The following is a 142,514-nucleotide window of genomic DNA, read 5'->3' as shown; positions in this document are numbered from 1 at the left end:
AAATTTGAATTTATACTTTTAATTTATTATTTGATCTGATGTCATAGGAGATTATAAAGGACAAAATTTTAAGAACTATGAAAAAAATATTAATTTTCACCGTTTAATTTGAATTTTAAATTTGAAAATTTAGTAGTCATCCATTTTCGACACCTACAATCAAACTTAAAAGGGTTTTGTTTTGAATGTTTTCTTTTGAATATGAGTTTTTCCATAAAACCTAGAAGGTTCTGTTGATTATCCTGTGGGTCGAACTATGCTTAGTAAGATTTGAAATCTTACTAAGTTAGTCATGATAGCATGATTCATAAAGTAAGATTTGTTCAAGTAATTAACAAACATGATAAAATAAGAGAGTTTTTGTGATACAAGTCAAAAAAAATTACTTAATATATAATATAAAAAAAACTACTTTCTTCTCAAAGAAAAGGTCTGAATTTACTCAAAGGGTTATGTGAGTTACTCATTTGAAGATATGACCACCCTTACAGACCTCCAAAAAAGAAGAAAAATAACCTTAAATACTGCCGAGATGGGAATATAATCCTAGGATTCCATAAGAAGTTCAATATATGAAAATACGGCTGACCATGTTACCAGCCGCAGGTGGTAGGCACCATAGTAATCAAGTTTGGAGTCTGTAATTATTTTAAGGGCCTTCATTTGGTTAACTTTGTAAAGATTTTGCAAATGATGTCTTTTGGATTTCTTCTGAAAATCCATCATCTTCAACCTCCCTAAAAATCACGTATTCTTCTTGAGATTTTAACGCTGAAAATAAAATTTTGAAAGTGAGATAAAAATTTTATGTTATTCGGTGATTCATTGATAAATCATCAATTAATTCGTTGATTTAATCGGCTAGTACCTTATTCAGAGAATTTTGTGACTATGGTTGGAACATATGGTGCTAGTACCTTAGTAGAATACAAATTGTGTTTTCAAATATGATTTTGATCATGCAATCGGGTTGATTTTTAATAGATAACATCAACTTAAGTGCATCCATCGGTGGATCAAAACTAATCTATGATGGGTCGAGAGAGATCTCCAGATTCAAGAAACAAATGACTCATTATAAAAACTGCAATCTCGGGTCCCGACCGCATAAACATAAGAAAGCATCTGTTGCAATTAAACAACCTTAAGATAAATCCCAACCATTGGATTTTGTATTAACATGGTCTGGATAATGTATCATAAATCTAATTCATGATTGCTGCCATATATTTTTGAAGATTTTTCATAAAGTTCATACATTAATGGTGGATTCTACATTTAAAAGCCCAAACAAAATCCAAAAGGCGGATTGAACTTTAGACCATTCCAAGACCCACATCAGGCAAAAGTTGACTAAGCCCATGTCCAAAACTTAATGGGCTCAGTTGGGTTCGTGTTGAAATTATGCTAACGGACATGATCATGCTGGGCTGGGAATTGTTGTCATAACCTGGCCCAGATGTAATGGACTGAAAAAATTTGCGGATTTAGTGGCGGGTCAGAAATTAGTTATAGCCAAGGATGTTTGACTGTTGCAATGGTACCCATTTGACCCAAACTGAACCAGAATTGGATCTGGTTGTGGGTCCCTTTTTATTGGAACCTATTTGAGTCGGGTCTCTAGGAAGCGAATCGATTGAGAACTAAAACCGATAGGAACTGAAAAAATATGAGTGGAACTGTTTGTAAAGAAAATTTTCCAAGATTCCAATTATAGTTTCATTGATTTGAGAATCAAAATCAAAATCAATAGGAACAGAAACTACGAAAAATGGACGGTTCTTATGATGGTTCCTATGGGAACCAATCCATTGACAACCTCATACAGATCGGTAATTTCGACTTAGAGATTCTTAATATGTTTGAGGCCTTGCATCAAACAAACAGTCGAGATTAATGGCCCAACTATTCCACTGTCGGTACTGGTTTTAGTGAAAACGATGGATGATGGGCATTCTCATTACACCTATGGTCCCTAGTCCCTACAAAAGTTCCACCCTAACTAGCGTGAGGACCATATTGGCCCGGCACACGATGAACCGTGCTTAGATAATATAATTTAGCTCAAATTCCCTCGTTGGCTACCGACGAAGGAGTTTTTCCAAGTGTAGTCCAGATGGCGATGAGTCGGACCGAGACTCCCAATCTTCAGTGTCATAGTACCGTCTATAAAAAGGTTTCGATATACATCATCCAAGATAATGAACCACCTTGAATCCCAACTAATTAAGACTTAAATATCCTTGAATCAAGGGGTTGGCCTAATGGTAAGCCGAGCCTTGATAAGCTCTTCAGGAAGGGTAGGTCAAGTGTTCGAAACCCCCACGAAGCTATGAATTCCTTGGAGCCACCCTCTAGGATTCGGTTGACCTTCGACTCAACCAATTGCACGTAGGACTTTTCAAGGGGACAGTGCAAGAGACCGTGGGATTAGTCTCACTAAATAGTGGGGATACCTGTGATATATAAAAAAATTCCTCAAGCATATATAAATCCTGGGCGCATTTCGTTGTTTAGGCAGTCACTTTAATGCCTCTGAAAAAGGGTGAGATCTTGGAAAGATTTGTTAAAATAGTTGTTCATGTGATAATAAAATAACTTCAAGTCTCAAGTAATTAGGAAATTGTGGTTGGGAAGCAATCAATCAATTACTCAAATTCGAAAAGATTTGAAGGAGAAAAATATATAAATAAGAGGTAAAACTAAGGCAAAGATACGCAATTCTCATCACCACATTGTTACTTTGTTAATCCACATCTAAATCGATCATTGGAGATTGCAGAGGAAGAGCTGAAGGACATCAAGATTTTAAACCCCACAAATTACGAATTGATCTGTCCTAGTATCGATCCACTGTTTTCTCCTTATCTTATTTCAAATAGGATTCTATTAAGCCCACTTAAAAGTAAGCCTGTCAATATAATTATTGGAACAGGAGGGCCTCTCTGCCAGGAGTAGGCTTGGCCCAAAATATGAATTGGGCTAATGTTCCGATTACTAAATGGAACTAATACAAATAGCCAAACGCGATCAAAAAAAAAAAACCGGATCAAAACCAGGCCCATTGAGTCCTTACCTTATCTGATAAGATAATATAGACTCTAGGGGACAATTTAGGCCCGTGTTCCCTTCCAGTCCAGCCAAGTGGTCCATATCGAATTGCCATCTTCAGGGACTCAGCCACATCACACATCTCTTAGTAGATCATAATGTCAGGTCATCCACTTATAAATGAGGGGGTCCACCCTTTTAACCCAACACAAGGCCCCATCTCAAAACCCTAGAAATTAGCCAAAAAATGTAATAAATGGCATGGCAAATGAGGCAACCATAAGCTATGGTCGGTCACTATCTCGACAAAGCCTTGAGAAAATATCTATTTAGAGTTCTCTTACTTGTTCACAACTTCATTATGATATGTCCACACCAGCTTTCATTTTCTTTGAATCTTAGTGAATATGAACAGGGAGATAAACATTAGGGGCACAGATGGGACTCATGAGAGAAAGAGAACCAAGCAATTTAACTTTATAATGTATGGTGCATAGTAAAAGAGAGAACAACAACCCAAAAAACATGAATGAAATGCAACTAATATTTGGTAAGAGGGGATGTAGCTGTTGTTGGTGTTGATGGGTAGGGTTGCAGCATGTAGGGTGCACTTGTGTAGCACACGAGCCTATCTAGCAGCCTAAATGGACAAATCTGTGTGGCCACTATTGAATCCGGTCCACTTATTTTCCTCATTTGGGCCTATCATGGTGCTTAGATACCAAACACAGTGTGATAATATCTCGATAAAGGAGTACTTTTTTTTTTTTTTTTTTTTGCGTGGTTTCTGTTATGATTTGTTGAGCTTGATAGTACTAGTCAACAATGAGGTACTGTAAATCAAACCCCCGAAAGAAATTTTTCTAAGAGTATTTTCATAATTTCACTAATATTATTTAGGTATCCTAGGGTATGTATATTTCTCATTTTTGGTGAAATGTTGTAATTTGTAATTTCGAGTTTTCTCTTTATAATGGAATCGGTGTGATCTATGGACGTACCTCAATCTTGAGGGAATCACATAAAATCTTTACGTTTCTTTGTGTGATTGCATCTTGTTTTGTATTTATTTTTCGATTTGTTTTCTTGGTTCGATTGCATCTATTTTCTTTACAGTTTCTTGATTGATTTGTCTCATTATTAATTAAAAATTTATGAGAGAATTGCCATAGAAGAAAGTGGGGTACTAGATAATGTTCTAATGAAGATTATATTACACTTATTTGTTTTAATTTAAAATATATATGTTGTTTTCTATCTAAATTCCTTTTAGAGGGATCCATGTAATTACATCCTGATGTAATTTTTTTTAAAATGAAACTGAGGCTATCAGTTTTCATAGTCCCATTTTTTGTGAAGGTGATGTTGGTTTTGTTTTTGTTGGCTGAGGGACCATTCAAAGTATAAGATGGACATACATCTACACCAAACAAGTTGACTAAAGCAAATGATCTCAATTGAACTGTCATGATCATTTACATGGGATTTACATAAGATCTCTTTTAAATGGGATCAATCAAATGAACATCAAACACCTACATCATATGTCACCTCTACAATTATCTTCATTTTTTTCCCCTTGTATTTGTACTTTACATTGTTATGGCTAAATTAAATGTATAACCAAAGCCCACTATAGGGCTATCTAGATGATAAACACAAACCTCCCTCTCTCTCTCTCTCTCTCTCTCTCTCTCTCTCTCTCTCATATGTACTGATGGACATACATAAACATGGTGTGCCCACTAACCCAATCCAAGTGATGGGTTTCTCTTCCAAATCCACAAACTCTTTCTCTCTCATGTCCAGTGACGAACTCAAAGGAACAAGGTGTGCCCACTAACACAACCCAAGTGATGGGTTTCCCTTTCAAATCCACAACTCCATTGACTAACTCAACAACCTAAAAAGAAAGCCAAAGTAGTCATAATAGCCCGATTGTTATCTAGACTTGAAAAGGTATCTCTTATGATATACTCTATGGAGAATGATTCAATGAACCCTCGGTCAATGAACATTAAATGACTCCATACCTCTAATTTTTCATGGTGAACACAAAAAAAATTTATTCACACCTTGCTGGTGGATCTGCACACCAAGCATTGGCCTTGTTATGACCTCGCCGTTGCATCACTAGCTAGACGTAGAAAGGGCTACGAAGATCAAAGTGTTGAAGTAGAGTTGTTACGTGGCAAGGTGGAATGGCAGGGAGGAGTACGATTAGTCCTATATCAGACATGAGAACGTTACGGTCTTGATCTATAAGAACAAATCAGATCCTACATAGTATAATGCGGTTTAAAATCGTACAGACTTTGATTCAAAATGAACAATATTGTATTATTATGGATCTGATGAGTTACAGGCCTAATTTGTGAACGTTTGAATTTGAGTATTTTAAAACAAAATTGGGTTTTCATATTGATTATGGGAAAAAAAATATTCTCAAATCAAATAGTTACACATTATCAATTAGCTAGATTGTTCTTTGATTTATAAACAAATAATTTTTTGCAATTGTGGGACAAGTTCTAAAAGTTGAAGAATTAAGAGAGACCTAAAAGATGAGCTGATTATGTGCAATGAAGGTTAATTAGAAAGAACAAGCAAAATTGAAGGTTTTAAAAGAACAAGAGAACAAATGTGGATTGAGATCATAAAGCATATATAAATTCAAATGACATGACTTTCAAAATGAATTAATTTGATTGATGCCATAAAGTCTGAGATAAGACTTATGATATGAGTCAAAATCCCATACGGTGTCCCGTTTCTATAAATAGGAACAGTGTCTACATGGCACAATTTGATTAGGAAATGAACACATTGAGCTGCGTGAATGGCTTGATTAGGCGCCCGAGGTGTTTTAAATAACGTGCCATGTAGACACCTATCCTATTATATAGGAACGGGATATCGTATTGGGTCCTGAGTCTTATCATATTTGTTAGGAGGATGGATCCAACATTTATGGAGTGAATGGACCGGAAAGGGTACACGTATCATTTTCGACCATGGTCATAAAATATTCAATGAACCATGGGTTCGTCACACAAATTTCCATTGTATAAACATAAAGGTACATCCTTGTGGTGCACGCCCATAGCTTATAAAGTTGAAACCAATCCCACTTATGTCAAGCCAAGAATCCAAGGAAAAAAAGCTCCTTGCACCCACCACCCACAACACAACCTCAGCTTTGACAGTAGAGAAGGATAACACCTTGTTTCCTCTCTCACACTCTCTCACCATAATAAAGCAAAAAAAAATTAATATCAAGTTTGTCCCCTTAAAATCAAAACATCCTCAACATATATTATCATGATGGGTCCACAAGATACCTAACAGTGAACCTCCCACTACTCTCAATCATTTCAACTCTTTTCTCTCTACAACCTCACAAATCTCTCCTTTTTATGCTTCTCCCTCCTCTCTATTTTTCTACCCATAAGTAAACACCCAACTCCATGAAGCAACTTCAAGAACCCTTATCTACAATGTCCATCACAGGATTTGCAGACCCAGATAGACTTTATCGAAAGTCGACCCACCGAAGGAATGACTCCGGTGAACTCGACGTGTTCGAAGCGACTCGATATTTTGCTGGTGGCACTGAAGGAGTTGGCCTTAATGGTGCAATTCATTCTCAGAAGATCATGAGAGAAGGAAGAAGGATGAGCTTAGACATGCCCTCTAGAAACCCAATTTCTTCGCAATCTCATCGAGTCGAAAAACAAACCAAAGAGAAGAAATACAAGCAACCAAGCTCTCCTGGTGGTAGACTTGCTAGCTTTCTGAATTCTCTCTTTAACCAAGCAGCCTCAAAGAAGAAGAAGTCAAAGTCAACCACAAGATCAGTGAAAGATGAAGAGGAGAGCCCAGGTGGAGGAAGGAGGAAGAGAAGGAGCAGCATTAGTCATTTTCAAAGTGTCAGCACAACAGATATAAAGTCCATGTATTCTTCAAGTTCTGGTTTTAGAACTCCTCCTCCTTATGCAAACACTCCTACTAAGGGCTATAAGGATCTCAGAAGCTATTCAGATCACAAGCAAGTGGTTTCATTATCAAAATGCAATGGGCAGCAAGTAAGGTCAATGGGTTTACAAGATGAAGCTTTGGATGAGAAAAGAAACATGGATTTAGCTTGGTTGGATGAAAAATTCAAATTCATTGATGGGTTTTCAGACAAAAACAAGAAGTTGATTGATAAAGATAGGATTTGGGTTGATGACTTTTCATCAGTGAAGAAGGATATTAGAAGTGTTATTGATGAAGTAGATGATGGTGCAGAAAGTGATTCAAGTTCTGATCTGTTTGAATTACAGAACTATGATTTGGGTGTTTACTCTAGTGGTCTACCTGTTTATGAAACTACTCATATGGATAGCATCAAGAGAGGAGCACCAATTTCCAATGGTCCCTTCTAATACTGTATCTTATCTTTCCCTTGGCTGATTGGATTCTTGTGAATGTTGGAACCTGTGAGAAAGAAAAAAAAATTGGAGTTCTTTGTGTAGAGTGCTAAAGATTTTACTTTGTCTCACTTCTTTGTCTAAAGCTCTTAGTAATCTTCTTTTTGTGTACGGTGAGGAATGTTTGTGTTTCTTCTTTTGTTTTCTTCTTTTATCATCTAGGGGTTATAGCTAAGAAATGTGTGATATTAGATGGAATACAACTTCAAATAAAGTCTTACAACTCGGATTGATAGATGGGATTTTTTTTCCATGATTGGAGGTCTTCCACTAAAAGATAAAATGGAGAAGCAAAGCATTATCCACGCATGTGGATTGTGGACTACATTTCTTAATCTTATATAGTTGTTTTTGGACAACAGCAATGATGAGTTATCAATTGAAGTTGTAATATCACGCGTGCGAGTGCACGCCTATGATTTAGAACTTGTCGGCTCGACTCAAAACTCGATTGAATTGTACGAGTTCAATCGGTTTAAACAACTATGAGTACACTTATCCCTAGATCTTGCGATGTATGCGATGAAGGATCAATAAACAATAGAGAAACACAAGAATTATGTGATTTTACTATATTTGAGAATAATTACAGCCACATATGATTTGTAAAATCATAGTTTTGTTAATTGCCCTTATATCAAATCTGTCTATTAGAGATCCATGCAAACAAATTAAATGCTGCTCAAGATCTTTATGATGGTGTGTATGTCAATAGTACAACGTTGCCTTGTAAGTTCCCAAAAACACCAAATATACATGCATAAATACTGCAACTTCACTGCAGAAACTAATTTGTGTCTCTTTAACAACTATGTAAGGGGTGAGCAACAAATATAAAGTTGTGTTCAGTTCTCTTCATAGTGAATTTCAAACTTTCAAGTTTCAATATAATATAATTTTCAAAAAAAAAAGGAGGGAGGGAATTTTTAATTTTCACTTCTTACTAAAATTTTGAGTTTCAAATTAACTTTAGTAAAATCAATAAAAAATAATAATGAACTCATTTATAAAATCAAAATACTCTTTTTTACTTGCATTGATTTTTCGATTTTCAACATGATGAAGTTACCCTTTTATCCTCGTTTAATTTATTTTGCAAATTCTAAATGGATGACAATGTAGGAATTTATTTAGATGATAATCATATGGTCTATTAGTTAAAGAGTTTTTTTATGAAGGAACTTGGGCTACCTCATTTCATTTTGCCATGTTATAGAGGTTCCTCTACTCGTATGTTCTTTAACCCATCCAAAGTACGCCATAGATTGATCTTCTTCATCTCGCTAATATGGTAGATTGTGAGCCAATTTTGACCCCAATTTACTGTCCAGCACAAAGTCTTTAGATGACTGATGATCATTTTCCCACCTTAAATATAAATCTTTTGGCTCATCCATTTTCATTATGCGAGTTTGAATTCTATCGGAAAGAGACTAATAGGGTGGCTGACTATCTAGCTTGGCTAGGTGCTTATGAGAGAAATTTCTATGTAAATGACGATGTAGCTGTACTTATCCCTTAAGAGCCTGCGAAAATTATTTATGATTATATAACCTATAAGTACACTCACGTGTAGATTTTTATGGAAATTTATTGATTCGGTGATTACGGAAAAAAAATTAAAAAATTGGATCGAGTTCCTAACTCTTAGGTGCTCTATTTCAAATAAAGTTTTTGGTTTGATTTCAGAACTTTCATGAGATCTATTAGTTCAACCAATCCTTAGATTCCCAAAGTTAAGAACTAATTATTTTTAAAGGCGTGATTTAGAAAGATTGAGGGGCATATCCCTTAATATAGAAATTTTGGACTCAATTAGAAAACATTATATAGAACTCTAAAAAGTAAACTTAAATCTAAACGGACAACTGCAAAAGAAAATTTTACTCTTGATTAAGATTTGATATCCCATTCATCTACCTCTTCTAAGCAAGCCACCCCTACAAAACATCACTCTTTGATTCCTCCATCATAATAAAAGGTCTTCCACCAATTCTGATTTTGATTGGGATTTAAGATTAAGATTCCCTCCTCCAAACCAATTCTTAGGATGATTCTTATTTGGGATTTGCTTGAAAGGTATAATTTCAGAAACAATGCACTTGGACAAAGATTGATTTCTTTGTAACCCATTCCTTTGAGGTCGTTGTCACCTTGTTATGTCAGATAAACATCCCCCACCTTTTACAAGCATACATGCACAGTGTCACTCAAATACTGTGCTACCATGTCATGTGAGTATGAAAAAATATTCAAACTATGAACCTAAGATTTCACAAAGTAAGGCACACCCACTCCACGATGTCACGGCCTCTGCTCATATAAGAGATGTAACAAGGATATGCACGACCAATATCACAAGTTTTGTGGTCCAGCAAACTTGCCATGCCATTTTAGTTATTGATAAGGTCCCAATTATTCGATTTTGGGACCGTAATTGCATTAAGATTACCATTGTATAAATGTTAGTTCCTTTAAATAATTGCAAAATTATTTTATTTATCCAAATTAATAAAGCTAATGATATATTAGTGTTAATTGTAGCGCACGTGGAAGCCAACAAATCGCGAAACAATTACGGTTACAATACACGAGTCGAAGGGAAGTTTCCAGAAAAATCTCGGTCGATTTGGGCGCCACGTCACCGCGCCGCGGCTAGGCATGACCGCGCCGCGGTCATTTCGAGAAATTTATCCTCGAGATTTTTACAGAAGCTTCTAGAAGCTTCGGTGGTTGTAACTGATTGGGTAGTTCGAAGCAAATCATCCGAAAAGTTGACCCGATTACCCGAATACAAATGTTATAAATTGGGGGCTCTTCTCTTCTTCTCTTGTTCCATAAGTTTTGATTTTTTCTTCTTTTAATTTTCTGTAATTTTTCCTTTTGGTGAGATCTTGAGTGTAGTGAGAACATCAAGAGTAAGCCATTGGCTCTATTGTAACTCTTTTGAGAGATCCATTCAAGAAGGAATCAAGTTGCATCTTCATCTTCTTCTCCCATCTTCTCTTTGCTTTTTAGTATTGTTGCAATATGATCCTTGCGATGATCGGCTAGATCCTCTTTAGAGAGATCAATGATGCCGAAGCAAGTTTATCCCTCTAATGTAGTTTTAATTCCTTATTTTGCTTACATGTTTACTATTCTAGAAATTCTACTTTGATTAGATGATCTACTTATATTTTTGATTCAAACTTTGATAGCCATTACTTAGATAAGCTCAAGAACGGCTATGCTTTGTGAAGAATCTGAATATAAGCTAGGCAATCTCAATTAAATCTGAATTTTCATGAATGTCTCTTGGTTACCTTTAATAATTAAACCGCTCCACCTTCCGATCCATGAGCAATGACTTGCTACATGGATTGAGATATTCTTGGAATTGATCTACATTATGGATAGTTTGCAAAAGCTGATTTGATTTCTCTAAACCTCCTTTCTTTTATCTTCAATCTCTACTTTCTGTTTTTATTTCAAATTGCAAGTTAATTTCCATTTCATTTATGCAACAAATCTGTTTTGTTTTTAAGAAAAATCTGTTTTCCAATTCTGTTTTGGACTTCTAACCGTATGAATCTTTGAATCTTCATTGTCCCTGTGGAACGAATTCGACTTGCCCAAAGTCTTAATTCACATCTTAATCTCTGCATCTCTATTGCAAGCTTTACAACCGATCAGTTATAACACTTTCAATTGGTGGAAACTTCATGTTCTGCCTATTTTATTTGAAACCAATAAATCTAGTAGGGCTGAAAATAGTTCTAACAGGCCTTGGAGTACCTAACCCATATATGTGGCAAAATACGAGGATGACTAATGGCTCGGGTAAAAGGCCAACCAAGACCAGATATGATGCGATTTTTTTTCTTTTTTGCCTATTGTCAGTATGCCCACTCTTCGGGTGAGACTAATCCCACGGTCACACGCACCGCCCCCTCCGAAAGTCCTACATGCAACTGGTTGAGTCGAGGGTCAATCAGATACTAGAGGGTGGCCCCAAGAAATTCATTAATTCATGGGGTTTTGAACACTAGAGTACCTACCCTTCCTAAGGAGCTTATCAAGGCTCAGCTTGCCATTGAAAGGTCAAAATCTATTTCCATAGAACGCATGATGTCGATGGACACCTTACACTATTAGGAATCCTTGACGACCTCCAATCTAGGATCATCCTTGGTTAGGTTTGATTGCGCGTGTCAGTGAAGAGGATGATGACAGGCCATTGGAAAATACCCCTGATTAAAGCAAATGCTATGGGATTTTCTTGATTTCTGCAAAGAAACATCAAAACGTGAGATCAATTATATTAATTATGTCTTTTCTATGTGCAAACAACTCTAATTTTTGAACCATCTACATCAAAGCCTATATCCCCAACAATTGCACGTATCAAATTTAAAAAAAAAAAAAAAAAGGTGAAGCCAAACCGTACAGTACTCTTTTTTATCTATGTATGTATAGGTGTGTCCAAACAGACTGGAACTTGCAACATGGGGTGTCCATGCGTGTGTCTTGTGGTGGGTGAGGTGAGATAGAAACTATCACTTTTGAGATTGCGGTCCTCACGCCTTAATATCCTCCCAATCTTACACTTTTTTTATCCAAAAAAAAAAAAAAAAGAGAGAGAGAAGAAAATCAACATAGAAAGAAAAGGTAGAGTACCATTTGTTTTATTTGTATTAGAATCTAATGAAGAGAAGTTAAGTCAATAAAATCTTCATTACTAGTATAAAATATTTTGAACCTTACAAGCTTTGAAGATAAGTTAATAAAAAGTAGTAATTTGGTGGGGGAATTATGTTTGAAACAAATTCAAGATTGAATTGATGATTAGTGGCCTTTTACTTGAGATTAAAAAAAAGATTAGATTTTCTTCACACAAAAAAAAAAAAAGTGGTTAAGTGATTGGGCCAATCCATCATGCTTAAGACTTCTTTTCATGAGATAATGATAGACTCTTAAGTGATGAGCACTAAATGGGACCTCCAAGCGTGAGTGATATGTCATTGCAAGATAAGCACGTGTGGGTCTCACGTGCTATGATTCTTGTCCATCATACGTACAGACCCTAGATAGTGGGTGGTTGCACAAGGGCGTGCTTGATAGCGCTTCTAAACTCAGCTTTTGATGCGTTTGCGTCAAAAAGCAAATTTTGACTCGCTGCAACGTGCTTGATACCGCTTCTAATATTTGCGTTTCGAAATTTGAAACGCAAATTGCTTTCGTTGACCGCAGTTTTGAAAAGCAAATAATAGCAGCTTCGCACAGCTGAGTTGAAAAGCGGGGAAGTGAAAAGACGAAAATGACCTTCGTCTTTTATCAAATTTTCAGCCACTGTCCGCGATAAAACAAAAACAGACAGCAGCCCTTCGTCCATTCTCTCTCGCTCTCTCTCTGTCTCTCATCGATTTCAACAGCACCGACGATCTACTTGACGACGGCGATCAATTTCCGATCCTAACCCATCGACAAAGACAACGTTGTCTTGTTAAACCGAAACCCATCGATTAACAGTAAAGGATTCGAAACCCCTTTTTAAACCTAAAATCGGTGAAGACAGTGACGCCGATCGACGCCATTGACAACTCCGAGTCCGATCGACGCCATTGACGACGACGAATCGAAGTCTAAGCGAACTCAAACTCTCCGTTTGCCTATTTTCCGATCGACGCCTTTCGGTTCCTTCTCACAGCAGCTTCGAACACGATCTGTGAGCTCTCTCTCTCTCTCTCTCTCTCCCTCTCTCATCGATTTGGATCTTTGAAGAAATTGCAACTTGAAGATCGATTAACAGAACTTTTTCTTGTTAGATTTTTAGATCTGTTACTGTTTTTCTTGTTAGATTTTTATTTAAAAAAAATAAATATTTACCATTGATCGAATCAGAAATTATTGCATTATTTTTGTTGCTTATTTTTATTCACCATTGATAGGATCAGAATTATTTTGCCCACCCTCAGTTTTCTTGGATTGCCTCGTCACCTTAAAATGTGTGGAATGCTATTTGGTGCGAACAAGATAAGAATTAAGATCAAAGAATTAGTGGTTTTCTTGGATGAATTCTTCACAAATTAAAAACCATCACAGAGTTCTTCTCTGCAACACTACCTGCACTATCAAAAAATTATCCACTTTGACTTACTCTACTTCTTCAATCCTTCCTCCATCATTCCATTAATGTTTTGATTTTTGTGCGCTATATAAATTCTCCTTAATATGGCGCACGTTAGCATGTATTTTTAGGCTCAATTCAGGATAATAATAGCAAAACTACTAGTGTTGCTGTCACGGCCTGAAATCTTCTTATTGGTTCTGAACAAAATTCACAGCTTAGAACTTCACTTGAACTCGGAGAAAACAAAGGTTCAGACACAGGTACACTAATAATAAAAAAAACTCAGTTATGAAAGAGACCCTTAAGCTAAGAAATGATTGTTTATGTTTGTAAATGTTTTATTTTGTTAGGGTTGGAGCACTTTTTTGTTACTCAGTTTATCTCCATTTTCCTAATAGTTACAAAATATTGGTTATCTGGGTTTGTCTGATTTTATTTTTCCCAGGATGCTTTTTTGCTGTTTTAATTTTGTTATTGTTTTCTTGGAAATAGTTTCTTTTTTTTTATTAGAGATTCTGATTTGGAAGGTTTCAGAGTTTAGTATGACAGCCAATAATATTTGTTTCACCATAACTTTAATCTCTGGATAGGCTAAAGAAACCTTGCCTATAGTTAAAGTTTATTTTATTTGTTTGATCCACAACTCATCGTTAAAGCTTGTTATTCGATGGCTAATGTCTAGGGGCATCCATGGCCAACGCTTGACCAAAATGACATTGATTGGGCTGATTTTAGCTTTGTTTCTGGTCTTTGAATTTTTATAGGGAACATGCTCCGTAAAAAAATCTGTGTTACTCCCTCCATCTCAGCTGTACATTCGTTTTCATGTTTGAAAGTTCTTTTTTTTTAATAATCTATCATCTTTGTAGAATTTATCATATACAGGCAGAGTGGATAGGTCCTACTATATTCCTTTTAGATATAGGTGTTCTATGCTTGTATAATTTGCATAGGAAAAATATTTCTTTTTTATTTTATTTTCGCAGTTATTTTTTTAAGGTACTAGGTTTATATTTATAATTTCCAGCTATTTATCCAAATTATAACTTAAGGGGGTTCACTTTATTTATGAAATTTTCTTAGTTGTTCCTTGCATGCTTCTCAAACTTGTGACAATGCATTGCTCCCAACACGTTTGATATTGATGGGTGGAGCTGCTATTCTTGAATGTTTTGCTTACCCTTTTTGTAATGATATTTCAACTACTGTTTGACATGGAGAATATTTTAGAAACATTTGCAAAATCAAATCATTTTAAGACATTCACACATTTGGGATGGAAAAATTCAATTGCAACTTTTGTTTTTCCTATTCTCTGATAAATTTTATTTTACTTAAAATAGCTGAATGTTTATTATTAATTTTTTATTTTCTCATTGTGTATGTGTCTGGGGTTGTGTTGGACGACACATGTTTTGTTAATCAGCCCACAACACATGTATCTGTTTTCATGTACGTAACATATAATTTGAAATACGTATTGAGTTGAAATTTTGTGTGTTTTAAACCAGTTGAATGTATAGTCGATTGCATTCAATGGTAAGTCTGGGGTGATTGTTGTCATAATTGGTATGTTCTCTCCTTATGTCAAACTGTGCTATAGAAAAAACTAGTTCATTTCATCTTTAGGGCTGACGTTGTAGGCATTAAAGCCTGAACTAATAGGATTTTCAGTTTTTCACGAATGAATTATTTGTGATATAATGAAGACTCGATCAATTAACTCATTATTCCCATATCCCAAAATGTGAATCTCCAACACACTACCTACCCAAATAGTATACAATGGTTCAAAAATTTATATATGTTTTTCTTTAACTTACACACACACACACAACAATTACTGTACGTTGTACAGTCAAAGATCGAGAACACAGGGCTCCCTCACCGTGGGACTGAGAACTGTGCGTTCTTCCGGCTATCTATATGGTAACCTGACATTGCCTCCTGGTTTCTCTCTTTGATTATACACTGTGCAAAAGTTAATATATATTTTTTTCTTTAACTTACACACGCACACACACACAACAATTATTGTTCAACCAATGAATCATGTTATATTATTGAAATAGAATATGACATGTGCCATTCTATGCGCTACTCTTGTTATTACCATTGGCAGATGGAAGATAACAATTCAAAGAGTGGGAAAGCAGATTGGACACCCAAACAACATGAAGTTTGGGTCGAGATCTGTTATGACTTAGTTAAGAAGGGGAGGAGACCGCATAAAGTACTTGACAAGACCGGTTATGATTTCTTGGTTAAGGAGTTTAACAAAAGAACAAATGTTTTTTACGATAGAGGGCAAATGAAGAACAAATGGGATAGACAAAAAGGCATTTGGGGACGTTGGAATAAGGTTTGCACGAATACAGGCGTCTCTTATGATATTGAGACTGGCATATTAGATGCAAGTGATGAGTGGTGGGATGGGTGGTTGGAGGTATTTTTTTTTGATAATTTGACCTTTTATTTATTTTAAGATTTTTGTTTCTTTATGTAACATAGGGTTTATATTTTTTATAGCATCATCCAAAAGATGTAATATTCCGAAAGGAACCTCTGAAGTTTGCGAAACAATTGGATTTCATTTTTGGAGGTACATATGCCACTGGTAGCCGCATGTGGTCACCTGCATCTGGTACAATGCCATCTGCATCAACACCTCAGAATGAGAATCTTGATGCGGATGATGTAGATGTTATGGCAACCCAACCTCCAGAGTCTGACACACCTTTCGACTTGACTCCTGATGCTGATAATGAGTTTGAGGATGATGCTAGTCATACTGTACCCCTACCCACATACCCTGCTCGACGTAGAAGTGGTGATCATCTACCACCTCATGGTCGTAGGCAGAAGAAGACTACTGCAATGCAAATTGGCCAATCATTGGAAAAGCTTGCAGATGCAGTTCATGTTCAGACATATGCTGCTACCAATCCCACTAATATTAAGAATGGCAGTATTCAAGAGTCGGTGTCTCTCTTAGATGAACTACCAGATTTAACCCCCAAGAGTGATCTTTATCGTTTTGCATTGAAGATGTTTGGCAAGAACAAACAATTCAGAGAAATATTTTGTGCGTTACGATCAGCAGAGGTTCGTCTTGGGTGGCTGGAGGATGAGATGTCTGATTTTATGACTGGAAAAAATGTTTAGACATGTTTATATGTTACTTTAATATTTTATGTGGGTTTTATGATGCACTTATAAGGTGCAATATACATTGGTTACTTTTTGGATGTGTTATGGTGTAATATACTATGAAGTTTGGTCAATATATTTTTTGTTGATGGATATTTGATATTTTATTTGTTATTGGATGGATATTGTGATTAATATTTTTGGTTAGATGGATATATAAGACTAATATGGATTTATAAGCAGGTCATATGGATTCAGATGATACAATTGATACCACGATTACCATCGATTCAGATGATACGACTGATACCATCGATTCAAATGGTGATACCACCAATACTGTTGAGTCAAGAGGTTTACGTATGGCCACTACAGGAGGCGTCTTAGGTTCATTATTTTATTGCGATAATTTCTTATATAGGGAGCCACATAGTAATAGTCAGTTAAAGGGGATTGACTTTGTGCGGGAAACACTAGATGATAATCGTGCGACGTGTCATACACTATTTAGAATGGAGCGACACGTATTTCTAAATCTATGTAGTATTTTGAAAGATCAAGGTCTATTGGAGATGGGACGTTACGTTACTATTCAAGAACAACTAGCGATGTTCTTATTGGTAATAGGACATAATCAAGGTCAAAGATTAATTGCAAATCATTTCGATCACTCACCTCAAACAGTTAGCAAGTATTTCAACAAAGTTCTTTTGGCTATTGTGAACTTGTCAATGTCCTTAATTGTGCCTCCCGACCTCAATGAAGTCTCTTCGCACATCCGTAACAATCCTCGTTTTTGGCCATATTTTAAGGTAATTATATATATATATATATTTGAAAAATATTTGTTTTATTAATGTTTATATATTAATATACCTTAAAAATATGTAGGATTGTATTGGAGCGATAGACGGGACGCATGTTAGTGCATTTGTACCAATTGCAGAACAAATACGATATCGAGGACATAAGGGACTCACACAAAATGTAATGGCAACATGTTCGTTTGACATGTTGTTCACTCATGTGGTGGTTGGTTGGGAAGGGTCGGCTAATGATTCACGTGTCTTCCTTGAGACAGTGAATACTCCCAGTTTAAATTTTCCATATCCTCCACCAGGTATATATTTAAAAGTTTGTCAATTATATCTGTTTATATTCAATCCTAGAAATTATTGATTTTTGTTTGTATATTAGGTAAATACTATTTGGTAGACGCTGGGTACCCACTCATGGATGGTTTTCTCGCGCCTTATCGAGGTGTTCGATACCATCTACAAGACTATAGAAGATCACGGGCAAATGGTCGAAATGAGCTATTCAATCATTTACATTCATCACTTCGGAACGTGATCGAACGAACTTTTGGGGTTTTGAAAGTAAAATGGCCAATTTTGAAGTTGATGCGTTCATATAATTTGGACAAACAACGAGACATTGTTGTTGCTTGTATGGCATTGCATAATTTTATCAGAAAACAAGCGATTGTCGATGAAGAATTTGCTCTATTCGAGGAAGAAGGATCTACGGGAGTGGAAGAAAGATCTACGGGAGTGGAAGAAGAAGGTATCGCTAATCAAGAGTATCCAGTTCCCACATTAGTAGGTCGTCAGAGTCAACAAATAATGAAAATACATAGGGATTTAATAGCTGATGCCATTTTTACTGGCAATCATTGATACATTTTCAATGTATTCTGTTTTTTTATTTCGTATTGTAATTATAAATACTATTAAACGATGTTGGAATAAAGATTATACTGTTTTTAAGTATATTTCGAAGATTCTATGCTTATTTATTTATTGTCTTTGTGTATGATGAATAGCATTGATGGCAAACTATACGTATCCACCATGTTGTTCATGTGGTCGAGTGATGACATTAGTCACAGCTAAAACAAAAGAAAATTATGGGAGGATGTTTTATAGGTGTCCATCTTGGCAGGTAATATGATATTGATATTAATGTTGGGTGCATATTTATATTTGGTGACATTGATATTAATTTATGTGTTATTTTACTTTATAGAGACATGCAGGGTCTTTTCTGTGGGTAGATGAAGTTGACATTATCAATGATAATGTTCCTCAAGATAAAGTAACGGAGTCAAATAAGAAGAATGAAAAATATCTTTTGTATGCATTTGTTGGATGTATATTTTTCATGTTTTTATTTATTTCAGTTTTACTTATTATATTAACTATGGTTATTATGTTTCAATGATGTCAGAATGTATATTAGATGTTATGTGGATGTGTTATGTATATACGATGTAATGTGGATGTGTTATGTACAATGTGAATTTTGGATTGCATATTATGCAGGTATTTTGTTTATCAGGAAAATTTCATATGTCCATTTTTAAGAGGAGATGCTGCCGAAATTTCTATAGAATTATAAATTTTTTTGTAAATTTTTATAGACATTTTAAAATTAAAATAATTATTATTTTAATTTTTATATAATTGTATTATATTTATATATATTTAGTGTAATTATATAATTATAGGAGTATTCTGGTAATTTTTAATGTATTCTGGGTGCATTATCAACATTAAGGGTATTTTGGTCATTTTACCCTAATACAGCAAATTCTTGAAGCTGTATCAAGCAGTAATTTCCAGATTCTGACAGCAGATTCTGACAGCACAGCACTTTTAGAAAGCTCTATCAAGCAAGCTTTTCAGTGTTTCAGATTCTGACAGCAGATTCTAGCAGCAGATTCTGACAGCAGATTCTATCGGAAAGAGACTAATAGGGTGGCTGACTATCTAGCTTGGCTAGGTGCTTATGAGAGAAATTTCTATGTAAATGACGATGTAGCTGTACTTATCCCTTAAGAGCCTGCGAAAATTATTTATGATTATATAACCTATAAGTACACTCACGTGTAGATTTTTATGGAAATTTATTGATTCGGTGATTACGGAAAAAAAATTAAAAAATTGGATCGAGTTCCTAACTCTTAGGTGCTCTATTTCAAATAAAGTTTTTGGTTTGATTTCAGAACTTTCATGAGATCTATTAGTTCAACCAATCCTTAGATTCCCAAAGTTAAGAACTAATTATTTTTAAAGGCGTGATTTAGAAAGATTGAGGGGCATATCCCTTAATATAGAAATTTTGGACTCAATTAGAAAACATTATATAGAACTCTAAAAAGTAAACTTAAATCTAAACGGACAACTGCAAAAGAAAATTTTACTCTTGATTAAGATTTGATATCCCATTCATCTACCTCTTCTAAGCAAGCCACCCCTACAAAACATCACTCTTTGATTCCTCCATCATAATAAAAGGTCTTCCACCAATTCTGATTTTGATTGGGATTTAAGATTAAGATTCCCTCCTCCAAACCAATTCTTAGGATGATTCTTATTTGGGATTTGCTTGAAAGGTATAATTTCAGAAACAATGCACTTGGACAAAGATTGATTTCTTTGTAACCCATTCCTTTGAGGTCGTTGTCACCTTGTTATGTCAGATAAACATCCCCCACCTTTTACAAGCATACATGCACAGTGTCACTCAAATACTGTGCTACCATGTCATGTGAGTATGAAAAAATATTCAAACTATGAACCTAAGATTTCACAAAGTAAGGCACACCCACTCCACGATGTCACGGCCTCTGCTCATATAAGAGATGTAACAAGGATATGCACGACCAATATCACAAGTTTTGTGGTCCAGCAAACTTGCCATGCCATTTTAGTTATTGATAAGGTCCCAATTATTCGATTTTGGGACCGTAATTGCATTAAGATTACCATTGTATAAATGTTAGTTCCTTTAAATAATTGCAAAATTATTTTATTTATCCAAATTAATAAAGCTAATGATATATTAGTGTTAATTGTAGCGCACGTGGAAGCCAACAAATCGCGAAACAATTACGGTTACAATACACGAGTCGAAGGGAAGTTTCCAGAAAAATCTCGGTCGATTTGGGCGCCACGTCACCGCGCCGCGGCTAGGCATGACCGCGCCGCGGTCATTTCGAGAAATTTATCCTCGAGATTTTTACAGAAGCTTCTAGAAGCTTCGGTGGTTGTAACTGATTGGGTAGTTCGAAGCAAATCATCCGAAAAGTTGACCCGATTACCCGAATACAAATGTTATAAATTGGGGGCTCTTCTCTTCTTCTCTTGTTCCATAAGTTTTGATTTTTTCTTCTTTTAATTTTCTGTAATTTTTCCTTTTGGTGAGATCTTGAGTGTAGTGAGAACATCAAGAGTAAGCCATTGGCTCTATTGTAACTCTTTTGAGAGATCCATTCAAGAAGGAATCAAGTTGCATCTTCATCTTCTTCTCCCATCTTCTCTTTGCTTTTTAGTATTGTTGCAATATGATCCTTGCGATGATCGGCTAGATCCTCTTTAGAGAGATCAATGATGCCGAAGCAAGTTTATCCCTCTAATGTAGTTTTAATTCCTTATTTTGCTTACATGTTTACTATTCTAGAAATTCTACTTTGATTAGATGATCTACTTATATTTTTGATTCAAACTTTGATAGCCATTACTTAGATAAGCTCAAGAACGGCTATGCTTTGTGAAGAATCTGAATATAAGCTAGGCAATCTCAATTAAATCTGAATTTTCATGAATGTCTCTTGGTTACCTTTAATAATTAAACCGCTCCACCTTCCGATCCATGAGCAATGACTTGCTACATGGATTGAGATATTCTTGGAATTGATCTACATTATGGATAGTTTGCAAAAGCTGATTTGATTTCTCTAAACCTCCTTTCTTTTATCTTCAATCTCTACTTTCTGTTTTTATTTCAAATTGCAAGTTAATTTCCATTTCATTTATGCAACAAATCTGTTTTGTTTTTAAGAAAAATCTGTTTTCCAATTCTGTTTTGGACTTCTAACCGTATGAATCTTTGAATCTTCATTGTCCCTGTGGAACGAATTCGACTTGCCCAAAGTCTTAATTCACATCTTAATCTCTGCATCTCTATTGCAAGCTTTACAACCGATCAGTTATAACACTTTCAATTGGTGGAAACTTCATGTTCTGCCTATTTTATTTGAAACCAATAAATCTAGTAGGGCTGAAAATAGTTCTAACAGGCCTTGGAGTACCTAACCCATATATGTGGCAAAATACGAGGATGACTAATGGGTCGGGTAAAAGGCCAACCAAGACCAGATATGATGCGATTTTTTTTCTTTTTTGCCTATTGTCAGTATGCCCACTCTTCGGGTGAGACTAATCCCACGGTCACACGCACCGCCCCCTCCGAAAGTCCTACATGCAACTGGTTGAGTCGAGGGTCAATCAGATACTAGAGGGTGGCCCCAAGAAATTCATTAATTCATGGGGTTTTGAACACTAGAGTACCTACCCTTCCTAAGGAGCTTATCAAGGCTCAGCTTGCCATTGAAAGGTCAAAATCTATTTCCATAGAACGCATGATGTCGATGGACACCTTACACTATTAGGAATCCTTGACGACCTCCAATCTAGGATCATCCTTGGTTAGGTTTGATTGCGCGTGTCAGTGAAGAGGATGATGACAGGCCATTGGAAAATACCCCTGATTAAAGCAAATGCTATGGGATTTTCTTGATTTCTGCAAAGAAACATCAAAACGTGAGATCAATTATATTAATTATGTCTTTTCTATGTGCAAACAACTCTAATTTTTGAACCATCTACATCAAAGCCTATATCCCCAACAATTGCACGTATCAAATTTAAAAAAAAAAAAAAAAAAGGTGAAGCCAAACCGTACAGTACTCTTTTTTATCTATGTATGTATAGGTGTGTCCAAACAGACTGGAACTTGCAACATGGGGTGTCCATGCGTGTGTCTTGTGGTGGGTGAGGTGAGATAGAAACTATCACTTTTGAGATTGCGGTCCTCACGCCTTAATATCCTCCCAATCTTACACTTTTTTTATCCAAAAAAAAAAAAAAAAAAGAGAGAGAGAAGAAAATCAACATAGAAAGAAAAGGTAGAGTACCATTTGTTTTATTTGTATTAGAATCTAATGAAGAGAAGTTAAGTCAATAAAATCTTCATTACTAGTATAAAATATTTTGAACCTTACAAGCTTTGAAGATAAGTTAATAAAAAGTAGTAATTTGGTGGGGGAATTATGTTTGAAACAAATTCAAGATTGAATTGATGATTAGTGGCCTTTTACTTGAGATTAAAAAAAAGATTAGATTTTCTTCACACAAAAAAAAAAAAAAGTGGTTAAGTGATTGGGCCAATCCATCATGCTTAAGACTTCTTTTCATGAGATAATGATAGACTCTTAAGTGATGAGCACTAAATGGGACCTCCAAGCGTGAGTGATATGTCATTGCAAGATAAGCACGTGTGGGTCTCACGTGCTATGATTCTTGTCCATCATACGTACAGACCCTAGATAGTGGGTGGTTGCACAAGTGTTTCATAAAAGATTTTGAGTTGTGGAAAGTACATAGTTTTAAAATCCAAAATTTATACTCGCTTCGATCAAGTAGAGTCGACTTTAGGGGTCCACACTGGACCAATTAAATTTGAGAACCAAACCAATCCGAAACATTTTGAATTGGATTGGTTCGGATTGAGCATAATTTGGTTCGGGTACAAATTGAAAAAAATAAAAATAAAAAAACGATTGATTTGGTTCAATTTTGGATTAGGGGTATAATAGAACCGAACCAATCCAAGAATCAAACTAATTTGTATATTTATTATTATATACATGAACAAGCAACATTTTGAGATTCTTGATGTTGGTTTTAAGAATAACTTTGATCTTCAATCATCCCTTACAAGGTAAATGTTAAAATTGACTTTCTTACTTTATTTTCTATTTTTTTTCATGATTTTTATTTTTAATGTATTATACGTGATGTTTTGTTTATGTTAAAATAATATGTTAATGTTTTGTTTATGCGTGTTATGTGTTATGTGTTATGTGTGATGCTTTGTTTAATATTTATTTTGCTTAGTTTTAAATTTTAACTATTTTAATTTTACTATTAAAAATAATAAGTATGAGAACCGATCCGAACCAAGGCTGGTTTGGATTGGTTCGATTTTATAAGATAATTGGATTGGTTTGATTCCAAATTTGTAAAATCAATCATGTTTGGTTCAGTTCCGATTTTGCCACAAATCCGAATCATGTGCACCCCTAGTCGACTTGATCCTCTGTGAGTCAATTTGGATAGAGTAACTAAAATATAAAAGTTGAACTAGATCTACGATGGATTAAATTATTCCACCCAAACGAAGTTGGTCTATACTATTGTCCTTTTAATCAATGCCGATCCGATTAATTTAGCTACATTGCACGATTAGAAGCATAATAATAAATTGTCGATGAAATATGTCATCTAAATACAACCTAATTATTGGAATTAAAGCAAAATCGAGAGTTATAGAACCAAAACCAATTCGTATGTACTCATAGGGGCGGGCTTACAGTGGGGCCACTTGACTGCACAAGAATTTTTAAAATCTATAAGAATTAATGTAGTATTGTAACCTTGAGGGGGTGGCTCAATGGCAATTTTGAATCCAATAAGTTGTGAGAGACTATAGGGTAGGGGTGTCAATGGGTACCCATTTACCCAGAATCAAACTGAAACCAAAATCGAAATTAGAATCGAAACTGAAACCGAAAACCCCGATTCCAATTTTCTTTCTATTAGAACCGATTAGAGTCAGGCCTAATATGGAACCGAATGGATAGGAATCAGAACCATTAGGTTCCATCCGATGGGTACCCGCAGGTACCTCGGAACCGATTTATTTTGTCATTTATTTTTACATTATACATAATTCAAAGTAATCCTATATTTTAAAATTAACATATATGATATAAAGTTCTTCAAATTTGATATAAACTAAATATTTGAGCTTAAGATGAGTCATTTCTTTTTAAACTTATTACTTGTAAAGGAAATAAATTTTAACATTTGAAAATTAGTCATTAAATAATTATTTTAGTGGAACAAATTATTATTAAGTTAATACTTTACAAATAATATGTTAGTTTTTAGAAGATTTTTTATATAATGATTTTGAAATATTTTTTCTCATTCGATTCTTGAGAATTGGTACCCATGATTTTTTATGGTTCCGGTTCCAATTCTAATTCCACTTATTTTAAAATAGGAACCGAAACCGACAAGAATTGGAATTGATAAAATATAAAGGTTATGGTTCCAATATTCATAGGAACCAAATCGAAACTGACCCATTGACACCCCTACTATAGGGTATGTTCAATACCCTGTATGAGCAATATTTCCTTAGGGTTATCTGCGAGGGCATTCTCTCACTTACCTGATGTGTGTGATGTACGAGTGTTACACATGCTAGAGGGAAGGGTCCCACATGCCTTAGTGTCAACCTTGACTCATCTAGTCCCCTAGTTGGACATAAGTCCTAACACCTCCCCAAGTTGTATCTTCAAGTCTTTATATACCCCTCCACATCAAGTGGCTACTTACATGTTGTAACACGTGACATGGTGAGATGGTACGTGCAGCCTGCAAAGCAAAAAAAAAATTGGACTTGTGAATGTCATGCATATTCAGATTAGAACTATACGTTTTTGGGGGATGGGTAGGGCATGAAATCTATTTTTTTTTCAGTGAAATAGAAGGGCCTCATACATGTAACATGTAGAACCTGACTGAAAAAGCACTAATTTTTTTCAGTGAAATAGAAGGGCCTCATACATGTACCAGGTAGAACCTGACTGAAAAAGCACTAAAGAAAAATAAAGAGAGGGGAAAGAACTACAATGGAGGACCCCAGGAATCTGGAAGGACGATATGGCTAAGGAATTGTACATCCTCAGAGCTGTAGAATTCCTTCTTTGCTTAGCACACTAAGGCATCTAACTTATGCTTGGGCTCATACAACTATAAAATGGTTAGGAACCTCACTGGATTTGGGGATTGTCTTCTAAATGGAAGTATTTAGGCTAATTCTTGTTGTCGATTGATTTTTTCAATAAGAGATCATATGACACTTTAGCGGTATTTTGGCAATTTTGATTAATTATTATTATTTTTTTTTTTTTAAGGTTATAACTTCAGAATATTTTTGGCAAATACCACATTGATACCTGAAGATGACATCAACAAATATTATACCGTCAACGAGCTTTGAACGTATGAAATTGGTGATCTCTAAAGATGAATAGGATTGAAGATTTGGTTGATTTTTTTAGATGCAGTACAATGAACCCTAATAGGGTTTTATATAAAAAACAGAGAAGAATCCTATATGGAACCAAGCTATATTTAAGGAAATCTAATCTAATAAAAATATATCTTAATCTTCATTCTAATCCTCAAAAGAACATTATTCGATGTGTAATAATACTTCATACCTAATATTTTAATTTCCTCTCTCAAACTCATGACAATCAATGGTGGTGTGATCTTGCTAAAATCTGAATCCTTGAAATTTGTTTACTTCATCTTGTATAATACGAACCACTTTTGTCAAATCAATCAGAGGCTTAATAAAGAGGAGTTTGATCACAATGTATTCAGAGGTTGTTTTAAAAAAGGAGCTTGATCACGAAAGATTTAGAGATTTTAAAAAATAAAATAAAACTTGGTCACTAGAGATTGAGAGGCTTTTTGAAAAAAGAGCTTGATCATAAGTGATTCAGAGGCTCTTCAGGGTAAAGAAACTTAGGGTTTTTGAGATCCATAGGCAATTGTTTTGTATTTTTCTAAAACATATAAGCATTGTCAACAAAGATTGGGCTCATGGGTTTCTAATTGATGTGAGACAATGGGTTTGTGCTTCAGATGGACTATTAGGTTGGGCGTTAATGGGTATTGGAATTATTAGTGAACCAAGATTAGAAAACGGGTTGGACTTGGGCTATTGGTGAAGAGCTTGAGTTGGATTTATCAACAATAATAATGAAAATACATGATTAAGATGGACATAAAAAATGGGCTTAGTGGATCATACTTCGGCCTAAAAGGTAAATTCACTGTTTAAAGTTTAAAACGCAAGCATCGACGGGCTAATGTGATCGGTCGGTCCGAATCCAGTGAGCAAAAAAGGACAAAAACAAAAAAAAAACTTGGCCTTTCATGTTTACAATGTTGGGATCATGTGTGTTTCCCATGAATCATTTGATCCTGTGCACTACTGAAAACTATAAGATTCTAAAGGAAAATTTTGACGGACCAAGGCCGACAAATTTTAGAAATCAAATTTAGACAGTTATGGGCTGTCAAATTTTTTTATGCTCCCTAGATTCAACTTCTTAGAGTCATTGAATTTCTCCCATTCTCCATTAATTTGACAATTTCAGCCCATCGAAAAAAAAAATCGACAATGAAAAATTCAATGGCATGGGCCCATCGAATATGGGTTTTTTCACGTTGTGCTGGACCCTATATGTACAAGCGTGTATTTTATAGAGAGCCAAAGGATTATCTACCCATGCACAAATGGACTTTGTTCAGCCTGCTCTTCATACTGTGGCTTGTATACAGTCTGACTGGGCTATTGGTGGGCATTTTAAAGCCCATTGGAGCAGAATTATTAAATGGACCAGGCTTTCCTTAAGTTCATAGGCTCGGATGACCAGCCCGGGCCCATCCCCTAACAACTCCTCCAATAAATTCTCTGTTCTATCCTATAAATAGTTGGAGTACACATAGAATTAACAAACTTCAGCTTGAATTTCGAGGCCTTCATCACATCAACTTCACCACCACTCAAATACTAAACTCTTAATTGTAACAAAAAGCAGAGAAAAAGCTTAAAAATCACAAATTTTTAATTTGCTGTTTTATAAACTATTGAGTCTATTATCAATCCATCAAATATTATTCCAATTAGTGAGCAATTGAACTTGTCCCACTTAATGCTACATCATTAAGTACACTACAGCTTATGAGAATGTACTCTCCCATACATTTGGTTGTTTGAATTCTTCTCCGCACAAAGAGGCACCTTGATTTTGCATGGTAACTCTGTTGTCGAATTGGGGACGAAAATCGTCAAAATTCCATAAGCCACTCCACAGACCTTCATCTTCCTTGGAATCAAACAAAAAGGCGTCATCTTGAAACATCATAGAGGGGCATTGGTCCTCCACGTTGGGGTACATGAAGACCATGTCGTGCTTATCATCCTCTTGTTGTTGTTTTTGTTGTTGTTGTTGTTCCCTCAAAGCTCGAATCCTAGGCTTCTTTTCACTTTGAGAGTACTTCGCTTTACCTTTGAAGTGAGTTCTCCAGTAATTTTTTATCTCGTTATCAGTCCTCCCAGGCAAGCACCGTGCAATTGTAGACCACCTATATTTTGTATTTTTTATTAATAATTTATTTATTTTTCATAAATATAATCAAATTCATATTGAAAGACTATAGTTGTAAATACTGAAAACTCTTCTCGACGTGAAATTCAATCTAAGTTGAGTTGACTCGAGAAACTACCATTAATCAACTTACTTGTTTCCCCACAAGGCATGAAGCTCTATGATGATGCCCTCCTCCTGAGGACTTAAATGACCTTTCTTAAGGCCAGGTCTAAGATAATTAACCCACCTAAGTCTACAACTCTTGCCACACCTATTCAATCCTGAAAACCCAAACAAGAATGATCAAAAAAAAAAACAAAACAAAACTAAGCCAACTCAACTCAAATGAGTGAATACTAAGTCCTTAGTTTCAAAGAATTAAGATTACCTGAAGACTTAGCTACTGAACTCCATTTTCCTTCCCCATGTAAACCAACATATTCAGTAAGCAATTTATCTTCTTCAGCTGTCCAAGGGCCCTTCCTCCACCCTTGTTCTTGAACTCCCAAACTAGCCAACCTTGCCATGTTATTAGACTTTATGAGTTAGTAAGAATGTTTCCTACTTATGTGACATAGGTTCACAATGTCTCCTCTCTATTTATATCCAACTTCTTTGAATCACTTTGATGTCTCTATCAAATATTATTCTCTCCACTCTTGTAAATCAAGGATGATTTCATAAGATCTATGATCTTTCCACCAAATTATCAAACCTTTAAGCTTGTAACAACAAGCCAAGTGTAACTCGTAGTCGTCATCAAATTTATTAAACTAAATAAATTAATTTAATGTCTTGAAACACTGATTCTGTCGTTTGCTGGAGCCAGATTGCTAATCATTAAGATTAAAGACACAACGTTTATATTCCCCCACCAGCTTTTTATAATAACACACCAAATATTGAAATCAGGGTACAAATAGTCATTTCTATTTTTAATGACCACATCTCCCATCCTTTCTAAAGAAGTTAATTTCATTTTCTAGATATGAGCTGATTTACAATGGGGGCAAATGGAGGAATTTGCCCTCATATGAATTTTAATTTTTTTTTAAGGATTTATGTGCTACTGCAATTGCAATTGATAATAGAGTTCCATCCCTATTGCCTAACACAGAGACAAAATCTTGGCTCCGTCTCTGTATAGAGAATCATTTTTTCGATCTCCGCCTTGGATGCATCAGAGTCGAAGGTCAAAGTTGACCTATAGAACTTGACTCTGCAGATGAACTTGAATCCGACCTTAATTTGTCTCATAACTCGAGCCGACATAAATCAACCGTGATAATTGTCCACATTACGCCTTTCAATTTTCTTATTAATTTTTTTTCATTTGATTTCAAAAAACTCTTTTATGTTTATTTTTGTATTAAAAAAATATATACTTAATTTTATTGATTGGTGTGTTATAAAAATTACAGTGTGTACATATAAATTTTCAAAAGAAAGCATAATGTCCATTTAGCTGAGCCAAGGACTAGTGGGTCGTTGATGTTTCCTTGAAAGCGTCCTTGAAACCAATGGTTGCACACCAGCTGTTGACCGACAAACTACTTAATCGCATGCTTTCGATATTATTTTATAGGCAAAAAGGCCAAGGGATGCCATTTCGAGTAATGGGGGGTGTTTTAAAAATGTGATAGATATGGTCTATGATGATGAGTCACGAGGGGACGCGTGGCCTTTATGACTAAATTACACTATAGATTTGGAATGTTTGGGCATTGTTTTATTGGTTAAAGCTATTTATTTATTAGAATTACACCCATATATAGGTAGTGATGGGTAATAAAACCTTAAAATAAAAAAGTGGTCGAATCGATTAGAGTTCAAAGATCTTGAAAAGTTCAAAGATTATGGTAAAATGGATTTTGGGATTTCTAGAAGGATCTTGAGATTTCAAAGATCATGGACTCCCAACACTTGTTATTAAACGTGTCTCACATTGGAGTAGTCATCATCATCGTGACCAAGTTAGAAGACTCATATTGGGTCATCATAGTCATGAAATTGCACATTTTAGATAATCTTAACTATTTATATCTTTTACGGGGAACTTCTTAATTTAATTGTTGATATAGGTGCAATAAGTTATTGGAAAAATCTGAAATTTATACCGAGGAAAATGTGGAAGTAACATTGAAATTAAAATCGTTTCAAACATTGCTGACGTAGATGTGGGTACAAAATCATAGATGTTTTTCGTTGCGATACGAATGAAATGCATCTATGGTTACGTGCATACCAATGTGTGAGATGTCAATTTCAATGTTATTCCAACATGACTCATATCCCAATGTTTGAATGAAAGCGATTTGTTTTGAAGTAAAGTGTAAAGGCTTTAGTTCTACATCAAATAGACACAAGTAAAAAAATGTAACTTTTATATGAAAACTCTTACATAATGTAGTAAATCCGAGAGAGAGATATGGGTAAAGCTCACGTGCACACTAGAACCCATGAGTTCTAGAGGGATTTTGACTCATTGGTCCAAAAAATCTTAGTGCGTGTACGTGCAAATAAGAGGCGTGCACAAAAGGGTGGGAGGGATTGCTCTGCCCACTTTTGCTAAAACAAATCGTTCTTAGAGACACAAGTGCTTCACCCCATGTGTCTTCCTATTTTCCTAGAGGATTAAGCCCCATCATTATTGGGAGATACACCATAGCATAGATATAGTGTGCATACACCTTATTTCTATTAATCGGTAATCTTAATTGATTTTTAAACACTCGAATACCTTTAGAAACACTGACCAAAAGCTCCAATACCACTTGGAGCTTTTGATTAAAAGAATCGTGGAACATATGGGGTGGTCTCTAGGGTGTCATTCTAAACCTATGTCACTTGATTTGTCGGTTTCAATTAGGTTTCATAGTTTGCCACTTTAGAAGTAACCCAATTTGTTGGGCACTTTGATAGAGGACATTTATGCCTTTAAATTTTGTCAAAGAGAAGTAGTAATTCAAGGAGCATGTCATCAGTTTCAAAACACTCTCTTACATTACCTAGATCAAGTTGGGCTATGGTTAGCCCTTCACAAAAATCAACAAATCTAAATTTGGCCCAATTGCATTCAGACCAATTTATGAGTCGGACCGTCCTTTTTCTTTAAGATAGGGAGTTGGTCTGATCAGTCTCCGCTGGTGCTCTATTACTTAATCGAACTATGGATCTGGCCCAAAAACAATTTCAGCTAGTTTAGCTAACATAAACCCATTCAATGGAAGGATGGGCCATGGCCCAAAAACAATTTTAGCTAATTTCCAAACCCAAACCCAGTCATGGAAACCTGGGCAGCCTGAGGTCACTTCAGCATTATTCTTTAAAATTAATTTGCTTATAATAATATGTACTTTTTGAGGAAAATAATAAATAAGTAATAAAAAGAGTATGGCCTCTTGGTTAATATATCAACAAATGGGGCTAAAACGGTAATTTTACTCAAATGCTAACGTCATTTTGGTCAAACAAAAAAAGAAGAAGAAACAGCTTTCTTGTAAGGCTGAGTAGGACAGACGACTAAAAACGCGTGAGGAATCTTATCAGAAAGAAAATTTCTAGCGTCCAACGTGGTCCCACGATCTTCATCAAATGAACGGCTGCGATGCTAGAGATTCCTCTTAGAAACTGATACCTAATCACATGATTGTTTCTCTATCAAGATAAGTGGTTCGATAGACACCCGTCTGTCCAACATCATAGTACGTTATAAAAGTTTGGTTCAGAAAACGCGTTACTCTCAATGCCAAAAAAGGTAATAAAATGAACGACCAGGATGCTTTAGATTTACAAACCCTAGATTAGATTGGAGGGTTGGATCATTATCTTCTTGTTTATTTAAAGACAGAGAGATTACCATAGAGAAAGTAATTAGGTTTGGCAGAAGATAGTGGAAGGGGGGCTGAGATTTGTGGGAGTTTTGGGAATGGGTTGGTCGGAAAGGTCCTCGTTCAAATCCAAAATTTCCTTTCCGATCCCACCCATTCCTAGGGTTTCACATAGTTCCTCCCCATCCTCTAATCTTCTTTTCTTCTCTAAAATCAAAGGAATTAGGGTTAGGGTTTTGAAGAAGTTGCAATGATGAGAGTAGGAAAGTGGGTTGGGCTTTCGGGAGCTTTGGGTGTGGGTGTAGGGGAAAGGAGAGGAGAGGAGAGCTTCTTGTATTTCCTTTCCCAAATCACCCATGCCGAAGGTTTCCGATTGTTCCCCCCTTTCCTTGAATCATCAAATCAAAGCTTTATTCCGATCTTGTACGATTCTGATCGTTGATTTGGTTGATGGGTTTGTTGTTTTGTAGCTTTCTTTGATCAACCCTTCTTACCATGATTACTGGATTTCTATTGGTTCTTATTTTGATCTGTTATTAGTTTATTTACCACGTTATTGAATATAGATCAAGGAAGAACTGGGTATTTTTTGGGTTTTTTTCTATCATTATAGCTATGAAATTATCACCTTTAAACATATTTAGTTTATTTTTTTCCATCATAGTTTATATTTTTGATGCATTTTCTATACTTTTTTTTATATATTAATGTTTACGATTTTATTTATGTTTATTTGAAGAAGCAAAAACAGATTTATTGTGCAGAAACTTGTTCATTTTGTGTTTGAAGAAAATCCTCAAAGGTGTTGCATTTTTATGCATGTATTGCTTACGACCCAATAAAATAGACTTGTTCTCTGGATATTTGAAGAAAATCCCCAAAAGGGATTTCGATTTCTTGTTAAGCATCTGATTCCTGGAAAGCCATACTCTGTTGTCCCCTACTGAATTGTTTGGCCTGACCACTTGTTGGGTCTACGGTAGATATTTGTGAAATGGGGCCATGTGCATCCTAAACGTTAACGTGTCTTTCTCATCACTACTTTACGTCAAATCTGAAATGATTGGTTTGACTACATTACTGTAATAACATTTCCAACTCAATTCTGTAAATCTTTATTTCAAATTTGTATCTTCTTCCTATTTGAAGGTGAAGATAATAAACGGCATTAATGAAAAAAATTTGACAAAATATGTTTTTCCAAGAAAAAAAAGAAAAAGGTAGTAAATAGTGATTTAGAGTGGAACCCCGATCCTTGTTAGCAATTTGGACTAATCGATTTTGGATTGCGAAGTCTAAACTTGTTGGAGTCAAAGTCTTACAGACCTTGAAGGGCATTTCCAAGGATTTCTGATAAATTTGTGGGTCCAAACTAAAAAACAATTGGCAATGAGTTGAAAGGCCTAACGAGAAAGGCCCGCTCCGATATCACGAGGTCCTTGAACTAAAGGAGAGAGACGTGGTAAGGAGAGAGGCTTGATCCCTGAACTAATAAGGAGAGAGACAAGGCAACTCTGATGTGGGACTAAACTCAACTAATTCATAGCTTGTTGTTGCTATGGTGTTTGGTTCGTCTTATGGCGGTGAAGTTGAGTATAAGAGGAGGATAAGGCAACATATTGCCATGAAAATGAAGTTGTGAAGTTACGACGATTGGGGTTCAAAACATAGGTCCACATACTAGTTACTGTTCATTATCCTATTTGTTGTCAAAATTAACGATTGATTTTCACTCTTTGAGTAGTTATTTTTTTTATTTATTAAACTCTGGAAATGAATAAATAAAAGATAATTGACAGTAAGTGGGTTATGATTTCCATCAAGAACTAGGAATTTTAATTAATCGGTGTCATTTCGTGTAAGAAAACAATGTAAGAATTGGTTGAAATTACTCAGTCATCTATTTGTCACTATTTTTTTCCAATAAGATATTGAAATGGATGAAATAATTTTTTTTTATTTGAAATAATTGCAGAAAATTCTCTATTCGTTTTGATTCCAAGTGTAGATTGAGGTCAAGGAGTACAAGAAATTGGTTGAAAAATTAAAAAGAAAAAGAGTATCTAAAATAATTAGCAAAACATGGATGATGTGTTTTAAGTCACTCAAAATATTAATAACAAATTTACACTTTAATAATTGTTGACCTCCTACGGATCCCGTTAAGGGATTTATATTGCACTTATTCCAATTATCATACTTGAAAAATCTAATATTATTATTTATTATCACTACCTACCCATGTTACAATTGAGTAATTTAAACGCCTGTTAACTTCCTTGGAATTGGTTGTTGTTTCTCAAGCTTTCTCTTCAGAATAGAACCTTAATTCTCTATCATTTGGCACCACCATAGGAAGTCATAATTCTTCCATCGAAAGTGGGTAGGGTAGAGATTTAAATGATGCGTCTAACTCTCCATCATTCACCACCACCATAGGAAGTCATTATTATACCATCGAAAGTTAGTGGGCAAGATTTAAATTATGCGTCTTCATCAAGAAGGTTGTGTGATCCATTGAGTTACCATGAAGCATCATAATAACAATCAAAGTTCACATCAACCCATTATCTAATTAGTGCATTTTGTTTAAAAGTTTGGGTTTGTTAGACGTATTAGCGTTATTCATATAGCAAATACCATAAATCAAACTATAACTGATTTAATGAGTCATTTGCAGTTTAACAGTGTAAATTGACGTATGAGTTAGTTTTTGAGATAATCATATGATTATTACCAGGAGTAACCAAGTAACTTTCCTTTACAAGATCGGCAATACTCAAGCATTAGTCCAAGTGTCATTTGGAAAAAAACCTTTGCAAATTATGATCATCGATTGTGTCAAGAGATTGCTTGTGACCCTAGGATTAGTTAAGTGTTCTAAGAGGCATACCTATCATGTTAGAAAATCTAATCCTACACTGAATTATCCATGCTTTGAAAATTATTTATAACAATTTTCAATTTACTTTAAAAATATTAAGATAAAATGAATTTGAAAAAGATTGCTCATTTTGTAACTCAACTTGACAGTGTAACTCAAAAACTCATTGATGTGGCAGTTGCAAGAATCGTAGATTTTTCTCTCAGGATATACAATTGCAAATGTTTTATGGAGATGTGCAATTGTGTATCCTGAAGGGAAAAATCTACGATTTTTGTAGGGTATAGATCAGTTTAGACATCTTTTTTTATGAACTCCACAAACAAGAAATGGGAGTACATATATATTAGGAAAAATTATTTAATGCACTCGGTGGGAAGAATTTCTTTCTAATCCCTTAATTTTCTCCATTGTAATTTGATGGTTTATGTAATAAACATTTTTCTTTCTTTCTTTGAACAACTTCAACGCGTTCGGGCTCTTATTTTGTATTGTCTCTCAACTGCAATTTTACAAAGTCAAAATCATCCAAAATCACTCCAATACACTCGGGTTGGGTTCACTATTTCAAAATATGAGAAAGAGAGAGAGAGAGAGAGAGGGAGTTTCTCTCCCTCTAATTGTTGACGATAAAAACAAGACAATTGTGAAATAGGGAACATATCATCTGTGGTACTTCTTTTCTGCAGTATCGTGTAGTACTCCTTCACTAGTAGAGAAGCCACCCAAAAAATTAAGATCTGTCCCATCAGCCATGTAGTGATCATGGTTTGAAAAAACAAATATTCTAAAAAACGTATTTTATGTTTGATCGGTTGGATTGAAATTGAACTGTTATTGCCTTCCAACATTTTTAACATAAGGATTTTTATATTTGTATGACATGGAACTTTCTCAACAGTCAAATGAAAAAAGTATCGTAGATGATCCATTCTTCTTGTAAAATATTTTATTATAACTGAATTTGTGGAGAGTCATTTTAGATCTTAAATCTTGAATAGGCAAAATTACTCTCACAATAAAATACCTAATAGATGTGCCTACTTGAGTTAGAGTTGCTCTTACTGCCTCCCATCCCTGTTCCGGCCAGTGAGTTTGATTGTCAAGATGGACAATTCCAATCATTGAAATCAACCCTTCATCAAATCCTCGAGATAAAAAAAAGTATAAATTGTCAATTTCGACGATTGAACATGAATCACCTGTTGTCATAATAGTCCTCCCAACGTGTATACGCTGAATTGTGGTGGTCAACAATTTGATTTGTTATCTCGGTAATTTGAGTTTGTCGTTTTATCGGGATTCGGGGAAATGAATAGACCGAGTTAACTCTCTAACCTATTCGATTCCTAGATAATAAGTCAACGAAGCACTAAAACGTTCTTCTTGTCTTCTATCACTTGGAAGTTGGAAATCTAAGATGACTCCAAATACTAACGCTCCATCTCACCTGCTCTCCTCTTCAAAATTCAAATCGAATCCCAATAACACCTCTTATAAATACTAATTTCTAACCAAAAACCTTCTCTAAATTTAGCAGAAAATATTTCATCTCTAAAATTAGCAGAAACAAATGGGTTCATCTCCGCCATTAAAACCCCTCCCTGATATCAACCTAAGCCTTACCCTATCTTCCCATTCTACCTTCGAAACCCTAAAACCCGAAGAAAGAGGGATCCGACTCATCCACCTCCTGTTAACGTGCGCCACTCATGTTTCATCCGGTAATCTCCACCACGCAGACGCCTTTCTCCACCAAATCTCGCAGCTTTCTTCGGTAACCGGTGACTCAATGCAGCGACTCGCCGCCCAGTTCGCTTCGGCACTTGCGGTTCGGCTCGTCAAGGGTTGGCCTGCTCTTTATAAAGTCCTAAACCATTCTCAACTTCCCAAACTCGAACCGGACCCTTCCCGGTTCATCTTCGCCCAAAGCTTCCCTTACCTACGTGTCGCCTACAACATCATCAACCGAACCTTGATCCGAACCATGGCCGATGAGCGATTCGTCCATATTGTCGATCTAGGTTCGGGTGATCCAAACGTGTGGGGTCCACTCTTTCGGTGTTTCTCACAAGTGCCACGTGGATCGCCACATTTAAAGATCACGTGCGTTAATAGTGACAAAGAGGTTTTACACAACTTAGGTTCCAAGCTTGTAAAAGAGGCTGAGGTTTTAGATGTACCCTTTCAATTTAACCCTTTGAATGTTGACTTAAAGGATTTGACCATTGACATGCTAAATGTGAGATCAGGTGAAGCTTTAGCCATTACATCTGTGTTGAACCTACATGTCTTATTGGCCGAAGAAGAAGAAGAAGAAGGCATTGGTGCGCATCTCGGAGATAAAAAGATCAATGGTGATAAGGAATGTCAGCCCATGAACGATTTCTTAAAAATGGTTCGATCCCTGTCACCGAAAGTGGTATTATTAGTGGAACAAGAGTCGGATCACAATTCGACCCGTTTAATAGACCGATTCGTTGACGGATTGTACTACTATAGTGCAGTTTTTGACTCTATTGAAGCAAATTCGGGATCAATGTCGTTCCGAGAACGATTGGCATTAGAGGAGATGTTTGGCAAAGAGATTGAGAACATAGTGGCATGTGAAGGGATAGAGAGGAATGCAAGGCATGAACGATATATGAGGTGGATGGGTAGGTTGGGTCGGGCGGGATTCAAACCGATTCGTCTATGGTATGATGCAATGGTGAACGCAAAGCAATCGATCGAATATTGCACAAATGACAGTTACAAGGTTCTAAGTGAGAGGGGTAGTTTAATGATATGTTGGCATGAACGACCCTTATATTCGGTATCAGCGTGGCACTGTTAATAATTCCTCTAAGTTTCTTAGCGAAAACCCTTACGGTTTCAAATAACTTGCATGTAGATTTGTACGTGTTTGTTTCGATGTTCTTTAAAAAAAAAAAAAAAATCTTTCTATAATGATTTAAATTCAACGATCGCAGTCAGATTTTATTCATAATTAAATGTACGGCTCGTAACTCATAAGGATAATATTTTGTACGATTTTATTGAGTAATTCTTGTTACAATCTATTCTAAGAACTATATAAGAAGTTGATGAGAAATTATAATTTAAATGTACAATTGAAAATTATCAAATTTAAATCAATTTTTTATGAAATTAAAATATCTGAATATTTTGTGAGAATGACCTATAAGATATAACCATTTAAATTCAAGCACTTCTTTTCTTGGGCCAGATCCATGGCTAAAATCAGTGCCTTCCATATGAAGTCCACCAAAGGCTGGCAGTGGGCCTTTTTCATGTTGGGTTCATTGAGTGAAGCCATGGCAACATTTTTTAACAGATTTGATAACATCGGTAATAAACAAGACAAAAGTTTCAATAGAAGTTTATTAACTAATTAAAATTTTAAAATAATCACAATTATTCATAAGTCGCCACATGTCGCAACAACAACAAGGTTTTAAGCCCAAATTGGAAACATTATCTATCCATAGTTAGCAAGCTAGCATACATATATCTCATTATTTTTAGGGGAAAATTAATTAAAAGACCTTGCTGTAGGGCCGTCTTTCTAAATTCCCAGAGTTTTAGGGCAATACCTTAATGACCCATTTAGTAAAATCTTTCTTTCTTCACCCAATAAAACATTGAAGTCGAATCGTTCAGATCAACTATTAAAATCGTCATTCTTAACAAATTGAATTGTTAATCTTGACAATTTGAATTGTTAGCCTCAATGACTCATATTCAAATGTCGAGATTGATAATTTATAATTGTTGATCTTGATCATAAAAGTCAATATCGACAATTGGATCAAAGGTTGATCTCAATGATGTGAATTGTTGATCTCACCAATGAAACGTGGGGAGAGGGTGTATTAAGAAAGAAAAAGTTTGCTAAATGGACTATCAAGTTACTGTGAAAAAGTTAGGAGGTTTTTATAGAGAAATCCCTTAATTAAGGTTCTTTGGTAATTTTCCCAATTTTTAAAATTTAAACTTGGGGTGCAACTTGATCTGGTTCAAATCGAGAACTAAACCAATAGCTTTGAACTGCTTTGGTTCAGTTCTAGGTTAAGAAAATGGATTTCAGTTTAATTCTCAATTCAAGGTTCCTATAGAACTGAATCAAATCAAGGACCAATCCCTCTATGACTTACTACTTTTTAGGAGTTTGGACATAGCTTAAAGACTGACTTTTTATTTCTTAATGGAAAGATTAATAATTTATCTATTTTATTAAAAATATGTTGCTTCCAAGCACGTTTGTAGGATATTGATCAAATTGACTTGATTTAATGGGCAATTGAGTTCTAGTTTTTACTTAGAGGAATGGACCTATGTCGGGAAAGTTCTGATTTGACCCCATCAAACCAAACTACACCCCAAGTTAAGACTTCCATGCATGTTTGTGAACCAAATACACACAATTCTAATTGGCTTCCAAGTGTCCACCATCACCACCGACCAGAAATAATCGTAGGGCTTATAACACGTTGTATATCCAACAAACAGGGGTTTTGCTGAGATCATGTCTTACGTCTTCGATTATATAGGCTTAAGTAACATTGCATAAAGTCCAAGATGACGAAAACTGGTCTGAATGCAAGTTTGAGTCTTACATGTATGTCAAATAAGGGGAGCTCCCATAAGCCTGACCATTATTCTGAGTCACACACAAACACGTGTACCATGTTACGTTTTTCTTTTTTTTTTTTTTTTTGTAAAATATGCCCCACCCCTTCCCCCACCATTTTGGTTTCTTTAGTGGGCGGTGGTGTTGTGAGGCATATTTTCCAAAGATGTAACATGATACATGTGTCAACTTGAGATCAGTATCATCGTATCTTGGGAGATCTATGGATCACAAAAGAACCATCCCAAGCCCAAGCTTCCGAGTCTAGGCATGGTCGACATCTCGAAATCAAGAATTAAAAAAGGGAAAGATTGTAGCTTGGAAAGCTTAGAAGTGCACAATGAACATTCTGAGGCCTTAAGCTTAAACCTAAACTTCAGATTAGGCAGGGTAGTTGCACAATTAGAGCAATCAGACTGCAATCATGGCCAGAACCTACGCAACATTATCTATTCCAATGCCCTATAATTTTTTTTGTTGTGAAAGTACATAATGTTTTTTTTAGAGAATCAATGATTATAGCGATTAAGAGATCTGATTTGAGCGTATGAGGGTCTTTGATATGCATACACACACGGAATTCTACATGTATAATTTATATCCCAAGGAAAAGTGGTCAAGCTCTACCTCAAAAAATGGAGAGGTCTTGAGTTCGAACCTTCTTGTCGGCCACTGATAAAGATTTATCATGACTTACTTAGCATGTGTGGTTTGTGGGGTATTACATGTATTGAAGATGATCTAAGAGGTCAATTGCTTACCCTTGCTAGTCGGGCCTCTGGGTTGGACACCCCATCATCCAAAAATATATATGACACTTGCTTCATTCATCTTACAAAGTTTTACCTTGCAAATACGTACACAGTCGTACCAAATTTTCATGTATCAAGACATCCTACAAGTCGTACCAACAAAACCCTTATTTTTTTACGTGAAAATAAAATAGGAATTTGTTTAGATATATTGTGGAAGAAGTATGATTTAAATTTTTAAGGACGCTAACGACCCCATTAAAGTTTTGAACTTTAGCCTTTTACCTCACATTTATAGTGATCTGTTGCTAATGTCCCTCTCACTTTGCTTTAGAACTGTTTTATTCTCCTCCACGAAAAATGCTGTGGCAAGGACATAGTTAATGTCCAATAGCATTACATTAAGCTTATAAAATTTATTCCATTTACACACAATGCATGTGGCAAATGTGTTGCACATATCACCTACTTTTTAATTTTTATGTGATATTCATGTTGGAAAATGACATAATTGTCTTGAAATAGATATTGCGTGTTCAAATATTCTTGAAGATTTGATTTAGTGATCAACTTGATAGACAATAACACTCCTCTAGTTTCAAAAAAATTCCAAAGTAAAATCGATGGATCAATCAAATCAATCGAATTGTACTAATAATTTCATTTAAAATTAAACTGTGAAAGATTACACTAAAAGAAAACATCGTATTTTGATATAATAATTAAAAAATAAAATAAAATCAAGCACACCCATTTGATTATTTTCTTTTAAATAAGTAATCTTTTTTCAATGTAAGTGTCTTAAAGTTTAGACACTTAAATTATATGCAAATCATTAATTGTTATATAGTGGAGTGTAGAATAGAAGTAAGAATGTGTCCTCTATTCTTCTATAATTGAGAGATCTAAGAAAAAATAAGGTGTGGAGGGAAGGACAAAAGGCCAAAATGCAACTACTGGCTTTCAATTCTCACACTTTTATTGGCTTTTTGTGATAATTAATTAGTTGATGCAACCACTGGCCTTGAATGCTCCTGCCTCTAATGATTTTTTGTAACATTAAATTGAGTGGGACCAAGCATTTGGTCCAATGATGTTCATATCAAAGAGTTTGAGAGGGACAAATGCATCAATAAGGTATAAGGCAACAACTTTACTCAAAAGTGAGATAGCTGTCATTGCCTTATTGGCAAATGCCCTTGGCTTCAGGTCAAGGGGGTATCCACATTAATGTTTCCTCTTCCAACATCAAAAACCCTATCTTCTAACCCTAAGTTTTTTCAGACACGTGGCATATCCACACACACACAATTTTGGATGTATTTTAAGATTTCAATTGAGTCATTTATTTTGTAAGTAAGGATACCAAAAATTTATATATTTTATCTCATCATTGTCCTTATCTTAATAATAATCTTATCCTAAAGATGTTTGATCAAGAGTCATGTTAGGAGATGGTGAAGCGGATTTCGCCCTTTTTTTTTTTTTTTTTTGAGTCATGATGAATGCACGTGGTTTGGATATGTGACTGACATGGCAAGGGCACAGAACCATAGATCTTTTTCTTCGAGATACACAAAAAAATATCTACAGTTATGTGCCTTTGTCACATCAACTGTGTACATTCATCATTATTCTTTGTTTTTTTTTTTTTATCTTCTTGACTTGAGAATGACAAAGTAGTGTAAAGGAATCACTACAATCCATCAACTAATGTTAATACTCTTATGTTAACAATCCATCAACTTTTCTTTTTTTTTTTATTTAAAAAAATTAATGAATATGTAAAATGTAATTATGTAGCTAATCATAGGGTCCTTAGCAACCTCCCAACCACGATTTTTCAGAAATGCCCTTAACATACGTTTTTCTATCTTGTCTCATAATACTAAAGTGAGGATATCATTGTCATTGTGCAATAAAATTGTATATATAATTTTTTGATAAATGTCCTGAAGATATGATTTTTTTTTATTCTTGTCCCATAATGTAAAAAGTAAAGATATCATTGTTATTGTCCAACAAAATTTTGTATATAATTTTTTGAGATCTTTTTATTGGTACAAATTTGTCATAGCAAAATGACAATAATACTCTTACTTTATGTTTCCTCTACTTAAAAGATGAAATAGAGTATGGATGGTATACCCTAAGGGAGAAGGGCTGAAATCCTACTCCGACACGTTAGATTTTATCACATAAGATTTTAACAATCCTCTCGAATATATGTGATCGAGATTCTATGATAAATATCTTTTAGATATATTAGTTGAAAAGAAGATGTTGAACTAACTTTGTTGGACATTGTGCTGAAGTGACAGTGCATAGAGATTTGTAGATTTTTTTTCTTTGTATCTCGAGAAAAAAAAAACCTATGATTTCTTATGCAGTGTCACGTCAGTACAATTTCCAACGAAGTTAGTCTAGAAAACCTCTTATTAAAAACTAAGGATTGTAAAGATCGTTAATGTTTCTACCATAAGCCTTGTTATAGTGACTTAATATAACACTCGAAATTGTATTATATGTGTAAAGAATCATCAATATTTCTTGAGTGTATAATACACTTATTAGGGCCAAAATACTAAGGTTATTCTTTCAAGGAGGGGAGACTACGTTTTCTTGGACGGTTGGTGGGGGTGGTCCAATAAATCCTTCATTTCTAGTACACTAGGAGGGGTGTGGACGCACATACTTGGATTACAAGTGATAGTTACAAGAATGATGAATAAGTAAATAGTACCAGACGACATCAAACAAGGATAATCATTGCGGTCCTTTCCTTTTTGCCCTTTTCAAATATTACTCTTCTAACTTTATTATTTTTTCTCTTCTTCTTCCCCCTTTTTTTCATAATACCCTTTAACTTTACTTTATTTTCTCTTTTACCCCTTAATCCCAAAGAAGATACGTGTATCATAATTACGAATAAATTCTAATATAATAATAAAATATAATTGTGGATCGCATTCATTTATCTCAATTTATATATCTACAAAAAATATATCACAAGTATTGATGTTACCATTTCTCTTACCTCTTTTCTTCTACTCCTTTTTAATAATAATTATATATTATTTTTTCTCTTTTCATCTTTTCTCATAATACCCTTCAAAATTTATTATCTTTTCTCTTTTACCCTCTTAAACTGTTGCGAAGAAGATTTCCATCTAAGATGTATAAAGAGAAAGAGAAAATTTTATTAAATTACTACAACTATAATCAAATAAAACAAAAAAGTTAATCCAAAAATGAAAAAGTGTTCTGGCAAAGAATTTGAAGATTAGGGTTAAAGCAGCATGTGACCCTAGACGTAGACGTAGTGGTTGGCTACAAGGCTTTTCCAAAGAACGGATGGATGGATGGATGGATGGATGGATGGCTTCTTACTAGGTGTCCATGGATTTGATATAAAGGTGCTTTTGATGAGCTTTAGAGTTAGTGCAGTTGTGGGTCCGTCCTCATCTTCTGCTCTTACCCTATCATGACACGTGGTATCAAGACAGAGGTTCACGTGGCACCTCCCAGTGTCATGTCACACTCCAATATCATCAATGGTGGTGCTTTCCAATTCCCCACTTCACCTCAATCAAAGTAGTGACAAAAACATTTTTATCACTCTTTCTTGTGTGATTCATCAAATCTTCTAACATGCGCATGGGGCACACCATGGCAGGTTGACCCTAACTTGTTTTGTTTTTTTGTACTTATTTAGATAATGTACTAAACCTTAATTTAATCATTCTTATGATTAGAAAATCAAATCTTCATTATGTCTACTAATCATTATTTTAAAAAAAAGTCATTATGAGTAGACCACACCACCATCATCATCATTATTATTGTTATTATTTTATCCGATAATAGAGTTTAGAATTATAATCAATTATAAACATTTTGAAAAGAGTCGGGATTTTCTGACTCCTCCCTCTAACATATTCTCTTAACGTGGCATGTACAAAATCATGGATTTTTTTTCTCAGAATACATACTTGTACATCCCAATAAATATGTGCAATTTATGTATCTCGATGAAAAATCTATGATTCTAACACATGTCATGTTAGGAGAGTATGTCATGGGAGAAGAGGAAAAGAGGGAGAGGGAGGGGGATGAGGGAAATCATTATTCTGTTAAATTTTTTTTATCAGACCATAAACACTTTCATTGAGATACAAGTCAAAAAGCATCTATGGTTCATACACACTATTTCACGTCAGGATGTGTGATATGAGGTACAATCTTGAAGCCACTTCAAATATAATGATAAAATAAATCATAGCCATATAAAAGTTATTACTATTGTAACAAAACTTGAGGTGTTGGTTCCAAATACATGTCCCCCACTAGGTCACATCAAATTGTATAGGTAAGATACACAACTCAATACTCTTGCACCCTATTGGTCCAATGTACTTGGGATGAACCATCTATTTGTTGGACCTTTTTCGTAAAAAAACAATTTGATTGATGATTTTTAACCATTTCAATTATAAAGAGAATTGTGGGTAAAACAAACATTACCACTTAAAAATTACTTAAATCCAATGGCTAGAAATCATCATAGTCTCTCTCTCTCTCTCTCTCTCTCTCTCTCTCTCTCTCTCTCTTATTTGTGAGTCGTGATAAATCAACATGGCAAAACATATGTGGCTTGTACACGACTATCGTGGAAGGACACATAATCATAGATTTTTTTTCCTCAGAATACACAAGAAAAAAGATCAACGATTTTGTGTCCTTGCCACGTCATCCATGTCCAGACTACTATGTTTTGCATTTATCATTAATCTTCGATTTTGAGGGTTTTCAAAAGTCTATCAAATGATGGTACACCATTATTTACTACGTGAAGAATATGGGGGACAGGTATTTGTGATCAACGCATCTAAGTTTCCTCTTATCTTTAAGTCGTTCAATAAATCTTTTCTCTTCTTAACCTTGACCAAGTATGATCAATTGATGATCTAAATCTCTTTAAATTTTTTAGGATGACGAAAGTGTCCCTGTCAAATGTCTCACCTATTTTATAAAGAATAACAACCTTTTAGAGAGGGGACCAACAAGAGAGTCCAAAGGTCATAAAAGGAGTACTGTATTATCTACTACTTAAGTAACATGGTCTCAACACTCAAGTCCTAGGCTCTTACATTTATAGGCCAGACAATTAGGACACCAAGGAAAATGATTATAATGAGGGGTATTTTAGTCATTCAAAATTTACTATATCAATTATTGAACCTTCTCTATTTATTGATATAAGTCAAATAAATACACATTGACATTTACAATCTCCATATGCACCAAAAAGTACTATGCTACACCAATTCAATAATCTAATGTGGGCCCATATAGAAAAAGTCTTTCTATCAAAGTTGTCTCAACAATTATGAACCTCTTCTTTTAGTCCCTCTTTCATCAAGGATAGGCTTTTATCTTCAAACGATAAGAAATTTTTTTTTGCAGATCATAAATATCAAATCATTTTATTTGTGTAAAACCTTATAGTTTATTACTTCCGTTAATGCGGTGTTTCTTTTACACCGCATTGTTAATTAGAAGCTTAATTGAAGAGAAGGTTTGTGTCAAGTTGACAATCAATGTAAAAACTTCACCACCCAACACTTGAATCATGATCTTTCCCTTCGTTTAGTAGTCATAGTAATTGTTTCCCATAGATCGATGATGCATTATCGTAGAATCCGAATGTAATGGAAATTTTAAGGTGGTCAATTGATGAGAAGTAAACTTTTCAAAAGAGTCCTTGTTTTAGATGGTATGAGTCTGTGTAAAGAAGTCAGATTAGAAATGTAAGATCTGTTTCGTCAAATTTTTTGTGTTAAAACTAGTAATAAAGAAAGAAATGATTAATGTAATTAATACTAATGCACACCCTCGTACTGGGTATCGAACTCCCTAAGGACACTAACAACTTATTGATCTGAAGTTTCCATTGAGCTAATCCTTCAGGGTTCCCACGTGGTTAATGCCCGTAGGTCGTGAGTTTGATACTCAGTATGAGCATTAATTTCTCAGGAGCCATCCACGAAGGCATACCTTTACTTACCTGGTGCGTTTGATGTGCGGACGTTTCACATGCCTGGGGACTAATCCTTGGACAAAATCATGGTCTATGGACTAGGCCAAGTCCATATATAGGCCCACTCCACTGTCTACAGGGATACTCTGTTACAAAAAAAAAAATACTAATGCTACCCCAAGTTGGAATACGAAAAAACAGTGTACACTCTATGAAGATATGCATGAATTATTATTCAAAGAATTTTTTATGGCGAAAAGAAATTAATATATAGAAGAAGACTTAGACAGTCACGTGCAATCTTAAGCATAGGATATGAGAAGGTGTTTGATTTACTTATATTTGAAAAAAATAAAATAAAATGCAATATCTAAATTTGCAATTTCCATATGACCTTGTGATAGCAAAATATATATTTGAAAAAGAGGGATAAGTTTTAAGAACTTCCATTGATGGAAATAAACATAAAGTTTTTTTTTTTTCTAATTAAGAGAAATGTCATTTCATTACAAAACATAGATTCATTCTAAATGTTACATAAAACCTTAAGAATGAGAATCAACCTAAAGGATCATAGTTAATCAGTTGATGGAATCTAAAATAAGAAAAATCGTAGACTTTTATAAAATAAAATAAATAAAAAAATGTGGAATTTAGATGCGGATAGCACACATATTTGTCATAATTATTATGTTAGAATTTACAAAGGTGAAGTAGATGATACTCCAATTGAAGTATAAAAATATGTGAAGAATTTCTATGATTATTGGAAAATATCGTCTTAAAAAAAAAAATTCAAAAAGTGTATTTCTTAAGAAAATGTTTCTTGGTGTTTGATAGGATGTGAGGAAAAGTAAAAAAGAGGTACTATGAGTAAAGAAAAATTAGTCGGTAAAAGAAAATTTCTCAAAGCAATCACTTTTCTTACCTTGATTAAATTATGGATGAGGGTTGAGAGATTAAGGATAATGTTATTGACAAGAGTCATATTAATCTGATGCCCCCCTCTGACATACGACCCCATCACAAAATCATAGGCCGTTTGCCTTGGGATATACAAGAAAAAGATTTATGATTCTACATATCCTGAGGCAAATGATCATTGGTCTTGTGAGGGAGGCATTTGAAAATCATTATTCTATTTAAACTTAGAATTATATGATTAAAATAGAGGTAAATTGACGCATTCCTATTAAAATAAAATGAAAATCATACAAGATCAACCCCGTTTTATGAAGATAAATCATGAGCAATTAAGTGTAACGAAGATGGGGATGTTTGTTAAAATGCACAAGCAAAATGTAATTTTTTTCCAATGGCATGAATGCATTTGAATTGACAAAAGACGTGATTTTAGACAAAATTGAATGGAATGACACGAATAGATTTCAAATTATTAAGATAAGTTTTCAGGAAGATGAAGACGAGGACGAGGACAATGAGGTTGATAATGAACATTATAGTTTATTATTTTTGAGACTTATAGGTAAATATAAGGGCAATGATCCTATTTTATTATTATTATTATTATTAGGTCATCCATATACTTCTCATCAAAGATGTGATCCCTTACTGGTGACTTGTCTAAATCAGTGAATCAATGATGCATATGCAACGGTTGGGGTGTTAGGGTTCCTCCACTAAAAGCTAATGTGCTGGACTTAATTGTAATTTCCCATCTCTCACTGATGGACTTAAATGTAAATTCACTTCTTTCTCTTTCTCTCACTGAAAGCTACAAAACACCACGACAATCTTTCTCATGGGGTCGTGGAAATCGTCTCTGAGTCTCAGTGTCTCTTTTCCTGCTCTCACCTCACAAACAACTGTTGTTCTAATGTGAGTTTTGTTTATAAGGCCTCTATCAATCATTTTTTAAGTGTTTTTATTATTATTATTAATTATTATTCTTTGTTTAATCTTTAAAACAATAAAACTAGCTTTCTCGCTTGGTATCTGAAATGGGTATCCTTCTATTTTCTTTTTAGCTTTAATGGGTAATGTATCATACATTGAGAATTTCAATTTGTTTTTCAGTATGAACATTCAGGTTAGTTTCATGGAATTTAGGTGGCATTCAGAGATTTCTTTACCTTTAATGCTATTCTGTTATCTTTGTTTCTTTTATTTCCTTTAATAGGATTTCTTCTTTGTTTTTTTTCCTGTTAATTTTGGTTGTCAGAACTTGGTGAAAAGAGAAATTATGCTGTTCTTTTTTTCTGTTAAATTAGAACTGAGTTCGGTTTTTGTGTTTCTTTGAATGTTGATGATTTTATATATTTATGGATTTTTTTTTTCTTTTCTTTTTTTTTTTTTTTTAAATATGGAGATTCTTTAATGGGTTTGCGTTTTTTTTTTCTCCAGCTCACTTGTGATCTCAGATATTGGATATATGGTTTTCTTCCTTGAATTATATTGAGGTTTTACATAATTTTTGCAACCTTAGTTCTGTTTTATATAATGGAGTCATGGAGCTATGGTTCTGAGGGGAAAGGGTTTATGTTATCTGATGAAATGGTTTCACCTACCGATGCTCTTTCAAGAAGTAGAACAGTGTTGATGGGTTGGGACCTGAAAACCCCATGTAGTTACAAAGACACCATGTTGGTCCCGGGTCGGGAAACCATCGAAAACCAGGGATTCATGGAATTGGGTTTCCCTAATATCATTAGAAAACCACTTCATGACAATCTGATTGGGGGGATTTTCGGTGGTAAGGTCAGTAGTGAATGTGTGTCATCTACTACCTCAAAAGTGTTTTGGGGGGAAGAGGAGTCGAGTCCAAGGCTTTCAAACTCCGTTGTGGATTCAAACAGTTGGGATTCATCACTCATTGATTTGAAGTTGGGGAGGTTTGCCGATTACCGAGATCCCCAGAATGGTAAATCTTCTAAAGAGACGCCTGTTATATCATCAGCAGCATCACCTGTGCCAGAAAAGAGAGCACGCTCATCGTATTTGGCTTCTCAGACTCCACTTTGCCAAGTTCATGGTTGTAACATGGATCTTAGCTTTTCAAAGGATTATCACAAGAGACATAAAGTTTGTGAGGTTCACTCAAAAACTGCCAAAGTGATTGTGAATGGGATTGAGCAGAGGTTTTGTCAGCAGTGTAGCAGGTTGGTTTTATTTCCTCTGGCCTTCACTTAGAAGTAACTTAGCCTTTCTTACATGTTAATTTATGGTTGACTGAGTATACGATTCTCTGTAGAATCAGATTTTTTTTCTTTCTTTTTTCTAGGATGAGATAGGAAATTCTAGGAGTTTGGGTTTGGGATAGCATTCTAGCAGGTTTTAACTCCAGTACTATAAATCAAGTCTAGTTGACCACGACTTCCTTCTTAATTTGTTAACCAAGCAACTACTCCAAAAGACCGAGCTGTTGGAGAGGGTGAGAACTATTAATGGAAGAGGGTCACGGGGCTTAATTGGTGTATGTCACACCCAAGAGTTAAGGAAAATATACTCTCAACACCACCCCCTCCCCCACCCATAAGGTTGGAAAGATTTGAACCCGTGACCAATATGAACCTAGTGCTCTAATACCATGTCAACCAACCAACAGCTCCAAAAGACCAATCTGTTGGAGAGAGGGAGAACTATGAATGTGAGAGGGTCACAAGGCTTGATTGGGGTATGACACACCCCCGAGTGGAGGAAAATACACACTCAACACATGTCCAGTTGTAAAATAGTTTGATGTCTAGTTTTAAACATATAGCTGCTTCTTGGCACTTCCAATTACTAAGGTCTTGACACTTCACTTTTCTACTACCATAGCATTTTTTGCTCTAACTGGTCTATTGTTTTACTTCCATGCGTCAAAGTGCATTGGTTCTTATTGCCTGAATAATTTTGGTTGACTCTTGATTATCCAGGTTTCATTTGCTAGTCGAATTTGATGATGGTAAGCGTAGTTGCCGTAAACGCCTTGCAGGGCACAATGAGCGTCGCAGGAAGCCTCAACTAAATCAATCTGGTAAAAATGGAAAGTTGCTTTCCTCGTATATTGGTACTAAATCTAAAGGCTATGTAGCTTTAAATATTCCGCAAGCTATTGATCTGTTTCATTCTCAATAAATTGCAAAGAATCGTATTGGCTTCTTTTTTTTAGGTCATATCTTATGATATCATAAAATGGTTAACCAACCATTTCTTTGGTTATCTTTGCTATTTATTAATATGAGAATGCTCTTATCGGCCAACTAAAATTAAATTTGATATTGAGGAGTATGAAATTGAAAGCTGTCTAGAATTATTTGGATCCAAGTGGCTTTTCTATCAAATATATGAAATGGACTTCTTCAATACAAGAGTGAGTTTCCATTTGTGAGAATAGTAGCTGAGCTAGACTCTGGAAGAACAAAGCTGTGTTTTGTTTTTTTCAACAATGAAATCTGTTTTTTTTTCTTTTCTTTTTCCACAAGGAGCTTCCTTTTAACTTCAAATCGTTCCAAGGTTGTTTTGTCACATGAGATTAGTTATGTTTTGGATTTTTTGGAATACCTTTGTTACAATACCTGTTCAAATTTTCATATATTTTTTCTCTCTTAAATTGATGTAAGTAGAAAATTTTAGCTCAACTCTCTTTACAAACATGAGTATTTTTCTCACAGAGAGAATTATTATTAGAATATGCTGTCTACAAATCCATGCTACTCCTTTTGAAAGAAACCATCATTCATGAATTAAAATTCCTATGTATCAGTTTCAATGGAATGGTATCTGACCCCAAATTTCATCTAAATACATGTGCTACTGCTTCCTTTTGTGTAGTTAGTTCCATCTTCATGCTATTTTGGTAGTTGCTTTCATTCTTCCCCCTTATCTGCCTTTGGTGCACCCCCATTTAATAAAAATTAGAACGAAAACCACAACAGCTCTGACCTATGAAATTGATGCATAACTAGAAGATAATCAAAAAGAAAAATTACTAGGAGATCAGATATATATTGTACTTCATAGGCATTTTGTGCTTCCAACAACTGGAAAATTTTAAGTATAATTTATAATTCAATTCTTTCCAATGACTCAAAGAGCTCCTGAACACCTACTTGAATCCTTTAAAATTCCCTTGAGATACCCATTTCAAAATAATATGACATGAGTTTTGACATGGCTCAGCCTCAGCTAGATATTTTATATTAAAAAGTATGAATATTTTTTGACATCAAAATGACTAATTAAACTACTGCAGTTTTCTTTAAAATTATTTATAGTTTTCTTTCTTTGATTGGGGGCTGTTTATTATGTTTTTTTTTTTTTTTTTTTCTTTCTTTCTTTCTCATGTTTGAATTGGAGAATGGTCCCGCTGACCTCCTGCTATGTTTGGTTTCATTTTTTTCTTTAATGAAATATCTTTATCCTTGTCAACCAAAAAAAAATGGATTTATGATGCGAAACTATACGTCAAATGATGGTTCTGCAGGTAACAGGTTTCTAGTGAGTTCCTTACCATCAAGGACATCTTTTATCTGCCCAGAAATATTTTCAAGCGGCATTCTACAACAAGATAAATATGAAACCAGTAATTGGAGCAAGCGTGTTAAATTAGAAGACGAAGCTATTTATAGACCCCAATCAACGATGCTCATGTCAAATGATCATTTGCTTCCAAAATCCTTCCTCCCTCCATTTGGTGTGGAGAAACAATATCCTTCCTTTGGAAATGGGATTGATACTGCACCAGGAAACATTTTCTATGAAAACAGTAACCGTTACCCACACGAATTGCCTAGCCCAAATTCTGTCTCACGATCTATGCTATGGAATGCCTCATCAGGAAGTGAAGGCTTCAATGTTTTTGATGCCTCATCTACCATTCAAGGCTTATCCGGGGTTTCAGACTCCGGTTGTGCTCTCTCTCTTCTGTCATCTCAAGCACAGAACTCATCAAGTTATTCATCGGGAATTTCCATGGCAAGGCCCCCTATTATCCAAGGAGATCATGCCCATTACAGTTTGGGCTTATTGTCTGAAAAGCTTTTAGGATTAGGTTCACAGGCTTCGACAAGTTTGGCATCATATAGGTTTCCATCTAAGATAAACTCCACGGAAGTTGACCACGTGGAACCTATAGTGGTTTCTGATGCAAGCAAGGCTGTTAACTTTGATGTCCACCACAATGGGATATTTCATGGGCCAGACTTTGTGAGCTCTAAGGATCATCTTTCTAGTGGACATGGTACCACTGTTGATCTGCTTCAATTGTCGTCACAGCTGCAACGTGTGGAACGACAGAGGCAATCCATGCAAGTGAAGCGAGAAAATGACGCCTTCTGCTACCTCCCTATCACTTAAGCAGTATTACAAATGGGTTTGAGGTAAGCTTATCAATTCAAAAATTTGCTTTCAATAGCTGAATACTTTATTGCTTTGGAAATTTAATGTGTTTATATGTTTTGCATGGGTGGTAAACTGGGTATCATGGAGATGACATCCATGGCATCCAATTCATTTGTTCAGGATATTTGATTTGATAAGATTTCAAAATGAAAGAAAACTTATGTCAAGTAATAAAGTGGTTGATTTGGATGGCTTTTTATATGCAAGCAATGTGGACTATAGAACTTTAATCACTTATTGGTTGCTTGTTGAAAGTAATGTTATATTATAATACCCAAAGGATCTCTAGTCCTCTGTTTGTTATTCAGAACTCAAAACACACTAACACATACACACCAGATAAGACAATATCAGCAAAGCATTGGGGATGATAAACCAAAGTAAAGTTGTTGATTACTTGATTTCGATTGCTTCTTATAAGTATGAAATTCTATTTGCTCTAGCTTTAATCATTAAATGATTGCTTATTGAAAGTTATCCTACTTGGTATACATCCAAAGGACCTTGAATATTATGTTTGTTATTCAGAACTTTTCACTTACGAAGCACTAACACAAACGACACTGTTTTTGTTTGGGATTAGACCCATAGCTCAGTTGGTTGACATATTGCAATCTCAACTTTGAGGTCGTGGGTTTAAGCCTAGCTTTGCCATTAAAAAAATGAATGAAACTTTGAATAATACATAAACTAACTACACTTGATTCACATTTTCCATAAGATTCACTCCATCCCACTTTACTCCTTAAAAAAACATATGGTAAGACGATAAATAATGGGGATTGGGGAGGGGTCCAATGTTGTTCGATCATGAATCAGATGTTGGAGTTACTAATTACTAATACTACTACAGATCGGCCTATTTTAATGATACCAATTTGCATATTTTATATGAATTACTTTCTCAATCTTTTGGTTGTCTTTTATATGTAATACAACTTATATGAACTGGTGGAGGTTTAAAGTATGTTATCTGAATGGATTGCAGATAGCCGAAAGATGCAGCAACTGAAGAATCGTTTATTCTGATTGTTTGTACTAACAAGAATGTAAGAAATCTTGAAGTGGTGGCAGTAAGAAACTTCAACTACCACTCGGAGGTTTAAGTCCTACGCTTGATTCTACGAATCGAGCCCAGGTTGTATATCTTTCTCAACTAGACAATAAACAAGCAACATTGCCAGCTTTGGTACTTTTGATCACATTGTGTATGAGCTCCTCGGTGCTTTTGATCTACAAAATTCTTTTTTTTTTTTTTTTTCTCTGCATACCATGTGCTGCTTCAGGGGATCTCATTAATGATTACTACAATGAGGCTATTAATCATTGAAAATTTAGAGCCATTGTTAAACAAATTAACTCCTCACATTTAGGGACATTAAGAAGATTAGCAAACACACTCATGAAGTAAGATTTAGTGGCAGATCCAAGCAGGCCCTGAATCACTCATCTATAATGGATTTAATTATTTCAGATGAAACTTGTTAGTGGGATTCATATGTTTTGAGAAAAAAAAAAAAATTAGTGAAAGTGGATGGCAACTACAATCTTGCCCTTTGTTTAAGATCTGATAGCATGAACTTGATGTTGGATGAGAGAAAAGAACAAATTTTTCTGAAATTCTTTACTCCCACCATCTTTTATATATATTATCTTTAGGCTTTAGGATGCTTTTGACCAGGCCACTTTATTGCATTCATGTTGTTCAAAATGGTAATATTAAAAAGTAAGGTGACATTTACATTATCACCATCACCAACCTTCTATTTAGTGCTTTACATTATTCGTCGTCTTTGAATATCCAAATTTTGATGCCTAATACACCATACAACAATAATTAATTTACCCTCGAATGGATTATAAAGGAACCCTGCCTTCTCTAATCCATTTGACACGTGCAATTTATTTTCCGTGGGCCTCACAATTTGTTCTTGAATTCTTTTTGTGTCCTCTTGTTTTAAATTTTAATAAATAAATAAAAAGAAGGAAAGTTAGCAAATTTTAAACAGAAGTTAGGAGAATCTCAATTTTCCCACCCAAAAATATGGGGTCAACGGGGCAAGTCTCGGTGTTCCATCTAGTTTATTAGAAGTTTTCATATCTGCACTCATTACCTCAATTCGTGTTTGTTTCGATCTTTCCATTAATCTCAAAACAAAACTCTTAATTGGGGTTGATTATTATTATTTAAAATGTTGCACATGGTCGTCAAACCATTTCAGTCTCACTTTTTTTTATGTTGTAAAAGTTTTTTTGAGGTCAAATCGAAGCATACAAGTCCAAGTCAAAAGTCTTACCCAGATTGAATGCGATCACATGAAACTGCTGTTAGAAAACAACAGCAAGAAAGAGCTTCTCTTCATGACTACAGAAAAAAGCTACACTGTCAGCCTTGTAATTATGACTAAAAGCAGTAAATTCTTGGTCATTTTTATTTTTATTTTTATTTTTCGATGAAAAAATTTATGCCTGAATTTGAAGCTGGACCAGACTGGTTTCTTAGTCATACCCATACCCTGATTATTAAGTTATTACCATGGTTTTAAAACTCATTTTGACTTCTCGTCTTGTGTCTTGGACGAGTTTTCCAATATGTTTCGAGTCCTCTTGTTCAACAATGAAAAGAATGAATCGTGATTTTAAATCTCATTTGAAACATTTGATTTGTCTGTCCATCATGTTAGTGGACGATATTGAGATGTTTCAGATGAGTCGTCTGGGTCTCAAGATTTAAAACCATGGTTAGGTTATTACCAAAGCATAAAGTCTAAAAACAATATATCGCTTTCTGTTTCCATATCTAGGCCACATCACATAAAAGCCATCGAACTAGTGAGTAGTGATCTTGCTACCAAACACCACACCACACCACTAACGTGTAGCATAGTAGTCTAGATTTACCAAACATTCTTGGCTGTTTTTTTTTCCTTTCCAAAGAGAACTTCTATTGCCACATCAACTTTTGCTAACGCCACTCCTAAGATGTCTGCAAATTCGTTAAGGATTTACATATATTTGTGTGGCATTAGCAAAAGTTGGAGTGGCATTAAAAACTCTCTTTTTTCTAAAAGATTGGCCCGATACCACTTCAAAATTTTGTTAATTTTCAATTGCTTTGTAGGATATTTCCCACTTCTCGGCATAATAAGGAAGTTAGCCTTCAATCTGGCATTTCAATTCAAAGCTCAAACCAAACCTCAACAAAAAGAACAAATGATCAACAACAAAAAAACCAAAAAAAGAAAAAACCTAATACATTTGGTCACAGCATTTTAGTATAACAAGACCAAGTTGTCTCTGGACGAGTTTTACGATTTATTCAAGTCGTCTCATTCAAGAATGACACAATCGACTAACTTTTAAGAGACATCAGAATTGAGACAACATGTCAATCCATCTCGTTGGTGGACAATACCGAGACAAATCAGATGAGTCATCTCCGTCTCAGACGAGTTTTAAAACCGTGCTTGGGATTCACACAATACACTCTAAATGACTATCAACAATCTGAAGCTGAGGACGATGATGATGATGGATGTTGCAGTATTGTCCCCGAGATTATAATACTTCCACAACATTTACAGCTATCATAAAATGATTTTAACTAATTTCAATACTAAATCCAATATTTTATTGTACTAAATTCAATAGAAATAAAATAAACATATCTCCCCCCAACCTGCAAAAATACTCCAAGCTTTTTCAACACAAAAAAACTTAGAGAGGAAAAATAATATGAAACTACAATAGTTGAGTAGCTATTAAGTCCAAATCTAAGAAGAGAGGCCAAATCTGTCAATCAAAATCCCTACTTAGTTTTTTGCATTGCCATTGGGCAGTCCAGCAATACCTCCAGATGGGTTGAGCTCGTCCCAAGCTTCGATCCATGTAACCATGGCATCTGCTAACTTGGTGAAGTATGGGTCTACCTTCCCAAGCTTAGCATGAACCTGCTTTGACAGTTCAATGTAGCACTCCTGAACGGTGGTACACTCCTTTGGAAGGGTTACAGCCTGGAAGAAAGGGATCAGCTCTTCTTGCCAATATATACCTTTGTATTCCTTCTTGAGGTTCACAAATGGGTTGCTTGCTTTGCTGTGCCAGATGTAAGGCAAACCAGTCTTGATTCCCCATCCCATGTGGTCGCATATCACCTGCACAATCAGAACATCCGATGGATGTGAGGATTTCTAACTGTTCAAGGGAATTATATATGACTTGGAGAGGTAGTGGAGAACACAAAGAAACCAAAGGGATGCCATAAGTTGCTTGAACAATTTTGGCCAGCACCACTAGAGAAATCAGTAAATAAGTACTTCTTTAAGAACACGGTGGTGAAAAAGTACCTTGGTGCACCATCCAGCCCACATATCATCGTAACGTCCAATTGGCTGACCATCACCCATAAGTCCAAAGTACATTGCAGGGCCAATAAGGTCACGGTTGAATCCCAAATTCATACCACACATGGGGAACAAGGTCCCCTTGGGAATTGTTAGAACCGCATCTACAAACCTACAAAAAATCAAAGAGAGGTTTAATAAAAAAGCATAGCATGCACTAGGTGTTCATTAGCCATCTGGAAGGGGAGCAGCACACCTTGTGTTTCTTTCACGGGGCTTGACAAGTTGTGTAGGAGCATCATAGTCAGGGATGTTAAGCCAGAGTCCATGAGAAACAGCAGTGGGAGCACCCTCACGAAGGCTGAAAGGGTACCCGCGGACAAAGTCTGCACCTTCTCGGTATGGATCATACAAAGTGTTGAAGAAAAAGGGGGTCGATGGGGAGAGAAGGTTCTTAATATGCTGCTCAAGTGCATTAATCTCTTTGCCAGATGGATCTTTAGCAACCTGTTCATCAACACGGAGTTCCCCAAGTTTAGATCCAAAGATTACCACAGTTCAAGCTATTGTTTAAGTATAATTAATATATAAACAAAAGCTCAACCCATTAAATAATTAAGTTACAATAGAAGAAAAGGCAAAGTCACATGGGAAAATAAATAGGACACCCACTGCTCAAGCTATCGTTTAAGTGACCAAGTTGAGTCCATGAATAAAAATAGATAAAAAAAATTTCAACATACAACCCATTAAATAATAAATTATGATTATAAACAAAAAAAAAAAAGACAAAACCATGTGGACATGTAAATAGAACAGCGTGAATTGAAAAGCATAAGCATCTTAGAAGACTCGAATCATTAATTCAAAAATAAATGTACAACTAGAAATGTATGCTAATGAATTATCAAAAAGGAATGGTGCTTAGCACCATCAACAATGTCAGACAATTTCCGGTTGCAATTAGTGGATATGCCCCACATCAGCCAAACTATTCATTAGCTATATTGAGAAGGCCAGAAAACAAATCGTAACCGTCGAGCCAACTGACAGCTTTGATCAATAAGGAAGATCAACAGTTGTTAAGATTGTAGGGCCATGGCAATTCAAGAGGGTGAGATGGGGACCACAGCAATAATTGATACTGCTGAGTTCTACAATACTTCCTCACTATCGAAATGTCCATGTCAGAATCAGTTAATTGTGAACAAGGGCCCACCCATGAAAAGGAAAATGGGCATTTTGTTTCAATATCAAGGGACCTGAGAACCAGATACCACAATTTTAAATCTGAAAGCTTTAAATCACAAGGCAATTCTTCCTTTCTATAAAAAGAGAGAAAGAGAGAATAAGACATCTGGAAAGTGAAAGATTATGGAATATAGTGGAGAATTCAACTGGTGCAGTCACATTGATCTAGACATCACTTAGAGAATGACAAAAAGAGCAAAACAATCTAAAAATTGCTAGATCTAACCTGAAATCTGATTCAAATTTCTATATGCAACTCTAGTAATCAGATCTAAGTAAAACCACTTCAGGGAAAGTATAATTTATATGCTCTTGACCCATAAAAAAATGCAAAATATTTAAAAATAATAATTCCCTCTGAGAAAAATTAATCGAATAAAGAGACTGGAAATCTCTAATCTTGATCAAGTCTTAATGTGTAGATCAAATTGGTGGATCCTAAATATAATCAAGTTCTTTATCACAACAGATCCATAGCATAACCTCAACCTTTCTTATGCTAAAGAAGTGAAAGATCAACTACAAAGGAAAAATTCCATCAGAAACCGATGGAGCTGTATCAAATTTGTGAAAAAATAAATCAGATAATAAAATTATTAGGAGTCCAGGGTCCTTAGCTTCTATAAACACAAAGGACCTCCTTCAACGAAAAAAAAAGAAATAAAATCACACAAGTCATCAAAACAAGAATACTTGCAAATCAAAGACATTTTCTTGAGCCTGAAACAAATGCAGATCAAATTCGATTTATTCTCACAAATATTGAAGCATGGAAAGATGGATTTTAAAGCAGCAATTGAACAGAGACAAACCCAAACACAAAACTAGATTCAAAACCGATGACCGACATAAAGAAAATCCAAAACCCATCTACCAAATCTCATCTTTTACCCAAAAATTAAAAACCCATGAAACAGATCCATAAAAAATCAAGCCCCAATCTTTCCCGCCAAAAACGGAATCCAACTTTTTTCCACTAGATTTAAAAACTCGTGAAACAGATCCATTGAAATCAAGCCCAATCCTTCCCTCCAAAAGTGAAATTCCATCACATAAAATCCAAAAAACCAAACCCAGTAAAGATCAAAATTTTCTCCCCAAAACCAAATCTAAACGTCACAGAACAAAAAACCCTACATTCAAAAAATCCAAAAATCAACACTTACAAAGCAATCGTCGTCAATTGTAAAGATGTACTTCTTCTTAGATACCATGTACCCAAAGCACCGGCACGCAGAGTCCTTGAAGGAAATGCAGGAAGCCTTAGGACCCAAAATCCTATTAATGTCATCTCGGTTGTAGAGCTCGTAATCGAACCCTTCAGGAACCTTAATTATTTTCGACGGATCACCATCTTGAACGATGATCAGATGGTAAGGCTGGAAATAAGGTCTCCACATCTCGAGAAAATCAAGGTTTCTAATTGTGGGTATGACAATGTCCAGTTCATCCTTCAAAATAGGAGTCGGAGCAATCGAAGATCCCGCCATGAGAGAACAAGTGAGGTTTCCACAAGCAAAGAAACCGAGAAAAACAGAGAGAGAGAGAGAGAGAGAGAGGGAGACGAAGAGGTAAGCGTTTGTGCTATATTATATAAATATTTCAGGACTTGGTGGCACGTACGAGTAAACACGAGTGAAGGGTCTTAAGTTACGTGGCCGTTTTTGGCGATTGGACGACTCGTTCAAAGAGGTCGATGTTTTCGGGTCCAAATTCAAACATAAGAAAAGTATTCTATGCTTCGTCAGTTCTCGGTTTTCAATTGACTACAGCTGTTTCATCGCCACGTGTCTTATACTTTGATCGAAATTTTGAGTTGTGATTTGATCAAGATAAGGTTTATTGAGGATGATACACCTCTGGTCCACGATAACGTGAATTAGAAAACATTTCGTGGTTCAACTCAATTGGGAAGAGTAACAGTAGTTTAGGAAATTAAAAAGAGCAAAATTAGTGGGAGAGAGTAAAAACCGACAAAATGGAAGGACTTTTAACCAGGAAGAAAGAAGACAAAACGGGTGGGATCCGAAAGTTACACGTGTCGCAATAGGAGTTATGTTCATGCCCCGTCAAGGACGGTTTGGGGGCCCAAAACCTTACCCGTAAGTAACGTGCTCCATGACAATATGTCGAGTAAATAGGGCCCAATTTGGAGAAGTCAAGTTTACAAACTTTCTTTTTTTTAATTCTTTATTTATGCTGTATTTAGTTCTATCAGTTTCCAGTTTCCGTAACTTTATTATTATTATTTTTTTAATAATAATTTAGAGATACCCCTCAAGGTTTTCATAAATAATTAGAAGCCCCTAACTTCATAAAATGGTCACATCCCCTTTTAGATTGAATCTAGTAATATTCGAATCTTAATTGTGTTGATCCGTTTAATTCGATTATTGGACCACCAATCACACATCTTGACCTGAAATTGAATAGGAATCACTTGTATCTCGAGGAAAGGCATTTATGATTCCCATACATTTTTCACTAATTAATATGATTTAATAATCTGATCTCTTATTAAAATTTCTTGACTTTTCCCTAAAAATATGGTTCCCCAAGACTATCATCAAAACTTTTTTACTAATCCAATTAATAATTAAAATATTGTTTAAAAATTATTTAATTAGAAAGTAAATATAACTTTACTGTTTCACTTTCTAAGTAAATAATTTCTAATTGATATTTTATTGGTAACATTATTTATACCTGGCCTTACTTTCCATTTTTCTTTTTTTAATTAATGATGACTTCAGTTATACTTTTGAAATTGAACATTAATAATATCAGACATTATTATAATAAATTTTCTTGGCAACTTTTACTTCTTCCATGGTTTGATAATCTTTAATAAAGTTTTAGTAAGGCTGTGATCAGATCCAAAATCTAAACTATTCAGATCCAATAATTTTGAGTCTGAATCAAGGATTAGGGTTTCAATAAAGACCCAATTTAATAACTTATCAAATCATTTTCGGAGGAATCAGCCCCCATGCTAGGTCTGTCAACGGATTGGGTCCGAATTGGATCAGATCAAGGTCGATTTTGATACTGATCCAATAAGGATCGGATTTGGGATGATTCGATAGGCATCGAATTGGACCTTTGCCTAGTCGTTTTTTTATCGGATATCATTATAAAGATCTAGATCCGATTCATTAACAATCAGATCGAGTTTAAATCAGGTCAAATCCGATTATATATATATAATCTAAGTATATTTTATATATCTCAATAAATATATAATATAATTTATATACTTTTTAACATATTATTAGATCTAGACATTATTGATTCAAATCTGATCCAAGAAGATAGTGGATTGAAATCTTATTAGATCAGATTTTTATCGGAATAAAAAAACATTTATCCAGACCCGGAGTTATCAAGACGGATCTGATTTTGGGTCTGATCAGATCCATTGACACCCCTATCTCATACTAGTGCACATTATCAAAGAAATTATCTGCGCCAATGGAAACAGGTTCAGCTTTTAGTTTTGTTGCAAACAAACCAGTTGGTAGATTGGGCAACAATTGTAGCACCAATCACGGGGACTACAATAAAAAAAAGTGGCCCTATTGATATTGATCGTACGTGGGACACGACGTACGTTTGTCGGACACCTCAGGTATGACCAATCAACCTCGTATCAACACGTGTAAATAGTTTAGCCAAAGTTCATTCGTTGTCGGTGTGAATTTTAACCAAAAATATCATACTTAAGGTTTGGTGCATTTTCCACCCAAAATCTAGATCTTCGCATTTAATGTTTTTCCATCGTGTATTGGTGTGGTTGATGCTTGAACCATAGTTCTAACTTCTAAAACTCTATTGAGTCTACTTGAAACTTGGTCGAGTCAATCCAACTCTATTGGGTTTTGAAATGACTCGACTATGAAATTTGATCGAACAAATTCTTTGAGTCAATTTTTCAACTCAATCGAGAAAAGAAAAAAAAAAAAGATTAATGCTAAAATGACGTTGCAAAAGATACTAAATTTGTACGCGGCTGACGTGATAAGGGCAAAGAACTGTTGATCTTTTCATTGTGCATCCCGAAGAAAATATGTATGGTTTGTGCCATTACCATGTCAGACACGTATGTTTTGCCACGTTGATTTAATAGGAATAATGCCTACGTGGCATGTTTTGGTTAGTTTTTAAAATGCATTAACCTCAAATCAAGTCGTTTTCTTTATGACACGCAGTCCAATGTATTCAATACCTAATAAAAACATGATACATAGATATCATATGTTGCTATAAGAATGGGACGCTGTTCTAATTCGTAAGTCTGTAAAAATTGGATCAAGTTGACCAATAAGTTCAATTGAGTTTTACTGATACGTATTAACATTTTTTAGACAACAAATATTAATTATTTCAAACGATATTAAAAAGCTTTTTCTAAATTATTTGTAAATTTCATGAATTTCTACTAGACTCATCCAAGTCAATTCGTGAATCTTTTGACTTGACTCAATCAAGTCAGTTTTAAAACCATGGTTGAAACCTGTAGTCTTGTCGTTTAAGGCTAAGCTATGATTTAAAAGAAAAGAAAAAAGAGTTTTGACTCATTTTCATACATTTTCCATACACAGTCATAAATCTGACTCTATTTCAAACATTTACCTTGATTGTAGTTTTTGGGAAAATTACTTTAAAGGATTATGACGGAGAAACTTTTCTTTATAAATATTGGAAAATTTTCTTTTCTTAACAGTCCTTGGACCTCATTTCTCACATTTCTCAAGATTGAATGTCCTAACCGTTTGAACTCATCATTTCCATCCAAAATATTAGATTTTTGACATCTCAATCAAATTTTGAAGACTCTATTCCGTCGGAAAGGATTTAAGAAGGAAGAAAAAATCATTTTCAATGACTTTTCCAACATTTTGAAGATATATGTAAATAACTAGATTTTTTTCACTTTTTTTTTCTTAATTTTTGAATGAAAATCGGTAAAAATTATTTCTTTTGAGTTGAAATCATCTAAACAAGTCATTATCTCAAGTTTTAGTCAAAAAAACTCGAAAATTGAAAATGCGTGCATTTTACCAATGTCAAATTCACCATTTTTTATTTAAAAATAGGTGAGCTCGACAGTACATGAAAAACGTTTGAATTCAGCAGTAAAAATTGTGAATCAGACAGTAAATAAAAAAGCAATGAGTTCACCAATATCGAGGACCATTAAGAAATAAAAAAGTTAACTAAATGTCCTATCAAACTACTGTGCAAAACTTAAGGACAATTTAAAAATAAATCCCTTCGACAGAGTCCTTTTTAAGTAATTTTCCTTAGCAGTTTTGATTGTAGTAACTTTAAGTTATAAAATAAGAAGAAACATACACGAAACGGAAACAAAAGGGAACGAAAAGTCTAAGATAAAGATCATATTTAAGTTCTATTTTCTGTGATAGGTTCATTACATTTAAAGAACAATGTTTTTTACAAGAAGATTTCTATATATGGAAACACAATACAACAGCTAAAAGTAAACAAAATAGAAAATGTAATCTTTCGACAACGAGTTATAGCGCACCTTAACCCACTTCTATTGCTGGAGTCCATAGGCTTCATGTGAAATGATCGAGTTAAAAATTTGTGAATAAAATATACCTCTTTATGTATAGTTTAGTAGTTTTAAGCCAATATGAATGCCAAAGACACCAACAAAGTCAAGATCGGATTAAAGATAGAGATGATTGGCATGGGACTGACATTTGGCAACCACGGATATGCGTCTGGAGGTGGCATGACACAATTATCACCATTGAAATAAATACGTCTAGGGAACGCCCATCCCTTATCGAAAGTGAACGTTTCCTTGTCTTTCCGGAAGAGTAGCTCTGACTGAACATTGCCCAGTGGACCAGCTTGCATTAGCAAATCATTATAGAATTTAATCCCCCACATCATGGCAGTATCATCTGTGAAACCATATTAAAAAGTTTCATAAGTTTTTCGAGTTAGCACCAAAATGTTTGAAACCACATACAGAACCACATGGATTTGATCCAAGCAGTTTGTGGAACAATATCTCTTGGGTTTTTGTTACGTGCCTAAGTGGTTAAGGACTTAATTGACGTGTTCCAACAGGTCTCCAGAGCTAACACCACGTCTCGACTTCAAGTCATGAAAAAGGCTACTTGGGACTTGGGAAGGCTATGGGCGATGGGCTACGGGAAAAATAGCCCGAGAATAGCCCCAAGAAGTGAGCCACCCAGAGTGAAAGCTGTCGTGGATGTCGGCTGCGGAGAGTAGTGGTTTGTCACATGCCGAAGTGATTAAGTACCTAAATTTGACAAGTTCCAACAGGTCTAGGCCTTTTGGTATATTGGTCTAGGTTCATAACAGTTTTATTCTTATAAAGATAAGTAATGGTATGTTTCTTCTTATAAATATCGACAGTGCATCCAAATGAGCATAAAAACAAGATCGAACTTACTTATGACACCATAAGGAGTTAACGACTTATAATTGAAGCTGAAAATCTGGGTGAGATTATTGAAATTTGGGTGTTGAATGACTAAGTTCCACTGCGTGTAGTTCATCCTGTAATTAAAATTTGTGATTGTGATCTTCACCCGCCAATACTCTTTGTAGTTGAGCTTCACATGCCAGTGAACCCGTATAGGACACATATGACTGGTACACTGGACTAGATGTGTATGACTATTTTTGCCAGGACGAGAAATAGCGGAAGCTAAAAATGGTGAATCTTCCCTGTAAAACAAGCGGAAAATAAATTTTCAACAAATTATCTTCAAACCCAGAAGGAAATAGAAGAAAATGATTGTGTGGAAAACTTACTCTACACAGCTTCCTGACTGAGATATACTATTCTGGCATCCACAACTGCACGATGGACAGGGGACAATTGTATCACTATAGAATGAAGAGAGAGAAACGCAACAGGTTGGAGTCTTCTGAGATAGAAATTGAGAATAGGTGCAGGTAGCGTTCCATGTCACTGTCATAAGAAAGACATTTGATGTAAAACACATATTTTTAGGAATTTCCACAAACTAGTTCAACAAAATTTTCAGGATGTGTATGATAGCAGAGAAAATGTTTTCTCCAGAAAATTAATCTGCATAACATGTTTGTCATCAGATATTGATTGCATCTATGAAAATGTCAAAAAGAGTGTTTGTTTTCAGTTTTGAGGGTGGGGGTAATCATGAGATGATATCACATTAGGATTTTCTGGCCCCAGCAAGAAAATCATTTTCCTGGGGCATTAGGTTGGAGAATATTTTCCCATGACATGCACAATTATACACTTGCAAATCATATTTTCCTGGGAAAATAATTTTCCGGTGCAATCAAATGGCTGTTTAGAAATTTCTTCTCTTGGTTAGTTAAAACCTGAAACAAGCTATTCTTTAAGATTGCATTATCCAGATGCACATACAAATAAACAACGGGCGCGTCACAAATATATAACTATTATATATTTACTAATCAATTCAGCCTATCAACCTGATTTCTGTACAAAAGTTAATTTACCGAGGAATCAAGAAACTTTAGAACCAACTTACTCAAAGCTTGAGTCGCTCTCCTTTGATCCGCCGTAATAAATTTACTTGGTCTCACAATCTTTGCAGGTCCACATGTGTATCCAGGCCCGGGTGCTTTCAATGTGAAATTCTTAGGCACTCTAACAGTCTTGTTCGAAGTTCCGGCCGAACCCACACTAAGCTGGAATGAACTTGCTGCATTGGTTGGATCCTGGACCCGTGAACTGATTACTCCCCCTTTGCAGCAATTTGCGATTTGCTGATTGTAAGGAGTTCCTGGCAGTAAATCCACGACTGTTGGATCCTTCTTACAACAATGGGGAATGTTCCCTTTGAATCTCGAACAATCACCTTGTTCTGTGGTTTGGCCTCCGATCATGCTCCATATCACCTCCTTCTTTGCCCATGTCCATCCCAATGTCCATCCCGGTGCTTCGATGTGACGATATTGATAGAAATTGTAGATCGTAACTACAGCCTGTCCCATTCAAATTCAAAGGAGAGGTAAGAATTCAATCGTAAATATGCACACACACACACACACACTGTCGAGTGTCTCCACCCTCGGGTGCGTCATACGCCAGTTAAGCCCCATGACCCTCTTATATTCATAGTTTTCCCCCTTTCCAATAGATCGGTCTTTTCGAGAAGTTGGTTGGTTAACATGGTATCGAAGCGCTAGGTTCATATAGGTCACAGGTTTGATTATTTCCACCCTTGTGGATGAGAGGGAGTGTTGAATGTATATTTTCCTCCACTCTCGGGTGTGTCATACCACAGTTAAGCCCTGTGACCCTCTTATATTCATAGTTCTCCCCCTCTCCAACATATCGGTCTTTTGGAGTTGTTGGTTGGTTAACCCGCATACACAGAGCAAGATTTACGTGGTTTGGTAGATGAGAACAATTCACCAACTCCTTTAACATAAGTGTGTGCATGAAGAGAGAGAGAGAGAGAGAGATTAAACCTACAGTTTTTTAATTTAGCATTTAAAGTTAACTAATATTTTGTGTCACTATATACTCACAACATAGCCATCTGGATTCCAGTTCATAATATCCCATTTGATTGTAATATTTCCATTTGGATCAAGCGCGTCATAGGCTTCTGAAAATAAAAAAAAGCTTAAACCTTCAATTGTCATAACCAAAACTAAACTATAAGAAAGATAACATTTTTCTCAACTTTTTGAAAGACCCAAAAAATTCTGTCAAACTTTAAATTTAGGTAGATAGGACCCAAAACTCAATCCCAAGAGATAAAAATCTCCTCTGTTTTCAAAGAAAATATCTTCTCTTAATACAATTAAGAGATCAAATTTCATTCCTTTCTTCATTAAAAAAAATCACCAAGACAAAGAATGGAAATCAAGTCCTCGTATTATATTTTTCATTTCGATTTTACATTATACCATGTAGTGAGATCCAGTTAGAGAATGATTCCCATTATGCACATCAACTCCATTAAGCCAAATGTTTAATTTCTAAGTGTATGGGGAAAGCCTTCTAAAAGCTAGTATATTTAAGGTACACCTAAACCAAGATGTTAAATCCAACAGAAACGTTGATAAAGTTAAGGTTTTGATCCAAAATCCAAGATAATAAACATTAATTAGAGATTTTTAAAAAAATAGAGACAATAGGGGTAAAAACAAAGAAAAAAGAAACTCCATTTCCCATTTCTCTAATTCCAATAACTTGTGTTGAAATATGGCTCAAAAATCAATTAGACCCGGTCCAAATGTGTGTATTGTTGGGTCGGTCCAAGGTAATTTGGGTTGAGCTTGTAACTTATGTAAATGGTTCACTTATGTGGAGCTTCTAAAAAGGGTTTTGTTCTTTTGTTGTAAGAAGTCTAACTTCAAATCTAAGTCTTTTTAGAGAAGAGAGTAAAGAAAAAAGAAACCCAAAAGAGGAGAGGGTGAGAGGTTTGGGAAGATTGAGATCTAGAAGAAGGTGAATTTAAGTGATAAAGGGAATCTTGTATCGATTTACCCCGTTTTCTTCATAGTGAAATCGAGCTCCAACGCTCATACCTTCGTGGATGTAGCCTTTGGGTGAACCACGTAAAATCTCGTGTTGTGGGTATTGTGTTCTTACTCTTTTCTTTGGGTGGTTGTTTATTTTATTTACATTTGCTACTATTAATTGGGTTACCCTTCATTGCCATTATCAAACAAGGTCTTAGAAGGTGTAGCATATAAGGTGTTTGTTAAGTACCCAATAGGTGTTTGACCAAATTACTAGGTGCCCTTCACAAGAGTGTTCACATACACAACAACTTGATGAACAGATTTAGAAGAATAAGCATTAAAGTTTCCTTTAATTAAATTCAAATCCATGAATTAATTAAATTCTGGTCCACAAGTACTAAGGCCTAATAACATAACCAAGGGTGAAAAAAGAAAAGAAAAAACAATAGAAAAAACAACAACAAGAGGAAGTAATCCTTAAATGTATTGTTCTTTTTTTACATTTTTTTTTTTTTCTCATTTCTGCAATTATGAAAGCATAATGTCAAATATACTAAATAACTGATTTATTGTCCTTTAATTATTATTTTTCAATTATAACAAGTCATTTGCTAACTTACTAAACTAGAGATATAATCATATAATTCTAATTATCATGATCTTTTTCATTACCCATTACTTGAAACATTCCAAAACATTAAAAGTTAGAGCTAAATGTCCGGATTTCAACAAAAACCCATTAACATAAACAGGGGAAAAAATCAGAAATAGTTGAAATATTTAGATAAATTAAAGAAGCCAATTTCCTCAACACCCAGTAACCCAATTTCCAAATCTTTGGAAAAAAGAGAGATTTTCTTCTGTCCAAGCAACCCATTAACAGAAACCATAAAATACAAACAAAAATGGAAGAAAAAAAGAGGAGATAAATTTAAAATATATATATATTGTCTTGGGTACAAACCTGTTGAAATGAAACTTAAGCAAGAAAACCAAAGCACAAGAAAAATGGTGCAGTTGGTAAGCTTTGAAATGAAGCTGGTAATGAAGGGGAAGATAGAACCCATTGCTGCTGAAGCTTTTATCTTGGTTTCTTCTTCCTCTTCTTTGAGACTTGTAACAGAAGAAGAGAGAAGCTTGAAGAAAAGAGAAAAAGTGATGATGGCTGGCCTTTTCAAATTCACACATGTCATGGCAGATAAGCTTAAGATGATGCAAGTGGACTTTGAGGTTCAAGAATCAAGGACCAGTGTTAATTTCTTTCTTTTCTTTGTGAAAGAAAAGGATCTCTCTAGAGTCTAGAGTGAAGTCTGAAAAGAGGAACTTGACTGACTTGTTCTTGTTGAATGTTGAAACTCGAAAACTTGTCCTAGTCGAGTTAACTCTTTGACTCACAAGCCCACTTGTTTGATCCTCTAAATAGTCAATACCAACTCACCTTGAAATTTTCATTGACTCGGCTGAGTTCTAAAATTAATTATAGTTGGGTGGGTGTAATTAGCAATAACTTTTGGTGGGACCCAAGAAAGTTCCACACCCTCCGTCGCACACGGTTCCAGATGCAACGATTGAAAGAGTGTCACATCGATCGTATACTTAAATCCCGCACTTAAAATATTGGGTGTTCAGTAACCGTTCATTTTCAAAGACATATTTGGAGAAATTTTTTTTATTTTTTATTTTTTATTTTTTATTTTTTCTTTTCAAATCAAATCTAGATCGTGATTGCAAGAGATTGAGATGTTACTTTTTTTTTTCAAAATATTTTTTTCTCATCCGTTAGGTCTGTGCTGCAGAGGAACCACTTCCATTCAGAGACAACTCATAACTAAACATTGCTCTTTTTGTCATTTTATTTTTGAGAGCTGTTATTGGCACCGCAATTTATTACATTCCAATTTCTTAAACTATTTATCAAATGCAACTAAAGATAAAAATACACTCTTCAAACATTACGAAGGTTTAGCTAAAATTATAATCTCTACATTATAACACTTGTTTAAACAATTTCAATAGTTGTTTATAATTATGGTTAGACTCATATAAAATCTGAACTCAAATAAAAAGGGGTGAATCTCCATTTCCTGCATTGAATACAACGAAATTCTAGGTTCAGTACATTATTTATTCTAATTCCCAAAACATGTTTTTCTAGTCACTTCATTACTTAATCCTGAGGAGGTAGCTCAATGGTAATTTCAGATTCAATAAGTGATGAGAGTTGGTAGGTTGTGAGTTTGATCCTCGGTATGAGCAATATTTCCTTGGGATCACTCATGAGGACACACCCTCACTTACCCGGTGCATGTGATGTGTAAGCATTGCAAGTTTTTAGGAGAGGACCCGTATGCCTGGGCTCTGGCCCTAACTTTTCTGGTTCCCCTAGTTGGACGTAAGTTCAGAATCTCCCATCATAAAAATAAAAATAAAAAATCAATTCGTCACTTTTATAATCCATGAACTCTTGAGTTCGTCACTTTTAATATCAACGAATTCATAGATAAAATACCAACAATTTTATTATATCAACAAATTCATTAATTATAAAAGTGATGATTGACCTAGAAAACATGTTTTGTGAATTAAAATGAACAATGTAAAAAAATTGGAATTTTGACATAAGTTGTTCATGTTTTAGGAAAAATTCCAAAAAGAGAGAGTTTTTATTGGCACAGCAAATTTTACTCATCCTCAACCATTCAATTATTTTTCTTTATTTTTAATTGTTGTGTAATGAGTAAAATTTGAAGTGCCAATAGCAATTCTCTTATTTCTTGATTATGGTTTACCGGAGAAATTCTATTGCCACACCAATCTTTTGTAATTAAGCAACTGTTTACATATGGGATAGTGTGTTACAAATAAAAGTTGGATTGTTAATAGCAGCTCTCTTTTAAAACTATTCAGAAATTCATTTTATTTCTTAAATTGATTCTATAGAAAAAATCATTATTTAAAAAAATAATTATGATATGATCAGGTTATATTACTCCTCAGATTTTAGGTCTTTTGTGAGATATTATAATGGAAAGAGTCTTGCTAGAGTAACATTGAAATGTATATTGTGGAGGACATTTACGATGTGATTGTGTGTCAGAATCATAAATTATTTTCATCCAGACACAAATGAGATCTGGATGAAAATATATATGATTCTAACACACATCTACGTCAAAAATGTCTTATAATAACCTACCCCCCTCCACTACTTGTTTTATTGCTCTTTCTTTCAATATTAGCTACCACTACCTTTGCCACCAACTCTCTCTTGTCTCTCACCCCATCACTATGCCTACTCCATGATCATATTCGGATCAAATCACTATATTCTTGAAACAAGATCAACATCTCCTCGCCCACCCAAATAAGAAATATCAAGATACCCCTATTATTCGATCACTTTGGATTTTCGAATTGGATCATTAATTGTTCTCATATAATTCTGATCTAGAACACTAGATCTTTTCCACAACCGCATCAGAGGTGTAGCCAAAATAGTTCCCACAATATGGAAAATTGATGAACAAGAAAAGGTAGGGGCATTGAAAGATCAAAAAAAAAAAATTCCTGAAGGGTGTTTCTTGAATCCTCCCCACTTCGATCTCCCACTTTGATCTCATATACGTAAAAACATTGCGAGTGTACATATAGAAAGAGATTGCTATTTTTGGCACCATGTACAGATATTTTTGAAAGCTTTGCATTAAAAATAATCCAAAAATTAGAAATTGAACTCCTTTACGAGGACATGTTAAGCATAAGCTTCTTACCACTAGGACCCAGACTGTCAAATTAATAAGCCAACCTCAAGGGCCTGGTCTAGTGGCAAGCCGAGTCTTAATAAGCTCCTCAAGAATGGTAGGTCAAGTGTTCGAAATCCCACGAAGCTATGAATTCCTTGGGAGTACCCTCCAGGGTCCGATTCTCCCATCCAAGATGACCTAATTCTCCCATCCAAGCCCCCAACTGGTTTACCCATGAAACTATCTTCCTATCTTTTTGACATCCCTGTTTGAGAGAGACCCACCAGAGAGAAGACCTTTAACCCTCTGTTAGAAAAATAAGAAAATCAAAACAACTCCCCCAACCCCACTAAAACAATCAAGAAAGAAAAAAGAGCAACACACACACACACACACACACACACACATGTTGGCCCTACTCCACAAACTGAAAAGCCTCAAGTTTTGAGGCAGCTGGAGTATCGAGAAACCAAACCAACTTTCCATCGGTTGGCTGGACCATCCGAGCTGGCAGATAGGGACACTCAGTTTCAACATCGTCAATCGCTAAGTGTAGAGCCTCTGCTTTGCTGCCACCTGTCACTACCACAGCAATATTTGATGCTGAGTTGATGACTGGTAAAGTGAAGGTTATCCTCTCAGGTGGGGGCTTGGGGGAGTCGGTGATGAAAGTGACCCAATCATCTTTTTCATCCAATGCTGCATGGCTTGGAAACAGTGAGGCAACATGCCCATCAGGACCCATGCCAAGAAGGATGAGATCGAAAACAGGACAGTCACTGATCTCAGACGCACCCACCGTTCGGGTCTTCACCAATTGCCGGAGGACATATTCATACTCTTTAGCAGCCTTCTCTGCTGACATGGAATCGTTGATGGAGTATACATGGCCGGGGATCAATGGTACCTGCCAAATTTAGTTATAAATCACATATTCCTCTAATCTAAACATGTAAAATAGCAACTTAATCGCATTTGGTGAAACAGAAGAGTCAACTCTACTATTGTGAAATTTCTAACTGAATTGCAGGACTTCTATATGTGAATTACCAATCAATTGTGACTCCTCTGCATGAGAATTGATGAGTACAAACTAAACAAGTAGATAAATTGCTTTAAATGACAACAATAACCATGGCACATGAGCTTGAATAATAGATCAAAAACTTCCTACTTTTTAATGACTTTATCCTACAATCCCCCTTTTTTTTTGTTCTCTATATCCATTAGATATATAGCCATATTTCCTGAAATCAAACCACAATGACATTGAGCTTCAATATGTCTAATATCATATGACATTAATAGTAAACATATTCTAAACAATCGTAAATAATAGAATCTCGACCACTCTAGGAATTCTTCTGCCAAGATTTGCTTTACTCCCCTTACCAATACTGTATATTTTCTTAACTTTAAAGATCACCCAGCCATGTTTAGCTGAGTGGTTTAATGCTACCATATGTCACTCTCGCTGAGCCCTATTATGGACTCAGGGGAGTTAACACGTGGGCATCTCCAGCTGGAATCAGTCATCCGCCAAATGAATTATACTAACTTTTATTTTTTTAATATACCATCCATTTGATCAACATCATCAGACATAATTATACACCCACAAATATAATGATACTTGATAAGATATTCCTAGCCAAATCTATACATCGATGATCAACCAATTGAAAAGCTGATTGAAGAACTAAATAACAAAACGTTGTTCTGTCAGTGATAGCTGAAGAAGAATTTTATTGTAAGACATATTTCAAACATAGATAAATTTTGGTACTAAATAATGAATGCAGATCTGGATTAACTATTCCAGTAAACGGGATTTAGAATTGCAATGGAATCAAATTCATTTTTTGAAGATGGTTTATCCTCAACTGATCACACACACAGGTTCGACCTAAAATTAACAGAATCTGTTAAACCTATCTATTAAAGGAAAAAAATTGTAACAAAAGTTCCGGGGCTTCTGACCATCAAAGAGAAAATTTTATTAAAAGATGATTTCAACTTAAATACCTTGGATAACAGGCCATCCTTTGCTAATTTATAATTACTATCTGCATGATTCTTAGCCACTACACGCTCATCAACCCAAAATATATACCACTTGGCCCAATCCACGGTCTTCTTATAAGGAGCTTCACAGAGTTTTCTGCTACAAATCAAATTATTAGCCTCCAGAACCCCAAATTTTTTTTTTTTTTTAATGGAAAAAAAAAAAAAGAGTAATACCCCATCAAACTAATGAGAGAACCACCAGATAAGGCGATTGCAAAGAATCCCCTCTTCTTTACCGACACCTCAGATAATTCAGCAATGTAATCTGCCAATTGGGTGGCAAGTTCTTCCAAACTGTCGTAAATCCTCAACTCACCTCTATCCTTAGGACCCCCAGAAGAATTCATTCTACTCACAAGGCTTCAATTAAAAAGAAAAACCTATAGAACATGAAAGCAAAATAGAAAGTTTAAATACAAATTTCATCTCAAATCAAAAATTAAAATTGTTTCAATTTTGTACAAATACGAAAGAAATTAAAACATGGGCATGAACATTGGTGTTATATCAAGAAAACTGAAAACTCAGATCTCAAAACTATCCTAACACCTTAAAGATATTGAAACAGAAAGGAAAAAAAAGAGAAACCCATCTCTACCAATTGATGAAATAGATGTGTTTTACAGCAAAAACTCGAAGAACCTGACACAATCTAAACATTTTATTACTCCAGGAAATAAAATAAAATAAAAGACCCATCTTCTAAAATTTAAGATTCAAACAATTCTATAGAGAAACAAAATCCCTGAAACAAGAGCAATAATTGTCACTTTGTAGATCCAGAATTCAAATAAATAATAACCCCATGAACAACAAGGCAACTGAATTCAATGATTTAAACAAATAAAGAAAAAAATATATATCTTGAATCAAATATGATGTCAAATCTAGACTCATTTAGAGTTTTATTTTTCCACTCTCTCTCAAAGATATTTTTGTAAATCTGTTATTTAGTTTTTCTTTTTCTTTTTTTCCCCTTGACTTAAGTATCTCATGTGATTCCAGTAAACCCAGAGATGTATCTGTCTTCTACAAGTTTCTATAAGTCATGTACAAGCATATATGGGGGTAGTTTTGCTCTTCAAACACACAGATTTTAGTATAAAAACATAGATTTCACTACTTACTAAGAGAAATCCAGATCGTAAATTTATAGAAAAAAACAAAGACCCAGCTTGATTTCTCAGAATCTACTTCCAAGAAAAAAAAATAACTCACAAGAAGAACAGAGATGCGTGGCAGAGAAAGCCAATAGTGATGAAAATAGGAGATGGATTTGAAGTATCAACATATATATTATAATAATTTCTAGTCCATTTCATGATTAAATTAAAACTTGCTTGAAGATTAGGAGAATTTACCTTCCACGTACATCCCACGATCGTGACAAAACACATTTGAGGGGAACAACTCTCTCTCTCCAAAGAAAAAAAAAACCCACTTTTTTATCTCCTCATTTTCCAAGAATATCCATCTCTTCAAGTCCTAGATCCTCTCCTCTGCTATAAATTCTCTTAATGACAAACAAATAAAGAAAGTAATTTATAAGACAGAAATGAAAATGAAACAAAGAAAACCCAAATATATTATTTAAAAAAATTTTAATTTCAAGAAAACCCAAGGCTTGTTCAAATGAAATGCTGACAAATGTTGAAATGAGCTTCTGATTTAAAAAAGTGAGATTTATGGACAGACCTATCTCTTGCAATTTTATTACAGAAACTCCCATACGTTACTTTTCATCATGCTATCATGACTAATTTAGTAAGAGTTCCAATCTTAATAAGGGTCATTGGCCCACATCAATTATCAATTTAGAAATCTAATAATACAATCCTTTAGGATTTGTGTGGATTGACTTTTCTAAGTACTTCTAACTCTTGTGGAGAGTTAGAAGCACTTTAGAAGTATTTTGATAAGTAGCTCCTGGAGAGAATTACTATACTTTGAACTCATTTCAGTGCTTTTTCACAAAGTCACAAATGACGGGATTAGAAAAGTATGCCCCTCATAAATTTTTAAAATTATAAATGTACCCTCAAGGAGGTAATTACAATAATAATATATTACTATCCATTGATGTGGTGATAATTTTTTGGTGTAGCATTTGAAACAAGTATGCTCCTCATAAATTTAAAAAATTACAAATATACCCTCAAAAATATAATTGAATAATATTATATTACTATCCATTGATTTGGTGGGAGCTTCTTAGTATAGCATTTATATTTGGATTTGGATTTAAATTTGGATTTCTAACTCTCCCAATTGTTCACTCAATAATGTATCCATGAGGGTTCTAATCATAGTTGAAAGTTTTTTATTGTAAGATTGATGTAAACAATATACACAATTTTACTACCCATTGATATAATGAAAACTTCATCATATTTTTAGTGGTTATATATATTTGCTCACAATCTCTTTCATTTATTTATAATTATTGGGTGTTTATATAAGTTTTTATAGATAAAAATAGTAAGTTCTTTTATTTCTTTTCAAGTGTAATTTATTAAGTTATAATGTTAAAAATAATAACTAATATTTATACGGGCATTCCTGGTCATTTTAACAGAATTCATAATTGTTTTCAAACACAAAACTCTATCAAAAATATTTCTGATCGTATTCTCAGAATCTGCATTCAAACATATCACAGTTATCCACTTACTCCAGATAGTACTTCAAAATGTACTTTTGAGAATACTTTATATTTTAAGTACTACTAGCTCCTGTATCAAAAAAATAAAAACTTTTTAAAACTTAATTGTAAGTGTTGAAAGTGGATGATTATGAAATTTCTCAATTTCAAAATAAAAATTTAACGATGAAAATTAATTCTTTTTTATTTATTTTTTAAAATTCTTAAAATTTTGTCCCTTGTAATCATGTTTTTTATGTAAGAAATTGATACGCTTAGAATCCACTCCAAGTTATGTTTAGTAACAAATTAACCCATAAATTTAAATTTTATGACGGGATCCCCTTTATAAGGTTTGATTGGTAATAAATTTCATAAAATAAGGTTCCCTTGGAGTTGTAAGAATTTCAAGGGAGTTTTTTTTAATAAAAATACAACAGTTGGGCCTGGCAGGTAAATTTCTCTTCCAATAAACAACTGAATGACACAGAGACAAGATCCTGTACTACCCAACTCCACGTCTCCTTCTGTGGCTCTGTTTTGGGTTTATTAGTCACCATCGTTGGACCTACACAACAAAAATCAATATTATTGTGGAGGATTTTCCTTGAATTCGCCCATTAAAGATCAATGGCTATAAATCACCAATCAAGCTGATATTTTTTGTTATTAGGTCCATTTGGTAGACTGAACCCAATGGCTCCACCATGTGGTGCACTAAGGACATCTGAAGTTAGGATGTAACCCAACTTATTTTTCATGAATAATGATTTTCCAACTCTTCCCTTTGACATACTCTCCTGACGTGGCATATGACAAAATCATAGATTTCCTTCTTCGAGATACACAATCACACATGTTTGTGAGGATGTGCAATTGTGTATCCTGAGGAAAGAAAATCTACGATTCTATCACATGTCACATTGGGAGAGTAGAGGGGGAGTCAGAAAATCACGACCTGTTTTTCATCTTTAAGGTGGTGTTAGAGGATTTGTGATTGAAGTTTTCTCTCTCTGTCACTCTCGTGTTGGCTCTATAATTTTATTAGATTTAGTAACTACTATTAAAATGTATCTGTTTTATTATTATTATTGAAAGAGTGATCTTCATGTTGAGAATGGATCAATGCATAGTTGGATCATTAAAAATTTTATTTATATAAATGCCTCAAGCTAAAATGTAAACATGGAATAAAATTAAATACTAAATCTCTTATTATAATTTTGATTATTTATTAAAAGAATTTTAAAAGATAAAAATATTTTTCCATAGATGAATTCTTTCAAATGTATTAATAATTCTATCCAAATGTGTTTTTATATTTAAAAAATTATTTAATATAGATTTTTGTATTTTTGTCAACAATGCTCACTATTCTTATTCTATGTGTATGGTTGATAGAAATTCACATTAAATAAAATATTAAAAATACAAATTACTTTTTGATTAAATAGATTAATATATTCATTTTTTTAATCAAGATAGTTGGCCTCTTAAAACACCTGACTAATCGTCAAGACATGTGCAATCCCCTCCCCCTCACCTACCAAGTAATTTTTGGGATAAAATAATGAGGATGGCCCTTAAGGGGATTTCAAACTCACAAGCTTCACTTGCTAAGGTGAGGCCTTATTTGCACATAGATACAATAGGGTTTGATCGGATGGTTGGGATGATCAAGAAAAGATAAGATCATAGGGTATGTGCCATGTAGTATTTGTTGGACAATCTACTTGTATTGCAAATTGGGTTTGACATTATTTGCACATTGATACATTTTTTTTATATTAAAATATCATCTTAGAGTCATGATGATCAAGTTTGGATTGGATCAAGTTAGATAAAAATTGATCCAACAGCTTATGGGATTGTATAATTAATCAAGAAAACAGACCCAAGTTTTTCTTTTATTTTTTTAAGAAAAATAATTGACAGATCATGAACCCAACTTTAAAATCTTCTTTAATTGAGTTGGTTGTGAAGGTGTCTTGTCATCTATCTTTTTCATGTCTACTCCTAACTACACCACTAGATGAAAATGATCATCAAATCAAAACAACTATGTAGAAAAGAAGTTAAAAAGATAAGATATAAACTATAAAGATCAATTGGGGCATCATGAAAGATCAAGACTTCATACCCACAGTATGAGGAATCTAGTTTTATAAGAACTATAACATCATGAAGTTGGGATCTACAATTTATACTTCTTTTCCTATAGAAGCATAAACCATGAATCATGCCTAAAGCCCACATCCCCTTCTTTATATACCAACTTTGATAAAAAGCTCCTTTTGTCTAATCTATGTCTTACCTCTCTCGACATTTGATGTAAGTGTATGTTGATGGCCCATTGTGGGTTCCACATCAGTTGATAAGTTTTCGTCATCTATTTAGGTCATTAAAACAAAACGACGAAAAAAAAGTGATGTGGCATACTATTATAATTATCAAGTATGATGATTTAGCATATCGTAAGACTTGCCAATCGAAGGTGCCAACTTAGCTAAGTTGATAAAACTTGAACAGTGTGGATCCAACTAACTAGATCTAGATCCTCGATGAATCCACCTTTCCCATTTCTGACTATAAAACACCTTGTTTGCCTAGCAAAAACAAAAGACTTTCTAACTCAATAATTCCTTAGATGGATTTGATTGCCGAAAGAGAATAAAATTGTCAATAATGGGGTTTCCTGGTAGTACAACCCACCCAACTCAAAATAAATAAAAATAAACAAGAAGGGCTAAGGATTTGATCTTGAGCCACTTAAAATTCAATGTCGTCCAGTTAATTTGGTCAAGTTTTATGTTGAGTCTATGAGTGTTAACTCCAAGGGGTTGGCCTAGTGGCAAGCCGAGCCTTGATAAGCTCCTCAAAAGAGTAGGTCAAATGTTCAAAACCCCAAGAAGCTATGAATTTCTTGGGGCCACCATCCAAGGTCCAATGGACCCTTGACTCAACTTGTTGCATGTAGGACTTTTCGAGAGGGCGGTACATGTGACCGTGGGACCAGTTCCACCTGAAGGGTGGGGATACCCATGACGAAAATGGTATCCAAGCAAGTTTGATCAATCGTGATTAATCCAATAGAACACGAGATTTACGTGGTTTGGCAAGATTGTCTACGTCCACGGCTATCCAAAAAAAAAAAGATTGCCTATGTCCACAGGCAGCAATGATAATTCTTTATGTGGGACTGGTTCCACCTGAAGGGTGGGGATACCCACGACGACAATGGTATCCAAGCAAGTTTGATCGATCGTGATTAATCCAATAGAACACAAGAGATTTACGTGGTTCGGCAAGATCGTCTACATCCACGTCTATCAAAAAAAAAAAGATTGCCTACGTTCACAGGCGGCAATGATAATTCTTTATTAATGAAAATAGCGAGAATATCATACATATATAGGGTTTCCAAACTTGGAATATATAAGTGGCATCCTAGGATGAAACACACATTTTCTAAAGACGAAAATACCCCTAGAAGTTGTATGGATGACCAAAAAATCGCAATCCTAGGCCCCAAGATACACCCAAATATAACTCAAGTTAGGGTCATAAACCAACAGTTGATACACCATACAAACTATTTTTGAATGAAATGTGATTTGTTACAATACTTTTCCAGAACAGCCTTACCACACTGATTTTGAAAAATAAGGCACTGAGGTTCAACAATGACATAGAGGGAATTGCAAGGACTCTTCATTCTCATCTGTCTAGCAAGTTTAGGTTCTCAAAGGCTTCTCCAAAACAGCAGAGAAGAACAGCTCATCTCCCAACTTATCTGTCTTTGGCACTACTCTCCACAGCAGCTTTTTGTAGCCAAGTTTGGTAAATTCATCCAGATACAGTTTCATGTCTTCTTTGCTACAAAAGAAGCGGTCCACCCAAAGGAGCCCCCTCGGCCGAAGGACACGGTCCCAATCAAACAGGACATATTGGAGGACTTCCAACCCAATCCACCCATCCAAGAATAGAGTAGAATGGACAATGTCAAGTGTATTATCAAAGAAGGGCAATCTTGAGCCAATTGAGACATAAAGAGGGAGAAGACCTCTCAAGGCAATAACCTCACTAAAGGGTGCACCTAGATTCAGTGTTGCAGATGCAATGGTTACATTTCTCTCTCTCATTATCGCTGCAAAGGTGCCAGTTGTGGGGCTGAAGTCCAGCCCAATTCGTATCTCCCCTGGCTTCAACATGAGGACTTCGTCAATAGTGAACTCGGCCGAAATGGTCTCATTGGAAGGGATATCCCAACCTCTTTTGGAAAGATTAAAGCAATCGGCACACTTGAAAAAACCTCTTTTTCCAACTGTTTGATTGGAAACCAAACAAGGGTAGTCTTTGCACTTGTAGTGTGTCCATAAGATGTTAGTTTCAATGAGCGGAGTCCAAAGAGAGGAATTTATCGGAAGAGGTTTATGGTAATGTGGAGGAGACCTCGAGAAGCATCTCCTTCTCGGCAGTGGATCACACCCACCAACTATAAGCTTCTGAGCAATAACCCAATCGTCTGGGCAAACCCCATTCACCTTGTAAGTCATGAACCGGTCTATGTTCGAGGCCACACCAACACACGACAATCCGATTGACAGGTACACTGCTTCTAAACCTAGGAAATTCTTCTTCCCATTCTGTCTGTTAGGCTTGGGTGAAGTATAATTGTGAAGCTCCCCAGAAATGAAGACTTTCTCACCCAACAATCCTTCTTCAACTTCAGCATCCTCGCTTTCTCTGAGATCCTCATCCACCTTGCTTGTTTCATTCTGATCAATGGATGGTTCACCATAAAGATGTGATAGATTATTTGCAAACCTGTCCAAGGAAACTGCAATACCAAGTACTTGATTGGAAAATTTTGTAAGAGAATTCATCTCGGGGTGCTCTGTATGTAGCTTCTCTAACAAAACTCCTACTTGGGTCTGCAGATCTGAGATCTGCTTGTGGAGAGAATAAGGTAAAACTATGTGCTCAAGAGCGATCGTCGAGGTGGTAGTTGTGGTGGTGAAGTTGATGTAAGGGTAAGATATGTTGGAAATAATGACTATTACTGTGAGAAAGGTGATGAAAAGAAGAGGATACAACATTGTGGCTAGACTTGGAAGGCATCTAGAGGAATTGGAAGTGTTTTGTTTCTGCATTTCTGAAGTTGTCTTTCTTAGCATTCCATTCCTTAAGAAACTACCAGTTGGGTTATCTAGGTTTCTAAATATGTTGACTCTGAAGTAGATTTAATTTTATCTTTCATCATACTCTATTTCATTTTGAAACTTCCCGAAGTTCTGATCTTCATTTTTTATGTTCTTTCATGGATATGAGACTGAATTTTATAGGTTCAAGGAAGGCTTCTTGATCTTGGATTATTTTAATTCAGTAATGAATTTCTGGTCTTCCCCCTATGCAATATTGATAATTTATAGAAATTAAAAATCTCAGTTTTCAAGGATTACTTCCCCCTATGACATAAGAAATTGTTTAATTAATTGGAGATTATAGAAATACAGATAATTGAAGAGAAGTCTTCTAAATGCTTGGAAGTGAAGTTACAAGTTTTGAAAACAATTGATGATGATTATAAGATGATGTATGCCTAGATATAAAGCATAGATGCAACACCCTGCATCCCAATACTCATATGAAGAGCAAAGTGAACACATTCTTGCTCTTTGGGGCGCAGGAACCTGAAAGAACTAAATTTAGAATTCATCTCTTTTCATTAAAATAAAATGGAACATCTCATGAACCATTGCCTGATGCCCTTACAGAAGAAAATATCCATTATAATTTCACTTCCCAAGTCAAAGCCCTTGTGGTACAATGGTTGCAGACAGACACCCCTCTTTTGAGACCTGAAAGAGGTCACAGGTGGCACGCCTGTAGTCCTGCCTAACAATAAACTCTTATCCAGGAAGCAAAAGAAAGAAATGTGAGGATGGACCGAAGAAATTATACTTAAAGTTGTTCTCTCATAGAAAGCTAACACCCCAAGAGAGCCAGAATTCTCCACATCCTACTAATATGGGGAAGAAGAAGATGTAGTCTCCATCAGTATGGCAGAAGTTGAACAAATTCATCCACTACCCACTAGGCTACAAAGCACTTCTATGAGGGAAATGCTTTAAGTAACTTGAGTAGTTCAAAACAACATCTACAATACAAATAACCAAGACACCTTCAAGATTCCCTTGAGTAAAATTAGTTTAACATGCTCAAATTACACAGTCAAGCAAAACAGGGATGGAATTACATCATTTGGAAACAAACTAATAAACATTTTTATGCTGGTTTTTATGTCACTGACAGAACTTATGAGGTACTATTTATCCATACCAACTGCTTAGGTAAAGCAAACAGCAATGCATCCGGAGATGTCAAAGAACAAATATTATTAATTATAAATTGAATTGAGACTCCTAACAAGGGTAAAGTAAGCTACCTCAACTGAAGAAACTTTTTGATACCATTTACCAAAATTATCATCTACTGGTAAAGATTGTAACTTGGCAAGGTGAAACTCATATAAAATTGATAGATTAGGCTCATATGGTTTGCAATAACTTTCTTTTAAAATCTTCGATGATGTCATTGTTTAGAGCTAATCTAGGGTCTAAACACCTGTGATTGGTAAAGAAAGTTTGCAATAGATGTTGAAAGAATAAAGTCAAATAAAATTCTAAACTAAATTTAACTTCTAATGTAGGCAAGAGCAGAGTAAAACAAGAAGCAAAATAAACTAACACCACCCAAATATCAATAAATGAACTTTGCTCAATTGTGTTACATTCCTTTAAGTTCCTCACATCTCACAGACAAAATCTAGTTGCAATCAAAAAGCCCTTCGCATATTTCGCATTGGCTTCTTGACGAAGCTTAGCCGGATTTTCTTAAGACGTCTCCTCTTCCTTGCCATTTTCTCTGGCAAAGTCTCCCTCTTAGGCTTATCACTCTTCTTCGCCTTCCGCTTCTTAGTGAATCTTGGGTCCAATTTATACACTTTGGGTGTCATGGGTAGTCCTTTCCGGCCTGCTTCCTTGTAAAGAGCATTCGCTCGTTCCACCTGACCATGAGCACACAACCTCCCCATCAACAGATCATAAGTCTTAATCCCGGGCAAGCAACCATCTTTTTTCATTGCCACAAAGAGTTTCATAGCATGATCAATCCGTTCAATCCCACACAATATCTTTAAAAACCCATAATAAGCTTTCTTGTCAACAGCATCCCCAAACCCAGCTGATTTCATTTGGTCAATCATCTCGTCTCCCTCACCAATCCTCGCAGCTTGATAAAGACTCCTTGTGAGAACTAGATAGGTTGTGGAATCAGGAGAGCATCCCCATTCACCCATTCTCTCAAACAGCTGCAATGCATCATCGGTCTTACGAATTTTGCACAAATTGGTGATGAGCACATTGAAAGTTTCCACATTTCGAGGAACACCCGCGAAAATCCATATCGACGAGGACTTTCTCAGCCTCTGATTGGAGTCGGAAAGGATCCTTTTCCCTACAAAGCTTACACACACAAGCAAGAATTGAATTATAAGCCGTTGTACTAAGCTCGAATCCTCCACGATAAATATCCCCAGCTAACCTCCGCGCCTCATCGAGCTTCCCATCGACACACCACCCTTTAATGAGCAAATCACAGATAGATTGATCAGGAAAGAATTCATGAGCTAGATCCTTCACCATCTTCTCTGCGTGACTGGCGAAACCGTGTTCGCAGAGCGAGGACACCACCATTTTAAGCGAATCTCGATCGCGAACAAAGCCATAATCTTGCTCCATTCTCTCAAAGAAAGAGACCGCCTTTGTCTCTCTCCCAGCCCTAACTAGCCGATCAATCATCGAAGCTAGGGTTTTAGGGCCAGTGACGCCACGACCAGCGATGAGAACATCGTGGATGAACTTGAAATCCTTTCTGCGACCAAAGTAATCAACTAAGTAAGAGAAGGTCTCGTCATCATTCTTGAAGCCAGGACGAGATGAAACCCATTGATGAAACCCTAGAACTGTACGGCCAGCTTCAGGAGATTGATTGAGGACTTGGAGAAATAGAGATGGAGTTAGGCGAATGTGAGAAAAATGGAGATCGAGACGTTGGTTTAGTGGAAGAGAATCTACTTTGAGAAGCTCAGAAGAGATCGATTGGGCGATCTGATCTGTCTCTTCAAGTGGTTTTTGTTTCAGAGGAGGAGATGATGATGAGAAGTTTCGATAAGAAGGAAAGAAGGGATTCGAAAGAGAAGAAAGATCGAAGATATGACGATGGTGTTGCAGAGATGAGATCGAAGAGAGATCGAAGAGATGAGGATGAGAGAGATTGTGAGATTTGATCGAAGAAGAGACGCAACGAAGGAGAAGCCTTCGTAGTTGCAGAGATCGAGACATGACTGTTCTTCGGTTCTTCTTCGAGACCGATTAGGTTTACTTCATGAGTGATAAGTGTTTGAGTTAATGGGCTGGGCTGGGCTGGGCTGGGCTTGGCCAGTTTAATTAGTGGACCAACCTTGGGTTTGCGTACAAGTCTGGAATGGGCATTGTCTTGAATTTTGATCCAGGTTTTAAAGCCCTTTTAAAGGCAGTAAGTGTGTCCTGCTCAACTCAAGTAGGGCATAAAATGGGTCGGATTTTATCTAAAATCCAAATTTAGTGGGTTTGGATCTTTGGAATAGATCCAAATAAAAATGGGTTGGATACGGTTTGATGTTCCTTGATCCAAGTTGGATATAGGCCCATCCCTATATCCACCTATATCAAAATGATACGTTGCTTTGTGAAATATATTTTTAGGTTTTTCGAAAGAGTCACGATAAAATGACTCCCTCACGTGTCATACTCAATCGAGCCCCTTGATGTGACATGTGCTAGAATTGTGGATCTATACTCCTCGGATACACAACTGCACATATTTATGGGGATGTGCTATTATGTATCACGAAGAGTACAAATCCACAGTTCTAACACATGTCACGTCAAGGGAGTCGATTGAGTATGCTGCGTGAGGGAGTCATTTAATCATTACTCTTTTCAAAATATAATTTTATACCATTTTAATATAATATGAATGTTAGATCGCGTTTGAGCATTTTATTTAAATTGAATTCTTAAAATTAAAGAATGTCAATAAATAAAAGAACGTTAATTCATTGAAAATAGAAATAAATCATCTTTAAGACTATTAGAAACCTTGATGGAAGGAATTTTAATAAAAAAGGAACTCTAAGCCCTTACTCTCATCTATAAAATAAAATATTAGCACTCTTATAAGGGAATCGATCAACACATTAGAGGCATAATTCTCTAGTAAATTGATTATTAACCAACGATCAAGTAACACTATAGCCGATTCTATCATTAGAGAGAGAGAGAGGAAAATGTGAGTCTAGAAATCAAGGAATGCAGATCAATTCGTTATGTATGAAAAGAGGAGATCGATTCACTCGACTAGAGAATTCATCATCAAATTCGGATTTGATCTCACCTCATTTAATTTTGGTTGAACCAAAGTGTGATAGGTTCTTGAGATATGGTTGATTTTGAACGATTGTTATAGATTATGGTTATTCAATTAAATCATATAAAGTTTACAATTCTTATAAAATAAAAGGTCATAATAGTAAAATAAAATAATTTAGCAATTAGTAAAGAAGTATAGCAGAAAAAATGTTGAACGGTCCAAAATTATTTGACCCGACCGAATCAAAGCTCTGGATTATGTGAAACAAAAGTGATTCAGATAGACTTTTATCTAGTATGATTCGAGTCAAATTCAATTCCAAATTAAAAATAAAATCGAATATGAATATGAATATACTCAGATATAGCCCTAGTCCGACCCATTTTTACGTCCTAAGTTCAAGCCTGAATGCATGATGTGGCCCATCGATAGCGATAGCCCTAATTGCAACAAAACATTTTCGAGTAGTTTTTATTTAATGTTTAATTTTTTTTTTTTTTCTACGATGGAAAATAAGTATTTCATCTATTGATCAAGATTATTTATAGTCTTTCACAGTTGAACATTCCTCTTTGTGTTAGAGGTGTTTCAAAAATGTCCACAATCGAGTAAATATAACTCTACGAACGAATGGATCCAATCGAATTGGAGAATGACTTTTTTCTAAACACAGTGTTTTTGATGAATTACATCAAATATACAACTACGATGGATTGGGGAAAAAAATACAAGTTTCTTAGGGATCAGCACATGCCTTATAGGAATCCATTTCATTTAAGCATCCCTAGGAAACATTCTCCTATCTCGGCCACTTATTTGATAGAGAGTTCAAATCTCTCGTAATGGAATTTTTTCCAAAGCATATATGTCACTGTTCCTTACTTGTACAGGCCCAAGCGACACGGCTACAAACTTGGTTTAGGTCATGGCCCATGTCTCACTAATTGGGCTGTCAACTATGATGACCATTCATTTTGGACAAAAATGAATTATTATTTGAAGAATAATCACACACTGTGACGTGAAAGTGTGTAGAAATCATAGATGCTTTTCATCAAAATACAAGTCAAAAAGCATAGATGGATCATATACACTTCCACATCACGATGTACGATAAACAACAACAATCATACCAAATGATTTTAATCGAATTGATATTTGCAGCCCATAACTTTTTCAGTTTACATGTCATGATAGCACCACCAGCCGAAACTGTTACACATGTGCCAATCAGTGAAGCCATGTGGATCGAGTTGGCATTAAACATGATTCAAGGCTTATAGATGCCATGAACATGGCTAATCTTTTTATTTTATTACTGAAATATGATAGGTTTCAATCTAGCCCGAAATGATCATAGTCTAGTCGATTTGAATCATATAATTTGCTCCGCTCCCTCAATACTTTTGGATAATTCTTTGCTGGTGGTTCATATCAAATTCACATTATGAATGTGGCATTAGAATTTACATCGTTTCGCACATTGTTGACATGGATGCGTATATGAAATCATTGATGCTTTTAATCAAGATACGAGTGAAAAGCATTTATGATTTTATGTGCAACCCCACATCAGCAATGTGTGAAACGATGTAAATTTTAATGTCACTCTAGCATGACTCTTTTGTCATTAAACAAGGATTGGTTCCCTTACATCCAACCAATTGTGCGGACGATTAGTGTGTATCCCCACCAAATATAAAATTATAGGATCTATTAGTATGGACCAACCACTTTTCCATAATATCTTACCTTAAGGTGCTAGATTTTATAAAAAAGAATTAGAAATCAAGAAGAACATATTGGATATGGTAAGCAAGAATTTTACTGTTTTCGAACATTTGAACAAATCAAAATCTGTATAAGAAAAAGAGTTGGAGTAGGACCAAGCCAATTCAAAGGCGAATCCCTCTCTCCTCGAATCAATGATGGTTAGGCAACTGGTCTCGATCAACCAATCCAACTTCATCTCTAAAGAGAATATAATGATCACATATTGATTATCAAATCATTCACACCTAAGGCATGCCAGATAAAGAGGAAATATGCTAAGGATTTTTCATTCTTTTAATCTTCAAATTGGATTAAGGTTTTGATAATGATTTGTTCATGAGATGCTTATGTTGCTTTGTTTCACATTTTTAGGGTAAAAGGTGGCATAATGAGCTCTACACTCTAGGGTTCCTTTGGTTTACACATTTTTTTATTGTAACTTGGTGTATCTAAATCATTATGACAAGTGTCTCCATTATGTGATAGTCAAGCATTTTTCCCATTATCCCTTCCCCAGTCAACTAATCATGATTGTGGTAGATTTATATTTTAACAAAATAAATATGGAATAACAAGAGAATAATAGTGTCAAGGAGATCATGGAAGACTTAGGGTTATGTAAACTTATAACATATGAAGTTAATAGAAGCAACTATATCTCCAAATCTATCAAATAAAATATTTAAAAAAATGTATGGCAGGGGTGTCCGAACTTACGTTCGACTAGGGGGAATTAGAAGAGTCAGGGCCGGAGCCAAGGCATATGGGTCTCTCCCCTGAGCACGTGCAACACCCGCACATCACACGCACCAGATAAGTGAGTGTGCACCCTTACAGGTGGCCCTGAGGAAATATTGCTTATACTTGGTATCGAACTCATAACCTATGGACTCTCATTACTTATTGGATACAAAATTTCATTGAACCACCCCGTTGGGATTTCCAATCTATAATTTAGCTTGCAGTAGGAGCATATAGTGCCACTAGAAAAAAAATTTTCTCCCACATCTTTACAAACAATATAATATATTTAAATATAATATTATCATTCATATTAGGAAAAAAATTTAAATTATTATCAAAGTTTTCAAAAATACCGAAAATGTTACATGTGTTTATATACCTATCACATATTGTTGACAAATTATTCTCAAAGTGTCAACACTATTTGATAGTTCTGTCAACACTCGTAACACTTTCGAAATAAACAAAAATACTTAATATGGATATTGTTTAAAATAATTATAATTGTTTTTAATCCACTATTTAATATTTATTAAATATAAAATAGTATCGTGTACCAAATTATTGAACTACTAACCAATAAACAAAAAAAAAAAAAAAATCATATAATCTAATATGTCACATATAAAGAATATTTTTGTGCACATAATTCACTTTTTTTCATTTGATATCTCCAGATACTATATATGAGTATAAAAACCCTTATATTTCAAAGAATAGTGAGCGTTCTTGATCTCTCTCAATTTGAAGGTCCAAGATTTGAATTGATGTGCAGTTTTTTTCATTTGATATCTCCACGATACTATATATGAGTATAAAAACCCTTATATTTCAAAGAATAGTAAGCATTCTTGATCTCTCTCAATTTGAAGATCCAAGATTGGAATTGATGTCGTGTCAATTATTTTTGTTTCACAAGATGAAAGGGGAAATTATTAATCAAAAACTATATATTTTATGCAATATGACACAACATGTTGTCATACAAGAAACGCGAGTCGCTATAAGCTATGATGACCACAGGTCCCAATCTACTTTCATAATATTGAGCCCTATTGAACCCCTACTATAAAAAAAAAAAATATGAAAGGGAAAGGCAATTCAACTGGTGATCAAAAGAATATTTTCCCTTTTCAAGATATTATTCTTCCTAGGGATATTCTATATTCCCAAGCATTTGGTCAAGAAATAACATAGATGCTCTTGATCTTTTCTTTTCTAGGGTTTCACATTTACACAAGAAGTGATCAAAATATATGGAAAATAAAAAATTGTTATAGTTAACTTGGTTATTATTTGGCTTTTCCTTGACATTTGTAAATCATTTTGAACCTTTAATTGGATGGTTATGGTATGCAAGCTCATCAACTAGAGACAATTGTCTAATTTCCTGGAAAAAAAAAATACAATAATGTGCACACCCAATGTTCGGGATGAAGTATTGATTATGACAAGACAGCAATCAGATCCAAATATGTACAATAATGCAAGTGGTATCCTACATTAGATTGTATGCATATTTTCTCAGACAACTGGGTCTTCTATGAATTTTACTTAATGGATTAGAGTCAGATTTGGGTCCAAAAATACGATTCAACATTCATCGGTCTATTTTCTCTCTCTATTTTTTGCTTTCGAAGATCAAGCCCAACAAATCAACTTCATTAGACACCTTGTACCCATCCAATTTATAAATTTAACACAAACCACCGAAAAGAACATGAAAATTGAGGTGGTAGAAGAAAATGTTTCAAGTGTTGTGTAAATGTCATGTATTCAATAGGCGATACACAGAATTGCAAAGTCCTCACCCATATTTTTTAGGGTTACGAAAAAGTCAATTGTATAATATTTTCTTAATGATTTTCTATTTTAGGGGAGATAGACGTGTTTTAGTAACTCTTGATTTTAAAAATTGAAATATCTAGAGCTGTAAAACTCAGAAGAAAAAAAAAAGTAATATTCTTGTTCTAATCCTGGACGTAGGCACATCGTCAAACCAATCCTTGTGTTTGTGCAATTTTTGTCTTCGTTGTTGTTTCGTAGTTTCACACCAAGTACACTTCAACTCAAACAAAAGGAATCTCCCAAATCGGATCCATCAAATTGCAAATGGTGCTTCTTACGTTTTGCATGTATTGTTGTGTTTGTTTCTTGTATTCTTTTGATAGTATCATATTAGCAGAATAGATGCTACATGACTCATGGGTGTAATATTTTTACCTTTGGGTTACTTTCATCTTTGTACAGACTATAAATTCATACCAAACTCTTTTACGGGTTTTTATGAAGGATTTTCAATTTTTCAAGAGAGTGAGATTGAAAGATAGTAATTTTGATTTTCATGGAAATGGTGAAAGGATATTATCATCGCTCGTTGATGTAAGCAATCATGGCAAACCACATAAATTTTGTGTCATAATCTCTCCTTATTTATGTTTTGAACTTTTTTTATTTGTTATCATTGCTTCGTACGGTACACCGAATTTAATACACGTCCGTTGATTATTCTTCCTAGGTTATTTATGGCATACAATGCATTGCACCATAGATATTTTTTTCATCTTTTAGAATCCCCATTTAAATGGGTGATGCAAGGGAGCCATGGAATATTAAGAGATATGTGAATGAGAATCAGTAAAAAGAGGAATCAAAGCTATTGGATCACTCTTTTTAGAGGAAAACCAAAAAGATGGTATTGTTTGGATATTCAAATACCCGATGCATCTCTCTCTTTTTGGAGGATAAACAAAAAGAGAGAAGCTTTTAGAAGCACTGCTCCTCCAAAAATATATTCTTTGAAGGATTTGGATCCCTAAAAAAAAAAGGTGAGGTTGGGTTCTTATTCTTCAACAAATTGGAGGTTTTATGCTTAAAGTGAAGATCAAGAGAAGAGATCTTAAGTGCCATAACTACGATTTGCATTAATAAAAACAATCAAAAAAGAGACCAAGTTTCATTCAAAAGGCTCAGGAATAAAGAAGCACAAATCATTGGAGAATAAAGCTATGAAGAGAGGATATATGTGTGATGATATCTCCAATGGATGAGGGGTTGTGAAATAAAGAGTAAAAAGGCTTTCCTTCTTTGCTAACTTTTATAGTAAGGAGCCTTTAAGGTATCCTTCAATGGAGGTCGTAGGAGCGGCGTATATACAACAAGGGTATCGGGACTGCAAATTCAATTGTATTTGGATTAATTATTTTCGACACATTCCTTGCTTAGATTGTCTTTCATTTTGGAATTGAGGTTCTTGAAGAGAAGAAATATAATACATCAACTAAGGATAGAGACACCAAAATGGGTTATTAAAAACATAGAAAGACGAAGAGGAAGAAAAAAGGAGCAACTATAATCATATCCTTACAATAGGAAACATTCAATTTCTTCCTCGAGCGTTCTCTCTCATAACCAATCCCTTTAAAGCTCGAAAAGCTTTTCTCACCTAAATAGAAATCCAAATCGAAGAGTTTTGGAGAGGAACAAATGAAAACGATGGTATGATCATTAAAAAGACACTGTAACCAAACATCATATTTTATTGGTAATCTATAAAAGCAGTCGGTGTGGCGGTATCAGCTCTAAAAGCAAAGCATAACAATTATCAATTTTGCCATCAATAGGTATATTAGGTTTAGCAATCAACCAAACTATTAAGCCTATAATCAACTAAATTTACAAAAATGAACCAATCATTTTAGTTACTTTTAAAGAAGAAATTGCTTATTAATGCAAAGTGAACCCTAAGCTGTCATCTTATTTCCTTTGCGAAGCTCAAGCTCATTATTTCAATCAAAAATTTCAAATTACATTGAAGGAAACATTAAAATTTACAGCCTTAAATAGGAATGCTTTCTCTAAGCTAAATACATGATTGTAACTTAAGTTTGTCCAAAACAAAGATGATGAGGATGATGATGGCAGCTTAAGTGAAAGAAGACATGTAATCTAATGAAAATGACTAATTTTTTCTTTGTTAAGAAATGAAAGAGAAAAAGCCTAGACAAGAACTTTTCTTCCATTTTTTAAAACCATCCAAATTTTGCTTTCTATTAGTCTCTACTTACTCACAAACTCTTTTTTTACTTTTCATGCCCACGGCATAACCATAAGAAGGGGGTGAGTAAGCAACCCTTGTTGAAGAAGATGTTGAGTCTTTTTTTGTTGATGTTCACATTTCAAGAAGATAAAATAAAAGATCACAAAAGATCAAGGCGAATCGTACTAGAATACCATTTTCCACAACTCCAATCAACGAGCTTTTATTTCTACCACATAAGTCCAATTGGGGAGGATGGAGACACAACTCCAATCGACGAGTTTTTTTTCTTCCACAAAACTCAAATTGACAAGGACGGACTTGGGGTCAGTGTAAGCACCTCAAGATGCATGTCCTCATATGAGACCACCACCACACTAGACAAGTGAGCCCCAACATCACAGAACCATGTGGGTTCCAACAAGTAACTTACTAAAAGCATTATTAGGTGAGATGCTAAGCAATTTTCATGGCAAAACAAGTAAGAAACAATAAGGTAACTTTATGACCTACTTAGAACACACCTAATAAAATACCAAAATCAGCTAGACAGGAGAATTCAAGCCATTGTGCAGTTCTTTCCCTTGGAATTTGTATAGCTTTATATGAACTAAATACCAAAAAACAGCCATTTTAGTATAAGTCTAATAAAAAAAACATGATGACTATAACAAAAACTCTCACTCCGCAAAGCATTTCTTTCCCTTGGAATTTGTCTAGCTTTATATGAACTAAATTCCAAAAAACAGCCATTTTAGTGTATTCTAATATAAAAAAACATGATAACTAGAACAAAAACTATCACTCCACGTATATACATTGAAAGATGCGTACAGTGCAATAGATATCCATGTATACATACACGACCATATTAACTTGGCAGCAATCTTTCAAAAAGCCCACATCAACCCACATATCACACCCCAACACTAAAGCCATTTAAATCTAAAACATCTACTAAAATAAAAACAAGTTCAAACAACCTAATTAATCTACCTAATCATCATATAAGGTCCCAAAATCATTGAAAGTAAATCCCAATCTTCCAAGTTCTTCAATTTCAAGCAACCCTAGGAACAGCCTTACAGATCAAAGGATTCTTCATCTCAAGAGACAATTTAAGGCACCCAGACAAGTCCACACCATTATCAGAAGGCACCCATTTGAAGCTTTGAAGCAACTGAGCCAACCAGAGTTGAACAGTAGCCAACCCCATTGTCTTACCAGGACAGACTCTCCTACCAGCCCCGAATGGTGCCAACCTCAAATCAGATCCCATAATGCTCACATCTTCATTCATAAATCGTTCCGGTTTGAATTCACTTGGTTCTGACCAAATATTCTCATCGTGGGTTATCGCCCACATGTTCACCATTGCTGTTGTCCCAGCTGGGATGAAGTTTTTTCCAATGTTGACATCATGGACAGCAAGTCGGGCCCATGACAAGAGGGGACCAGGAGGGTGCATTCGGAGGGATTCCTTCACTATAGCTTGGAGATAACGAAGGTTAGGGAGATCAGAATCTGATACTTGTCGAGCAGCATCACCGACCAAAGTGTCAATTTCAGCTTGGGCTTTGGCTTGAATGTCTGGGTGCAGGACCATTCTTGCAAGAATCCACTCTAAAAGGATTGCTACTGTATCAGTCCCTCTAAAGATCATTTCCTGAAGTATATGAGAAATGTAATATTATTAGACTTTCTATCAGTAGAGATTTGAAAATATTAATTACAAACAAATTACAAGATACCCCAAAATAAAAACTAAAACAAGCCCATTAATTCAAAGAAGTGTGGTCATTTTCATCACTAAATTTCTACCAAAAATAAAAATAAAAACAGCTATCGTAGTTGGATATAAATGAAAATAATACTAAAAACTGAATTACACCAACTGTAAAGAAGCAAATCATAACCATGGATAAAGAACTTCCCACCCAACAACTAGTATTTGTAGGATTGCAACTCATGAATAAACAATGCTACTACACTAAAATAAATAACTACAGGTTAAAATCATTATCAAGAAAATGAAAATAAAAATAAATAAATAAAATGAATTGAACTACAACTACAAGATTGTCAGACATGGTTGTGGATATCGGATATAAACAACCTTCCATCAAAACAACTAGTATGAAGGGTTAGAACTCATGAACAAGCTACATCACACCAAATAACAAATAGAATGCCCATTTTCTTATCAAAATGGAGTTAAATAGTCTACTACATCAAGCTTACAAGCAAAAAACATGAAACTATGAGTGAGATAATAAATCAGTAACTAAAACTCAAACAAGGACATTCACCAATAAAACAAGACATCAATCAAAATTTCATAAAATCAATGAAAAAAAAGAAGAAAATCCAAAGAAAGAGAAAACTTACCCAAAGAACAGCAATCATATCAGAGTCACTGAGGGTCTCCTCCTCCTTCAAATCAAGTAAGACATCAACAAAGTCTCCAACACTCACTTCACCCAAGACTCCATTAACTCTTCTTGTCTTATGATCCTCTATGATCTTCCCCACAAAAGTATTAACCTTAGAAACCAAACTTCTGCATCTCTTTCTCACTCCTTGCAAATCCAACCATCCCAAAAGTGGAAAGTGATCACTCCAGTTGAAAATCCCAAGCAACTCATAGCCTTCACTCACCAACCCTTCAAGCTCAAACCCATCACCACCAACTTCATTAAAATTATAACTCCTCCCAAAAACACTCATCATCACATTATTCAAAGACCCAAAATGTAACACTTTCTTCACCTCAACCTCCCCTTTAAACCTCATCAAAACCCCAATCTCCTCAATCATTTTTTCACCGATTTCTCTTCGAAACACACCAAAAGCAGCGATTCTCTTTGGACTGAACAAATGAGTTGCTGAGATTCTCCTTAGATTCCTCCAATACTCTCCAAAAGGAGCGAAACCCATTGCTCGGTGGAACAAAAGCTCGTAAGCGGATTCCTTAACAGGTCGATCGGCAAAAGCCGAACTATTGAGAATCTCTTTAGCTGTGTTTGGGTGACTAGAGATGATGAAACGAGTGAACCCAACAGAAAACGCCATTAGAGGAACAGCATTGAAGGTTCGAGCAAGCTTGGCAAGAACTCTATGGGCTTTAGAACCAGTGAAGGCGAAGAGTAGACCCAAAAGAGGGAACCCAGATGGACCTGGCATGGCGGTTTTGGTCTGAGATTGGGCCTTGGAGATAGCCCAAGCAAGCCCACCAGGTGCGAGCCAGAAACCAAGGAGAGGGACGAGAAGAAAGACACAAATGAGAACTTCGAAGCTGAGGGGAGGCGAATAGGCGGTATTGGGGAAGAACAAGCGGTATTCCGAAACCATTTTAATGGTCTAGAGTCAGAGAGAGAGAGAGAGAGAGAGAGGCGCAAGTGACGAAGAGTGTGGGGGCGCTTAAATAGGCGTTTAAAAATTAACCAGAGGTAAAAACGAAGTTTTAACCGTGGTTAATTCAATTTTACGAATTTACGGCTTTACCCATTACCCTTGGCGTATCAACTTCGATTTTATAACTGAATTTTTTTCTTCTAAAATAATGATTCTGTCACCCTTACTTTATGTTTTTGCAACTTTTTCTCTTTCTCGTACAGGTACCCCACTTCAGATTACCTTTGGTTGATATAATTGATCTGGAAATATAACCCTGACCGTCCATTTACTTAAGCCTTCGAAAAAGTAAATGGTCTCTGATCTTGTGGTTTTAATGATCTTATATTTGATCTGGAGAATCTTACAATGGGACCCGTTGTGATGGTGGATCTTTTCTAGTACACATATATGCAGAAATTGAGAATTTAAGGGTTTTTGATTTTAAACAACACTAATGCTGGGGTGAAATGTTTTGGGTGACAAAAATGACATTTTGATGTGGCGGTGAGCAAATAATTTCTCCAGATACAAGGTTAAAAAAAAAAAAACAACATCTAAGGTTAAGTGCAAGTGCAAGTCCACCGTGTCAAAATGTCATCTTTATCACAAAAATGTCACCCTTTTTCTTTCTTTCTTTTTACCCTTTTTCTCTTTTGTGTCTCTAACCTTTTGACATGGATTATTTAGAAAAAATATATATTCATTTTATATATTTTAAGTTCAATATCAAAATTTTGTAATTGTTATTTTGAATAATTGAATTGAAGTGAATGTAACGTGACTAACTTAGTAAGATTTCAAATCTTACAAAGGGTCTTGAGCTGACATCTAAATATATCTAAAACATAATCAAATGTCACTAGTTTATAACAAAAGAAATTTTAAAATCTTTGAAAATAATCTAAAAAAAAGAAGAAAATTTATTTTTCATCATTAAATTTAATTTCAAATTTTGAGAGTTCGATAATTGTCAATTTTCAACACTTTAAATCAAGCTAAAAAAGATATTATCTTTTGAATCTCATTTTTTTTTTTTTTCATGAAATCTAGAAAGTTGTTATGTTGGATTGCCAATATGGTAATCCAAGTAGGTTCAATGATCCTTATAAGATTTCAAGTCTTACTAAGTTGGTAAGGGAAACGTCTTTCATTACAATACAAGAAATGAAATAACTCGAGTACGCATTTGTTGTTAACAAGTTTCTATGTTAAGCTAATGAACCAAGGGAATAATGTCACGTGTATTGCAAAAAGCAAGTGTTGGTCGGTGGAGAGAAAATTTTTGAACGGTTAAAGATTTTCAATATAGATAACTTTAATACATGTGACATCATGCTATTAGTTCATCACCTTAGCATTGTTTACTACAAATGTGTACTCAAGAAAACTCAAGCTTCTTTTGAAGCCATTGAAGCATCCAATGTGCCAAATATGTGAATCTTCCGGTATGTGTTAAAGGTAACCATCAAACTGGTCACATAGGATGTTAAAATAAATGGATGGACTATGTTTTTAAAATGAGTAATAATTTTCCGACCCCCCCCCCCCCTCCCCCTTGGCATACTCAAAATACTCTCCTAATGTGGTATGTGCTAGAACCATCAATCTCTTTCCTTCGGTATACACAACTGCTAATAGTTATGGGGAAGTGCATATGTGTTTCACGAGGCAGAAAATCTATGGTTCTAGAACATGCCACGTCAGGAGAATATTTTGAATATGCCACGTGGGGGAGTCGGATTATCACAACTCTTTTAAAATAGTTATCTAAAGAATCACATACTATTGTGGTATTTATTTATGCTTGTAAGATAGGTGTAAATGTGTAATCCTACCTTTTTAATCTCTTGCCAAAAGAAAAAGAAAGAGAAGATTTATAAATGAGTGCTGATAATCTGACTTTGGCATGTAACAACTCAACCGACTTACTTGACGTGACATGCTCGGGAACCGTAGATGCGCTCTCCTCAAGACACAGAACTACGGTTCCCTATAAAAAAGTGCAATTTTGTATCTCGAGGAGAGCAACTCTACAGTTTCCTAGCCTATCACATTAGGTAAGTCGATTGAATATGCCACATGCCGAAGTCAGATTATCCCGACTCGTTATAAATATTAATTCAGGAGAACAATCATTTAATTTAAAGTTGGAAATGAGGATATAAAGGAGAATTTAGCTATATGAGTATCTTTATGGAAAAATCAGTTTTTTTTTTATTTAAGAATTTGGGGAAAAAAAAGCACTTGATGTAAAAAAAACATTAGTTTAATGTTTGTTACCACATATTCCCAATTTGATATAAAAGTGAATATATGGTCCTTATAAATATTTCAAAAACTTAGATGAGACACTAATTTTAGCATAACACTCAACTAATTTATATGATTGTACTTTTAAAGGTTCATAAATTTCAGAGTTTATCTCCCTAAAAATATGTTATTGAAAAATCAAATCTCTAAATATAAAGTTTACAAAAGCTGAAAATGTTGTAATTATATTCTTAAATTATTCTCTGTATACCTCAAAAAATTTGGAAAATATTTTAAAACCATCGTACAAATTGTATTCCAATCATTTCCTTACCAAATTTTCACAGTGGAAGAAAATGAGTTTTTTTTTTTTTTGGGAACCAAGGTATCCAATCCTATTCACACTAGACTAATTCTCGAGAGTAATTTCTAAAATAAATCTCTAAGGGCCTCCCCGAATTGGGGGATTCAAACTCAAGACCTCTGCTTCGTGAATCATTGTCTTGCCCATCTCATCAACCCTTTTGGGTTTGACATGTGTTGCTTTTTTGTTGGCTGCATGACATCAAATCAAATTTGGAATCATATTGTCCCTTTTATTTTTTATGTTATCTATGGCTGTAGTTGTAGGATTAAAATTGCACAACCAAATTATCTATTTAAAATCTTAATCATGTCTAAAATGTTATTATTCAAAATTTATTAATTATTAAAATGAATATATTTGCAGAACGTTTACATTTCAGGTGTAATTTTTGTATGGGTAAGTTGGACTTGAATCCACAGCCTCAAAGTAGTTTTGTGATGTGTCAAACGATTGAGCCATGGGTCTAAGCCAATATTACCAGTGTATTGCCCTAGTTAATTTTATTTGATGATAGTGGAAATGGTTTTGTAATACGAAGCATCTCGATATCATTCACGAGTGAGGAAAATTTCAATGAGGGACATCCTTCATAATGACTCACTGGAGATCAATTGCGACTTCTACATTATTTCAAAAATATCCACCAAATCGACTTGATTGTATTTTTATGGTTTGTTTAAATTTATTTATTTGTTTTTTAAAAACATAGAAATCGTGGTAAATTTCTCTTACCCTCTTTCTCTCTTAGCCTTTCTTTTTTTTAACATCTAGGTTCTAAAAACAAATGGACAAATATTCTTATCAGTCGATCGATTCAACGATGGAATCTAACTTGCTATTAATGTGGGTATTTTTGTCTCTAAAGTAAGATTTGCAATTCAAATTAATGTCATGAAATAATTAGCTGGCAAATCAAAATTGGAACTGGCTTCATTTGCAGAGTTAGAAGTCTCTGCACAATTTGCTCCTAATATCGATAAAGCTACTCAAAATCAATTGGTAAGAGGTCAAGGATTACATGAGTTGCTCAAGCAATCCCATTCAACCCTCACGCGGTGGCACAAATACACCCATACGAATATATATATATATATATATCGTATTATTTTATACGTAAACAATACATTATTTTTAGTAAGAAGAAAAAAATATCAATGATCTCAACAGGTAAAGTCAAGGATAATATTGTCATGCATCACAATCAAGAACGGTGTCTTGTTCCGTTAGAAGCATATGATGTCTGTGTGGCACATTTTTATAGGAAATTAAATATGGGAAATGTTCAGTGCCCAACCATTTGCCCAACATGTTTTGTCCTACATAGGTTAGAAGTTTTGGAATGAGCTGATTTTTTGTGAGGATGATCTCTACAGTTAGAAGATCATCCTCACCAAAAATCAGTCTATTCCAAAACTTTTAACCCCATATTTACAAGTTGAAAAATCATGGACCGTCCATTTTTTGTAAATCATTTATGATGGGGTTAGAAGTTTTTGAATAGGCTGATTTTTGGTGAGGATGATCTCCTCATCATAGAGATCATCCTCACCAAAATCAGCCTATTCCAAAACTTCTAACCCATGTAGGATAAAACATGTTGGGCAAATTGTTGGGTAAATGGTTGGGTGCCGAACGGGACCCATTAAATATATCACATTGTCTGTAATGTAGAAAAAAACAACTTTGTTTGGAATCCAATATGTTTTAATCTCCAACCAAAATATATCAGGTAATACCATTCCTATTCTATAAGAATGGAACACCTTACCAAATCTTGACTCTATTGTACCTTTTTTTCTCCATCTTGATTATAAGGAAATTTCAAATATAAATGTGTAATGGTTGAATTAATGCATTTTGGACCTTTTATAATGCATGGTCTTAAGGATAAATCTTTGGCATATATATAAAGAAAATACTGATTAGGTTTGAGAATCTCATCAAAAATCTTGGTGAATAGGTTTACTACTTATTCTATACAATTTAAAATGGGTCAGATTTTATCTAAATCCAAATTTAGCAGGTTTGTATATTTAGATTAAAATGAATATTTTAAAGATCATTTGTGCACATGTATCAAAATGACTTATTTGTACTTCAAAATATTGATTAAAGAGTTTTTAAAGATTATGTAGTAAAAGGGATATATTTGTAATCTCAAAGACTAATCAATTTATGAAATTGCAATTTTCACTATTTTGACCAAAAACAACTTTGATAACTTTAGATTAAATGTGAAAACAAGGGCATTTTTGCTCATTCATATTTTGTTGTCGAACCACTTTTACTCTGCCTTCTCTCATCATAATGAGAAGGATATATTTGTGAGTGAGTAATAAATTTCTTTTTTAAACAAATAATTAATGAGTAAGAATTGAGTTAAGTGTCCATCTCCTAATCAAGGTGAAGTGGCACTCTATTTTATGCCACATGGCATTTTTTTAGGAATCATTGATGGTTTGGATATGTGATCAATCCCTTGGTAAACCTATGCGCCTAAAATCATAGTGTTTGATAATGGTCAGATCGAATCTCTTGAAAAAGAATTTAAATCCAAATAATTAGGAATCATATTCTTAAGAGAATAATATGATAATGGATTCACATCACCAATCAAACTGAATTTTTTTAATACCTAAAAGCGTATGGATCAATTATCCTGGTAAGTTTGAAAAAAATAAAAATAAATTATCACGTGGCATTTGATTGGATCCTTACTCATAATTAATTATTTGAAAGATCTTTTTGATAGAAAGACTTTTGGTTTGTTTGATGAATAAAACGGCTATTTAATTGGTTGAAATAAAGCTTAATTCAGTGACCAGACCAGCTCACACACTCTATTAGACAGCTAAAGCAACAGTCGGTAGTACTCCCACGACAAACGCTTGAGATTCTTCCACGTCTCGCAATCTTGCAACACAAACTTGCCAGGGAGATAGATAAGTAGCCATTGACGTAGCCGCACTCCCCGGGTCTGAGTGTTACGGCGCCACTCTCTGTGTGTCAGCAAGCGCAGTGTTGTTGCTGATGCCACGAATAAGATTGTGGTGTACGGCCCATAGTGTTTGTGTACTAGCTGTAGTCCCTACCTCTATAATATAATAGGTAGGTATGCGCTTCCCCCAACCATTATTTCTTCTGATTCCAAACATACCAGCTTATGTTTTTTTTATTTTTTTTAATTGTCCAACGAACCAATCAGATAGTGCCATGTACTATATATTGCAAATTTTGTAGACATGGTTACATACCCGCTCATGTTTTATATATTTTTTCTTCCAATGAATTTTTATAACATTGATTAAAAATCATGGCAATTTCTAATCGTTGATCTTAAAGAATTTTTATGTAGAAATCACCAATCGTGTAAAGAAATTTTGTTCGCAAAAAAATAAATCTCAATAATTTCACAAAATTCGAATCGACTGGTCATAAAAATTTACGAAATTTAGGGCATCACCAAATTACAAAATTATACACATTGGGGACATTATGTCTTTATAGACTTCAGCGACCTTAACATCGCCAATGACGATGTCATCACCCAAAAGCGCATAGCGACTAAAACGACGACCAGGCTAGACCTTTTCGGCACAATACCACACCAGGAAGTGATGTGATAATGCAAAGAGAGGCCAGGACGACAGATAACCAAGTGGTTGACCCGTGCGAAAAGTTAAGAATTTTTGGTCACTTCCTTTATTATTACTTTATGGAGCTGAGAACACATTGGTTCCCAAACCAGAAGCTATCCATGCGAACGCAAATCCCTTATTGACATGTCTATGAAAAAAAAAAAAAAAATCTCTCCCAAATTAGAGCGACCTTTATGATTTGCTCTTGGGTTTAAGGAATATATGTCAAGTTTGTATCGATCCACCCGAAGACCATTTCAACTTGAGTGAGGCTAATCAAAGTGGTAATCCTTATTTGACATTAGTTAGTATATTTTCAGAGTAGTTATGAATGGATTAACTACCATATTAATGAAATGTTTCCTTGATGTACGCTATAGGCGCAGAAGATATAGGATTGAGAATTATAGATGTCATAATTTTGACAAATGAAACTTGAAAGGAAGTATAGAACAAGATAATTAACAATGGAATCACATCAAACACAATTTTATATACAAAACTTAAATAAAATCCATAAATCTCAACAAATATATGATATAAGTTATATACTTTATAACATATTATCGGATTGAGAAATGATTGATCCAGATCCAATCTAATAAGATATTAAATTAAAATTCAAAACATCGATCCAAACCCAAAGTTATCGGATTGGATTTCAAGTCTGATCCAATTCATTTACAACCTTAGTTATATAAGATGGAATTCAAAGAATTTTGAAAAAACAAAAACAAATTAAGATTGTCTAAGCATATTTCTTCCAAAGTCTCATTTTTTGGAGGATTCTTACGATGGATAACCTGATTGTTAGGGGTTAGATCGCTCTCAACTATTGTCCCTTTTATATGAAGGATGTAGGATCTGTTGATCATATTTTTATTTATTACTCTTATTCACATATTATATGGTCAAAATTTCATGATCTATTCTGTGTTGTTTGGGTCTTTCCATGTAAGTTCTCCACGTTGTTAGTTGAGTAGATCAGTAATATTTTTTATTTCAGAAAAAGATTCCTTTGGAATTTACTTTCCTCGACTATTGCTTAGGGGGGGAGGGGGAACGAGAGGAATAATAGGGTGTTCAATAATAAGATGGGAAGCTCTTACGACAGGTTTTTGGAAATCATGGGATTGTTGTACCTTTGGTCGAAACAAAACTTAGAGTTTGCAGGGTCTACTTTTAAAGATTTTATTTTTAGATGGAATTCTTTTTGTAATCATTAATGTTTTAGCTTTTCTTTATTATGTAGTTATTTGATCGGTTTCCTTGTACTTTGTTCCTCTTGCTTTCATCAATATATTACACTTATAAAAAAAAAAAAAAAAAAAAAGATTAATTTTCATAGTTGAATTTCAATTTTAAAATTGAGAGTTCAATAACTATCAAATTTAACACATTGGATCAAGTTCAAAAATAATTGTGTTTCTTTTAAATTTGAGCTTTTCCATAAAACCTAGAATGTTGTAGTATTAATCCAGGGATCCCACGACCTTTTGTAAGATGTGAAATTACCAAATTATTAATGTTTGCCTGGTTTATTAAAATAACGATTTGAGCGGCATGACTCGTCCAAGCGAGATATATCGGATGACTCAGCTCGGTTCTTGCGGGGAGAGATGAGTCGAGATACCGATTTGAAAAATGATGATTGCCTGGCTCGCATATCAGGGTTTCCATATCATATCAAGTCGTCCTCCCAGGGAAAGCCGTCGTCGCCAAGCTCGAACCAGAGCGAAAATGGTAGATCTCGATTGTTCCAGATCTGTTACTGTTTTTTAGCTATTTGATTTGATTTGATTGAACTCTTTTGATCTTCATTTGTTCATCTGATGTTGTAGCCGTCGCACAAGACTTTCATCATCAAGAAGAAGCTCGCGAAGAAGATGAGGCAGAACAGGCCCATCCCTCACTGGATCCGTATGAGGACCGATAACACCATCAGGTTTCTTTTAATTTGATCCTTGTTGATCGATCTCTCAATTACTTAAATTTGATTGATCTTCTTCTGAAACTTAGTAAAAAAAATAAATTACATTGATTTCTGTTTTTCAATCCATTTTCAGGTACAATGCGAAGCGCAGGCATTGGCGCCGTACGAAACTAGGGTTCTAAGGAGGTTTTAGTTCCTAATCTTTTAGGGATTAGGTTTTAGTTTCTTTACTATGAATCTGGATTACGATTTTGGACCCTGTTGTGTTCTTGATTTTATTCAAAGATGAAATTTCTTAAGTTAAAGATCTGTGTTTTAAGTTTTAACTCTGGTGTGTGTGTGATCATCACTTCAATTGATTAGAATTGAACCTTATTCGCCATCTTTCCTTGATGAGAATCCTAAAGTTATGAACTCATTGAGTCATTGATGCATTATGTTGTTTATATTATATGTAGTTTAAGAGAGGCTTGCAATGTAGCCAAAGCTTCCCCTTGAGCGACTCCCTCACTTAATGGAGGTTGCCACATTTGCAGCATTTCTCTTCCATTTCAACTTTTTTTGCCCTACGGTTATGTGCTTTATAATATCTTCTTTAATCTTTATTTTATTTGCGTGAATTTATTCTTTAATTTGTAAGATTTTGTTACTTAATTTCTGCTTAGGCATCATGGTTTTAAAACTCGTTTTGGCGTATTGTCCCGTCCATGAACGAGACCGAGTTGTCTCAGACTAGATATCCGATTTATTTGTGTAGTCTTGGATGAGATTTAAAAAAATGCCTTGGAATTAGAACTAATCATGTCTTTGTGATGACTTGTCATCTCGTCTCGTTGGTGGACGATACCGAGACAACTTGGGCGACTCGTATCGGTCTCTGTTAACCAACCAACTACTCCATGGGGCTAAATTGTGGTATGAGTATGACACACCGGGAGTGGAGAAAGATATACACTCAAAACACCCCCTCACTCATAAGGGTGGAAAGATTCAAACCCGTGACCCATACGAAACTAGCGCTCTGATACCATGTTAACCAACAAACTACTCCAAAAGACCGATCTGTTGGAGAAGGGGAGAATTATGAATATAGGAGGGTCATGGGGCTGAACTGGGGTATGACACACCCGAGAGTGGAGGAAAATATACACTCAACAGTCTCAGACGAGATTTAAAACCATGTTAGGTGTAAGATCCTGTATCTCTTCGGCATCACCTAATGCTTTTGACTATACCTTCATCTTAGGCATCACAATTGCATCTCCTTTCAATGCTGAAATATTGTTTACCATTTCTTCAAATTATGATGTTGTCATTATATGTAGACAGTAATCGTTCACCAAGACAGTTAGAAAGCAACCACCTTAAATTCATATTATCAAAGATTATTTAAGACCTACCCATAAAAAGAGTACTTAAGACCTGATCTTCCTTCAGTCTTGGATAGCAAAATAGGGAAACAAAACGTATGTACATAGCCTAATTTCCAGTCTCCATTTGTTAATCAAGAATGGTTGTATCTTCTTCTTAGTTTGCATTATTGGTCCAGGGTTTCTTTTGCTCAAACTGTAATTGGACATTGAGCATCTGAGGTTCCTAGTCTTTTTTATCTTGTTTAAACTAATTTAGGCTCCCAACATATACACTTGGTCTATTGGCCATCCTGTCAGTTATCCCAACTGTCCAAAATCTAGGCCATGCGTTTTTATCAGGAACATTTTATCTCTAAAAGAATTCCCACTGTCTGATCAATCAAAATCATGTGGGGTGGTCAAAGAATAGCCATGAGGATCTTATCAACCACCTCTCTTGTCTGTTCAGATTGTTCAGTTAGAAGTCACGCTTGGATTGTCACAATTGAGGTGGGTTTTTAGTGCGTGTTCAGATGTCACATTTGTGTTTCTATTATCTAAATTCGGACCTAGTTTCCATATTAGGTTACCATGCCTCATAGTAGAACGATAAAGCATGGTAATTGCCAGTGAACGACCTGCCATAAAGTCAATTGAACTCTGTTTGCAACTAGGAATTGATATTCAATTTGGCAATTAGATTTCGAACAAATCTCAAGAGGAAGGGATGGCCAGCCCTGGAAGCAAGAAAATCGTGGCTCTGCCCTCAAATTGCCAACACGAGCACCCCCAAACAATTTCCACACAATGCGTAATTTGGAAAAGATTGCCTGGGCATTAACGATGAAGATAAATGATGCTTCTAAGATCCTTCAGAATTTCTCTCGTTCCTTTAGGGTGTTTGATTGCCAAGAAAATATTTACCTGGCAAATCATTTGTTAATGATTTACTGAAAAATCCTTTTACACTGTTCGAGCACATGGAAAATCATGCTGAAAATCTCATTAAATTATGTCTAGAGAGATTGATGGCAGTCCATTCTCAAAACCTTAGATCAAGTCTGTAAAAAAAATTATTTTGAATTTTTGTTTTAGGATCTGAGTTTTCCCATGAAATAAGAGGGTTATGGTGTTTGATAATCCATATTGGAACACATTTCTCTTTATTTTTATATTAAATTATAAGAGAGAGCGGATATGCATGAAGATATTTTGGTAGATTTGAAACCACCTTGAATCTTCTAGGGCCGTTGCTTGCATTTTGATTGGATTTTGAACAAAATAGCTCTGCTTAGGTCAGGTCAGGTAAAAGGTTAAAGAGAGGGTATATATGAGATCCAAATTTGATACATTGTGGCAAATTATTTTCTTAGTGGCGGTGAGACGAGATTTGCAGCTTCAAAAATCTCACGCGCTCCTTTATTTTTAATTTTTTCATTTATTTTGCAATCAAACACCTAAAATCTCTAATTTTCCAGGGCAAATCATTTTCCTTATAGTTTGCCCTAGTTATTGTGTCACAAAAAAAAAATAGACCTTTCACATCAGGTTAATCTGTTGAAGTATGCTAAGAAGACAGGAATAACAAAATCATCAGAAAGATTAGTCCTCTTACTTATCCTAGTTGTTAACAGAGATGATGTTCCACAGATGAAGGGCTGATGGCCAGAGATCCAATAGTAAACATCGTAATAGGCAAAAACCAGCAAGGTCTCATCGGCATTGAGGGAGAGAGGGAGTCTTCTTCTCCTTGGAGAAGAAGCCAATTGATGGCAAATCTAAGGAGGACAAAGAATGGTTTCCTGTTCTTTAGAAAAAAGGAAGAAAAGATTTATTTAGGTTTGAATGAAGTGTTGGTTATTTAATAAAAAATAAATTAACGAGGAGGGTTGGTTTAGAGGAATATATTTACATAAACTATACAGTCAATTACAACTGCAACTACTTAGTCATTAAAAGTTAATTTTGATGTCCATACCAAAGACGCATTGCATTTGCAGTAAAAGACGAGAACATAACAGTGGGCTTAATATGTAATAATGCTGAAGTGACCTCACATTACACACCCTGACGTGATAGTGTATAAGAATCATAGATGCTTTTCCTCGAGATAAGAGTGAAAAACATCTATGGCTCCTATATTCACTTTCATGTCAAGATTTGCGATATGAGGTCCAATCTTAAGGTCACTCCAACACGACTCAATGTATCTTCACTGAGCTGAACAGATAAGCGTCTTCTTCTTCTTCGCTGGTTATCGTCTCTGAGTTCTAAAGATCTCTCCTGCTGCCTCCATGTATGTATTTTTTTTTTTCCTTATTTGAATTATTATATTATTAATATCAACAACATGAAAGTTTGAAACAAACAAGATAAAAGCACATTTGGGTATGGAACCTACAAAGATAACTACAGTGGACTACTAGAAACCCACTTCACAAACAGGGCTAGACATTCCTTAGGCTTATATATGGGTACTTCATGCCCCGCTCCCTGCACAAACCGATACAATACAAAACCCACCTTGTTATTTCTCCACTATGATGAACATTATATCAGATTGTTTTGAATCAGGGTGGATTTGAAATCAATCCGTTATGGATCAAATTTAAACTTAATTACCTATTAGATATGAATATCAATAATTGGAACCAGTGCTGATTCAATAATTATTCAATTGGGGTGTAGAACCAATTCGAGTACAAAACCTTAATATCATTTTGAAACAGATTGGATTTCAGATTTGATTCAATCCATTGTACGCACTCTTCCGTATTAGCGTTATGTAACAAAGCTTAGGGGCTCGAAGAATTCTCTTACCTTTACAGTGGCAAATGTCATGTTATTGGAATATGTCCTTGTGTATCTACGCAGACAAAATCGACACCATGAAACTATTAAATTAGGGGAAAAAAAGTTCCACAGAACCATTAGATAATGAATTATGTATCGAGTTTAGATAAGAGTATGAGCTTACCCTGCAACCTGATCATCGACATACCATTGTCTCCAGTCATCAATAATTGGGTAATTGAGAGACCGTATCCATGCTTGTGTGCTCAAGAATGGTATGAAAAGGTCATGATCACCACTGTTTCAAAGTAGAATCTCTATTAATTAAAATACAGGGAAGGCTGTTTTCTTTTAAAAACAATGGTTTGGAAGGTTGATCTCATTCGTACCTATATATTAGAGATCGGTAACCTTTGATACTGAGGTTTCGATGATAATTTACAGTGTTTGTGAACTGTTTAGTGTAAGGTATGTCGGTGTTGCACCTGATCCATTGCTTCACCGTTCCCTGTTAATCCTCAAAATTATTATTTCTAAGTTTCTATGGGGACACAATTGTTGTTGTTACGAAATTTTCATACCTTCCTAACGTTAAGCGCCTTTTGAACACTCTTGTCGTTTGTCCAATAATGGACAAGTCTATATGCATAGTACTGCGATAAGATATCTAACTAGATCGTTAGTGTGTGTGTGCATGATTTAAAGTTTTGTTCCGTCTTAGAATGTTTTGGTCACTATATTTTGATTTCAATCAAGACATTAACCTTGAAACATTTTATGTTTCAAAAGACTCCCAATTGTCTTAGAATATTTTGGTCTTGAAATTGGATCGATTTTCCCTTTGACCGAAACATTATATCTTTTGATAAGACTTAAAGTTTGAGAGAAAGAGAGAGAGACCCTGCATTCAAGCATAGAAGGCGTTGTTGGTGAGAAGAGGACCTCACTTGAATAATCCCCAAAAGATCTCCCCTGCAGTGAGGCCACAAGATGTCAAGACCTTATAAAGTCGCTCATTTAAAACTCAATTGAAACAACATTCATGAGATAATTAAAACATGATTAAGTTGCGTTGATAGAAAAAAAAAATTCCCCAAATTTAGTCCTGATTTATCTTCTTCTTATATGTAAGAATTAGACTTACCTTATCAAGTATGTCGGATATAAACCTCATCTCTTGAGTTTTCGAACTTTCTTCTGTGCCACTATCTATGGTGGAGTCGCAAAGTGAATGACCCTGCATGAATTGGAGTAGAAAAAAAAAGCATATTCAATGCAACTCACTCCGAATTGATTCCAAATAATAAGACAACAAGTAAGACTTTGGGAATGCTAGCAATGATAAACTATCTTTCCTTTTCAAACGCTACTCAGTTATTTAGGTAGAAGCTTCAACTACTCATCGATATCCTTGGCATGAGGATATATTACCCATATTGCACTTCAGCACAAGCCTTAACTGTCTATATATGCATCAAAGAAAAAAAAAATGAAGAGAGAGAGAAAGACGCACTATATCTGTTTTGGGCTTTATATCGTGTTCACCCTGGCAGTTTGGCTCTAGGATGTGATATGGATTAACATCTGAAGTAATCTGAACATAACAATTGCCACTTATAAGCTAACCAAGCTTGCTTCAAACCATAGAAGGATTGAAATATTATTCTTCTTACCTTAGTAAAGGTTTGAAGATCATTTATACATTTTGTGTTGTTCGGGTCGACATTCACATACTCGCCATCGCAATTTTTCTTGATAGACTGACACACACACACATACAATTAGAGAGAGATTAAGAGTTTTTTTCACAACCAAAATACATACTCTTTGACAACCTATGAAGAATAAAACATAAATATATCAAATTTCATAAAAAATATATGATCATCTTCATCACATTACTTAATGTAGGAATTAGAATCAATTACCTCATAAAGTTCGTCCGAAATAAGCCCCATCCCATGAGCAAATGGGATTCTAGAGTTTCCTTCTACGTGACTATCCGCACCTGGGTTTCCAAGCAGATAACCCTGGACCGATTACACACAAATCTTTCAAATAAGACTTTGTTGATCATGTTGATGATATAAGTTTGAGACTCAAGGAGGCTGACGACGTACCTTGAGATTAATATGTGGTTCGTGCCCAGCTTCGTTTCCTACGATATCAAGAAGATAAAATATGGTGAGGCATTTTTACTATTATAATCAAAGAAAGGTTACCATCTTCACTGTTCTGAACATTTAAGCACTAAGAAACCCAAAAAAGAAAAAAAAAAATGTAAAAAATGTTTTGTAGGATTACCATCAGAAATATCTTGAACAACAATCGGAACAGTCAAGCCAGAATATGAAAGACCACTAACGTACACCGGATTTGGGACAAACTCTGGATGATCAATCAACCACTGCAAACACCATTAACCCAAATTCAAGAATAAATAAATAAATATCGTTGCTTCATGAGTGACAATCTATCAATATATGATTGTGACCAATTGATCTAAGGAAGATGGGACCAATCGATCTAAGGAAGTGTTGGGCTAGGTGGATTCTATCCTGGTTGAATAGGGATGCAACCCAACAATATGTGAGAGAAAAAATACATATTTTTTCAGATATATAATGGATATGTGTTGTCTAACCCAATTACGATCAAAATTTTGTGATCTATTTGTCTTATAGCTTTTAAACAAATCAGCTTAAACTGTCCTATGAAACTTAAGAGCAGGCCTTACGGACTGAGCCTTAAAAGCCCATCCGACTAGCCTGGCCCATTAATGTTCTCAAGAGTGAGTGCATTACGTACCTTTCTAAGAAAAGTGTGGGTTTGTTGAGCTAATATTATGTCACTTGAGTACCAACCCTGCTCGGTTGTTGAGTAAGAGAATCCAGCTCCAACAGGAGCTTCTAGAAATATAATATTGGCACCCTGAAATTTCACATAATTAAGAATCATACTCATGATGATAATGATGAATCACATGAACTCAATGGAATGTGGTACGTAGACGGGCCCGAACAATTTAATTAAATGATCCGATTAAGTCATCAATCATAAAAAGAAAATTTCTTTAATTTCACGTCATAATGCAACACCAAAATAAATATCATCATCATCATCATCATCATCGAAGCATTGCCTTAACATTTGGTGTGTGAACCATGTTTCTTAATTATGTTTAAAGTCATGTTTTTTGTTGGTTCAAGCATGTTTATATCCACTCCTGCAACCTCGATCCATACCATTCTTGGTAATGAAAAAAGAAGAAAAGCTCTCTTCCCCGAACCTCTTCATCTTTTCTTTGGCATTGCAGGGTATCCCACATCCCTATGTTCGCAAATCCTAACCCCACAGAAATTTCCCAACGTGTAACAAGTAAGTCAAAAGGCCACACAATTTCTAATACATGACTAGAGGGAGCAAACCGCCATCACTGGTTTTACTATTGAGACAACCCCCCTTGTCAAATCTCTTCATCTTTTACCAAGCTGTTACATCTTTATCATTAATTCATACAATATGATCTAAGTTCTAGTTTCTCTTCCTCTCTTTATATCATGCTAGTTTGTTTAGATTATTGTGTAAATCATCATATATCTTATATCTATAAACAAAATAATTTTTCTTTCAAAAAGAATTTTTTTCCAACAAAAAAAGGGGGAAAATTTTCAAATAATTGCTGAAGTTTTCAAAAAAAGTCAAAAAGTGTTACATGTGTTGATGGAGCTACCACATATTGTTGACAAATCCCTCTCAAAGTGTCAATACTATTTGATAGTTATGTCAACATTTGTAACACTTTCAGAATAACAAAATTGTTTGTAATTATTTGGGACATTTCCCAAAAAAAAAAAAAAATGTTGTTTGGGTTAAATATTTCATTAATTAAGAATTTCGAAAGAAAAAACTCAGGAGCCTAAGTATGATACCTTTGTCCATGAGTATGGGTTTAACACCAAAGTAGGTAAGCTTCCATTATATTCCTCAATCTTGAAATTTAGAGGACCTGTCAAAATGAATAAAGGTCAAAAATCATTATTCCTCAATCTCTCAATCATGTCCGACTAAGACGGAAGAATATCATGAATTTATGAATATAAACTCTAATCTCTCCATATGCCATATTTGAAGTTTTATCATACATTCTTTAATTATTTTTTTTGCCACCAAACATTCTAATCTCCTATTTCATCTAAACTATCACTGCCCTCGTTAGGAGCTTGATCAATTAGGGCATATGCGAATGCTAAAACCCAGGAAGTCATGAGCATAATATGTGGTAGAGTGACTCAATCTATTATCTCTATTATTTTTTTAAGCTCTTTGAAATAGTATTTAATATAGAGCTTGGACCAAAGATTAATGGTCCCATAGCATGCATATATACGATGTTGGTCATGGTAGCTTCGCTAATGAAGGTGTCAACTTGTTAAGTTGGTTGAAGTTTTTGAGTATGTCTTTTATTACTCATTACTCAGCACTAACCCGCTTGCTAATGAAAAAAAGTAGCTTATTACTTACTAATATATTTTTGACTCATGATGAATGCACAAGGTCTTGGTATGCGGTTGACGTGCCAGGGCATAGAACCATAGATTGTTTTCATTGGGATATACAAGACAACGTGCATTCATCATTATTCTATATTTTTTTTATCTTCCCTAATTAGATTCGTCTATATTCCTTCTTGAATCTCTAAATTTTAATTGAAGTAACTTTTATAGTATATATAGCTCTTCTTGCTATTGAAACCTAAACTTAATCCCTCAAAACCCTTTTAAAATGTAATGTTTCACTCTTTAATTCATACTCCTAACATGGCGAATGTTTGCCTCACTACGAGATACCTACAACACACCAAACTCAACACCATTAGGAGTTTGTAGGGATTGATTCCAATGTTTCTTATCATGGTTAAATCCTATGGTTAGAAATCACCAATCTCACTTATTTCTTGGCATGGAACAAAATTACTCCAAAAGAATCTATTGTTACCCAAAAAATCACACGAAATAACAATAACAAAGATTTGATGTATATATACTTGATAAATCTTGTTCTTTTGTATTCCACTATGTTCAAAACCAAATCTTTTATTAATCTAATATAACAAAATAAAAACAGATTCCTTCTTTGTTTCTCCTTTCCATCATTAATCCTTACCTTTGGAATCTCATAAATACTAAAGAATCACCCACTAAACATTATTTTGATGACACGACTACATTTTCTCAACCCCTGTGTTCGAAAAAGATCCGAAGGACTTTTCCATAGGGGTTGTAAGTAGCTTTGGACATTGTGTAGCACATATAGGTCACGGGCAAGGAAGTGTGTGTGACATTAATTGATCTTAGGCCACATCGATGTTAGATAGTTCTTTCGGGGGAAAAAAATATATTTACCTATCCCTAAAGCTAATCCAAGTACACCGGAACAACCAGGACCTCCCTCGTACGAAAGAATAAGAGGGTCTTCTTTTGGATTCCTCTCCGATTTCACAAAAAAGTAAAAGAGTTGCACATTGCTAGATTCATCGACGCTTATGTACCTAAAAATTCATACACACAAAATCCATCATCACAACAACAACAAACAACAATAATAATCAAAATCACTATTGATTAGAAACAAAAAATAAATATAAAAACCAATAATAATAGCAACTAACCCTGTTTCTAGCTCAAAAGGCAGATTGCCATTAAAGCCTGGAATAGATCTGATTGTGGTTTGAGAAACTGTGATTCCCAAACAAACCATTAGAAGAAGCATTTGGAACCAAATGATGATCATTGTTTCTTTTGTTAGAGAATGGTCGACCAATTCGAAGTAGAATTTTAAGGACACTTTTAATCTCTAACAACACACGTCCTAGACGTTTAATTTGGCTTTTAAGGTCATTTCAGAAATGGTGTTTTACGTGTCATGAACTTAGTCTGACTGACTCTGACACATATGTTATAGAGTCAGGCTAGTCTGACTAACTTAGTAAGATTTGAAATCTTACCAGGGGTCGATAGATATTAATTATTGGATAGAATCAAAAGTTAAATATATCCAATGAAAATAGGGCACAAAATCTTCTACTTGATAAATTTTCATAAATAAATAAATTTATCAATTAATGACTTTCCAATAACTAATTTATCATGATTCATGATTGTGTGTCCCACCATTAAGAATCGGATTTGATCATTGTCAGATTGGTTTTGATCATGAGTTCTCAATATTCTGATTCAAGTCAAAACCGGTAACAATCAAATCGGGTTCGGATAAGATATCAAATCCAATTCCATATATAAAATAGGAATAAACTTCACGCATTTAACTAAAATATATAAAATAAGACTAATGATAATTTGACGCTCTTTTTTCACTCCCCTTGACCTTGTAGTTACAGAACCATAAATCTTTTTCTTATGTATCCTGGAGCAAAGGATCTATGATTCTGTGATTGGGGCGTATAGGAGACGTTGAAGAAAGAAAAAAGTGTCAAATTATCACGACTCATAAAATAATGTACATGGTTTCTTACATTTTATGGGATAGGGCATGGTTGATTTAAAACTAATCTGATAGGTTATCAAATCGAATCATTATCAGAACCCAAATTGATCCAAATCCAAAATTATCTGTCAGAAATAGATTGGATTATTTAATCCATTGACAACTCTACCAAAGGCTCTAGATCCTTATCAATCCATTGACAACTCTACAAAAGGCTCTAGATCACTAAAGGTTCTAGACCCTTATCTTCAAAAGTTTGATTTGATTGAAGAATTTGATTTTGGTATCAACTTCACATAAGAAACTAAATAGTGGTTTTAGTGTTTCTATTGCCACACCAACTTTTGTTAATGCCATACCAATTCTTATGTAAATTATCAAAAAATTGCACACAGTAAGTGTGGCGTTAGCAAAAGTTGGTGCGGCAATAATAACTCTCTTATTCTTTCATTAGAAAATAATCACCTATTTTTTTGGATTTCTAACGGACGTATGGATCAAAAGTCATGCTTTAATTAAGATCATTATTATATTTTCTTAATTAGAAAAAACAACAAATTTGTCCCTTTTAAAATAATAAAATCCGAATTCGTCATTTGACAATATAGAAATCAATGAATTCTCTAATTTTTTTTTTTTTTTTTAAGTATAATATATTGAAAAGAGGGGGGAGACAAGAAACACGGAGGCCGAGAAAACCTCACAAAGAGCAACAAAGAAAAAAAAAATATAACATCAGTGATTACATAAAGAGTTTCATTTAAAAATAAAATTATCAAAAGTAATCCCCACAAAATTTATATTCTACTTGGATATAAGATATAACAGGCCCAAGATCTCCAAGAAACTCGCTTGAGAACTTCTGAACTTATTGTTGAACACCCTGTTATTTGTTGAAAAATGATAAAATCCAAGCCTAATCTTAAGAGTTGTGCTGGAGTAACATTGAAATGTACATCGTGGGGGACATTTCTAACGTGGATGTGTGTTAGAACCATAGATGCTTTTCATCAAATCCACGATGTACATTTTAATGTTACTTCAGCATTATCCTACTCTTAATTAGAGTGTAACTTTTGATTTAAGTAGTTAGTTTAGCTATTACTATTTATGCAATTTGGGCATCTCATGAAGATGTATTCGGTGATGAATGAAAAAGCAACAAATTTACATTGAATAGATCTTCATGAGATACAAAAAAATACATATAATAATAACAAAACAGACATTTGGATAAAAAGAAATTATGCCTTGGCAAAAATCTTGACTTGTTTTTTTATAGATAATTTACCATTTTAGATAAATAGACACCATGATTAAAATCTTTTTTTTTTGATAAATATATACTTTATTGGAAGGAAGGCGAAAGAAAAAGGAGGACAAGATGGCCCCCTTACAAAGGAAAAGGAAAAGAAAAAGAAAAAAGAAGTATAAATAAAAGAATAATGATTTTCTGACGTCCCCTCTGACACATTCCCCTGATGTGGCATATGATAGGATAATAGATTCTTTCCTCGAGATACACAATCGCACATATTTATGGGGATGTACAATTGTGTATCATGAGGGAAAAATCTATGGTCTTAGCCCATGCGCGTATGGGGGAGTATGTCAGAGGGGACATAAGAAAATCACGACTCTAAACAAATAGAAGGGAAGCTCGTCAAAAGACCAGCCAAACCCTTGAGAAATTACATGAAACAACTCCTCCCACTTGAAAATAATGTCCCCGAAAAAGACCCCTTCAAAATCCTTGAATAGTTTGCACAAAAAACAACCTAGACACCATGCTTCATTGTAGAACATTAAATCTCATCATCTTTATAAAACATCAAAATTTATCGTAATAATTGTTAAAAAACTCGACTAAGGTAAAAGATGTGAGAAAATATATTTTAGGTACTTCCAATCTTTTCTACAAGGTAAGGGGACATTTGTTGAAAAAAATAATTACCAACTCAATTGAGGAGTGTCAATTGGACCCATTGGCACGCTAACCCAACCAAGCCCAACTCTTAAGGGTCAAGTTAGGGCCCAATCAATCCCCACCTGAACCTGCCCTTTGTCAACCCTAATGGATAGGGACATAGTTTTAAACTCGTTTTGACGGCTCGTATCATCTGTAAATAAGATCGAGTTGTCTCGAACAAATTTTTCGATATGTTTGTAACGTCTTGTTTAAAAGAGAAAAAAATGAATGTGAGTTTTAAATCTCAACCAATACATTGACTTCTCCGTCCGTCTTGTTGCTAGGTGATATCGAGACAACTCAGGTGATACGTCTCGATGTCGGACGAGTTTTGAAACCATGGATAGGGAACATGTTAAGATGCACCCTCGAAATAAGTATTTTATGGTATTTTTGGTAGGGAAAAAAATTAGGGCATTTTTTTTAGGAAAATAAAGTTCGGAGGTGTATTTAATGCACCTTAACGTGTGCCCTTAGGCACATGTTATCAAAACCCTAAAAAAATAGTTGTATTTAGCAATAAAACTGTAGATTAGGGTGGTGTAATAAATTTTGTTCCTTTCCATCACACCTGTAGTGTAGGGTAGATTTTACACGATTTATGCACAACTGAAATCCGATTTATTTGCAGAGATGAAGAAACTGATCTAAACTTCTTTGTTTCTGGGTTTTTTGGGTATCTAGGTTTCTCTTTGATTGTGGGAATCTGGGTTTCTCTTAGATAAAAAAAATCATTCAAAATGAGGTGGGAAAGATTGAATTTGAATACCAGATTGAGAGAAACTCTGGAAGGGAAGAAATCACCAGGTCGAAAAGGTGGGGTTTTGGGGCCTGGAAAGAGGTGGGGACACACATGCAACTCTGTTAAAGGAGGGAAATTTCTCTATGTTTTCGGAGGCTATGGAAAGGATAACTGCCAGACCAACGATGTGCATGTCTTCGACACAAGTGAGCATTTGAAATTTCACATTTTTATTTATTTTTTGATGTTTGTCTTTATGGGTTTTTGTTACTTCTGTGTTTTTTATTCATTTGATATGGTTTTGAGATAGTTATTAGATTTGGAGTTTTTTTTTTAATAGTTATTTTTTATGTTTGAAGTGATGCTTGTGACATAAATATCGTGGATAGTTTTAGATTTGTATTTTATGAGGCTATTGTCCATGTTTTCCCTCTGATTTGAATCTTTGCATAGTTTATGTAACTCTTGATTTTTAGGATTTTGATTGTTGCATGTCTAAATTTTTATTATTATTCTTGTTGTTGGCATAAATGGGTTGCATGAGAATTTTAGAGTTTTCTCTTCATGGGTTTTAGTTTTAATGCATTTTGAATTAATACCCTGCCTCTTAGATGATATTTTTTAAGTGCTTACTTTGATGCATTGTAGTTTTTTCGAGTCTAGTTTTGTTTCTTTGAGCTCTTCAAATGGATTTAATCGATCTATGATTTTTGGGTTGATCTTTATTGGGTTTCATTTACTTTTGCTTCAATTATATACTAATGTTGAGCTTATTTTTAGAATGTTTGCTCATTTTTTTTCCTGTTCTGTTTGCTCAATTGCAGCTAGGCAGGCATGGAGTAAGCCAATGGTGAAGGGAATCCCACCTTGTCCAAGGGACAGTCACACTTGCACAACTTTTGGAAACAATCTGTTTGTGTTTGGAGGTACAGATGGGAAAGACCCACTCAAGGATTTGCACATCTTAGATACTTGTAAGTCCTCTCTTTGATTAGTGCTTCCGCTGCTACTGTTACATTTGGTGCTAAGTTTATATCACACATAATAATGATGCTATGTTTATTTTGAACTAAATCTATGAATCTAATTCTATTAAATTATACACAATGTTTTATTATCAATGATATAATAACTGGCATTGGTCAATCACTTGGCTTTTTGGTGAAGGTTTTAAAAACTAATTAGCGAATAGTATGTATTTTCCATTTTATTTTGAGGTGTTAAGTTTAAAAATTGGATCAACTTCTTTGTGAGTTTCACAGCTAGGAATTGTTCTATGGAAGTGTAGGGGTTCACATAACCTTTTTCTGACTTTAAACACTTGAATGTATTGTATCATGTTTGTAGCATCCAATACATGGATATCTCCAAGTTTAAGTGGCGAGGAACCAGAAGCACGGGAAGGACATACAGCAACAAGTATTGGCAAACGGCTTTTCATATTTGGAGGCTGCGGAAAATCGCGTAGTAATTCAGATGAAATTTATTATAACGATCTTTACATATTGGATACTGGTAAGCTTCTCCTTTTAATGGCTACTCATACTCAATTTTAAAGCATAAGAACACATATGAGGTGGGCTTATTTATGTCTTGCTACATTTCGAGTCACTCATTTTCCTCTTGGAATGTGGATGAGGTGGGTCTTATCATGTCATGTCCAACCAACAGACTAATAAACATGAAAGACAAAACTTCTAATAGAATTTTGTAGGAAACTACCTAATGAGATAGAAATCACGTAGTTTTCCTTGTTTCCCAAATTTTCTGGTTGCGTGCTTCTCCAAGTATTTAGAAATTTATCATGTGAATAAGCACTTATCACCTGTGGGTCCTACCTAAGTGATTTCCAAACTGGTCAAATAATTGCAACAATTGTAAGAAAGTGATTGAAACAAGCCAATCTACAAAAAACTTCTACATAACTTATGGTTGCAGTCATCTAATCAGGTTGAATTTTTTCCTTACAATTTACTAGATCTCTTATATGGAACCCAGTGAATGTGGGTTCCTTTTCTTTACACATTCATATCATATATAGTATCCCGTGGATTATGTCTTTAGAGTAACTGCCTGTCTGTTGCCTTGTTATCTATTCTGGGTTACTGTTAGGTATGAATCTTGCTTTGATAATAGATTATAGTATTAGAGGTGTAATTATCTCTATTTTTGTTCGAATTTATATATTTTTATGGAGTTTATTCATTGATATGGATCCTTGCTGTGCCAACTTAGCTAAGTTGGTAAGACATGTGGAGCGTCGAAGGATATACAAGTCGTAAGACTAACTTTTTTTATTTTTCTTTGAATCGACTTGCAGAGACCTTAGTATGGAGACATGCCATAACATCCGGAACCCCACCATCTCCGCGAGATAGTCATACCTGTTCATCTTGGAGGAACAAAATAATTGTGGTTGCTGGTGAAGATGCGTCTGATTATTATTTGTCTGATGTCCATATCCTTGATACAGGTCTCTGATTTTACATTAATACAACTTTCTAAGTAAAAAATAATAAAAGAAATTGCATATCCATTTATGATTTGTTGTTGCTTGACTTCTATAACTTAGAGCTTTATGAACCATGACTTTCCTCCTTACAATCACTTGTTCATTTTTGTATGGTAATAGATACACTAGTTTGGAGGGAACTATGTACTTCGGGTCAGATATTGCCTCCACGTGCTGGCCATTCAACCGTTGCTCTTGGGAAACACTTGTTTGTTTTTGGAGGATTTACTGATGACCGGAATCTTTATGATGACCTCCATATGCTTAATCTGGGTAAGTATTCACAATTATCTGTTTTGGATTCATTTACTTGATGTGCACGTACTGCAATAGTTTACTCTTTGGGGAAATCTTAGGCACACAGTAGGTCGACGTCCTAAGGCATTAGAAATTAGTTCAAAATTGCTAACTTTATCTTAGGTGCACAATTGGCTTCGTAAACCTCCAAGCCCATTGTTTTTGTAACCGTTATGTTTACATGCCCAGTGAAAAATTGTTATGCCATTGTCTTTGCTAACTTTATCATCAGCAGTGCCTATGGTTCTGTTGGCTTGGGTTGAAGTTCACCCCACCCTTTACTTGTGTCCTTGCCTCAAACCTGAGCTAGGTTGAGATGTGAACCCGACCCATGGGTCAGAAACTCCCAAGACCCAACACTAACCCAGAACAGAAAAAACTGGGAAAGTTGGACGGGTAGATCAACATTCTTAGCTTGGTCCTTCTCTATTCTCTTCCAATGTGAGAAGAAGGTCGTTATTTTGACTGTCCAGATTTTGAGCAAGCCCTAGGTATATAAACAAAACTGCATGCTGTCTGGATAAATACCAAACAGTGTTTGTGTATGATCCTAAGCTCCTAACCATCCAAGATAAGACTCTTCACGGAGATCCATCACCGAGGGGTGTTGAATTGATCAATCACATGGTTGGGATTTTTTTTGCTAAATATATATGGTTAAGATTGTTGGTAAGAGTATTTTTTTGCTCCAGAATCAGAAGGGGGAGCCGTATGCATGGGTGATTCATATTGATGGTCTTGTGCTCCATGTGTTGAAAAAAAATCCCTGTGCTGAAAAAAAGGGGTCTAGGTGTAGTCAGTGAACTGGTCCTAATATTGGACTGGTTGAACATTTACTCAGAATTTTCATGAGGACGCCTTTCTATTAAAACCATTTGAACTGGCCGGTGGACTCTTCCTAGGGTGATTATACTGCTCAACTTTTTTTTTTTTTTTTATAGATAAATTTTGTTACCATGCCATGTGATATCAAACCCAAACTTGATTTGTTGGTGAAAAGACCAAGGTGATTGGGTGGGTTGTCAGGTTATATCAATCCCCATTTACCATACTTCAAAGATCTTGGTTAATTTTTAATTAAAAAATTCAGCTCTTCATTTTTTTTTAATTGTTGGGTGTGTTAGCTCTCTCCATCTAAGGTCTGTCACTCTGGGATAGGGATTTGAAAAATCAATTCACCAATTTGGGCTTTGATATCCAAACATACATAGAGTTTGTTTTTGTTCTTTTGTTTTTGATAGGTAAATAGTTCCTCAGTTAAATCATTCTATTCAACACACATGGGTACCTCTTCCATGGAGTTCCCTATAGTTTCGGTTTGGGTACCTAGAGTTTCTTCAGAGGTTTCTTTCTTCATCTAGCTAGTTGTGCTTGATAATTTTGGCTTCAGTCCACCAAATCAAATGGGAATTTTTTATGCATAGTTTATGCTTTCTATGTATTGTAAAATTAATGGGGAATCGATAGATCATTTGTTGATTCATCGTTCCTTTGTTAGGGAGATTTGATTGCACTTTTCTTTATTCCATACATTCTGAGGTCTTTCTTAAGTCCACCATGTTATTATTCCAAAGTCAGTAGATCAAGGCCTTTTCACATAGAGAGGGAAATTTGTGGGTCTTAACTACTTCTGCAGTATGTTGGGGGAACATGGAAGGAGATGAATATGTTGGTCTTCTTGGCCTCCTTTTTTGTGATTATGCCTATAAAAAAAAGAACCACGCTTCATTTTTTTTGGGTGTGAATTCCAAACTGATGCCTGTAACATTCAACTGTTCTCTCAATCCACGCAGATACTAGTATTTGGACCAAGGTGATGGCTACAGGTCTAGGACCTTCTGCCAGATTTTCCGTGGCTGGAGACCATCTGGATCCAATGAAAGGCATTCTGGTGTTCATTGGCGGTTGCAATGAGCATCTTGAGGCCCTGGATGATATGTATTATTTACACACAGGTTTAGCAATTTCCATGCTTCTCTTTTTTATTCCGTCTATTCTACTCGATCCCCTCATTTGTTTTTCTTAGATAAATATAACCCATTTGATGTTGGGTATTTGTAAATCATTATAATTAAATTTGAATTATGTCTTCTGTTGCGAATCTCATATTGGTATCTATTACTAGATATATCAATGGAAAATGGACAAAATGAACATAGGCCAGAGAAATTCTCCCTCAAGAAAGAATTGAAGAGGAAGTGTCAAGAACAATATCTTCCTTCGAACTTACCAGTAAAAGATAAAGATGTACGTAAACTTGGGACAAAACCTGACATGTGCCATGCCATGCCTTCACCATTTTATGGTCAAGCAGGTAAGAACTGCTTTGCTCTTATTGTGATTGTATTGCTCTTTCCTAGCCCAATCCGTTGTCATTATGTTTCCTACTTTTCCAACATAAAGCAGTTGTCTGTGATAATGTGGTACCTCATGGAATCCAACCAAAGTCCTTTAAATTACCATCCCATGTCATATACAGTTAGAGATGGGTTTTTGGGTAAGGATAAATCTAGGCAGTAAAGGAGATACCTTTTGTAGCCTCAATACTTGAGGAAAGATAATGTTTTGCAATGCAGCAGACATGAAGAACTCGACATCGTTCGAAGTCATGCCTTCTCAAGGGAAGATATTTGAAGCTAAGGTTACTGAAGCTTTCCACTATGGGTATACAATTGAAACTAACATCGATGGGAAGCGTCTTCGTGGAGTACTGTTTTCCTTCAAGCCGGGCTTTGCCCATGAAGCTAATACTTACCTCAATAGGTGAAATATGTTTGTTTATATCTTTGTTCTTAGCGCTTTTACTGCAATAACCTTTGTTGAATTTTGGTTCTGATGGATATTCTGGTCTCAGTAAAATCAAAGCTGAGGAGGGTGGAGGTGTTAAGTTGAATGATGGTCACAAACCCAAATTGGAAACTGCTAGACACACCCAGAAGAAAGCAGTAAATCACAAACAGACAAACAGTATTCATGGAAAGGAGTCGACATCACAGGAGTCCCCGATGGAAACTACTGCTTCTGATTCGAACAATTCAGCACCTTTTGGTGTTTCACAGCCTCCTCTGGTTAGTCTTTTAAGCTCTTTTTTTCTTTTGTGCGTGTTGGGTTCAATCTAACACTGGTGCTGTATTTGAGATAACTTCTACTAAGTTGGGTATTTTGATCAGAAACCTGAATACTCGGAGCCGTCAGCATTGCCTCTTCCAGATTCGAAACATGTCATAAATACTCCACTCAATTCTAGCACAGAAGTTTCTTGCGAGAATCGTTCTGCCACGGCCAAGGATACAATTGCTTCATCTTTAAACCAAGGTATGTTCAACAATTTCTACCCATTGAGATGCACATCCATTTGGTTCTATAAATATACCCAGTTACATTTTAATTGATATAATCTCATCGAGTGAAAACCATGAGTGATGGTTGCCTTTTATATTTTAAGACATATATTGTAGCCCCAAGATTGCACTGATCTATGTGTTAAAGTCCATGGGCCTAACTCATCCCCGAAAACCGGCTAGCAAGGAGAGGGTTGCCCCCGTTTTATACATTGCACAACCCAAGAGTACCTAGGCGATGTGGGACTATGCTAACACTCCCCCTCAACGTCAGGCCTGGAGATACTTGGCTCTCCCCCTCCATGCAGGGTTAGAGATACTAACCCAACCCATCCCTGAGTTACACCCGCTCTGATACTATGATAAAGTCCAGGGGCCTAACTCATCCCCGAAAACCGGCTTGTAAGGAGAGGGTTGCCCCCTGGCTTTATACATTGCACAACCCAAGAGTACCTAGGCAATGTGGGACTATGCTAAGACTATGATCATATCCAATTAATGGGTATTTTCATAGTCAGACTGACTTCACCAATTGCATCTGCTGGTGCATCCTTCAATGATTAAAAAAAAAAATTCTTTAATTGCTTTTTCAGATAAGCCAGCTCCAGGCACCAAAGCTGCATGATCCTCATGCTTCCCACCAAACTGAACCTCAAACAGATGAAGGAATGAAACCTTGAGGAGCTTCCAAACATGACTCAGAATGGTGTTACTCTCTCTTAGGTGGTGAACAAGTTATGTTTTGCATCCAGAAAACTGGCCACTGAGAAGACCCGTTTCAGCTCGTCCAAGTCTACCCAAAATCTTCTTGACAGTATGGTCAGAGGAACCTATCGTATTGGAATTCTAACCTTAAGTTGTAACCCACTGTGTGTCGTGTTTATTTACATGTGTCATCAGCTCTGAAACCGTGATAGAATTTTGTGTTTAATACTGTATAATCAAACTACTGTTTTCTGGTGAGGTTCTAGCTGTTACTTCTTGAAGAATCTAATATAACTAATTTCCTTTTATCTTTTTGTTTGTTAAATATAAAATGTATGAATTATATTTGCTTTGTTCTTTTCCTGCCCAATAGATATTCTATTCCAATATTTAAAACGTACTCTTTTCTGTGGTGGTTTCTTAGCTGATCAGACCAATTTTTGGTTATGGGGATGCTCGTGGCTGCGACTCAAGCTATAAAACGACAAAACCTCACCTTGTAAGGTGACTTAGAAGTGATATTTATGTTACATGAGGCATAATCCACCAGCAAAATCCTAGCCCTTCCCTCAATTCCCAGCTCTGAATTCTAATAGAGAACCAGACTTACAAAGAAAATGACACTCACTGAATTACGAAGTAAGAAAAAAAAATTCCTCCATTATTTAATTGAAGGCCTTTACCAATTTGCACCACAAACAAATCTAAACTGGCAAAAATCAGAACCAGCCCATTAATGCCGAGTTTCTTTTGGAGAAAGCTTTTTCACTAGTAACTATTTTCTTTCTTTTCTTACGTTAAGAAGAACGGTACTAAAAAATCTTAACAAACTTTGAGATATAAAAAATTTGAATTGGTAGCATGGTTTTAAACCTTGTCTGAGACCAAGACGACTTGTCTGATACATCTCAGTATTGTCCACCAGCGAGACGGATAGACAAGTCAAACGTATTGTTAGAACATATCAAAAAACTCGTCCGACTTGGTCTCATTCATGGATGAGATGAGACGTCAAAACCAAGTTTTAAAACCTTGATTGGTAGAGGAATTTTCCACCTTACAGTACGAGCAGTGCCCTTGATACCGGTTCATATTTGGTTACCCAAAACTATTGTCGAGGAACCTATATAGTCAGATCTGTTGTTTTGGCAGTTCTTTCAAAGCCGGGAACCTATGGCTTTTTTGAGATTTTCCATATCCATGTTTCCTGAGCCGTGGTTGAAGTGGAAACAAAAGTGTTGGCTCGAGCAATACATTGGTGAGAATCCAATACCCCCCATAACCAACCTAAATGTTGCTCTGTAGGGTTCATCCACAGAGGGTTAAAAACACATTTAATGGACAGTATACAACAAGCACAACATACCAAGCTGGATCCAGACTTCTGGGATTACTCATTTCAGCTCTAGAACCTCGAGTGATAGGAACCAAATTGATTGATTATAGGTTCTAGTTCTGGGTATGTTGATGCCGAAACTAATACCTCTACTATCAGCTTAAATCATCAAATTGAATTGAGGGAGCAGAACAAGCAGTGATTGGTACATATAAAAATGCACTAAATCTTAAATAAATAAAGATCCAGAAAATAGAAATTCATTCATTGACAGCCATTCCGCTTGCAATGGACTTTCTTGCCCAAATTTCCAAGTCCCTTCTGGCAAATCAAACCACTAAAGTTGCAGCAATGAAAGGAGTATATTACAGAACATGATCAAGTCTGCCTGTTTTTTTTTTTTTTTTGGCAAGTCAAAGTCTGGATTATCTATAAAATCAAGATATGTTTCTTCCATAATACCATGGGTTCTGAACAGTAAACAATAATTCCACGCTCGAGGGTCAACTGTGTCAGTTACTACCACCATTGCCAAAGAGGTAACCCAGGGAAGATCCACCACCTGGCGCAGCATGAACCTTAGTCGAAGGCCGATCCTGTTCCCAGAAACAAATATTATAGAAAGTAAAGTAACCTGGAGACAAAGATTAATCCGTGAAAAGAAAAATGCAAGTAACCAAGATCAATATCAATCAGAGAATGACAAGCAGTGACGTGGTATATCATTCAACACAATTTGGTCTTTGTTGGAACAATGGAAGCACGAGTGGTCTGGTGCACCTGGCAATGTTTTGAACTAATGTTTCAGCTATAGCTTTTAAAGGCTACAAATTCAATACTGTTTAGCTGCAGTTTATCCATTTTATTTTTATTTTTTAATAAGAAATTTTTACTTGTCCACCGAAAAAAAAAATGACCAGAGAAATATGGCACCTCAGAATGGATCCTACAAGCTATGAACCCTCGCATTGTTTTGAATATGAACAAAGGGTGGTTTCTGATTATTGATAATACTACAAGACAAAGTCATTATAGCTGGGCATATAATTAGAAACTTAACGTGGGCCTCGCATTCAACTCTAGCCCAAACCGAAACAAAATTAGTTTCTTAGAGGCAAATGCACATGAACCTAAACCCTAGACCCTAAAGTGTCCCTAGAAGATACTAAAACTTTCTCATCCCTAGGTCCAGATGATCACTATATGTCAAGATTCGCTTTGCAAAATATCCGGAACCTGAGGATGATTCCTTTGTATATTATTCATTTCTATTGTTTTAATATAGTATTTCTTGAATCACGAATAAACAACTGATACAGAAATTACTAAAGTAGATACACAAGACAAGCAGCAACTAAATCATGATCATACCGTGATGAAGTTTCCAGTGTTCTGACCATCTGCCCTGAAGTAGTTGTTTGCTTGGCTCCCTTGGATGCCTGCTGGAATCTGCTTAGTATTATCCAATGGTGGTGAAGCAGTGGCCTTCTTGGAAGTTACATTATCTGCGGCCTGTCCCTGATTCTGAGCAGGTGGCGTGGAGGACTTTGGAGCCTCACCACTCCCAAACAGGTAGCCTAGTGAACTCTGTCCTCCTCCGCTGCTGACTCCACGGCCCATTCTCTCTAAGCTCTTTTTTTAGACAGGAAAGACTAGACCCTGTATACAGTTCCCAAAGATGATGCAAAGTAAAATAATTTGGGGTCCAAGAATGCATCAAGTACAACATGAGTGGAACTATGAGAAAAGTTCATTGCAGATATGAGCATGATCATATGAACTACCTAGTTTTTAGATAATTATCTGAAGTATATTTAAAAACAAAAACCCGACACAACTCATATCCAGTGATGTTTTTTTTTTTCTCTTGTTTTTTCTTCTTCTTCTGTATTTCTTCTTTTGGTTGAGTCATAGAGTGGCCATCTTGGCCTCCCCTTCTCCTGGTGTTTTGTTAATAAATTAATACTTTTCAAAAAAAAGAAAAAAAAAACGGGGATGAGTATTCATTACTTACGCATGCAAGTTTAATTTATTCTTCTCTTTTGAGTATCCAATATCATGTAACATGGTACAAAATCAATCTACCAGGAGGGGTTGTAACTTTTAAGGCTACCTACTAACCATTATGAACCTAACAACAAAGGTCGTGATTTCAGAACGAATTCTGAAAGAACAATATTATATAGCACCATCAAATCTATAATGAAAAATCCAATAAACCCAACAACATACTAGAGAAATTTGAAAACAAATTTATGGATAAACTATTTTCTTCAAATGATTGGTGACCTTAACCTTTCCTAAATTGTTCTTGGTCGACGATGAAGATGGATTCAACAAAGTTTGAACCTAGGTAAGAAAATATTTGATACAACATAGATCTAAAAAGAGTTTAATAGTGAAATAGTGCTTGTGTTGCCAACCCCAATGTTTGGAATAAGGTCAAGATAATGACATACACCATAAAATTTAAATTAATTGCTCTCTATAGAGAGAACTAAAAACTTTGATCATACTCTTTTATGATAGTCAAACAAGTTTAAGTGTTTAACCATACGTAAAGAAATTAATGTACACTCTAAACACAATAAGTTTTATCGGTATATGTTTGTTTCCACATCCATCCTCATTGAATTTTTTTGTCACCCGAAGTTTGCTTTGAGGAGGAATCACCAGTTAGAGAAATGGATGTGAGAAGCAGAAGTAGGAGATTATCCCTATAAATTGTTACCCGTTGCAGGGAAATAAATAAACGAAATGGGTAGGAAACAATAAAGCAAATTTCACAAGAAAGTTAATTATCATGGGGAAATGTATCTACAACACATTTTCACTGTGCTAATCCCACATGGATGGGCCCTTGTTAGCAATCCGGAATACAAAAAAAAATAAAAATTCGATTCGTGAAAAATTCGAGTTCTATTCGATTTTGGATTGCAAAAATCCGGTGTAAAATTCGGCCAAAAATTCGATAAATGGAAAATATGCGGCATATGCTTCATACGTGTATTATATGTTTCATTTTAAAAATTCGACCATATGATAGTGATGGTGCTGATGAAATTGGTGGTGTTAATGGTGATGGTAATAATGATGATGATGATAATAAGGTCATTGAGATTATTGTTCCATTGATTTTTATAAGAAGACCAAAGTCAAGCGACAAATCATCAATTTGGAAAATTAAGGTGTAATCTCAAGTAAATGTAGAGGGACATGCCATTATTCTTTTAAAGATAAAAGAAGGGACATTTTTCGTCTAAAAGGTCGATTCCTCTAAAATTTTGAAGCATGGATGCTTCAAAGTCGGCTTGTGTTACACGTCACAACTTACAAATTTACACTTTGCAACATACAACAAGTTATAGTAGCATTTTTTTTTTCCACCGAGTTTTATAAAAATTCGTAAAAAACATGTTTTATTCTTTTAAAACTTAAAATCCGTGAATTATTCAAAAGTTCAACAATCCAGAGAATAATACTTTCATTGAAAAAAACTAAAAAAATTCGTGAATTTTTCAAGAATTAAACGGGACATTGCTAACAAGGGAATGGGCCGTTAAATGGAATTAATCCTAAAAACTCATAGGCCAGGAGAGTTTTGATCAAGATTACTCTTTAATACTAAAGATCACATCATCAGCAGCAAAAAATAAGTAAATTAATAAAGAGTAACAGTGTCATATATGTCAAAAGAGAAATTAACCAAATCCTACACGACAAACATCGTAATCACAAAGTTTATGAAATCTAAATCAACATCAAAACTATAAAGACACAAAATTTACAAGATACTCCTAAAAATCGCAACTCAACAAACGAATCCGAAACAGTGTGATCTCTAAAAAGGGAGAAGCAAGAATCGAAATTCTACCAAGAAAAGTTACGAATCCACTAAAAAATGAGGTGATAACAGTGTCCTATACATCAAAAGAGAAATTAACCAAATCCTACACAAAAAACATCGTAATCACAAAGTTTATGAGATCTAAATCAACATCAGAACTATAAAAACACCAAATTTACAATATTACTCCTAAAAACCGCAACTCAACAAAAGAATCCAAAACAGCGTGACCTCCAAAAAGGGATAAGAAATAGTCGAAATGATATAAAGAAAAGTTACAAATCCACAGAAAATGAGGTACACAAATTCATAAATTAAATCCTGATCAAGAAAATTTAGCGTTTCTGATGCGATTCTTGGTCAGATTTAACAGAAAAACAAAAGAAACGTAATTGAGGGATGGATCTGATGGTGGAGAACATAGATCTATGGTTTTGTACCTCTGTTCTTCGGATCTGATCAGGGAGACAAGAGTAGAGCAGAGTCACTGAGCCAGTGAGAGAGAACCAGCGTCGAAACCCGAGATTTATATAAAATAAAATAAAATAAAATAAAATATTAAAATTTTAAAAAGAAAAAGAAAATAGAAATGATAAATACAGGCGCTTTTATTATATGTTCAGGATATTAAATTCATTCGGTCCGATCACGTGGGTTTAGATCTGGCTAATTTTAGTCTTTAGGGCTCTTGAGTAGTGGTTGTCGGTGAGACTGATACGTCTCTATCGATACAGTAGTTCATTGAGCTTTTATAGTTGTAGTGTTACAGTTATTAGTGGTCCACAATCTTAATGGGCCTTTAATTTGGTTGATCACAAAAGTCCAACAAAACTGATGTGGGTGTTAACCTCATCTGTGCCTCACAATTGGTGTTCATGTCTAACCATGGCCCAAAACCCTGCCCCATCACCACCTAAAAATGAGACGAGTTGATAAGTCGTTTCAAAGACATGGTTTGTTCTAATTCTAAGACATTTTTTTAATCTCATCTGAGATGACTCGGTCTCATTCATGGACGAAACGAGATGCCAAGATGAGTTTTAAAACCATGCATAGTAAGCACCAGCATGCCTAACACATCGCAAAACAACAACAAAAAGTCAGAAAGATACCATTTTGATTCCGCTTTCTAGCATTAATTTCTTTGTTCAATTAAGTTAACATCAAATACACACCAAATATATAAAACTACAACATCTTCATCAGCTCTACCATAATAAACATCAGACAAGCGACCAAAATCTCTAGAATGATTGGCTTTCATCCCTTTCTAATGGGATGAAGAAGTAACAGACCAGCAACTTAAAAGTTGTCCAGCAGACTAGTGTCAAAAATGTGGCTTACTATACTTGATTACGAGTAAATAAATATACTATTCAGTGTAATGTAGTCATTCTCATAAAATGTCACAACCCTCACTTGCTTCAGTCTGCTAATTTTTCCATCTGTATCACCAGCAGTGTTTCTGTGGATGTATGCCATCTGCGCTCTCAATCAACAGCAAACGATTGGTGTCAAATCATTCCCATTACATTATTTAGCTGCCCAAGTCCATCATGGAACCAACGACATCATTCTCAGTCAAGAGAACCACATTGACAAAGCTCCACTTCATAAATCACCTGTAATTAAGAGTTATGCTTCCATGACTGCAAATCCCATTTATCCCATTTTGAAGTACGATACTCAACATAGGAAGCTTGTTGAAATTGAATGTGTAGATATTGTAGATTAAAGCCACCAATGAAAACCATAGGATATCTTCTACCATCAGAACATGGCTTTTTTGTGCATGTAACATTAAGCCCCCTCAACAGAACCAATGAAATAAGCTAACTTCCCTTGCCCTGTCACAATGAAATTTGTATTAGAGCATAGTGTAGCATATAAGCAACTAAATGTACCCAATGATTTAACATTATCAATATCAACAATACACGAATTCCAATAACAGGTTTTAAGCCTCAAGTCCATGCAAAAGGAGTATCACCAACTAGTTCACATGCATGCATGTGTGTTTGTGTGCTTTTCATAAGTGGTACCTATTGGTGTTCCTCTTTCACTTTTTAAGTTGTAACAATTAATACCAAAATTGGAATAAGAATTGAAACATAAGCATGCAGAGCATGATCCTCGCAGGATATTAGAAAGCACCTGTTGCTCCATCATGAATTTTTTTCTTACCTGTTGGGGTTGTTACCAGAAACTCTAATTTTGTGTGGCATAATACTGAGGAGCCAATTCCGGTAACCATAATGGATCAATTCTTGTTATGTTACGGATGTAATTGTGATTTGTTCGAACAAGCTCATTGAAAATTATGCATTCCGGCTTTGCCCGGAATAACACTGAAGAAGGATGGATTTGCACTCCCTGACCACTAGCCAAAGCCCTATCACATGGTAAGATTAATGTCAGACACTATTTTGTCACAAAGAAAATTTGGCAAAATATTACTTCAAAAGGATTGCAGTATTGTACTGAAACTTGAATCTGGTGTACAGCTATCAAGAAATTATAGAAACAATTTCTTTTAGAGCTGCTATTCTTGCATGTTGTTACAAACATTGAATGCATTTCAGGTTTAAAATGCATTTGATATACTTTTGTTGAAAAAAAAGTACGTAAGTGCAGACAAATCAAGGTTTAAAATCTCGTCTTGAGACAATATTAGGTCATGAGAAAAACCGAGGCGGTAGGCAATCCAAAACAATTGAATGTTTTAGGGTCAATGTTTCATTCAGCTCTCGGCCAAAACAAGAATGTTCCCCCAAAACATTTGAAAATGGAAAGAAATTTTGAACCATGGTCACGATGATAAATAACTATGAATATATGAAATCATGAAGCACTTGTTAACTACATTCTAACAAGCATATCATAACGACAACCAAACCTGTATGATCCATCAGGCTGCTTTAAAGCTGCATTGAGGAAAAATGAAGCAGCAAGGCATCTTCGGAACTGAAGAATGTCATCTCCACATGAAACAACACGCAGACCCATCTGATCAACGTGTCCTCGGATTTGACTGCAAGAATGTGTACAACTGTGTAAGGATGCATGTCTAAAAGAGAACAATGAATCAGATGGTTAAGATCATTCAGACCAAGTAAATTTTGGGAAAGGAGATCTTCTATGTATTGCCCAATAATTAGGTCCCTACCCCCTCCGCGTGCAACATGTACATAAAAGTGGTTACCGAGAGAAGTTGGATGTGGATGTACCAAGGTTTAAAAGTTTTCATCTAAAGGCAATGTTTTGGTCGGGAGAAAAACTGAGACGGTTATTCAAAGATAAACTGAAACCTTTCCGAAGTATTGAATGTTTCAGGTTACATTCTGCTCTCAACCGAAATGGATGTACTGTCAAAGAAATTCATATTTGCAAAGGCACAGACCATAAAAAGGAGGAAAATGACTAGCATGTTCATACAGGAAAGTGATTAAATTTCCATGAATTTCTCAAAACATACAGATGTACTTAAGCTAGGACACTAAATAGCCAACCTGTGAATGTCTCGAGCATGCCTCAAGGAACGGCTATTGATGAAATTGTCCCTGCACCACTTATTAAGGCTTCTTTCAGCTGTTTTGTCTTTACTTCCTGCCAATTTACTCTTCTCCAAGAACTCTGCAGAAGCCCGATATACATTCACCACAGTGAGATGGTCTCCCTCTACGCTCGAAAAACACTTCCTTGCAGCTCTTGCCTAACCAAGAAGGGAAAAATATAATTATTATGTATGGTATTTCCAATGAAGAAACAAAGGTTCCAAGTATTTAGAATGCAAGTAAATATTCCAAGGTTTATTATGTTTGTCAAATCTAACTGTAGTGTATGTCAGATTAAATATGAATAATTACATTGAGATAAAAGTTCAGTAAATGTCTGTCAGCATGCATTTGAATCACCTTATCGTGCAAGAACCCACACGCATGAGAACATAACAGGAAGGAAGTATTAGATACACATGCAGGAGGAACCCAACATACCTCTTCCAACTTCTCACGAGGGGCATAAAAAATGGATTCGACCGAAAGAACTGCAACAGTTATCAACATTTCCTCCAAGCAGTTGAACTCACTAGCTAAGATGAGAGCTTTTGAATAAATAGGGTCCAATGGAAACCGGGCCATTTGATGCCCGATTGGCTTAGAGAGTTCATAATCATCAGTCAGAGCACCTAGCAAGAATAACTGCTCCAAAGATTTGACAATGGCCATCCTGTTCAATTTGTATAACATTAAAAAACAAAAGATAACAATTGAATTGAAGTATTTGGTGAAGAAAAAACACAAACTGCAGATAATTTGCAGTGAAACAATATTACATTTCTTGAAATTTTAACTTCAAGAAAATAATAGTTACAAAATCAACTGATCGACCAATGTTTCCATAGAGAAGGAATTTACAGGATAGAGCCCCATAAAAGTCCCAAAAAAAAAAATTCTAGAACAGACAGAAAATAAGAATATAAATCATAAAATTTCAAAGAACTTTTGACAGTCACCGACTTAACCCATTTCATACCGTATAGAAACCCAGCACTTTCTGTCCAGTTAAGGTTTCAAACCAAGCAACTAGAACAATGGCAAAGACACCATCAGTATGACCATGGTAGTATAGAGTCAGGTTAAATCTACACCAGCTTTTTACTCTTATTTCCTACATGTGGTGCCAAAGGCCCACATGGAAGTCATGTTGGACATATTGGGTTCTCCATACTGAGAAGACCATCCTCAAAAATTCAATCAACTCCAACATTCCATTGTTCACAATGTCAGTATGCACTGATTTTTTTCGATGACAAAAGCCACAATGAAGGCAAGTCATTTGCTATTGGATTGTCTAAAATTATCTCCATGATTCCCATCGACAGAGTAAAAAACTGGAGCAAGAAACAAGGGTAGATTTACCCTGACTTGTATACAAAAAAGACTGAAAAGTAAATAGTATTATTATTATTATTATCCCAAACAGTAATAAGTAATAACAACAATAATATTAAACTGTTTGGTTATTTCCACTTGAAACAAGCTTAAATTACAAACTCATTGAAGTCATGGTAAAGAGAGATTAGCTGTAAGTTTTTTTTTTTTGGATGGGTAAGCTGGACTTGAACCCATGGCCTCAAAGTTGCTTTGCAATGTATCAACCCAACTGAGCTGTGGGTCTAAGCCCAGATTAGCCGTTAGTTCATGAAGGTTTTCTGATAATGAGATTGCTAATATATTAAAGCAAGCAGGGCTCGTATTTCTTTTTCACCTTGATGGTTTTTCCATGAAGTCAAACCCAATAATATCATCAACACCAAGAGCCTTGAGCTGTAGTATGACATTAGAGAGGTTGCACCGCTTGATCTCCGGAACAGTGGAATCCACAAGTCTAGGAAATTCATTCTCTGTATATAACCGGAAGCATTTACCAGGTCCTTCACGACCTGCACGACCACTGCATCAAGAACATGTCAATTTCCTTTTCAAGCATTAAAACATGATCATCACATCAAGCATGTGTGCCTATTAATATACGATGTGTAATAGGTGTGTGATCAGCATAAATAAAGTCAACATGGGTGACTTCTTAACGAAAATGAGAAGGAAAAAAAAAACAAGTTCCAAATATTCTAAAAATTAGATAATCCAAATAGGGAAAAAGTCACATGTACAAAATCATATTAAGAAGTCTGTCTTTAAGGTGTCAGCTTGGTAAGTTTGTAAAGTTTATGAATGCTAATACCATAGATTTGAACCTGCCTTCATCAGTAGACCTATCCCCCACCCTTTCCCAACGCACGCACGTACGCACCAAAAAAAAAAAAAAAACTGCTTTTTTTAACAGGTAAATATATCCATGGCTAATAACTAATCTTTAGGCTCATATATATCATATCTCCTTTAAAGAAAGAGGAAAAAATGAAACCAAGTGTAGAATAAGGTTCAATAGTTGGGGTTGAAAAATGTGCTCCTAGATGTATGTGCTTCCTTCTTGTGGTGTTCAATCCTGGTTATCTAAAACATTGTCAAGCATACAAAAGAATTTCCTAGTAACCAAGGCTCAAAGAGTTGACCGAGTCCTCTAAAGCATCACTAAGACAACTCTAGTTGAACAAGAAATTGATTGATTATTCAATCTTTATCTATCAAAAAAGAAGAAGAAGAAATTGATCAATTATTAAGAACTGTTAAGTTTCTATAAAACTCCCAAAAAGCTTTTATAAAATGCTCCAGAAATTCTCTAACTATACAAATCCCAAAACATGGAATTTTGAGACAAGCTTCCAAATTCTACCATGTAACCCTTACCAAGATTCAACTGGGAACCAAGCTATATTCAAGTCAAATTTAAGTTTCAAACAGTGAAAAACCATCATGCCTACCTCCTCTGAAGAGCCTGCGCTTTTGATGTTGGTACAATAATTAATGATTCCATCCCTGTGAGCGGATTGTATGAGCGTGCTTTCACCAATCCAGGATCTATGACGTACCTAATTCCAGGAATTGTTACTGAGGTTTCGGCAATATTTGTTGCCAATATGACCTACAAAGCAAGGGGAATATTAAGAAGTGACTCGTGCATGGAGTACCCTAACAACATGAAACAACAAATTAATATTAATAGAAAACAACAATGCTTGTGCAACAAGAACCATATTTCGGGAATTAAGAACCTTTTACATATATAATGTTAAAAGCTTTATATCATGGACGTAGCCCCTAGTTGCATGGTGCCCGCACAACACTTGAACTAATCCACAGCACTGTACCTCAAGTCAGCCTTCTCCAATGAGCGCTAGGAGTTTCCTCAAGGGGTCGCTTGGTTCGGATTATATAATCCGATTATTGAGTACAATCAGATCGTGTTTGGTTGGGATTGTAGCAGTAATTTTTTAAAAATCATGAATGAAAATCAGCAATAATCAGAAACAGGTCGCATATTGTTTCTTGTGTTTTTGGACAGTAAACCGCTTGTAGTGTTTTTGCGCAACAATATATTACCTTCAACTCCTCTTACCAATAGAAAATGTGAGAACAAAATTTCAGAAAATTTATTTTGTTTGTGCCCTTTCTTCTTCAGCTCTATAGAAAGCTTGGTGGAAACCTTGCTCATCTTCTTTAGTGACAATAGCTCTCTCCACGGGTTTCAACGTTATTTGGTCATCGTCTTATTCAACCTATTTTGCCTTTTCTTTCACTTTTTTCTATTCTTTTTTCCAGCAACTATAAAGATTGTTGAAACCTTGAAATTGTAAACTAAAACCCTTGTTTTTTCTTCTGAAACCAGCCCTTTCAAGCTCTTCAACCTCTATCTCCATCCCATCATTTTTAATCTCACATTTAATCTATTGTTTTCTATTTTTTTCTACAAACAAATCTGATTTTTCAACATAGAAATCCATGGTTACCATTTACAAACCCTTTTTTTCCCTTCCTAACATCAGACATCTACAAGCTTTCCATCTATTCCATGATTTTAACCTTAAACCCATTATTATTTTCCAAAAACCAGTCATCTTTAAGTTCTTCATCTTTCCATTGTTTTCAACCTAAAATCCTAATTTATCCCATTATTTTAGAAAAAATAAAATTTGGTAGATTTTTATATAAAGTCAATTTTCCGAAACAATGTTAGCCAAACAAGATTATGATTTTCAATTGCAAAATCAGGTTTCAAAAACAGTTTAACCAAATGAGATTTTGGATTTTGAAAAACAGTTTATAAAATCTGATTTTGATCATCCATAAAATCAAGAATCATGTTATACAATCAGAACCAAATGCCCCCCAAATCTCTAAGGCACCCACTCAAGAGATTGCTCACACAATTTGGGTTGTGCTCTAAAGCTTTATTCACTCTTCAAATGGGATCACCCAAGGAGTATGAGTATTCGCAAGCTCTTAAGTTCGGTATTCTCTTTGTGGGTCTCTTGAATGAGAACCTCAGTTAACAACTCCTAAATAAATTTTTTTTTTGGATGGGGTTGAATAGTGTACTATTGAACATTTAACTAAACAGAAAAGATAAGGAGGTACCTTTCGAAACCCAGATGGAGCTGGCCTGAAAACTTGCATTTGTTGTTCCGAGGGAAGAGATGAAAATATAGGAACAATTAAAAGCTGTTTTTTGTCTTCAGATAATTGTTGAACTCGTTCTTGGATGAGCCTTTCTACAGATTCTATCTCCTCTTGCCCGGTCAAAAACACTAGTATATCACCAGGACCTTCTTCCAAATGAATCTAACATAAAGAAAGGGGTATGCTACTTATAATGAGATCATTACATAAAGAACATAAGCATTATAAATTGCGAAGGAACAGTTCTCAAAATTTGACTACGTGTTATAAAAAAAAAAAACTCATGGAGTGTACTGGACTCAAATCAAGCTTTACTGGGTCATTCAGTTTCTACAGAGCTCAATAAAACTTGACTGAGAACTCGAGAAACATAACTAAGTACCTAGTTTACTCAATCTTGAACGGGAAAATGTAAAAGAAATTGGATTATGTTATGATTCTCAGGTGAAAATTTAAAAAGAAATCAAATAGCAGAAAAAAGTAACTGAGATTTTAGAAGGGATACATCCTCAAAGGATGCTTAATCCCATCGGGACCACAGATTTAATGAGGATTGAACCTTTTGCTCTTCTCTCTCTCTCTTTTTTTTTTTTCCTTTGTCATCTCTTCATCCTGTTTCTCTTTTTTTGCTTTAGTAAAATTATACTTATCAAGTCAAAGTTCCAAAAGTCTTAGGCTAGTTTCTACTTCATGTTCAAGTCTTGAGTGCAATAAGGGAGGTTATCCAGCTCTTCAACTGTACCCCTTATTTCCATCACTTTTGATAGTAGAAGTTCATTTGATGAAATTGGTTGTTGGGGAAGCTGCTTTGTAGTGTTGATCCATCCACTAGAAAACTAAGGTTGACATTGAATCTAAACATAAGTCCTCAAAGCAGATGATCTTATTTCGTCTTCTTCCTCTTTCTAACCTACATCAATTTTTTGTCTAAGATGCTATCCTACAAAACGATTATAGTGGAAGTTAGAGCTCTTCTTCATAGTCTTCACATTTTTAAAGACAACTTCTAAAGTCCTTTGCTGGAGGAAGGAGATTCAGCTAACATAGTTCTTCAGGAAGATAGCAAGTCATGGAGATTGGCGAATGTTTTAGACGGTCCACAGGAATTGGTTAAAGCATGGTCTCTCATTTTCCATATTATAAGAGGTAAATGATATAGCGGAGTCATTGACTTATGCCTTGTAGTGATGTAAATTGAAACTCTGTGCATAGGGAATATAGTCCATAATTTTGTAACACTACCACTTTAGGTATAGTCTTTTTGTTTTTATAGGTACTTTATTGTTACTAATAAAAAAGAAAGAGAGACAAAGTCACCCCAAACTTGATTGGGCTTGCATCAACAAACCCAGATTTGAGGTTATAAACATTGCTAAGAGAAAGTATTGGACGAGAACGTAAGAATATTGTCAATTAACTACCTGAAAAATAGTAATCAAGGCTGCATCAAGGTAATCTGGTTCAGCATGATGAGTATAGAATACATCTACAGGGTACTGCCGACCTTGAACGTGAACAGCTCTTGCACCACCAAAGTACTCGGAAAAACCTCTTGCATCCAAACTCGCAGACATAATGATCAACTTTAGTGGAGGTAATTTTGTGCCCTGGCATGGCTTCAGAAGATTGAAGCACTGATTACTATTTTCTTTGTTAATCACTGCACCATTGTTAGACTTTGTGTTTTCAAGACCACATTGTGGACTCGTAGATTGTGACCTTGCTTTTTGTACATTTTTCAACAATCCCAGTAGCACATCAGTGTGGACTGTTCTCTCATGAGCTTCATCAACAATGATTACTGAATACCTAGAGAGATATGGATCCAATAAAGCTTCCCTGTAAATAGATCAAAATTTAAATTAGTCCATACTAAATAAAGTGATAATCCTTATCACAATTTTCCACTAATTTACAAATTTCAAGCATGCCATTATCTCCACAACCTAAATCCTTCTTAACATATATTTAGCTTGGGTGAACTCAAGTAGTCGGGAGAGATGCACATGGATATAATAAGATAACTAATTACATGTATTTTGTTTAGCTGAACTCATATAGTTGGGAAAAATGCTTTGTTGATTGAATATACATGTATTTTGTTTACCTCATTAACAATCCATCTGTCATGTATTTGATCCTTGTTGAGCTGGAAGTCATATCATCAAATCTAATGGAATAGCCAACCTTCTGACCCAATTCAACACCACATTCCTCTGCCACACGTTTTGCAACAGTAACAGCAGCAACACGTCGAGGTTGAGTGATTCCAATAGTTTTCCCATCACGACAGAATCCCCCATTGAATAAAAATTGTGGTAATTCTGAAACAAATATTATGCAAGTAAGAAAAAGGGGGGGAAAAGGATATTGTTATTACGGCTCCATCTGCTAGAGCTCTACAATGTAATTTCTTAGTCATGACTAGCTAACATTGCAAATCTTTATTGTGTATATGCATTTCCATACAACAAAAGAACAATAGGAATGCCAATAAGTAGAACAATCACAAATTAAACACCATAATCAAATAAACTTATCCACCTACCACCATTACAATGCATATTATAAAAACCTGACTAACAAGTCCTGCGTTGAAAACTGGAAAGCTATATACAATAATACATGGAGGACTACAAAACTTACGTGTTGTTTTTCCACTTCCAGTTTCACCCACTATTATCAGTGTGTCATTCTTTCTCACTTCATCCACAATTCGCCTCTCAACTAAGAAGATCAATATAACATAAATAAGAAACATCATTAATAATTCAAATAATGAAATATGATTTCAATGGTAAAGAAATAGACTCATAATTTACCATATATCTTTAAGATGAAAATGGGTTTTTTGAGGTTCCATTCCAAACCTCTACCGCATGAAAAAAAGAAGCTATGGTTCTCTTAGAGACTAAAATTTCACCGGCCACAATTCAAAGGGAAGATAAATACACGTGATGTGAACACGGAACTTGCCCCCACACATTTTTTTTTAATTTGTATATGCTATTGCGACTGAAAACAAAATCTGCCGCTATTCCACAAGAAATTTGTAAAATTTATATGCTATTGCGATGGATAACAAAGGCAGAAATAAAAAGTCTGCCGCTATTGCACCCTCAAGAAGTTTTAAATTTACCAAGGTCTTAGTCACCCCCACGTAGAGAAAATCCTAGCTCTGTTGTAAATCCAAAACGGAAACCCACGCGTGCAATGAAGAGGTTTGGAGCAAAACTTCAGAAAACCTTTTTCCTAGTCTCAGATTACTCGTATTATTCTACCATGTCTTACCTATTAAAAAAAACTCAAATTGCCTAGAAAATTTATATACTCAGCATGAAGTAACTTTAATTTCAACTAAAAGTAGAACTAATTATAATCTGAACTATCAGTAAACCAATAGAACAAACAATAACAGTAATATATCAATTAATACCTGATGCGATGGGTAGAGATTTTCTCTGCTGCGCAATCCTTCTCATCCTGAATCCAGAAATCCAAAAAATCGAGTTGATGAAGAAACCAATAAGGGTTTCTGGAGCTAAAAGTTTAAGACTCAATTAAAACAATAGATAGTTTAGAGTTGGACTACCTGGAAAAAAAATCATCTTTTGTACCGTTCTTAATGGTCTTCCCGTTGTGTTTTGGGAGTTTGGTGGAGTTTTTCGAAGGAAAGGTTTCTGAGTAAGCCATTGGAGGGACAAAGTTTGTCGAGAGAGAGAGAAGACAATGGGTTTTGAGAGAGATTGAGGAAGATGGGTTTTGGGGAAGAAAAAACCCAGTCGAGTCCGGTCGTTCGTGGGAGAGTAGTATGCGAACTACCTCTACTGCCGTCGGATTTCACCAATACAAATCTCAAGATTATTGCCACGTCAACCACTTATCACGTCATTCTCTCCCACGCACTCCAACTAAAAAAACCCAAATCGTTAGGGTTGCACTCCCAAACAAACGAATTTAAAATCCGACAATATCAACAACTTTCTAAATCAAGATTCTCTCCCTCATCTGATTTGGCAAACAAACACCATAGATTTTCTCTTAAAGGGTAGGTTGAATTGAAGATGATGTTTTGTATGAATCAAACAGACCCGAAAATTAGTCATGAATGTGAATGATTGATACCTTTCCAATTTTCCAAACCCTTCCCTCAATGAATCTATTGTGATGTAACTTGTAAGTATTAAAGCGGCAATAGAGTTTGAACCATGGATGACCTCTATTGACACTAAGGTGCAACTTGGTTTGGGCTGGTTCGGTTTAGAGCAAAATCATAATCGAACCGACCAAGGTTGGTTCCATTATATAAGAACCAGAACCGAACCGATTTGATCTAAAACCGAATCAACCCAAACCGATCTTAATTCGATTTTATTTGATTCGGTTTGATGGGTTGTAAAAAAAAAATTTACACAAATTTATCAAAAATTAAGTAAACACATGAATTAAGTTCGATTTGAATCGAATTGATAAATTATGTACACAAATTTGTCAAAATTATGTAAACACATGATGAATTAAGTTGGGTTTGAACCGAATTGATAAATTATGTACACAAATTTGTCAAAAATTATGTACACAAATTTGTCAAAATTTATATACAAAAATTATGTAAACACATGATAAATTTGTGTAAATTCGGTTAGATAAATTTCAAAAAAAAAAAAAATTGGGTTTCTAAAAATTATCCAAAAAATTAATTTTTCTCCAAAACTACAAAACCCAAAACAAAATGGGTTTCCATGAGAGGTACCTACAGCTGCACGTCAAGAAGAGAGAGAGACCCGCCGGCCACCTGCAACCAGCCAGCCACACGCCCGCAGTCGCACGCCTGTAATCGCACGCCAAGAGAGAGAGAGAGAGAGAGAGATGCTTCCTTACCTCAAGAAGAGAGAGAGAGAGAGGCCACAACTGGTCATCGGAGTTGAGATGCAAACACAGCCATACTATCGCACAGTCGCACAAATGGCAAGAAACGAGAGAGAGAGGGGTGACCGCCAGCAACTGGAGTTGAGCCTACACCCGCACGATTGCTGCAAGAGACGAGAGAGAGAGAGAGAGAATACAAGGAAGTGGGAACCGAAGGGTTTAGGTTTTGTTAAATCGATAAATCAATTATAAATTTAATATTTTATTTTATATTAATAATGGTTCGATTTTCGATTTGATTCGGTTTGTTATATTATCTGAATCGAGAATCGAATCGAATTCATCGGTTCTTCATTTTTTTTAAACCGAACCGATAATAATTTAAATCGAACCAAATCAATCCAAATTGCATGGATTGGTTCGGTTCTCGGT

The 142,514-nt window shown here is 35.1% G+C and overlaps 15 protein-coding genes and 1 pseudogene across 22 annotated transcripts; 6 read left to right on the top strand and 10 right to left on the bottom strand.

The window, feature by feature from the left end:
- Positions 1–6,313: 6,313 nt before the first annotated feature.
- LOC147399244 (protein BIG GRAIN 1-like E) lies at positions 6,314–7,765 on the top strand. Its single transcript, XM_086449048.1, has one exon. The coding sequence runs from the start codon at positions 6,519–6,521 to the stop codon at positions 7,476–7,478; it is 960 nt and encodes a 319-aa protein (XP_086305174.1). The 5' UTR covers positions 6,314–6,518; the 3' UTR covers positions 7,479–7,765.
- A 7,511-nt stretch (positions 7,766–15,276) lies between these two features.
- LOC147399243 (L10-interacting MYB domain-containing protein-like) lies at positions 15,277–16,800 on the top strand. Its single transcript, XM_086446794.1, has 2 exons — positions 15,277–16,081; positions 16,165–16,800. Exons 1-2 carry the CDS (start codon positions 15,716–15,718, stop codon positions 16,798–16,800), a joined length of 1,002 nt encoding a protein of 333 aa, XP_086302920.1. The 5' UTR covers positions 15,277–15,715.
- Positions 16,801–27,641: 10,841 nt separating this feature from the next.
- On the bottom strand, positions 27,642–28,617 carry LOC147399242 (MYB-like transcription factor EOBI). The gene is made up of 3 exons (XM_086449047.1): positions 28,479–28,617; positions 28,242–28,371; positions 27,642–28,085 (listed from the first exon to the last, which is right to left on the bottom strand). The coding sequence occupies exons 1-3, from the start codon at positions 28,615–28,617 to the stop codon at positions 27,680–27,682; spliced, it is 675 nt and encodes a 224-aa protein (XP_086305173.1). The 3' UTR covers positions 27,642–27,679.
- Positions 28,618–31,675: 3,058 nt separating this feature from the next.
- LOC147399241 (scarecrow-like protein 3 pseudogene) lies at positions 31,676–37,818 on the top strand (annotated as a pseudogene).
- A 10,093-nt stretch (positions 37,819–47,911) lies between these two features.
- On the top strand, positions 47,912–53,776 carry LOC147399240 (uncharacterized). 2 transcript variants are annotated; one of them, XM_086448727.1, is made up of 5 exons: positions 47,912–48,068; positions 48,594–49,348; positions 50,108–50,208; positions 51,658–52,552; positions 53,563–53,776. In XM_086448727.1, exons 2-4 carry the CDS (start codon positions 48,690–48,692, stop codon positions 52,527–52,529), a joined length of 1,632 nt encoding a protein of 543 aa, XP_086304853.1. In that variant the 5' UTR covers positions 47,912–48,068; positions 48,594–48,689; the 3' UTR covers positions 52,530–52,552; positions 53,563–53,776. The 2 variants fall into 2 exon arrangements, with proteins under 2 accessions (XP_086304853.1, XP_086304854.1); XM_086448728.1 differs by lacking the exon at positions 47,912–48,068 and adding an exon at positions 48,142–48,279.
- Positions 53,777–56,161: 2,385 nt separating this feature from the next.
- Positions 56,162–59,733, bottom strand: LOC147399239 (putative UDP-arabinopyranose mutase 2). Its single transcript, XM_086448729.1, has 4 exons — positions 59,335–59,733; positions 57,174–57,424; positions 56,921–57,089; positions 56,162–56,728 (listed from the first exon to the last, which is right to left on the bottom strand). Exons 1-4 carry the CDS (start codon positions 59,656–59,658, stop codon positions 56,387–56,389), a joined length of 1,086 nt encoding a protein of 361 aa, XP_086304855.1. The 5' UTR covers positions 59,659–59,733; the 3' UTR covers positions 56,162–56,386.
- Positions 59,734–63,454: 3,721 nt separating this feature from the next.
- LOC147399238 (protein COBRA-like) lies at positions 63,455–68,986 on the bottom strand. The gene is made up of 6 exons (XM_086448726.1): positions 68,634–68,986; positions 66,725–66,804; positions 65,719–66,175; positions 64,988–65,147; positions 64,623–64,900; positions 63,455–64,104 (listed from the first exon to the last, which is right to left on the bottom strand). The coding sequence occupies exons 1-6, from the start codon at positions 68,860–68,862 to the stop codon at positions 63,818–63,820; spliced, it is 1,491 nt and encodes a 496-aa protein (XP_086304852.1). The 5' UTR covers positions 68,863–68,986; the 3' UTR covers positions 63,455–63,817.
- A 2,291-nt stretch (positions 68,987–71,277) lies between these two features.
- Positions 71,278–75,080, bottom strand: LOC147399237 (putative 6-phosphogluconolactonase 2). 4 transcript variants are annotated; one of them, XM_086448723.1, is made up of 4 exons: positions 74,698–74,791; positions 73,654–73,859; positions 73,438–73,576; positions 71,278–72,319 (listed from the first exon to the last, which is right to left on the bottom strand). In XM_086448723.1, exons 2-4 carry the CDS (start codon positions 73,824–73,826, stop codon positions 71,828–71,830), a joined length of 804 nt encoding a protein of 267 aa, XP_086304849.1. In that variant the 5' UTR covers positions 73,827–73,859; positions 74,698–74,791; the 3' UTR covers positions 71,278–71,827. The 4 variants fall into 4 exon arrangements, with proteins under 4 accessions (XP_086304849.1, XP_086304850.1, XP_086304848.1 ...); XM_086448724.1 differs by lacking the exon at positions 74,698–74,791 and adding an exon at positions 74,607–74,625; XM_086448722.1 differs by lacking the exon at positions 74,698–74,791 and adding an exon at positions 74,841–75,080 and having other exon boundaries at positions 71,279–72,319.
- A 4,410-nt stretch (positions 75,081–79,490) lies between these two features.
- On the bottom strand, positions 79,491–81,452 carry LOC147399236 (putative methyltransferase At1g29790). The gene has a single exon (XM_086448721.1). The coding sequence runs from the start codon at positions 81,295–81,297 to the stop codon at positions 79,855–79,857; it is 1,443 nt and encodes a 480-aa protein (XP_086304847.1). The 5' UTR covers positions 81,298–81,452; the 3' UTR covers positions 79,491–79,854.
- A 1,409-nt stretch (positions 81,453–82,861) lies between these two features.
- On the bottom strand, positions 82,862–84,576 carry PNM1 (Pentatricopeptide repeat (PPR) superfamily protein). The gene is given in 2 exon segments (XM_086448720.1): positions 82,862–83,579; positions 83,581–84,576. Coding segments are annotated over 2 exon segments (1,566 nt in total). The 5' UTR covers positions 84,526–84,576; the 3' UTR covers positions 82,862–82,958.
- An 8,361-nt stretch (positions 84,577–92,937) lies between these two features.
- Positions 92,938–95,553, bottom strand: LOC147399234 (cytochrome P450 78A5-like). Its single transcript, XM_086448719.1, has 2 exons — positions 94,539–95,553; positions 92,938–93,816 (listed from the first exon to the last, which is right to left on the bottom strand). The coding sequence occupies exons 1-2, from the start codon at positions 95,499–95,501 to the stop codon at positions 93,211–93,213; spliced, it is 1,569 nt and encodes a 522-aa protein (XP_086304845.1). The 5' UTR covers positions 95,502–95,553; the 3' UTR covers positions 92,938–93,210.
- A 7,833-nt stretch (positions 95,554–103,386) lies between these two features.
- On the top strand, positions 103,387–104,109 carry LOC147399233 (large ribosomal subunit protein eL39-like). The gene is made up of 3 exons (XM_086448718.1): positions 103,387–103,544; positions 103,643–103,746; positions 103,868–104,109. The coding sequence occupies exons 1-3, from the start codon at positions 103,446–103,448 to the stop codon at positions 103,914–103,916; spliced, it is 252 nt and encodes an 83-aa protein (XP_086304844.1). The 5' UTR covers positions 103,387–103,445; the 3' UTR covers positions 103,917–104,109.
- A 3,274-nt stretch (positions 104,110–107,383) lies between these two features.
- On the bottom strand, positions 107,384–113,742 carry LOC147399232 (serine carboxypeptidase-like 17). Of its 3 annotated transcripts, XM_086448714.1 has the most exons (16): positions 113,551–113,742; positions 113,285–113,430; positions 111,812–111,888; positions 110,688–110,810; positions 110,184–110,286; positions 110,000–110,037; positions 109,808–109,909; positions 109,553–109,639; positions 109,393–109,473; positions 109,024–109,116; positions 108,780–108,851; positions 108,461–108,532; positions 108,269–108,387; positions 108,064–108,177; positions 107,907–107,952; positions 107,387–107,579 (listed from the first exon to the last, which is right to left on the bottom strand). In XM_086448714.1, the coding sequence occupies exons 1-16, from the start codon at positions 113,670–113,672 to the stop codon at positions 107,496–107,498; spliced, it is 1,479 nt and encodes a 492-aa protein (XP_086304840.1). In that variant the 5' UTR covers positions 113,673–113,742; the 3' UTR covers positions 107,387–107,495. The 3 variants fall into 3 exon arrangements, with proteins under 3 accessions (XP_086304842.1, XP_086304841.1, XP_086304840.1); XM_086448716.1 differs by lacking the exon at positions 110,688–110,810 and having other exon boundaries at positions 107,384–107,579; XM_086448715.1 differs by lacking the exon at positions 108,461–108,532 and having other exon boundaries at positions 107,386–107,579.
- Positions 113,743–116,910: 3,168 nt separating this feature from the next.
- LOC147399231 (Galactose oxidase/kelch repeat superfamily protein) lies at positions 116,911–124,262 on the top strand. 2 transcript variants are annotated; one of them, XM_086448712.1, is made up of 11 exons: positions 116,911–117,303; positions 117,922–118,071; positions 118,445–118,612; positions 119,418–119,570; positions 119,730–119,882; positions 121,700–121,861; positions 122,032–122,220; positions 122,486–122,669; positions 122,761–122,974; positions 123,077–123,221; positions 123,841–124,262. In XM_086448712.1, exons 1-11 carry the CDS (start codon positions 117,096–117,098, stop codon positions 123,870–123,872), a joined length of 1,758 nt encoding a protein of 585 aa, XP_086304838.1. In that variant the 5' UTR covers positions 116,911–117,095; the 3' UTR covers positions 123,873–124,262. The 2 variants fall into 2 exon arrangements, with proteins under 2 accessions (XP_086304838.1, XP_086304837.1); XM_086448711.1 differs by having other exon boundaries at positions 122,483–122,669.
- Positions 124,263–125,490: 1,228 nt separating this feature from the next.
- Positions 125,491–129,729, bottom strand: SP1L1 (SPIRAL1-like1). The gene is made up of 3 exons (XM_086448713.1): positions 129,576–129,729; positions 126,660–126,947; positions 125,491–125,884 (listed from the first exon to the last, which is right to left on the bottom strand). The coding sequence occupies exons 2-3, from the start codon at positions 126,906–126,908 to the stop codon at positions 125,801–125,803; spliced, it is 333 nt and encodes a 110-aa protein (XP_086304839.1). The 5' UTR covers positions 126,909–126,947; positions 129,576–129,729; the 3' UTR covers positions 125,491–125,800.
- A 506-nt stretch (positions 129,730–130,235) lies between these two features.
- On the bottom strand, positions 130,236–141,155 carry LOC147399229 (RNA helicase family protein). Its single transcript, XM_086448710.1, has 13 exons — positions 140,806–141,155; positions 140,650–140,696; positions 139,860–139,940; positions 139,321–139,537; positions 138,635–139,052; positions 137,172–137,375; positions 135,518–135,678; positions 134,404–134,589; positions 133,131–133,362; positions 132,645–132,847; positions 132,032–132,166; positions 131,320–131,527; positions 130,236–130,982 (listed from the first exon to the last, which is right to left on the bottom strand). Exons 1-12 carry the CDS (start codon positions 140,904–140,906, stop codon positions 131,344–131,346), a joined length of 2,169 nt encoding a protein of 722 aa, XP_086304836.1. The 5' UTR covers positions 140,907–141,155; the 3' UTR covers positions 130,236–130,982; positions 131,320–131,343.
- Between the last annotated feature and the right edge of the window lie 1,359 nt (positions 141,156–142,514).

Source organism: Akebia trifoliata, chromosome 7 (genome assembly GCF_017979445.1).
Source record: "Akebia trifoliata isolate Shusen 1 chromosome 7, ASM1797944v1, whole genome shotgun sequence".
Classification (NCBI taxonomy): Eukaryota; Viridiplantae; Streptophyta; class Magnoliopsida; order Ranunculales; family Lardizabalaceae; genus Akebia; species Akebia trifoliata.
This window is presented reverse-complemented; position numbering and strand designations above follow the sequence as displayed.

Coding starts and splice junctions, on each gene's coding strand:
- LOC147399244 (XM_086449048.1), top strand. CDS start 6,519: ATGAAGCAACTTCAAGAACCCTTATCTACAATGTCCATCACAGGATTT.
- LOC147399238 (XM_086448726.1), bottom strand. CDS start 68,862: ATGACATGTGTGAATTTGAAAAGGCCAGCCATCATCACTTTTTCTCTT. Junction 66,805..68,633: donor CTTAAGTTTCATTTCAACAG/GTTTGTACCCAA, acceptor TTTTATTTTCAG/AAGCCTATGACGCGCTTGAT. Junction 65,148..65,718: donor GAGAGCGACTCAAGCTTTGA/GTAAGTTGGTTC, acceptor TTCTTATGACAG/TGACATGGAACGCTACCTGC.
- LOC147399234 (XM_086448719.1), bottom strand. CDS start 95,501: ATGGTTTCGGAATACCGCTTGTTCTTCCCCAATACCGCCTATTCGCCT. Junction 93,817..94,538: donor ATATGATTGCTGTTCTTTGG/GTAAGTTTTCTC, acceptor CATATACTTCAG/GAAATGATCTTTAGAGGGAC.
- LOC147399240 (XM_086448727.1), top strand. CDS start 48,690: ATGGAGTCATGGAGCTATGGTTCTGAGGGGAAAGGGTTTATGTTATCT. Junction 49,349..50,107: donor TTTTGTCAGCAGTGTAGCAG/GTTGGTTTTATT, acceptor TTGATTATCCAG/GTTTCATTTGCTAGTCGAAT. Junction 50,209..51,657: donor GCCTCAACTAAATCAATCTG/GTAAAAATGGAA, acceptor ATGGTTCTGCAG/GTAACAGGTTTCTAGTGAGT.
- SP1L1 (XM_086448713.1), bottom strand. CDS start 126,908: ATGGGCCGTGGAGTCAGCAGCGGAGGAGGACAGAGTTCACTAGGCTAC. Junction 125,885..126,659: donor ACACTGGAAACTTCATCACG/GTATGATCATGA, acceptor TTCTGGGAACAG/GATCGGCCTTCGACTAAGGT.
- LOC147399233 (XM_086448718.1), top strand. CDS start 103,446: ATGATGATTGCCTGGCTCGCATATCAGGGTTTCCATATCATATCAAGT. Junction 103,545..103,642: donor CTCGAACCAGAGCGAAAATG/GTAGATCTCGAT, acceptor CTGATGTTGTAG/CCGTCGCACAAGACTTTCAT. Junction 103,747..103,867: donor AGGACCGATAACACCATCAG/GTTTCTTTTAAT, acceptor ATCCATTTTCAG/GTACAATGCGAAGCGCAGGC.
- LOC147399243 (XM_086446794.1), top strand. CDS start 15,716: ATGTGCCATTCTATGCGCTACTCTTGTTATTACCATTGGCAGATGGAA. Junction 16,082..16,164: donor GGTGGGATGGGTGGTTGGAG/GTATTTTTTTTT, acceptor TATTTTTTATAG/CATCATCCAAAAGATGTAAT.
- LOC147399231 (XM_086448711.1), top strand. CDS start 117,096: ATGAGGTGGGAAAGATTGAATTTGAATACCAGATTGAGAGAAACTCTG. Junction 119,571..119,729: donor TGTCCATATCCTTGATACAG/GTCTCTGATTTT, acceptor GTATGGTAATAG/ATACACTAGTTTGGAGGGAA. Junction 122,975..123,076: donor GTGTTTCACAGCCTCCTCTG/GTTAGTCTTTTA, acceptor TATTTTGATCAG/AAACCTGAATACTCGGAGCC.
- LOC147399232 (XM_086448714.1), bottom strand. CDS start 113,672: ATGATCATCATTTGGTTCCAAATGCTTCTTCTAATGGTTTGTTTGGGA. Junction 111,889..113,284: donor TGGATTAGCTTTAGGGATAG/GTAAATATATTT, acceptor TCATTTTGACAG/GTCCTCTAAATTTCAAGATT. Junction 109,117..109,392: donor TAAAGCCCAAAACAGATATA/GTGCGTCTTTCT, acceptor CAATTCATGCAG/GGTCATTCACTTTGCGACTC.
- LOC147399242 (XM_086449047.1), bottom strand. CDS start 28,617: ATGGCAAGGTTGGCTAGTTTGGGAGTTCAAGAACAAGGGTGGAGGAAG. Junction 28,372..28,478: donor TTCAGTAGCTAAGTCTTCAG/GTAATCTTAATT, acceptor TTGGGTTTTCAG/GATTGAATAGGTGTGGCAAG. Junction 28,086..28,241: donor CATGCCTTGTGGGGAAACAA/GTAAGTTGATTA, acceptor TACAAAATATAG/GTGGTCTACAATTGCACGGT.
- LOC147399239 (XM_086448729.1), bottom strand. CDS start 59,658: ATGGCGGGATCTTCGATTGCTCCGACTCCTATTTTGAAGGATGAACTG. Junction 57,425..59,334: donor CAATTGACGACGATTGCTTT/GTAAGTGTTGAT, acceptor GTTGATGAACAG/GTTGCTAAAGATCCATCTGG. Junction 57,090..57,173: donor CCCCGTGAAAGAAACACAAG/GTGTGCTGCTCC, acceptor GATTTTTTGTAG/GTTTGTAGATGCGGTTCTAA.
- LOC147399237 (XM_086448722.1), bottom strand. CDS start 73,826: ATGAATTCTTCTGGGGGTCCTAAGGATAGAGGTGAGTTGAGGATTTAC. Junction 73,577..73,653: donor TCTCTCATTAGTTTGATGGG/GTATTACTCTTT, acceptor TTTGATTTGTAG/CAGAAAACTCTGTGAAGCTC. Junction 72,320..73,437: donor AGGATGGCCTGTTATCCAAG/GTATTTAAGTTG, acceptor TAAATTTGGCAG/GTACCATTGATCCCCGGCCA.
- LOC147399229 (XM_086448710.1), bottom strand. CDS start 140,906: ATGGCTTACTCAGAAACCTTTCCTTCGAAAAACTCCACCAAACTCCCA. Junction 139,538..139,859: donor TGGAAGTGGAAAAACAACAC/GTAAGTTTTGTA, acceptor TATTTGTTTCAG/AATTACCACAATTTTTATTC. Junction 133,363..134,403: donor TTCATGGAAAAACCATCAAG/GTGAAAAAGAAA, acceptor CAAATTGAACAG/GATGGCCATTGTCAAATCTT.
- LOC147399236 (XM_086448721.1), bottom strand. CDS start 81,297: ATGCTAAGAAAGACAACTTCAGAAATGCAGAAACAAAACACTTCCAAT.